At 43.2% G+C, this 124,000-nt stretch overlaps 1 protein-coding gene across 3 annotated transcripts; it reads right to left on the reverse strand.

The window, feature by feature from the left end:
* Positions 1-51,853: 51,853 nt before the first annotated feature.
* On the reverse strand, positions 51,854-107,634 carry LOC311137669 (protein BANP-like). Of its 3 annotated transcripts, none has more exons than XM_084172196.1 (13): positions 107,550-107,634; positions 96,063-96,141; positions 90,721-90,809; positions 89,380-89,579; positions 88,872-88,973; positions 88,444-88,616; positions 86,303-86,542; positions 83,859-84,020; positions 82,283-82,413; positions 78,731-78,802; positions 77,619-77,663; positions 58,497-58,640; positions 51,854-52,959 (listed from the first exon to the last, which is right to left on the reverse strand). In XM_084172196.1, the coding sequence occupies exons 2-13, from the start codon at positions 96,133-96,135 to the stop codon at positions 52,843-52,845; spliced, it is 1,548 nt and encodes a 515-aa protein (XP_084028322.1). In that variant the 5' UTR covers positions 96,136-96,141; positions 107,550-107,634; the 3' UTR covers positions 51,854-52,842. The 3 variants fall into 3 exon arrangements, with proteins under 3 accessions (XP_084028322.1, XP_084028321.1, XP_084028323.1); XM_084172195.1 differs by having other exon boundaries at positions 82,283-82,452; XM_084172197.1 differs by lacking the exon at positions 88,872-88,973 and having other exon boundaries at positions 107,550-107,592.
* Positions 107,635-124,000: the final 16,366 nt, after the last annotated feature.

Raw genomic sequence — 124,000 nt, forward strand, 5'->3', positions numbered from 1 at the left:
AGCTGGACTGGACATCGTAGGAGCGGATTGCTTAGGCTCCGGTGTGGAGCAGCTGACCGGTACCTGACCAGGCACCGATGACCCAGGCACGGGTTGTGCCGGACTGACGACGCGCACCCCTGGCTTGGTGCGTGGAGCAGGAACGTGCCGGACCGGGCTGACGATGCGCACCCCTGGCTTGGTGTGTGGAGCAGGAACGGGCCGTACCGGCCTGACGATGCGCACCCCTGGCTTGGTGCGAGGAGCAGGAACGGGCCGGGCCGGGCTGGCGACGCGCACCGTAGGCTTGGTGCGGGGAGCAGGAACAGGCCGGGCCGGGCTGGCGACGCGCACCATTGGCTTGGTGCGAGGGGCAGGAACAGGCCGGGCCGGGCTGGCGACGCGCACCATTAGCTTGGTGCGGGGAGCAGGAACAGGCCGGGCCGGGCTGGCTGGCAACGCGCACCATTGGCTTGGTGCGGGGAGCAGGAACAGGCCGGGCCGGGCTGGCGACGCGCACCATTGGCTTGGTGCGGGGAGCAGGCCGGGCCGGGCTGGCGACACGCACCATTAGCTTGGTGCGGGGAGCAGGAACAGGCCGGGCCGGGCTGGCGACGCGCACCATTGGCTTGGTGCGGGGAGCAGGAACAGGCCGGGCCGGGCTGGCGACGCGCACCATTAGCTTGGTGCGGGGAGCAGGAACAGGCCGGGCCGGGCTGGCAACGCGCACCATTGGCTTGGTGCGGGGAGCAGGAACAGGCCGGGCCGGGCTGGCGACGCGCACCATTAGCTTGGTGCAGGGAGCAGGAACAGGCCGGGCAGGGCTGGCAACGCGCACCATTGGCTTGGTGCGGGGAGCAGGAACAGGCCGGGCCGGGCTGGCGACGCGCACCGTAGGCTTGGTGCGAGGGGCAGGAACGGGCTGGCGACGCGCACCGTAGGCTTGGTGCGAGGGACAGGAACAGGCCGGACCGTACTGGGAACACACACCACTGGCCTTAAACGGGGATCAGGAACGGGCCGGACCGGACTGGCAATACACCTCAGTACCTCTCGCCGTGCCTCTACATCTTCCTTCCCTTTTCTCACCAATGGCTCCCGTAACCCGGTGGCCTTCTCTCCTCGTCCACGAACTCGCCCCTTCTCTGCCTCCAGCAGCCCCGTCGTCCATGCCATGTGCCCCCCCCCTAAAACATTTTTGGGGGTGCCTCTCGCCTGTCCGACCACGGCCCGGTTGGCGCTGCTTCTCCTCTCCTGCCTGGGTCTCCCCCTTCATAGCCCTCCGGCAACGGACGGCCTCCTCCTCCGTAATCTGCCCCCAACCGAGGAGGACATCTACCAATGTTACCTCCTGCGTGTGCTCCTGGACAAGCTGCTTGGTCCTGGTGTGGTGGGATCTTCTGTCACGATCGTCGAAGGAGGAGGACCAAGGCGCAGCGTGATACTTGTACATCTTATTTTATTAAGTGTACACACAATAAATAAAACAACAAACGATACGTGAAGTCCAACGGTACTAACAAACCAAAAGGAACAAGATCCCACACAGAACATATGAAAACAGCCTACCTAAGTATGGCTCCCAATCAGAGACAACGAGCAACAGCTGCCTCTGATTGGGAACCACCCTGCCCAACATAGATCTATACGATCTAGAACAGAAACCAAAACATAGAAAACACAACATAGAAGCTACACAGTGAAAACTAAACATAGAAAATCCACACCCTGGCTCAACATTTCAGAGTCCCCAGAGCCAGGGCGTGACATTCACAAGGTTTTCACACACTGTTGCTGGTATTTTGGCCCATTCCTCCATGCAGATCTCTTCTAGAGCAGTGATGTTTTGGGGCTGTCGCTGGGCAACACAGACTTTCAACTCCCTCCAAAGATTTTCTATGGGGTTGAGATCTGGAGACTGGCTAGGCCACTCCAGGACCTTGAAATGCTTCTTACGAAGCCACTCCTTTGTTGCCCGGGCGGTGTGTTTGGGATCATTGTCATGCTGAAAGACCCAGCCACGTTTCATCTTCAATGCCTTTGCTGATGGAAGGAGGTTTTCACTCAAAATCTCACGATACATGGCCCCATTCATTCTTTCCTTTACACGGATCAGTCGTCCTGGTTCCTTTGCAGAAAAACAGCCCCAAAGCATGATGTTTCCACTCGCATGCTTCACAGTAGGTATGGTGTTCTTTGGATGCAACTCAGCATTCTTTGTCCTCCAAACACGACGAGTTGAGTTTTTACCAAAAAGTTATATTTTGGTTTCATCTGACCATATGACATTCTCCCAATCCTGTTCTGGATCATCCAAATGCACTCTAGCAAACTTCAGACGGGCCTGGACATGTACTGGCTTAAGCAGGGGGACACGTCTGGCACTGCAGGATTTGAGTCCCTGGCGGCGTAGTGTATTACTGATGGTAGGCTTTGTTACTTTGGTTCCAGCTCTCTGCAGGTCATTCACTAGGTCCCCCCGTGTGGTTCTGGGATTTTTGCTCACCGTTCTTGTGATCATTTTGCGTGGAGCCCCAGATCGAGGGACATTATCAGTGGTCTTGTATGTCTTCCATTTCCTAATAATTGCTCCCACAGTTGATTTCTTCAAACCAAGCTGCTTACCTATTGCAGATTCAGTCTTCCCAGCCTGTTGCAGGTCTACAATTTTGTTTCTGGTGTCCTTTGACAGCTCTTTGGTCTTGGCCATAGTGGAGTTTGGAGTGTGACTGTTTGAGGTTGTGGACAGTTGTCTTTTATACTGATAACAAGTTCAAACAGGTGCCATTAATACAGGTAACGAGTGGAGGACAGAGGAGCCTCTTAAAGAAGAAGTTACAGGTCTGTGAGAGCCAGAAATCTTGCTTGTTTGTAGGTGACCAAATACTTATTTTCCACCATAATTTGCAAATAAATTCATTAAAAATCCTACAATGTGATTTTCTGGAATTTTTTTTCTCAATTTGTCTGTCATAGTTGACGTGTACCTATGGTGAAAATTACAGGCCTCTCTCATCTTTTTAAGTGGGAGAACTTGCACAATTGGTGGCTGACTAAATACTTTTTTTCCCCACTGTACATTGAGGGCCAAAATTCATTTTCACACGCTCAAGTCCTAATGCCACTTCTCTCCCTATTCGGCCTGCATTATTAAATTCTCAGGCACACCTTTTACACTCTGGCTCCAGTCTCATAATGATCTCAAACTCTGGATTCTTTGGGATTCACAGTCCTGAAAACATGCACCAAAAGACATGCTCAACTCTTACTAAGTTCTATAAAATGAATCTTTGGGTGCAGTAGCTCTCAATAGGAGTTTTGTCCTAAGGCCTTAACTTTTTGAATAGAAAGCATGACAAATGAATGCCTTGAATCCTTCAAACTTCTGCTTCAATGCCATAATGATCTCAAACTCTGGAGACTGGAGAAATCTCTCAATGGGATTTTGCCCTTAGACTCGTAAGCACCAAGCTCCATTTGTCATCCAAGAGTGGTTGAATAGCCTACTTCTAACGTACGTACAGGTAACTCTTAAAATAAAGGAAACACCAACATAAAGCGTCTTAATAGGGTGTTGGGCCACCACGAACCAGAACAGCTTCAACCTTGCTATAGATTCTACAAGTGTCTGGAACTCTACTGGAGGGATGCGACAGCATTCTTCCACGAGATATTCCATCATTTGGTGTTTTGTTGCTGGTGGTGGAAAACGCTATGTCAGGTGCCACTCCAGAATCTCCCATAACTGTTCAATGGGGTTGAGATCTGGTGACTGAGTCGGCCATGGCATTTGGTTTACATCGTTTTTATGATCAACAAACCATTCAGTGACCACTCGTGCCCTGTGGCATTGTCATCCTATGGGGGCATATACACTGAGTGTACAAAACAAAACATGCTCTTTATTGATTTTACCTGTTAAATCAGTGAGTATGGTTACATGCACACAATAATGTGATTATTATGGATAATCAGATTAATATAATAGTTCGATTAAAACATTTACATGCTTTGCAAGAAGAACAATTTCCCTAATAATCCTGTTTACATTGACACATCTAAAATCCGGCTACCTGATGGCACTCTGATAAATGCAGAAAATGTTATTTTTGGTAAGCATATTTGATTCTGAGTTCGGACATATTAAGATTGTACGTGAAAACTACTTCTAAGATTAATATATTCAGTTGTTCCGAACTCACTTCACGCACACTAAAGAGGGAAGCTCACTCGGCTGGTGCAAGCACATGGGCAGATCAAACACTCCGCTGAAACGCCGATGTCCTAATAATTCAAAAGATTGCTCAGAAAACCAGTTTAATAGGCGTATGCTTACTTCGATTTTGACCTTACGCCGATTAAGATAAGCAGAGTAGGGTGTTTACACGACTATTGCTTAATCTGCCTATTGCCATAATAAGTTTAATATTGAATTATTACTGTGCATGTAAATGTACTCAGTGTAGATGAAGGGGAGGAGACAGGTTAAAGAAGGATTTTTAAGCCTTGAGACAACAAACAATTTCCCTACCTTCTCCCTTTTCCACTTGCCACCTCCATTTTTGTGGTAATTTTGTTTTATTTATTTCACCTTTGTTTAACCAGGTAAGCCAGTTGAGAACAAGTTCTCATTTACAACTGCGACCTGGCCAAGATAAAGCAAAGCAGTGCGATAAAAACAACACAGAGTTACATATGGGGTAAAAGAAAAGAAAGTCAAAAATACCACAGAAAATATATATACAGTGTGTGCAAATGTAGCAAGTTATGGAGGTAATAATTACAATTAGTATTAACACTGGAATGATAGATGTGCAAGAGATGATGTGCAAATAGAGATACTGGGGTGCAAATGAGCAAAACAAATAACAATATGGGGATGAGGTAGTTGAGTGGGCTAATTTCAGAAGGGCTGTGTACAGGTGCAGTGATCGGTAAGGTGCTCTGACAACTGATGCTTAAAGTCAGTGAGGGAGATAAGAGTCTCCAGCTTCAGAGATTTTTGCAGTTCGTTCCAGTCATTAGCAGCAGAGAACTGGAAGGAATGGCGGCCAAAGGAGGTGTTGGCTTTGGGGATGACCAGTGAGATATACCTGCTGGAGCGCATACTACGGGTGGGTGTTGCTATGGTGACCAATGAGCTAAGATAAGGCAGAGATTTGCCTAGCAGTGATTTATAGATGGCCTGGAGCCAGTGGGTTTGGCAACGAATATGTAGTGAGGACCAGCCAACAAGAGCGTACAGGTCACAGTGGTGGGTAGTATATGGGGCTTTGGTGACAAAACGGATGGCACTGTGATAGACTACATCCAATTTGCTGAGTAGAGTGTTGGAGGCTATTTTGTAAATGACATCGCCGAAGTCAAGGATCAGTAGAATAGTCATTTTTACGAGGGCATGTTTGGCAGCATGAGTGAAGGAGGCTTTGTTGTGAAATAGGAAGCCGATTCTAGATTTCACTATGGATTGGAGATGCTTAATGTGAGTCTGGAAGGAGAGTTTACAGTCTAACCAGACACCTAGGTATTTGTAGTTGTCCACATACTCTAGGTCAGACCCGTCGAGAGTAGTGATTCTAGTCGGGTGGGCGGGTGCCAGCAGCGTTCGATTGAAGAGCATGCATTTAGTTTTACTAGCGTTTAAGAGCAGTTGGAGGCCACAGAAGGAGTGTTGTATGGCATTGAAGCTCGTTTGGAGGTTTGTTAACACAGTGTCCAATGAAGGGCCAGATGTATACAAAATGGTGTCGTCTGCGTAGAGGTGGATCTGAGAGTCACCAGCAGCAAGAGCGACATCATTGATATACACGGAGAAAAGAGTCGGCCCAAGAATTGAACCCTGTGGCACCCCCATAGAGACTGCCATAGGTCCAGACAACAGGCCCTCCGATTTGACACATTGAATTCTATCTGAGAAGTAGTTGGTGGACCAGGCGAGGCAGTCATTTGAGAAACCAAGGCTATTTAGTCTGGGCAGGATGGATATAGGTCTGTAACAGTTTGGATCTAGAGTGTCACCCCCTTTGAAGAGGGGGATGACCGCGGCAGCTTTCCAATCTCTGGGGATCTCAGACGTTACGAAAGAGAGGTTGAACAGGCTAGTAATAGGGGTTGCGACAATTTCGGCGGCTATTTTTAGAAAGAAAGGGTCCAGATTGTCTAGCTCAGATGATTTGTAGGGGTCCAGATTCTGCAGCTATTTCAGAACATCAGCTGTCTGAATTTGTGTGAAGGAGAAGCGGGGGGCCATGGGCAAGTTGCAGCGGAGGGTGCAGAGCTGGTGGCCGGGGTAGTTTCAACGGGGTATGGTAGTAGGTGCCAGGCGCACCAGCTGGAGAGTGTCAAGAACTGCAACGCTGCTGGGTTTTTCATGCTCAACAGTTTCCTGTGTGTATCAAGAATGATCCATCACCCAAAGGACATCCAGCCAACTTCACACAATTGTGGGGAGCATTGGAGTCAATACGGGCCAGCATCCCTGTGGAACGCTTTCGACACCTTGTATAGTCCACGCCTCGATGAATTGAGGCTGTTCTGACGGCAAGTCAATGTGTTCCTAATGTTTTGTGCATTCGGAAAGTATTCAGACCCCTGGAAATCATTTTTTTTCACTCATCATTCTACACACAATACCCCATAATGACAAAGCAAAAACAAGTTTTTAGAAATGTTTTCTAATTTATAAAAAAGAAACTGAAATGACATTTACATAACTATTCAGACCCTTTACTCAGTACTTTGTTGAAGCACCTTTGGCAGCGATTACAGCCTCGAGTCTTCTTGGATATGACGCTACAAGCTTGGCACACCTGCATTTGAGGAGTTTCTCCCATTCTTCTCTGTAGATCATCTCAAGCTCTGTCAGGTTGGATGGGGAGCATTGCTGCACAGCTATTTTCAGGTCTCTCCAGAGATGTTCGATCGGGTTCAAGTACGGGCTCTGGATGGGCCACTCAAGGACATTCAGAGACTTCTCCCGAAGTCAATCCTGCGTTGTCTTGGCAGTGTGCTTAGGGTCGTTGTCCTGTTGGAAGGTGAACCTTCGCCTCAGTCTGAGGTCCTGAGCACTTTGGAGCAGGTATTCATCAAGGATCTCTCTGTACTTTGCTCCGTTCATCTTTCCCCTCGATCCTGACTAGTCTCCCAGTCCCTGCCGCTGAAAAACATCCCCACAGCATGATGCTGCCACCACCAAGCTTCAACGTAGGGATGGTGCCAGGTTTCCTCCAGACGTGACGCTTCGCATTCAGGCCAAAGAGTTCCATCTTGGTTTCATCAGACCAGAGAATCTTGTGCCTTTTACTGAGGAGTGGCTTCGTCTGGCCACTCTACCATAAAGGCCTGATTGGTGGCGTGCTGCTGAGATGTTTGTCCTTCTGGAAGTTTCTCCCATCGCCACAAAGGAACTCTGGAGCTCTGTCAGAGTGACCATCGGGTTCTTGGTCACCTCCCTGACCAAGGCCCTTCTCCCCCGATTGCTCAGTTTGGCCGGTCGGCCAGCTCTAGGAAGAGTCTTGGTGGTTCCAAACTTCTTCCATTTAAGAATGATGGAGGCCACTGTGTTCTTGGGGACCTTCAATGCTGCAGAAATGTTTTGGTACCCTTCCCTAGATCTGTGCCTCGACACAATTTTAGTTGTGTTACAGCCTTTCAGAAAGAAAATGCAACATATAAATATGATTAACCATTCATTCAGCAATGAATAATGCAAGTCTTGGCGATATAGGCTCTGCTCCTTCAGGGTAACTCATTGCCCGAGTAAAGTGTCCATATAAAATATAGCCTACGGGTAGTGGATGCTGTAAGCTACACCAATCCCCCTTGCAGGAACACAGAACCCAACAGGTGGAGGCTAACACAGAACCTAACAGGTGGAGGCTGGGGTGGTGGTGGGAACATGTTTTGCAGAGGGGTCAAATACTTATTTCCCTCATTAAAATGCAAATCAATGTATAAAATTTTTGACATGCGTTTTTTTCTGCATTTTTGTTGTTGTTATTCTGTCTCTCACTGTTCAAATAAACCTGCCATTAAAATTATAGACTGATCATGTCTTTGTCAGTGGGCAAACGTACAAAATCAGCAGGGGATCAAATGCTTTTTTCCCCTCACTGTAGCAGATATAGGATATGGTAGAAAGCATATGTGGCCTTTTCTGTAGCCTACAAGCCGGAGATAAAATGTATGATAATGTAATGAGACGGACACTTTTCATGCAAGTTTCTCTAATCAAATAGCCAAACCTAAATGGCACTCAATCAAGTAAAAAATTCACTTTCATGTTAACAAACAACATACCCTAAAAACAGGACAGGTCAAAGTAAAATGGACAATCACAACTGTTGTCCATGAGTTTCACCACATTGTCATGATCAGTGGTTCCAAGTTTGTATCCGTACATTTGAGACAAGCTATCATTGCAAAAAAGAAAATACTTCCTGCTGTATAAACACATTGCAAATAGGCTCACGATAACTCCTGATAAAGTTGGGTAGCTGATATTCAGAGCTTAAATAGCCAAATTGATTAGTAACAGGAATCAGGACTAATATAGCCAATGCAACGGCCTGTTTTACAAACGGTGGGCCTATCACATAGATGGGCACTCATAAAATTATATTTCAGGCAACACTGTAAGCTACACCTCAGTAAGCACGGACCGGCCTTGATTTCCACATCCACTGGTTATTGGTCCGGTCCGGACCAAATCTGAAAAAATCATAGATGTCTATGATTGGTTCAGATTTGGTGTGGTCCAGACTGACCTTGATTTCCACAGACATAGATTTTTGGTCCGGTCCGGACAGAACTTGTGTTTACTAGGACTATTCTAGTTTTGAGGGGGAGGCATTTTTTGGTCTCGCCTAGGGCGACAGAATGGCAAGGACCGGCCCTGATTGCTAGACAGCTGTTTTCAAGTCTTGCAATAGATTTTCAAGCCGATTTAAGTCAAAACTGTAACTAGGCCACTCAGAAATATTCAATGTCGTCTTGGTAAGCAACTCCAGTGTATATTTGGCCTTGTGTTTTAGGTTATTGTCCTGTTGGAAAGAGGACAGAACTAGTTTTTCCTTTAGAATTTTGCCTGTGTATTGCTCTATTCTGTTTCTTTTTATCCTAAAAAACTCACTAGTCCTTGCCGATGACAAGCATATCCAACTTTTGGACACTTCTGCATATGGCGAAGGTGCACATGAACGTGCAAATGGAGGGACTGATTTGGGAATCAGCCTTAGTCTTTTTCCTTTTCCTTGGAACCCCCATGTTGGGCCACAGCTGATCTCTAGAGGAGGCAGTGACACCATATCAGGGTGTTTTCTGGACCTTTCTCGCTCTCTAATTGTGCTAAACCATCAGTGAGCCTGAAGACAACAGGGCATGCACACAACCAGTCATCTCATCTCCATGAGCTAGGCTGAGCTGAGCTAAGGGAAGCAGGCAGGCCTCATCCCTGAAAATTAAACTATTTTTGCTAGGCCTGATTGTTGGAATAGGCTAATTACCAGGGCTTATCAACCTCGTAGGCAGGCTCACATTGCAGCTCCTCTCTTCTCGTTCCTCCCCTCCTCTCTTCTCCTCTCTCGCATCAGAAACTTGGCATGGCCCAGCTGTACGTCACATAATGGCAGGCCCTGATTGGAGAAGACCACGCCTGTGTGTGCCTCAGCCAAGATACTCAAAGGCCCAGATAATCAGAACGGCCGCTCGGCGCTCAGTGTGCTTAGCTTAACGTACCGCTGGTGATTTATTTCATTGTGAGAGATTTAATAAACGTCTGCTTCTCGTTTTGTTCCCCCTCTCCGTCCGCCACATGCTCTGGAGCTCATTAGTGGAGATGAAGAAAACGACAGAACTTACAGAGACTGCGTAGAGATTCAGTCGTTTGGTCGGTGGATGGGATTTTGTGCGTCGGTGCAGCCAGCTCTGCCTTTGTGCTTGAGACACAGCACAGTGTTAAGTCTCTGACTGATTGACTGGGAGTTTATCAAAGGGTTTAGGAGGAGCTTCTAGAGGTTAAGTCGATTTAGCCATCCTACACAGCCAGAGGCACACACCAGCTCTCCACTGAGCCAGGCTGGTCTGAGAATGGGATTCCACATTGCTATTTTTAAGCTGTTTTCTAGTGTATATCCAGGGTGAGAATAAAAGCATTAATAATTTCATTAAAGCGGAGGCCCTGAGTGTCACCTGACAACATTAATGCAACATGTTGATGATGCTGGAACATAAAAACATGTTCCATATGGGTAAATCAATTTTAATTAAATCACTTTTTGACAGCACCCGTTTTGATTCAAACAAAACCTCCCATAAATATTTGCCCATTGTAGAAGTGCTCAGAAAGTGACTTTTTGGACCTGAATGCCAAAACATTCAAGAGATAAAGGTGCTCAAAGTTGGCCTATTTTGCATACCCCACAATACCATGAGACATCCATGTCTTCATCACCGGAAAAGAAAAACGGTTGAGGTTGATATAATTTAAAAGTTGTATAACTTCTTGGAGAAAAAAAATATTAAGGAATTCAGGGACACTCAGGGATTTTTTTCCATATTTGCATATGTTGTAGCTTAGGCCCTATTTGATATCAAATGAGGTTTTTGTGTTGTGCCTAGGATTGCAAAGGGAGGGTATATTACTGGAAACTTTAGAAGAAATATGGAATTTTATCAGATAACATCTAATGGCCTTTTGGGTATTTTAGATAATAACAGGTGTCGGTCATTATCTCTGACCCTCTGTGTGGCCTAATTACATGTAAAATATACCAGAGTGTACAAAATATTAGGAACACCTTAATATTGAGTTGCACCCCTTTTGTTCCACGGGGATGCTGGCCCATGTTGACTCCAGTTGTTCCCACAGTTGTGTCAAGTTGGTTGGATGTTCTTTGGGTGGTGGACCATTCTTGATACACACGGGAAACTGTTGAGCGTGAAAAACCCAGCATTGTTGCAGTTCTTAAAACAAACCGGTGCGCCTGGCACCTACTATCATTCCCCGTTCAAAGGCACTTAAAAATGTTGTCTTGCCCATTAACCCTCTGAATGGCACACATTGTCTCAAGGCTTAAAAATTATTCTTTAACCTGTCTCCTCCCCTTCACCTACACTGATTTGAAGTGGATTTAACAGGTGACATCAATAAGGAATCATAGCTTTCACCTGGATTAATCTATGTCATGGAAAGTGTTCCTAATGTTTTGTACACAGAAAATAGAATGACAAAGCTGTAAAACATTATCCTAAATATAAACCACCAACTTAGTGAATACCATCGGTGTTTAATATGAGGGTTTCAGCATGAAATATCCTTTTTATATATTTTTTACACATTTATTTTTACTATGTTAATATGGCAGTTGTGAAAAAACAGCCATTCGGGATGCACTGTTTCAGTTTCAATGACTTAATATTTTGGGCAAAAACAGACGAATGTAACTAAGGCTGGGAATATCAATACAATCAAACTAGCAAGGGCAACCTTTTCTTCCCATATCGTTTTTTCGGTGGCTACAGCTAGAGATGCAGGTGTCATTTGGTTAGCTAGCAAGAAATGTGAATCACTTTGCTAGCTATGCTGAACTTGAACGACTATCCACAGTTAACACATCTCTTAGTTGTCAATTAATTGTATTTGGCATCGATCAAATGCTTTCCAACTCTATATTGCTAAGGAGATTTTCACAAATGCCTTACTCTTCGTCATTCCCAAACATTCTATGAAGGTATGAAAACATGAAAATGAACATATCTAAGTGCTTGCGTCTCAGAAAATATAAAAAAAGGCATCATATTCTTACTGGGGGTGTAAATGAACAGATTTGACAAAAATAAGATTTCATGTTGCTAATACGCTGTCAGTTCCACTTTAAATTATATCAAACTCAACTGTGTATATTTTCCAGTGATGAAGACATGGACATCTCATAGTATGGTGGTGTATGCAAAATGGGTCAACTTTTAACACTTCTATCTCCTGAATGTTTTGGCTTTCAGGTCCAAAAAGGAACTTTCTGACCACTTCTTCCACGGGCAAACATGTATGTTTGTTTGAATCAAAAAGGGATGCTGTCAAAAAGTGATTGAATTCATATGGATTGATCATGACTGGTAAAAGAAACTTAGGGCTGTCCCATCAACAAAAACACTTAGTCAACCTTGTCTGTTCTTTCGAATAATCGATTGGCCGAAATGTTTTAAACATGTATTTTTCCATATATAGACACACCCTATGTGTTTGAACAAAATCAACGATATGCACTAAGCTTGTCTGATGCTTTAAGCGCACTGTTTGATGAAATAATTAAGACACAAAAATGACTGAAGAGGGAGCCCGACAGCCATTGATTTGGGCCAGGCCAGGCTTGGACTTGCCGCGCTGTGTTATTTTGTTTTTACAGTAAGTGCCTGTGTGACTGGCGCACGTTGCCTCTCTTTCCTCCCTGCTGCAGCGAGCAGGCAGCACAGCAACAGTGTTTATTACGCTGTCCATGGTGCTGAAGCTGCAACATAATTCCAGCCATTTCTAGTTTCTTACTTGTTTCTCTGACTGAAAAATCCTGTTACCGAAATCCCTCATTTGTTTAGGAAATGCATTCCCTATTCCCTCAACCCCTTGCTCTCTTTATGTGGCACATGTATGCATCACATGCACGTGACCAATGGGGCCTGACCTATAGCCTTTCATAATCACATCAATAAATTGGTTATAACAAACTCTTAACACCTTAACCCGTGACAGCAAAATGGATGTAGAGGACGTGAAAAAAGAAACTCGAAACGGGGGAATATTTACTGGTTGCTCAGGAGGGAAAGTGGAAGTCAGATGTGTGGAAGACTGACTTAGTTGTGGAATCTTCTGGAGATCAAGAAAAGGGAGGGTATTGGAGCAAATGTTGCGTGCATTGTATGTGTGCCAAACATTTGCTGTTAGATTACAATATTATTATTTTTTCTGACCGTTTGGAACAGTATAAACAAACCTAAATCAATTATAAGTGTACTAGAGTATCTGTTCTAAATAAAATACAAATTGTAAAGCCTTATAACAGCAAAGACTAAAAACAGTCGCATGGATTTGTGAGTGCAATTACCAACATGTTGCGGTTTATTTATTGTTTAGCAGGGGCGCAACTTTGGTTTTAGAAGTGTGTGGGGGGTATCTAAAGCTAATTTCCTGCATTTCTACACAATCTCTTCTAGCCGTCTCTATTTAGAACAACAAAAAGTAAGCAGAAATGCCCACATTCATCAAGCTAGGTAAGATATCGTTATTAAATATGTTCAAGTGATTGATAAGACTGAACTAGATCAATGATAATTCAATAATCAATATTGTGTTGCACCTTTAACCAATGGCCTAACAAATGAACAACTCTTACAAATAAAGTACAAAGACTTAACTTCTGGATTGTCTTCATTAAGACATCCTCTATACAGTGGGGGAAAAAAGTATTTAGTCAGCCACCTATTGTGCAAGTTCTCCCACTTAAAAATATGTAATTTTCATCATAGGTACACGTCAACAATGACAGACAAATTACTTATTTTCCACCATAATTTGCAAATAAATTCATTAAAAATCCTACAATGAGATTTTCTAGATTTTTTTTTCTCAGTTCGTCTGTCATAGTTGACGTGTACCTATGATGAAAATTACAGGCCTCTCTCATCTTTTTAAGTGGGAGAACTTGCACAATTGGTGGCTGACTAAATACTTTTTTTCCCCACTGTATCAAATTTCAGCCAGCCCGAGCCGCCTGGACGCCCGACCCCCACCAGTCTAGTCAATAACTCAACTCTCTCCCCAACACAACTTCATTCCCATCTTTTTTTTTAATGTCTCAATGAAAGGTTTTGAAAACAAAAGTAACCCACAGAAACAGTACACCCTCCATATAATTCATTTCATAGGCCTAATTCTACTTTAGAGCTCTTTTTACTTGGGTTCAAATTCTTTTCTTTTCTGTATTTATTTATCTGTATATGTTATGTATGTATGTATGTATGTATGTATGTATGTATGTATGTATGTATGTATGTATGTATGTATGTATGTGTGTGTATATATACAGTGTGTATGTATGTATGTACGTACAGTGGCTTGCGAAAGTATTCACCCCCCTTGGCATTTTTCCTATTTTGTTGCCTTACAACCTGGAATTGGGGGGTTTGTATCATTTGATTTACACAACATGCCTACCACTTTGAAGATTGAGAAACAAACAAGAAATAAGACAAAAAAACTGAAAACTTGAGCGTGCATAACTATTCACCCCCCAAAGTCAATACTTTGTAGAGCCACCTTTTTCAGCAATTACAGCTGCAAGTCTCTTGGGGTATGTCTCTATAAGCTTGGCACATCTAGCCACTGGGATTTTTGCCCATTCTTCAATGCAAAACTGCTCCAGCTCCTTCAAGTTGGATGGGTTCCGCTGGTGTACAGCAATCTTTAAGTCATACCACAGATTCTCAATTGGATTGAGGTCTGGGCTTTGACTAGGCCATTCCAAGACATTTAAATGTTTCCCCTTAAACCACTCGAGTGTTGCTTTAGCAGTATGCTTAGGGTCATTGTCCTACTGGAAGGTGAACCGCCGTCCCAGTCTCAAATCTCTGGAAGACTGAAACAGGTTTCCCTCAAGAATTTCCCTGTATTTAGTGCCATCCATCATTCCTTCAATTCTGACCAGTTTCCCAGTCCCTGCCGATGAAAAACATCTCCACAGCATGATGCTGCCACCACCATGCTTCACTGTGGGGATGGTGTTCTCGGGGTGATGAGAGGTGTTGGGTTTGCACCAGACATAGCGTTTTCCTTGATGGCCAAAAAGCTACATTGTAGTCTCATCTGAGCAGAGTACCTTCTTCCATATGTTTGGGGAGTCTCCCACATGTCTTTTTTTCTTTAAGCAATGGCTTTTTTCTGGCCACTCTTCAGTAAAGCCCAGCTCTGTGGAGTGTACGGCTTAAAGTGGTCCTATGGACAGATACTCCAATCTCCGCTGTGGAGCTTTGCAGCTCCTTCAGGGTTATCTTTGGTCTCTATGTTGCCTCTGATTAATGCCCTCCTTGCCTGGTCCATGTGTTTTGGTGGGTGGCCCTCTCTTGGCAGGTTTGTTGTGGTGCCATATTCTTTCAAATTTTTTATAATGGATTTAATGGTTCTCCGTGGGATGTTCAAAGTTTCAGATATTTTTTTTATAACCCACCCCTGATCTGTACTTCTCCACAACTTTGTCCCTGACCTGTTTGGAGAGCTCCTTGGTCTTCATGGTGCCGCTTGCTTCGTGGTGCCCCTTACTTAGTGGCGTTACAGACTCTGGGGCCTTTCAGAACAGGTGTATATATACTGAGATCATGTGACACTTAGATTGCACACAGGTGGACTTTATTTAACTAATTATGTGACTTCTGAAGGTAATTGGATGCACCAGATCTTATTAAGGGGCTTCATAGCAAAGGGGGTGAATACATATGCACGCACCACTTTTCCGTTATTTATTTTTTATACTTTTTTGAAACAAGTAATTTTTTTCATTTCACTTCACCAATTTGGACTATTTGGTGTATGTCCATTACATTAAATCCAAATAAAAATCCATTTAAATTACAGGTTGTAATGCAACAAAATAGGAAAAACTCCAAGGGGGGTGAATACTTTTGCAAGGCACTGAATGTATGCATGTATGATGTATATTATTTTACTGCTCTAGGGATATAATTATTGTTTGGATAACCTTATTTACTATTATGAATTGATTTTTACCTTACATTCTGTCACTCATTATGTGATACGCAATGCAGAGAACAACGGAAGAAAAATTATAATTGAATTACCACAGTGAATTATTGTAATCCCATAAGGGATGGGTTGCCAATTGGCGATTTGACACGAAAATACATTTTCATTCATTCATTCATTGCACATAATATAGCTGGGTCACCCCATCCTGCCCCGAGGAGTCCACGGCCCTGCAGCGCCCCAACCCAAGACACCCCACTAAGCTTTAGGATCTTAGTGAAACATTCATTATTGGTTTCAGGTGTGTTAGGCCCAAGGCCAGAGTGACAACCAACAGTACAGCAGGCCCCCATGGCCAGGACTGAGCAGCCCAGCAGCTAGGGATTGCCTACATAGATATCTCCCCTGACATGGGCATGTTTTCAATACAGACTCCTTTTCTCGTACATTATTCCATATAAGGCATCCAGACCTTATGAAAGTTGCACAGTATACCCTTAATCTTGTAATAAATCTAATCTAGTGATACATAACCTGACATTTCTGCCATCCATTGTGGGAGGATAACCAACCTTCTAATTAATGGCAATGCATTTCTTAGCCGCTATAAATGCTAGGTTGCACAGTTTCTTCTGATAACAGTCTCGAGTGTCAACATTTTCAAGCAAACAAAAACAGAGAGAAGTGAGAATCTGTAGAAATGCTGAGATAAAAGAACATACTCTTTGCAAGAATTTAGCCAGCATTCACAAGACAATAACATATGCAAATATGTCCTCTTTTGTGTTTTACACCTCGAACAGAATAATTACATTTCTGAGTGCATGATATTCAGTTTCACTGGCATTTAGTACATTCTATGGATGGTCTTAAACTGCAGTAATTTATCTCTGAGATTATATGAACATGACTGGGCAGCCTAACATATCTGTATCCATTCATCATCATCAATAGTGTCTCCCAGGTCTTGCTCACATGTTTGTTTTACATGTTTTGTATCATTGGGGAAAGCCTCTATCAACCCTTGATACAGTTTGGAAATCAACTTTAGAGGTTTGTCAGACTGCCTTAAAATAGTTCCAATCTTTGAAGCTTCTTGCTTGTCCAATGTTTGCTGCACAGAGAGAGTAAAGTGTTGTATAAGCAAAAGTTCACCAATGCACCATCACAGACTGGTCTTCCCTGTCTGCCTAACCCTGATGAGACCCCTGATCCTCCTCAGATGAGGCATGCCAAAGAATTACCTTGGTGTACATGTATACATTATATTATCCAAGAATAGAATCAATGGTTCAATCATTTAAATGACCATTAATCCCAGATCCCAGACTGCAGCCTACCCATCCACTCAAGATTGAACTTTGCATCCATTCACTGATTGTTATAATATACTGCAAAATTCACCTGAGCTCCGTAGACTGGTCTTCCCTGGCTGTCTAACAGTGCAGGGACACCTGTCACCATCTGATCCTGCTAAGACATGATAAGCATAGTGTTGTGTACTGACTGTGCACCATGACAGTGAAGCCTGTAGAGCTGTTTATACTGTGTCAGTGTGAAAAGTAGGGAAATAGCTAGGGAAACTGACAGATCAATAATATTACATTGCTATACCAACTAATAAAAGCTTACATTGCACCAAAAAAAACGTCAAAATATCAGTCTTCAATCGTTTGGCCGCTGGTTCATCGTTTGATTCAGGTCTAGTGTGATTGAGGCCTAAAGTTAGTGAGCTCAGTGGTGTAAAGTACTTAAGTAAAAATACATTAAAGTTTTACTTCCATTTTAAGCAGTTTTTGGGGGTATCTGTACTTTACTGTTTATATTTTTGACAACTTTTACTTTACTTCACTACATTCCTAAAGAAAATAATGTACTTTTTACTCCATACATTTTCCCTGACACCCAAAAGTACTCGTTACATTTTGAATGCTTAGCAGGACAGGAAAATGGTCATCCCTGGCTATCCGTAAATAAAATAAAAACAAGAAAATGGTGCTGTCAAGTTTGCTTAACATAAGGAATTTGAAATGATTCATACTTTTACTTTTGATACTTAAGTATATTTAAAACCAAATACTTTTAGACTTTTACTCAAGTAGTATTTTACTGGGTGACTTTCACTTTTATTTGAGTCATTTTCTATTAAGGTATCTTTACCTTCACTCAAGTATGACAATTGGATACTTTTTCCACCACTGAAAGGTAGAAGGTCCAGTACTGTAATATATACAGTGAGTGTACAAAACATTAGGAACACCTGCTCTTTCCATGACAGACAGACCAGGTGAAAGCTATGATCCCATATTGATGTCACTTAAAATCAGTGTAGATGAAGGGGAAAGAGGTTAAAGTAGGATTTTTAAGCCTTGAGACATGGATTGTGTATGTGTGCCATTCATAGGGTGAATGGGCAAGACAAAATATTAAAGTGCCTTTGAACAGGGTATGGTAGTAGGTGTCAGGCGCACCATGTTTGAGTGTGTCAAGTACTGCAACGCTGCTGGGTGTTTCACGCTCACAGTTTCCCGTGTGTATCAAGAATGGTCCACCACCCAAAGGACACCCAGCCAACTTGACACAACTGTGTGAAGCATTGGAGTCAACATGGGCCAGCATATCCTTGTAGAACGCTTGACACCTTGTAGAGTCCATGCCGCGACAAATTGAGGCTGTTCTGAAAATGGTAAAAGAGGGTTCAACTCAATAGTAGGAAGGTGTTCATAATTTTTTGTACACTCTGTGTATATTTCCACACTATGAAGATGGAATAATACTTTGAAATTGTGAAAATTATGATAATGCCCTTTTAGTGTAAGAGCTTTTTGAAAAGACTGCTGGGAATTTCAGCTTATTTTGGGTGGATGGTGTTTTGGCCTGCCTGGGGACATCACCAGGCGGTAAATTAGTTAATAGACCAATAAGAAATAGAGTTCCAAACCTCTCTGCCAATAACAGCACATTTTCATAATATAACCATATACAATTTCAGTAGCAGTGTAATGGATTGTGCCATCCCCACGGCCTCCACAAATGAATTGGTTCACTGAGACAGGCACGAATCTGACAGGTGTCTTGTGCGGCATGATTTAATTTTTTATTAATTTGCGACTGCTCGACTAAAGAAATCTCAGTCGACCAAACTGAATAAATCTACAAATAACGTGTCCCTGTGTAGGCCTCTCCCTCAACGTGATCAAGACAAAGGAGAGGATTGTGGACTACAGGAAAAAAAAGAGGACTGAGCACACCCCCATTCTCATCGACGGGGTTGTAGTGGAACAGGTTGAGAGCTTCAAGTTCCTTGGTGTCCACATCACCAACAAACTATCATGGTCCAAACACACCAAGACAGTCGTGAAGAGGGCACGACAAAGCCTATTCCCCCTCAGGAGACTGAAAAGATTTGGCATGGGTCCTCAGATCCTCAAAAAGTTCTACAGCTGCACCATCGAGAGCATCCTGACTGGTTGCATCACCGCCTGGTATGGCAACTGCTTGGCCTCCAACCGCAAGGCACTACAAAGGGTAGTGCGTACAGCCCAGTACATCACTGGGGCCAAGCTTCCTGCCATCCAGGACCTCTATACCAGGCGGTGTCAGAGGAAGGCCCTAAAAATTGTCAAAGACTCCAGCCACCCTAGTCATATACTTTTCTCTCTGCTACCGCATGGCAAGCGGTACCGGAGCGCCAAGTCTAGGTCCAAACGGGTTCTTAACAACTTCTACCCCCAAGCCATAAGACTCCTGAACAGCTAATCATGGCTACCCGGACTATTTGCATTGCAAAAAAACGGTGATAAAGGTAACGTCCTCAACATAGGAATGACCAATATCAATATTCAGACTATGGTGTCAATGCCTCTTTCAACCTCTTTCTACATCCCTCTAATTACCTTTCTCCTTTCCTCCATCTCTCACTTTGCTCCCTCTCAGCCCTCGCTTTTCTTTCTTCCATCCTTCCCTCTCCTTTCCTCCACCCCTCTTTTCTTACCTCCATCCTTACCTACCTCACACAAACACATATTAGGGAACAGAATACCTGCTAATTAACTCACTCACTCTCGGTCATTCCCCCCGTCTGTCTAGCCAGGGAGATGTATGGAGACTCAATTGTGGGTGACTCTTTTTATCTCCTGTTCCGCCTCAGTGTCAGTCTATCTAGCAGGGCAGAGGCATCATGCAGACTGGCTGGCTGGGGTTAAGTAAGCCGGAAAATGATTTGGCCTGTGAATGTGTGAGTGCTGTAAGGGCGCGACCCTCACGTTTGTCTGGAACACAGTGTGCCTGCCTGCTGACAATCCATGGGAGCTGAGCTGCTCTCACTCAAACCACCCGGCATACCAGAGGGCTATAAGCACAATCATACTTAAGAGTACACACAACACGCACATATTCTCACACAAAGGCTCTTTCTTAGAAAGCACACTAACAAGAACTCACCCCCTCATATACAGTGCATTCGGAAAGTATTCAGACCCAATGACTTTTTCCACATTGTTACGTTACAGCTTTATTATAAAATGTATTAAATAGTTTTTTCCATCTCATCAATCTACACACATAATGACAAAGCAAAAAACTGTTTTTTGGACATTTTTGCAAATGTAAAAAACAGAAATATCACATTTACATAAGTATTCAGACCCTTTACTCAGTACTTTGTTGAAGCACCATTGTCAGCGATTACAGCCTCGAGTATTCTTGGGTATGACGCTACAAGCTTGGCACACCTGTATTTGGAGAGTTTCCCCCATTCTTCTCTGCATATCCTCTCAAACGCCATCAGGTTGATTGGGAGCATCGCTGCACAGCTATTTTCAGGTCTCTCCAAATATGTTAAATCGGTTTCAAGTCCTGACCCTGGCTGGGACACTCAAGGACATTCAGAGACTTGTCCCGAAGCTACTCTTGCGTTGTCTTGGCTGTGTGCTTAGGGTCATTGTCCTGTTGGAAGGTGAACCTTCGCCCCAGCCTGAGGTCCTGAGTGCTCTGGAGCAGGTTTTCATCAAGGATCTCTCTGCACTTTGCTCCGTTCATATTTCTCTCGATCCTGACTAGTCTCCCAGTCCCTGCCGCTGAAAAACATCCCCACAGCATGATGCTGCCACCACCATGCTTCACCGAAGGGATGGTACCAGGTTTCCTCCAGACGTGACGCTTGGCATTCAGGCAAAATAGTTCAATATTGGTTTCATCAGACCAGAGAATCTTATTTCTCATGGTCTGAGAGTCCTTTAAGTGCCTTTTGGCAAACTCCAAGAGGGCTGTCAAATCAAATCAAATCAAATCAAATTTTATTGGTCACATGCGCCGAATACAACAGGTGCAGACATTACAGTGAAATGCTTACTTACAGCCCTTAACCAACAGTGCATTTATTTTAAACAAAAAAGTAAGAATAAAACAACAACAAAAAAGTGTTGAGAAAAAAAGAGCAGAAGTAAAATAAAGTGACAGTAGGGAGGCTATATATACAGTAAAATAAAGTGACAGTAGGGAGGCTATATATACAGGGGGGTACCGTTGCATAGTCAATGTGCGGGGGCACCGGCTAGTTGAGGTAGTTGAGGTAATATGTACATGTGGGTAGAGTTAAAGTGACTATGCATAAATACTTAACAGAGTAGCAGCAGCGTAAAAAGGATGGGGTGGGGGGGCAGTGCAAATAGTCCGGGTAGCCATGATTAGCTGTTCAGGAGTCTTATGGCTTGGGGGTAGAAGCTGTTGAGAAGTCTTTTGGACCTAGACTTGGCACTCCGGTACCGCTTGCCGTGCGGTAGCAGAGAGAACAGTCTATGACTAGGGTGGCTGGAGTCTTTGACAATTTTGAGGGCCTTCCTCTGACACCGCCTGGTATAGAGGTCCTGGATGGCAGGGAGCTTTGCCCCAGTCATGTGCCTTTTACTGAGGAATGGCTTGCGTCTGGCCACTCTACCATAAAGGCCTGATTGGTGGCGTGCTGCAGAGGTGGTTGTCCTTCTGGAAGGTTCTCCCATCTCCACAGAGGAACTCTGGAGCTCTGTCAGAGTGACCATCGGGTTCTTGGTCACCTCCCTGACCAAGGCCCTTCTCCCCCGATTGCTCAGTTTGGCCAGGGCAACCAGCTCTAGGAAGAGTCTTGGTGGTACCAAACTTCTTCCATTTAAGAATGATGGAGGCCACTGTGTTCTTGGGGACCTACAATGCTGCAGAAATGTCTTGGTACCCTTCCCCAGATCTGTGCCTCGACACAATCCTGTCTCGGAGCTCTACAGACAATTCCTTCAACCTCATGGCTTGGTTTTTGCTCTGACATTCACTGTCAACTGTGGGACCTTATATAGACAGATGTGTGCCTTTCCAAATCATGTCCAATCAATTGAATTTACCACAGGTAGACGCCAATCAAGTTGTAGAAAAAATCTCAAGGATGATCAATGGAAACAGAATGAACCTGAGCTCAATTTAGAGTATCATAGCAAAGGCTCTGAATACTTATGTAAATGAGGTATATAAAAAAAAATAATGACCTTTGTTTACAATTACAGAGATCATACTTTTCCTGTAGGTCTTGACCAGGTTTGCACACACTGCAGCAGGGATTTTGGCCCACTCCTCCATACAGACCTTCTCCAGATCCTTCAGGTTTCGGGGCTGTCGCTGGGCAATAAGGACTTTCAGCTCCCTCCAAAGATGTTCTATTGGGTTCAGGTCTGGAGACTGGCTAGGCCACTCCAGGACCTTGAGATGCTTCTTACGGAGCCACTCCTTAGTTGCCCTGGCTGTGTGTTTCGGGTCGTCATGCTGGAAGACCCAGCCACAACCCATCTTCAATGCTCTTACTGAGGGAAGGAGGTTGTTGGCCAAGATCCCGCGATACATGGCCCCATCCATCCTCCCCTCAATACGGTGCAGTCGTCCTGTCCCCTTTGCAGAAAAGCATCCCCAAAGAATGATGTTTCCACCTCCATGCTTCACGGTTGGGATGGTGTTCTTGGGGTTGTACTCATCCTTCTTCTTCCTCCAAACACGGCGAGTGGAGTTTAGACCAAAAAGCTCTATTTTTGTCTCATCAGACCACATGATCTTCTCCCATTCCTCCTCTGGATCATCCAGATGGTCATTGGCAAACTTCAGACGGGCCTGGACATACGCTGGCTTGAGCAGGGGGACCTTGCGTGCGCTGCAGGATTTTAATCCATGACGGCGTAGTGTGTTACTAATGGTTTTCTTTGAGACTGTGGTCCCAGCTCTCTTCAGGTCATTGACCAGGTCCTGCCGTGTAGTTCTGGGCTGATCCCTCACCTTCCTCATGATCATTGATGCCCCACGAGGTGAGATCTTGCATGGAGCCCCAGACCGAGGGTGATTGACCGTCATCTTGAACTTCTTCCATTTTCTAATAATTGCGCCAACAGTTGTTGCCTTCTCACCAAGCTGCTTGCCTATTGTCCTGTAGCCTATCCCAGCCTTGTGCAGGTCTACAATTTTATCCATAATTTCCTTACACAGCTCTCTGGTCTTGGCCATTGTGGAGAGGTTGGAGTCTGTTTGATTGAGTGTGTGGACAGATGTCTTTTATACAGGTAACGAGTTCAAACAGGTGCAGTTAATACAGGTAATGAGTGGAGAACAGGAGGGCTTCTTAAAGAAAAACTAACAGGTCTGTGAGAGCCGGAATTCTTACTGGTTGGTAGGTGATCAAATACGTATGTCATGCAATAAAATGCAAATTAATTACTTAAAAATCATACAATGTGATTTTCTGGATTTTTGTTTTAGATTCCGTCTCTCACAGTTGAAGTGTACCTATGATAAAAATTACAGACCTCTACATGCTTTGTAAGTAGGAAAACCTGCTAAATCGGCAGTGTATCAAATACTTGTTCTCCCCACTGTGTATATATATATATATATATATATATATATATATATATATATATATATATATATATATATATATATATATATATATATACACACACACACAGTGAGGGAAAAAAGTATTTGATCCCCTGCTGATTTTGTACGTTTGCCCACTGACAAAGACATGATCAGTCTATCATTTTAATGGTAGGTTTATTTGAACAGTGAGAGACAGAATCTAAAACAAAAATCCAGAAAATCACCTTGTATGATTTTTAAGTAATTATTTTGCATTTTATTGCATGACATAAGTATTTGAGACAGAATAACAACAACAAAAAATCCAGAAAAACGCATGTCAAAAATGTTAGAAATTGATTTGCATTTTAATGAGGGAAATAAGTATTTGACCCCTCTGCAAAACATGACTTAGTACTTGGTGGCAAAACCCTTGTTGGAAATCACAGAGGTCAGACGTTTCTTGTAGTTGGCCACCAGGTTTGCACACATCTCAGGAGGGATTTTGTCCCACTCCTCTTTGCAGATCTTCTCCAAGTCATTAAGGTTTCGAGGCTGACGTTTGGCAACTCGAACCTTCAGCTCCCTCCACAGATTTTCTATGGGATTAAGGCTTAGCTCTCTCTGTGTGTTCGTGCCGTGGGAGGAGTTTTTTTTTTTTCGTTGGCAGAAAGCATTGGCTAGCTAGTATGCTAACTATTCTAGCTAACTAACTGGCTGAATAACTTGACGACGGACTCGCTCAAGCTGTCGGGACTAATACACTCTATCACTCCCTTTAAGAGTGTGCTCCTAATCTCAGCTCGTTACCTGTATAAAAGACACCTGGGGTTGAGATCTGGAGACTGGCTAGGCCACTCCAGGACCTTGAAATGCTTCTTACGAAGTCACTCCTTCGTTGCCCGGCGGTGTGTTTGGGATCATTGTCATGCTGAAAGACCCAGCCACATTTCATCTTCAATGCTCTTGCTGATGGAAGGAGGTTTTCACTCAGAATCTCACGATACATGGCGCCATTCATTCTTTCCTTTACACGGATCAGTCGTCCTGGTCCCTTTGCAGAAAAACAGCCCCAAAGCATGATGTTTCCACCCCCATGCTTCACAGTAGGTATGGTGTTCTTTGGATGCAACTCAGCATTCTTTGTCCTCCAAACACGACGAGTTGAGTTTTTACCAAAAAGTTATATTTTGGTTTCATCTGACCATATGACATTCTCCCAATCCTGTTCTGGATCATCCAAATGCACTCTAGCAAACTTCAGACGGGCCTGGACATGTACTGACTTAAGCAGGGGGACACGTCTGGCACTGCAGGATTTGAGTCCCTGGCGGCGTAGTGTGTTACTGATGGTAGGCTTTGTTACTTTGGTCCCAGCTCTCTGCAGGTCATTCACTAGGTCCCCCGTGTGGTTCTGGGATTTTTGCTCACCGTTCTTGTGATCATTTTGACCCCACGGGGTGAGATCTTGCGTGGAGCCCCAGATCGAGGGAGATTATCAGTGGTCTTGTATGTCTTCCATTTCCTAATAATTGCTCCCACAGTTGATTTCTTCAAACCAAGCTGCTTACCTATTGCAGATTCAGTCTTCCCAGCCTGGTGCAGGTCTACAATTTTGTTTCTGGTGTCCTTTGACAGCTCTTTGGTCTTGGCCATAGTGGAGTTTGGAGTGTGACTGTTTGAGGTTGTGGACAGGTGTCTTTTATACTGATAACAAGTTCAAACAGGTGCCATTAATACAGGTAACTAGTGGAGGACAGAGGAGCCTCTTAAAGAAGAAGTTACAGGTCTGTGAGAGCCAGAAATCTTGCTTGTTTGTAGGTGACCAAATACTTATTTTCCACCATAATCTGCAAATAAATTCATTACAAATCCTACAATGTGATTTTCTGGAATTTTTTCTCTCTCAATTTGTCTGTCATAGTTGACGTGTACCTATGAAGAAAATTACAGGCCTCTCTCATCTTTTTAAGTGGGAGAACTTGCACAATTGGTGGCTACCTAAATACTTTTTTCCCCCACTGTATACACATACAGACATACATACACACACACACACATTTGCAAACATAAAAAAAAAAAAATGTTTTTCGCTTTGTCATTATGCGGTACTGTGTGTAGATTGAGGGAAAAAATGTATTTAATCCATTTTAGAATAAGGCTTTAACGTAAATAAATGTGGAAAAAGTCAAGGGGTCTGAATACTTTCCGAATGCACTGTACAGACTTGCCAAACCTTTATTCTAAGACTCTCTGTCACTCAGTCGCACACACACACTCACATACAAAATAACTCAAGATAAACTTGATCGCGTACACCGTACAGTATATTTGAATGGTAACCAGATCCAGTGGGATGCAGATGCAGATGCAGCAATCGTCAGAGAGAGAAAGATAGACGGGCCTTCTTTAGCACAGCGAATTATATCCGTTAGCCCCCGTTCCCCTGGGCTGACCTACTGGCACGGACCGGCTGGAAGAAAACACTCCGAACTTTGTTATCAACCACTTCTTGGCTCCCAGCGAGCCCTTGTACTCGTATATGTAACCATAACAAATATATGAGGAGGTAAATCAAAGACAGCCTTTCCCAGGTCAAGAGAGAAGTGATTTTTGGTAACACTTTACTTGACACCCAGCATTATAACACATTATGACATGGTCATAACCTTGTCATATGTCATAACAGCTGACATAACTTGCCATAACCTGTCATAATATGGTCATAACACTGTCATGACACAGATATTTAGACCTGTTGTGACATTTTTGCATTATTTTATGGCTGGTTATGACACCTACATAAGTGACAAAACCCACAAACCCACCACACAAGGCAAAACATTCCATTACACCATAAACATACTGTTGACAAGTAGGCTATGTTATATAACATTTTCTTAAATTGACCATATTAAATTGTAATTGTGCACACATTGATGTCAGACATGCACCTACCCCAATGCTCTGTTTCTGATGACGGGGATGAATGCAGGAGCAGATTTCAGGAGCAGGACAAGACACCCTCTTTTTGAATGATGACTGACATAACAGCCTGGCCTCATAGACTAGAGGTGACAGAGTAAAAGTAAATCCGGGAAACTCAAATTAGTATGATATGTTATGTTTGGTATGGTCACATAAGACAGATGGTTACAAAAGACAAAAACTAAAGTAGAGTGGTTGGTCAGGGTGGATGGGTGGGTGTATAATGCGAAAGTCTAGCAACCCAAAGGTTGAGAGTTCAACTTTTATCTCGGACAACTTTAGCAGTTTTTGCTAATTAGCAACTTTTTTACTACTTACTACTTTTTAGCTACTTTGCAACTACTTAGCATGTTAGCTAACCCTTCCCCTAACCCTTTAACCTAAATCCTAAACTTGACCATAACTCCTAACCCTAAACCCTAGCTAACGTTAGCAACCTAGCTAGAATTCGTAACATATCATACATTTTGGAAATTCATAACATATAGTACAGTGGGGAAAAAAAGTATTTAGTCAGCCACATATTGTGCAAGTTCTCCCACTTAAAAAGATGAGAGGGGCCTGTAATTTTCATCATAGGTACACGTCAACTATGACAGACAAAATGAGAAAAAAAATTCCAGAAAATCACATTGTAGGATTTTTAATGAATTTATTTGCAAATTATGGTGGAAAATAAGTATTTGGTCAATAACAAAAGTTTCTCAATACTTTGTTATATACCCTTTGTTGGCAATGACACAGGTCAAACGTTTTCTGTAAGTCTTCACAAGGTTTTCACACACTGTTGCTGGTATTTTGGCCCATTCCTCCATGCAGATCTCCTCTAGAGCAGTGATGTTTTGGGGCTGTCGCTGGGAAACACAGACTTTCAACTCCCTCCAAAGATTTTCTATGGGGTTGAGATCTGGAGACTGGCTAGGCCACTCCAGGACCTTGAAATGCTTCTTACGAAGCCACTCCTTCATTGCCCGGGCGATGTGTTTGGGATCATTGTCATGCTGAAAGACCCAGCCACGTTTCATCTTCAATGCCCTTGCTGATGGAAGGAGGTTTTCACTCAAAATCTCACGATACATGGCCCCATTAATTCTTTCCTTTACACGGATCAGTCGTCCTGGTCCCTTTGCAGAAAAACAGCCCCAAAGCATGATGTTTCCACCCCCATGCTTCACAGTAGGTATGGTGTTCTTTGGATGCAACTCAGCATTCTTTGTCCTCCAAACACGACAAGTTGAGTTTTTACTAAAAAGTTCTATTTTGGTTTCATCTGACCATATGACATTCTTCCAATCCTCTTCTGGATCATCCAAATGCACTCTAGCAAACTTCAGACGGGCCTGGACATGTACTGGCTTAAGCAGGGGGACACGTCTGGCACTGCATGATTTGAGTCCCTGGCGGCGTAGTGTGTTACTGATGGTAGGCTTTGTTACTTTGGTCCCAGCTCTCTGCAAGTCATTCACTAGGTCCCCCTGTGTGGTTCTGTGATTTTTGCTCACCGTTCTTGTGATCATTTTGACCCCACGGGGTGAGATCTTGCGTGGAGCCCCAGATCGAGGGAGATTATCAGTGGTCTTGTATGTCTTCCATTTCCTAATAATTGCTCCCACAGTTGATTTCTTCAAACTAAGCTGCTTACCTATTGCAGATTCAGTCTTCCCAGCCTGGTGCAGGTCTACAATTTTGTTTCTGGTGTCCTTTGACAGCTCTTTGGTCTTGGCCATAGTGGAGTTTGGAGTGTGACTGTTTGAGGTTGTGGACAGGTGTCTTTTATACTGATAACAAGTTCAAACAGGTGCCATTAATACAGGTAACGAGTGGAGGACAGAGGAGCCTCTTAAAGAAGAAGTTACAGGTCTGTGAGAGCCAGAAATCTTGCTTGTTTGTAGGTGACCAAATACTTATTTTCCACCATAATTTGCAAATAAATTCATAAAAAATCCTACAATGTGATTTTCTGGATTTTTTCTCTCAATTTGTCTGTCATAGTTGACGTGTACCTATGATGAAAATTACAGGCCTCTCTCATCTTTTTAAGTGGGAGAACTTGCAAAATTGGTGGCTGACTAAATACTTTTTTTCCCCACTGTATGTTTTGAAAATGTGTAACATGTTGTACATTTAGCAAATTAGTAACGTGTAATACAAATTGTCATTCGCAACATATCATACAAAATGGGTGATGAACATCCACAAATTCATACATACCATACGAAACCTAACATATCATACTAAATAGAGTGTCTCGGATTTACATACAGAATAATATGAAATGCTCTGAGACCAGGTTGGACATAAAGGCATGTACGTGTATGCTTCTTGACAGTCATAAAGTGTATTTTCTTAGTCCACGTAAAGTGACACAGGATGGTCATAATGCTTTATGACAGTGTCAAAAATGGCATTTTCTACAAGTTATTTAAAATATGATGAAAAAAAATGACTAAAGAAGTCATTACAACAACAGCGAAATTAAGAAACAAACTTTGAAACGAAAGGAAAGTTCTTGGCAGGGAGAAAATACATAAGTGTAAAAACTCACATTTATTAAAATGTAGGTGTCATAACCAACCATATAATAACGCAATATGTCACAACAGGTGTAAAGATATGGGTCATAAGTGTTATGACCATTCTATGACAGGTTATGACGGTTATGACCGTGTAATAACATGTTATGATGCTGGGTATAATGTAAAGTGTTACCTGATTTTTTTGCTCAATGAAAAAGCAAAATGGAGTTTCCTTAGCTTTCATCACGTGAGAGACAGCGAGAGAGTGTTTTGGCGTGAAATAACAAGCACTCATTCGTTTGGTTGTTTTCCCATGGAATCAGACCATGCCCCGCTCCAAACTTAGTGACCTTCCCGAGTTTCCCTATTCTATATTAGGCTTGTTAAAACTGAGTGTGACCAGGTATTTTGTGTAACATAAAAGAGCATGCCTACCAGACCATCTGCAATCCAGTGAGCCACTGGTAAAGCCACAAAAAGGAAATAGCCTATGTGTAAAAAAAAAATAAGATGGCAAATGCAACAGTTAGCTAAGTAGATGATAGCTAGGTTTTGCAGTTCAAACCGAGGATCAACATCTGGACTGTAATAGACTTCCAATAAAACAGTACATTGCTTATTATAGAAATCCCTTCACAGTAATAATATGAAACCACTGGAGTGTACAGATCAAATCCAACAAAAGTGGGTTTAAGGGGTTTATAACTGCGAGAACACTGCTTGTTTACAAGTTGTTGAGCTGAGAGCTGCATTGTGACTCATAAAAAAGCCTGACCTCATTGTCTTCCAAAACATAATTCTTATAAAATATTTATATCACTAAAAGATACACAGAACCAGGCCAAGCATTCCATTATGTTGAGATCTATTCAACTTTGTACACTGGCGACATAACTTTTTTCCTGTTGGGATTGAAACTGGCAAACCTTCAGTTTCTGGCCAGCCTGTTTAACTTTTTGTGACCCACCAATTGAGGTGTCTGGTGAATCGCAACCACTATAAGGGTTGAGCAGTGAAAAAAAACATACTCAGATAAAATAATAAAATACTTAAAAAGCATCTAACTTAAGAAAGATTTGAGTATGAGCTTGAGTACAACCCACAGTATCTAGGCTAAATGCTGTCCCAGCAATGTCAGAAATGGGATTCGAACCCACACCGCCAGGGGAGACTGAGACCTGAACGCAGCGCCTTAGACCGCTCTGTCATCCTTACCTCCAACTTCCTGTCACCCCACTGTAACAGCATCCCAATTCTACCACTAATGCAACAGACTTGGTGGGTAACCCTGTATCTGTCAGTCTAGGACTTAGGCTAAACGGTCCAAGTGTTGTACTACAAATTATACAATGCAATAGGCTAAACCCCAATATGGACTTTACAATAATTGTTTTATCACATTTTCAGGATATTTGCATCACATTTAGCCATCATGGGAATCATCCAAAGAACACTATTGTAGAGTTCCTAGGAAACCACTCATCTTCCTCCCTTCTTTCTTCCCAGTATCTCTCTCCAAACTGTTGTATATTATGGTTGTACCTTTCGTACCTCCTTAATTACCTTACTTGTGTGTGCGGAGCATCATGGGTGTTGAATGTAGATGATCACGTTCTACATAAATGGTTGAACTGAATTCCTGTCACCCGTCTCATCATTATTGAATTGTTATATAGACGTGGTTGTGAAACCCACGAGACATAAAACTTACCTCCCCTGCTGCATCACAAAACCCACTATCAGAGACAGCATAAATTAAATACCTTTCCAAAAGCCTAACCCTGTTGATGTTGCTGAAAATACTGAAAGGACACTTTTCACCAAAACCACTAGTTATTGCTGAAAGGTTTAGGTTCCACAGGAGAAATCTGGAAGAGGGAGAATCAGAGCACTGTGAGTTTAATGATGTTCTAAATGACACCATTAGAGACAGACTAGTATGTGGGCTACGGAGTGAAGCTACACAAAAGTGACTATTGACTGAAAGTAATCTGACCTTGGCAAAGGCCATTGAAGTCAATGTGTCCATGGAACTAGCTGCTAAAGAGGCTCAGCAGATTGGTTCGTCAGGATGAGTGCACAGTTTCAACTGAAAATCAGACAGGGATATCAAGGCACATGCTTCCGCTGTGGCAAAGTGGGACATCAGGTGTAAGGTCATGAATTGTTGAACCTGTGGTAAAAAGTGCCACATCGAATGAGCCTGCAGAACAAAAAGAGCTCAGAGAAAACCTCAAAGACTGAAAACAAGAAAGAGACATTCCAACGAAAAAAAAGAAAAGAGACATGTTCACGCTGTTGAGCAAGAGAACACAGGCTACTGTCTCTCCCTTGCTAGAGGGGCAGCTGTTGTGTATAGAGATTGACACTGTATCTCGTGTCAGAAATAGTCTACAAAAAGACACAAACACCTTCCACTTCAGCCAGCACACATTGTGCTAAAGACTTACACAGGTGAATCTGTCACCGTGAGAGGCATCACTGATGTCACAGTTCAGTTAAATGGACAAACTGAATGCCTCCACTCTGTTGTGAAGAAACATGGAGAAGTCTTTAATGGAGAGCTGGATAGCATGAAATACATTACAGTGAAGCTTAGCATTAAGCCATACAGCAAACTAAAGTTTCTGAATGCACGACCCGCTCTAATCAAGAACAAAGTACTGGTCAGCGTGAGTAAATGGGCTACACCCATCATAGCAGTCCTTAAGAAGAACAGTGCAAGTCTCCACTACCACTTGCACCGTTCTTATGTAGCTCAGCTGGTAGAGCACGGCGCTTGTAACGCCAAGGTAGTGGGTTCGAACCCCGGGACCACCCATACACAAAAAAATGTATGCACGCATGACTGTAAGTCGCTTTGGTTAAAAGCGTCTGCTAAATGGCATATTATATATATACAGTGAGCTCCATAATTCATTGGACAGTGACCATTGTTTTGTTATTTTGGTTCTGTACTCTAGCACTTTGAGTTTGAAAGGATACAATGACAATGAGCGTGAAGTGCAGACTGTCAGCTTTAATTTGAGGGTATTTTCATACATATCGGATGAACCGTTTAGAAATGACAGCACCTTTTGTACATGGTCCCCCCATTTTAAGGTACTACAAGTATTTGTTAAATTGGCTTCACAGATGTGTGTCGTTAGGCAGGTGTATTCATTTGTGTCGTTAGTGAATGCAGGAGAGCTGTTGATGAATAGTAATGATTCTAGACGTTGCTATTGCCTTTGGAGGTTGTTATTGGGGTGTGACAACATGAGGAAGACAGCAGTGTCGATGCAAATGAAGTTGGCCGTCAAAAGGCTCAGAAATGAAAATCAATCATTCAGGAACATTGCAAAAACCCTGGCCATGCCCAAGTCAACAGTTTTGTTCATCATTAACAAGAAAAAAACAACCGGTGAACTCAATTATGTCAAAAGACCCGGTAGACAGAGGAAGACCACTGTAGTGGATGACCGGAGAATACTCTCTATGGTGAAGAAAAAACCCCTGATAACAGCCCAACAGATCAAAAACACTCTCCTGGATGCAGGTGAAGATGTGTCAAAGTCTACCATACGCAGAAGACTACACCAGCAGGACTACAGAGGGTACACTACAAGATGCAAACCACTGATAAGCCTGAAGAACAGAAAGGCAAGATTACAGTTTGCTAAAAAGCACCTAAAAGAACCCCAAGAGTTCTGGAAAAAAATATTGTGGACAGATGAGACAAAGATTAACATGTACCAGAGTGATGGAAAGACAAAAGTGTGGAGAAAAAAAAGAAATGCCCATGATCCAAAGCATACCACCTCATCCATGAAACATGGTGGAGGGGGTGTTATGGCTTGGGCCTGTATGGCTGCCAGTGGAACAGGCTCACTTGTCTTCATCGATGATGTGACTGCAGACAGAAGTAGAACAATGAATTCTGAAGTCTACAGAAATATTTTATCTGCTCAGATAAAACCAAATGCCTCCAAACTCATTGGACGGAACTTAATCACGCAACAAGACAATGACCCTAAACATACTGCTAGAGCAACAAAGGGGTTTTTGATGGCCAAAAAGTGGAAAAACCTTGACTGGCCGAGTCAATCACCAGATCTGAATCCAATTGAACATGCATTTTACATGCTGAAGAGGAGACTTAAGGCAATAAGTCCCCGAAACAAGCAGGAACTGAAGATGGCTGCAGTACAGGCCTGGCAGAGCATCACCAGGGAAGATACCCAGCGTCTGGTGATGGCGATGCATCGCAGACTTCAAGCAGTCATTGCATGCAAAGGATATGCGACCAAATATTAACAATGATTACTTTATTCTACATTATGTTAAACTGTCCAATGATTTTTGATGCCAGAAAATGGGGGGGACCATGTACAAAAGCTTCTATAATTCGTAAACGGTTCATCCGATATGTATGAAAATACCCTCAAATTAAAGCTGACAGTCTGCACTTCACGCTCATTGTCATTGTATCCTTTCAAACTCAAAGTGCTAGAGTACAGAACCAAAATAACAAAACAATGGTCACTGTCCAATGAATTATGGAGCTCACTGTATATATTATACCACACATCACCAACCTTTTAGTGGACTTAGCTGGGGTTCAAAAGCTCAGCAAAATCAACCTTGGCAAAGCCTACTTGCAGATGCACGTGGATGAAATGTAAAATTAGCTGCTGACTGTCCTGACACACAAGGGGCTCTTCAGGTGCTGTCTACTGTTTGGAATCACAAATGCACCAGCGCTGTTCCAGAGGGCAATGGATCAGATCTTCAGTGGATTGCCATGAGTACAATGCTACCTGGATGACATCCTCGTTACTGGAAAAGACGAATACGACCATCTCCAGAACTTGGAAGCAACCTAACAAGGACAACGGACTGCGAGTTCGAAAGGACACGTGCATTCTTTCAACCATCGGTTGAATACCTTAGACACATCGTCGATGCCACGGGCCTTCACAAGGCTCCGTCCAAGGTCAAGGCTATCTTGGATGCCCCAACTCCTCAGAACGTTAGCAAACTACCTTCTTTCCTGGGGTTACTGAAAAACTACGGACGCTTTATCCCAAGCTTAGCAACGAAGCTGAAGCCATTGCATCAGTTGCTTTTTCAGGACAAAACATGGAAATGGACAGAACAATGCGAGGAAGCATCAGTGAAAATCAAGGAAACACTCCTGAAATCTGAGGCATTGACACACTTCGACCCGTCATTGCCCATCCAACTAGCTTGTGATGCTAGTCCATATGGTGTGGGTGCAATCGTTTCCCATATCAGGTGAAGAGAAGCCGATCGCTTTCGAGGACATTGAACAAAGCAGAAAGTAACTATGCACAGATAGAACGCAAAGCCCTAGGCATGGTTTTTGGAGTGCATAAGTTTCACCGATATCTGTACGGAAGGAAGTTCACCCTTCTTACAGATCATCGTCCGCTGATGAGCATCTTTGGACAGCATACTGGGATTCCGTCATTTGCTGCAAACAGAATGCAAAGGTGGGCTTTGTTATCAGCACACACCTACGACATCAATTAGTGCAAGTCTGAACTTAGCAGAGAAACACCAGAATCGACCAGGTGTTATCCGAAGTGATTCACATCATCAAAGGTAAAGCCGCAGGAGGTGCTCCGGAGCTGAAACCTTAACCTTTCGAGGAGAACTGTGCTGTCAGTACATTTTGGTTGTTGTGGGGGAGGAGAGTTGTCATTCTGCCTTCACTGAGGAAACCAGTGTTGCAACAGCTACACTCAGGTCATTGTATGAAGGAAATCGCACAAAGCTACTTCTGGTGGCCTGGATTCGATGGAAGCATTGAGGAGAAAGCGAAAACATGTTCCTCATGCCAGTAGGTTCGCAACGTACCTCAACTTGCACCCCTTCATCCATGCAATTGGCCGGAGGAGGCATGGCAACTAATAAATGTCGACTTTGCAGGTACATTCGAAGACAGAATGTTTCTCGTGGCTGTGGATGCTAATAGCAAGTGGCCAGATGTTGCCATCATGAGGTCTACTACTGCTGAGAAGGCCATTGAGGACCTTGGAGAAGTGTTCAGACGGATCGGATCACTACTCCAACTCATTAGTGACAACGGACCGCAGCTAGTGGCCCAAGAAATGGCATCGTTCCTACAGGTGAATGGCGTACAACACATAAAGTGGTCCTCTGTAGCTCAATTGGTAGAGCATGGCGCTTGTAACACCAGGGTAGTGGGTTCGATCCCCGGGACCACCCATACGTAAAAATGTATGCACACATGACTGTAAGTCGCTTTGGATAAAAGCGTCTGCTAAATGGCATATTATTATTATTATTATTATTATTATTATAAGGTCTACACCGTATCATCCATCTACCAATGGGCTGGTGGAGAAATTGAACATTTAAGAAATGGAACACTAGTCACTTTAATAATGTTTACATAACTTGCACTACTCATCTCATATGTATATACTGTATTCTATAATATTATAGTGCATCTTAGTCCATGCCGCTCTGTCAGTGCTTGTCCATATACAGTTGAAATCGGAAGTTTACATACACCTTAGCCAAATACATTTAAACTCAAGTTTTTCACAATTCCTGACATTTAATCCTAGTAAAAAGTCCCTGTCTTAATCCTAGTAAAAGGTCCCATGTTGCTTCAATATATCCACATAATTTTCCTTCCTCATGGTGCCATCTATTTTGTGAAGTGCACCAGTCCCTCCTGCAGCAAAGCACCTCCAAAGCATGATGCTGCCACCCCCGTGCTTCACGGTTGGGATGGTGTTCTTCGGCTTGCAAGTCCCCCCTTTTTCCTGCAAACATAATGATGGTCATTATGGCCAAACAGTTCTATTTTTGTTACAACAGACCAGAGGACATTTCTCCAAAAAGTACGATCTTTGTCCCCATGTGCAGTTGCAAACCGTAGTCTGGCTTTTTTTTATGGTGGTTTTGGAGCAGTGGCTTCTTCCTTGCTGAGCGGCCTTTCAGGTTATGTCGATATAGGACACGTTTTACTGTGGATATAGATACTTTTGTACATGTTTCCTCTAGCATCTTCACAAGGTCCTTTGCTGTTGTTCTGGGATTGATTTGCACGTTTCGCACACAAAGTGCGTTCATCTTTAGGAGACAGAACGCGTCTCCTTCCTGAGCGGTATGATGGCTGCGTGGTCCCATGGTGTTTATACTTGTGTACTATTGTTTGCACAGATGAACGTGGTACCTTCAGGCGTTTGGAAATTGCTTCCAAGGATGAACCAGACTTGTGGAGGTCTTGGCTGATTTCTTTTGATTTTCCCATGATGTCAAGCAAAGACGCACTGTGTTTGAAGGTAGGCCTTGAAATACATCCACAGGTACACCTCCAGATTATGTCAAAGCTATATCAGAAGCTTCTAAAGCCATGACATAATTTTCTGGAATTTTCCAAGCTGTTTAAAGGCACAGTCAACTTAGTGTATGTAAACTTCTGACCCACTGGAATTGTGATACAGTGAATTATAAGTGACATAATCTGTCTGTAAACAATTGTTGGAAAAATTACTTGTGTCACGCACAAAGTAGATGTCCTGACCGACTTGCCAAAACTATAGTTTGTTAACAAGAAATGTGTGGAGTGGTTGAAAAACGAGTTTTAATGACTCCAACCTAAGTGTATGTAAACTTCCAACTTCAACTGTATGTATATATTCTTAAATTCCATTCCTTACTTAGATTTGTGTGCATTGGGTATATGTTGTGAAATTGTTAGATATTACTTGTTAGATATTACTGCACTGTCGGAGCTAGAAGCACAAGCATTTCGCTACATCTGCTAGACACGTGTTTGTGACAAATACAATTTGATTTGGAGAGGTTCATACAGACGGTGAAACATTCCTTAAAAGAGACTCAGGGTCTAGGGAAACTGCCCCAACTCCTGAACAGCTTCCTGCTATCCTACAGGAACACATCTCACGCAACCACCAAAGCTTTGTCTGCATCGCTACTCATGAAGATAGAGTTACGCACAAGCTTCGACCCTACTCAAATATCTGAAAGCAAAGGAGACATCAACAGGAGAGCCAAGTCAAATGTGAACTGAAAGCAAAGGACAGATCTTTCAATCCTGGAGAAACTGTCTTAGCTAGGAACTACCTCAATGGACCAAAGTGGGTTCCTGCTAGCCATTGCTCAGACTGGTCCAGTGTCCTACACTGTCCAGACTGCATAGGACTGTTGTTCATTATGGGGACAATTCATGTAAGAGGGGAGGAGAGGTTGTATACCTCCATACTAATCTTGGTTGTGTGTGCGGAGTGTCATGGGTGTTGAATGTTGTAGATGATCATGTTCTACAAAAATGGTTGAAATGAATTCCTATCTCCTGTCTCATTATTGTGGAATTGTTATAAAGACATGGTTATGAAACCCACGAGACATAACTTACTTCCCCTGCTGCATCACAAAACCCACTCTATCAGAGACAGTGTAAATAAAATAGCTTTCCAAAAGCCTAACCCTGTTGATGTTGCTGGGGCAACCATAGGTTAATCTACCTCACACCTGAAGTCAGTACTAACCGTGTGCAGGTGCCATCAGAATGCAGTGGTTCGCATGAAAGGATAGGGATACATCATGTGTAGCCTATCACATTTAAAATTCCACTACGACGTTGGATGAATTCACACACAATAATCTAAATACTGTGTAGGCTACTTGTCATTACGCACAGAAACCAATTCAAAAGACATATACTGAACAAAAAAAATTAACGCAATATGCAACAATTTCAAATATTTTACTGAGTTACAGTTCAGTGCATTCGGAAAGTATTCACTTTTTCCACATTTTGTTACTGTACAGCCTTATTCTAAAATGGATAAAAAATTGGCACACCTGTGTTTGGGGAGTTTCTCCCATTCTTCTCTGCAGATCCTCTCAAGCTCTGTCAGGTTGGATGAGGAGCGTTGCTGCACAGCTATTTTCAGGTCTCTCCAGACATGTTTGATCAGGTTCAAGTCCAGGCTCTGGCTGGGCCACTCAAGGACATTCAGAGACTTGTCCCAAAACCACTCATACCTTGTCTTGGTTGTGCTTAGGGTCATTGTCCTATTGGAAGGTGAACCTTCGTCCCAGTCTGAGGTCCTGAGCGCTTTGGATGCGTTTTTCATCAAGGATCTTTCTGTACTTTGCTCTGTTCATCTTTCCCTCGATCATGACTCTTCTCCCAGTCCCTGCCACTGAAAAACATCCTCACACAGCATGATGCTGCCACCACCATGCTTCACCGTAGGGATGGTATTGGCCAGGTGTTGAGCGGTGCCTGGTTTCCTCCAGACGTGATGCTGGGCATTCAGGCCAAAGAGTTCAATCTTGGTTTCATCAGACCAGAGAATGTTGTTTCTCATGGTCTGAGAGTCTTTTAGGTGCCTTTTGGCAAACTCCAAATGGACTGTCATGTGCCTTTTACTGAGGAGTGGCTTCCGTCTGGCCACTCTACCATAAAGGCCTGATTGGTGGAGAGCTGCAGAGATGGTTGTGCTTCTGGAAGGTTCTCCCATCTCCACAGAGGAACTCTGGAGCTCTGTCAGAGTTACCATCGGGTTCTTGGTCACCTCCCTGACCAAGGCCCTTCTCCCCCGATTGCTCAGTTTGGCCGGGCGGCCAGCTCTAGGATGAGTCTTGGTGATTCCGAACTTCTTTCATTTAAGAATGATGGAGGCCACTGTGTTCTTGGGGACATTCAATGCTGCAGAAATGTTTTGGTACCCTTCCCCAGATCTGTGTCTCGACATAGTTTCTCGGAGCTCTATGGACAATTCCTTCGTCCTCATGGCTTGGTTTTTGCTCTGACATGCACTGTCAACTGTGGGACCTTATATAGACAGGTGTGTGCCTTTCCAAATCATGTCCAATCAATTGAATTTACCACAGGTGGACTCCAATCAAGATGTAGAAACATCTCAAGTATGATCAATGGAAACAGGATGCACCTGAGCTCAATTTCGAGTCTCATTGCAAAGGATCTGAATACTTATGCAAATACGTTTTTTTTATTTACTATTTATTTTACATTTGCAAAAATCTCAAAAAAACTGTTTTCGCTTTGTTATTATGGGGTATTGTGTGTAGATTGAAGGAAAAAAATAATTTAATCAATTTTGGAATAAGGCTGTAACGTAACAAAATGTTGAAAAAGTGAAGGGGTCTGAATACACTGTAACGGAATCAGTCAATTGAAATAAATTCATTAGGCGCTAATCTATGGATTTCACATGACTGGGAATACAGATGTGCATCTGCTGGTCACAGATACCTTAAAAAAAAGGTAGGGGCATGGATCAGAAAACTAGTCAGTATCTGGTGACCACCATTTGCCTCATACAGCGCAACACATCTCCTTCGCATAGAGTTTATCAGGCTGGTAATTCTGGTCTGTGGAATGTTGTCCCACTCCTTTTCAATAGCTGTGCGAAGTTGATGGATATTTGCGGCAACTGGAACACGCTGTCAAACATGTCGATCCAGAGCATCCCAAACATGCTCAACGGGTGACATGTCTGGTAAGTATGCAGGACATGGAAGAACTGGGACATTTTCAGCTTCCAGGAATTGTGTACAGATCCTTGCGACATTGGGCCGTGCATTATCATGCCTAAACATGAGGTGATGGCGGCGGATGAATGGCACGACAATGGGCCTCAGGATCTCGTCACAGTATCTCTGTGCATTGAAATGGCCATCAATAAAATGCAATTGTGTTCGTTGTCTGTAGCTTATGCCTGCCTGCCCATACCATAACCCCACCACCACCATAGGGCACTCTGTTCAATGTTGACATCAGCAAACCGCTTGCCCACACGACGCCATACATGTGGGTTTTCGGTTTGTGAGGCCGGTTGGACGTAGTGCCAAATTCTCAAAAGCGACGTTCAAGGCGGCTTATGGTAGAGAAATTAACATTCAATTATCTGGCAACAGCTCTGGTGGACATTCCTACCGTCAGCATGCCAATTGCACGCTCCCTCAAAACTTCAGATATCTGTGGCATTGTGTTGTGTGACAAATTGCACATTTTAGAGTGGCCTTTTATTGTCCCCAGCACAAGGTGCACCTGTGTAATGAGCATGCTGTTTAATCCATTTATGGATATGCCACATCTGTCAGGTGTATGGATTATCTTGGCTAAGGAGAAATGCTCACTAACAGGGATGTAAACAAATTTGTGCATCCGCCTCTGGTGCCAATTGGTGCATGTTCGAAGTTGAGGTACATTGCGAAACTTCTGGCATAAGGAACATAAGCATCCACATCTGGTGCCAATGGTTAAATGTTCAAATACAGTGATAGAAAGTTGTTTTGAGATTTTTGTTTTAAGCCTATCCCAGACCTTAACCATTCAGAGTTAATGCCTAAACTTATCCCTAACTAAACTAAACGTCATCGTAAACTGTGTATTTTATAACCAAATATAGCTGGTTAAGGATTGAACCTGTCAAAAGTTGTTTCATTCTCAAGTCATCACTTCCGGAAGTTCAACGTGAGGACATCACTGTGGTCTGCAAAACAGGCTTCGGGAAGAACAGGACACACACAATGTAGTTTTCAGAGGTTAACTCACCTACGACGTACAAATGTAAGATGTCCAGGCTGCGATATGAGTTGTCATTCTTTCCGTCAGAACTGTAGGCTAGACTTTTCTTGTCGCTGTTAAAACCTGAGCTCGAGCCACAGGGCAACCGTTCCTGCTCCATCTCGAGCGTGGTCCCCCAGCATGCGGGGTTTCAGCATGCTGGGTGACTAGTTTTCCTGATGGACTTCTTCGTCATTTGCAGCATATATTCTTATAGGGCCTTGTCTTTATTTCACGATTTAATTTCTAGAGGCCTCTGTGCCAAATTATGTAGGGTACGTCTAAAATGAAATATGTAGGCGCGCGCTACACCTGTGTCCGCATCTCGACCCATCACTGCATGTTTACTCCGCTCAATCCAGGTGTGAAAATGGGGCATTTTGAACAGATCTTAGCTCAAAAAAACATCCAACAATCTCCTGTTGAAGAGAAGTAAAGCATGTTGCGATTTTGTGTTCAAAAAGTCTCCATAAAAACAAGTGTCACAACAGGCATTTTTCTTCAATATGAAACACTTTCCCCTCTTGGAGTTTGAACGTTGCGTAAACGGTGTGTGTCTAAAGCAGGGGTGTCAAACGTCCGGCCCGCGGGCCGGATCAGGCCCGCAAACGGGTTTAATCCGGCCCGCGAGATGATTTTGTAAAGTATAAAAATGCGCTGCAATTTTTCAATAAAATAAACTGCTGTTCCAATTGCGTCCACTGGATGGCGCAATATCAATTGTGTTAAGCAAGCAAACTGTTTATACCGGGGCAGAGCAAGTAGGTCAAGTCTGTGTTTACTCACAGCCGAGACATCAGTGACGCTGCAGTGAAAGCTAGCTACCTCATTGCTAATGAAATCGCAGTGGCTTCAAAACCATTTAGTGAGGGTGAATTTGTAAAAACATGCATGATGAAGGCAGCGGAGATTGTGTGCCCTGAAAAGCGTCAGGCTTTTGTAAATATCAGCCTGACAAGAAACACAGTTGCAGACAGGATTTCCGATCTTTCAGTGGATTTGGACAGCCAGTTGAAGCAAAAAGTAAAGTCATTTATTGCGTTTTCGGTTGCAATTGATGAAAGCACGGACATTACAGATGTTGCACAACTGGCCATTTTCATCCGCGGAGTTGATGACACATTGACCGTCACCGAGGAGTTCGTGGAGTTGGTGCCGATGACAGATACAACGACAGCAGCTGATATTTTTACCGCACTCGTCGGCGCGCTGGACAGGGTCGGAGTGGACTGGTCCCGCGCTGTCAGCCTGGCTACAGATGGTGCGCCCTCAATGATCGGGAAAAAAGCAGGCGTTGTGACAAAGTTCAGAGAGAAAGTGCAATCTGCAAATGGAGGATGTGATTTTTTGACTTTTCACTGTATTTTGCACCAGGAGGCTTTGTGTTGCAAGTCATTAAAGATGGATAACGTCATGAAGGTGGTCATCCAAACTGTTAATTTCATCCGATCCAGAAGCCTGAATCACCGTCAGTTTGACAGCCTTCTCAGAGAGAAAGACCACATCTATGGCCTGCCATACCACACTGAGGTAAGATGGTTAAGCCGAGGTGCTGAGGCGTTTCTTTGATTTACGAGAAGAAATTGAACAGTTCATGGAAGAAAAGGGCAAACCAGTGTTAGAATTCCATTCCGCAGAATGGATGCAGGACCTTGCATTTATGGTGGATGTTACAGAGCACCTGAATAACTTGAACAAACAGCTGCAAGGGCGCAACAAAGTTGTCACGCAGTATTATGACAGCATACGTTCTTTCAAGTTGAAGCTGTCATTGTGGGAGACGCAACTTGCCGGTGGTGATGCAGCTCACTTCCCCTGTCTGAAAAATGTGTGCGCGACCCAACATGTGGCAGACATGAAGCGGTTCAAAGATAAAATAACGGGATTGTTACGGGAGTTTGAGCAACGGTTTCAGATTTTTGGTGAACTGGAGAAAGACTTCAACGTTTTTTGCTCGCCATTAACCGTGAATCCCTTTGATCTGCCCGTCAGCATCCAACTTGAAATAGACTTGCAGTGTGACTCGGATTTGAAGGGCAAATTTGCCGCAGCTGGCTTGGACACATTTAATCAGAATCTCTTGCCAGGTTACCCCAACTTGACAGCCCTCGCTGCAAAACTGTTGTGCATGTTTGGAACCACATATCTTTGTGAGCAAGTTCTCTCTGTAATGAGCATAAATAAAACAAAGCTGCGCTCAAGGCTCACGCACAAGCACTTGAATCACATCCTGAAGTTGGCTGCCACTCAGGATGTGACGCCTGATATTGATGCGCTGGTGAAAGCTAAAAGATGCCAGGTATCAGGAGTCAAATAAACTATGCAACCCCACTTAAAGTGCTACATGAGACACCCTGATATACTTCTGTGAATCACTGAGGCATTGTGTGTTTGTGTGTTCTTTGTCCTCAGAACTTTCAAATAACTTGAGGTGTTTTATGATTAATAGTGATGTTGTGCTTTTGGACACACTGTCCTCAGGCTCCAGCTTTATGTTTATATGTTTTTATGTTGATGTGCTATTGTTTTTAATTGTTTTTATTTTATTTGTATATTTAACCTATTCTTGACTCTGTGGTTCTTGCACTTGTTTGGGGAACAGGATTTCAGTCTTTTTATCTACATTTCTGCCTGAGAAATGACCCCCTGATATAGTTCTGTGATCTGTGAAACAGTTCTGTTAATCACTGAGGCATTGTGTGTTTTTGAGTTCTTTTTCTTTAGAATTTTCAAATAAACTTGACGTGTTTTATGATTAATAGTGATGTTGTGCTTGTACTATTTTGGACACACTGTCCTCAGGCTCCAGCTTTATGTTGTATGTTGATCGTATTAAAACAAAGAAAACAATCTGAAGTTGTTGTTTTTAAGTTATATATACACCATGATTTTTCCGGTCCGGCCCACTTGGGAATAGATTTTCCTCCATGTGGCCCCTGAGCTAAAATGAGTTTGACACCCCTGGTCTAAAGTAACAAATTAAGCAGACTGTCAGACATATTCAAAATGTTTATCCAATATGGGTTAAAGGGGCAATCTGCAGTTGGTACAACCATTATTTGACCTATAATTTAATATTTGAAGAATATAATTTATAAATGCCTCATGAGCTTAGTTCAACTATCATACCTCATAAGAATCCATAATGTTTGTAAACAAAGCAAATGTAAACAAACACCAGGCCTATATAGCCTCATGATTTAAACTATCATTTTCATATTATGGATGGTCTGTCCTTCCATCCATAGCTCTGTCTATGACTTTGAGAGTGTTTTTTCCAGCCCCATCCCTCAGCTTTTTACTGAAATAGGGGCTGGGAGTTCCCTTTGTTATTGTTTCAACTGCAGATTGCCACTTTAAAGAGAGAGTTCACCCAAATTACATATTGGTTTCCTTACCCTGCCTTGTCTATGGACAAGGTATTACATTTACGTCATTTAGCAGACGCTCTTATCCAGAGCGACTTACAGTTAGTGAGTGCATACATTTTTTTCATACTAGCTGTGACCGCAGTCTATGATATGGTTTAGTTTCCATGGCACTGTTTTATTGCTTTAGCATTTGTGGAAAAAAATCCCATTCAAGTCATAGTACTGATATTAGCATTTTTCACGCCTCATGTTCAAATCATCTATAAGGGACTTTGTGGAGCTTCACAATCAATGTTAGATACTTTCAGATGATTTGGACATGATGCGTGGTCCTCTCAAATATGTTGTTCATTGCTCTCCTCTGTGTCCTTGGCCTGGCTTACTCAAATACTCAAGAAGCATATTTCCTTCACTTCACTGATGCAACACAATTGAATAGGTGTAAGCAAAAGGTTTAACTTTTATCACATAGCTTTCACCCATCATGTCATATTGGCAATTACCTCAAGGGAAAAATAATTAATAAGAAGGAGCATTTAACACGCTTGACTATTCCCATTAGAATGCTTGATAGTTAACCTGCAGCTGGTATGTCTCATGTTGGTGGTCTCCACTCTCCAGCCTGCAGGCAGTTAGATAAATAATGGGAGCTCCTGAGTTCCTCAGACTCTGTGATCCCCAACATATGACATCGCCACGCACTCAATGACCCATTTCTCTAATCAAACCAGTGTAAACACAATGCAAACACTCACACTCACTCATTCCCTAGTCAACATAAAAACTATGGCATATAGCTCTCACCCATAAGCCAGCCATGAATCCCCTGGCACAGGACGACCCACTCTACAGAGATCTATATGTCAGAGCCTGGGAGATGTAAACGGGATGGTGAGGAAATATGCTCCGTAAACAGTGACTCTGCCCTGGTTTTTCAGCTGAGTGTGAGCCAGCATCAGATACATCCTGGCTCTGGGGAGCTTTGCTTTCACAAGACAAGTGATGATTTATTTCCCTGAAAACACTATGATTGGACTCAAATGAAAAGAAAAAAAAGAAGCCAAACTATGTTCTCTGCATTTTACGTATCCCAGGATAACCCTTCAAGCACTACAAAACTTCACTTAGGAGGAGATCGGCAATAAAGCGTTGATATAGTAAACAACAGCCAATCTCCAAGGCATGCATGCGGATGGATCCCTGCTGGCCTGGTCCCAGATCAGAATGTGCTTTAGCCAACTCTCCTGACAGCCGTTGTCATGCTATACATGTCATGCCATACATACAACTCCTTGGACAATCGTTGGATCGTTGATGATAGTCAGAGGAGTTGGCTAAGCACATACCGATCTACAACCAGAGGAGGATGGGAGTCATTCATATCCATCTCTACGAGGGGGCAAAAGGGGGCTTAGCCATATCTCAGACTGGCCAATAAAAATAAAGGATTAAGATGGGCAGTCTGAGATATGGCTTTTTCTTTGCAACTCTGCCTAGAAGGTCAGCATCCCGGAGTCGCCTCTTCACTGTTGATGTTGAGACTGGTGTTTTGCGGGTACTATTTAATGAAGCCGCCAGTTGAGGACCTGTGAGGAGCCTGTTTCTCAAACTAGACACTCTAATGTATTTGTCCTCTTGCTCAGTTGTGCACCGGGGCCTCCCACTCCTCTTTCTATTCTGGTTAGAGACAGTTTGCGCTGTTCTGTGAAGGGAGTAGTACACAGCGTTGTACGAGATCTTCAGTTTCTTGGCAATTTCTCGCATAGAATAGCCTTCATTTCTCAGAACAAGAATAGACTGACGAGTTTCAGAAGAAAGTTATTTGTTTCTGGCCATTTTGAGCCTGTAATCGAACCCATAATCGCTGATGCTCCATATACTCAACTAGTCTCAAGAAGGCCAGTTTTATTGCTTCTTTAAATCAGAACAACAGTTTTCAGCTGTGCTAACATAATTGCAAAAAGGTTTTCTAATGTCAATTAGCCTTTTAAAATGATAAACTTGGATTAGCAAACACAACGTGCCATTGGAACACAGGACTGATGGTTGCTGATAATGGGCCTCTGTACGCCTATGTAGATATTCCATTAAAAATCAGCAGTTTCCAGCTACAATAGCCATTTAACAACATTAACAATGTCTACACTGTATTTCTGATCAATTTGATGTTCTTTTAATGGACCAAAAAATTGCTTTTCTTTCAAAAACAAGGACATTTCTAAGTGACCCCAAACTTTTGAAAAGTAGTGTAGATTGGCACGCATCTGCGTTTGTTTACTGTTAATGTAACTATCCTAAATATAAATTGTGTAATGCCTTTATCGATCTGATATTTTGTTTACAAGGCCTACTACTTGGTACCTCCGTTTTGTTCTGTTTGCAGTCATTCGATCGCATTCACAGTTTTGTCTGTATTCTAAGCCAAACTGCTATTCAGTATTTTTGTTTGCATGCATGTATAACTAGGCTACTACTTTCAGCATTTAGCTAGCATTATTTTGGTAAGACAGCTGTGTGTACGGTTGCATTCAAATAGGCTGTTTGTAATAGGTGAATTGCCCTATCTATCTTGTAGCCTATATTCATTACCAAAACCAGCCTTGCTACTTTAGTGTGTAGGGCGCTGTCCATTGTGCTGATACAGCGCACCGGACTATAGATTCCGCGCCAACCTACACTATATATACAAAAGTATGCGGACACCCCTTCAAATTAGTGGATTCGGCTATTTCAGCCATACCCGTTGCTGACAGGTGTATAAAATCGAGCACACAGCCAAGCAATCTCCATAGACAAACATTGGCAGTAGAATGGCCTTACTGAAGAGCTCAGTGACTTTCAACGTGGCACCATCATAGGATGCCACCTTTCCAACAAGTCAGTTCGTAAAATGTCTTCCCTGCTAGAGCTGCCCCAGTCAACTGTAAGTGCTGTTATTGTGAAGTGGAAATGTCTAGGAGCAACAACGGCTCAGCAGCGAAGTGGTAGGCTACACAAGCTCACAGAACGGGACCGCCGAGTGCTGAAGCGCGTAGTGCGTACAAATCGTCTGTCCTCGGTTGCAACACTCACTACCGAGTTGGTATTGGTATTTTATTAGGATCCCCATCAGCTGTTGCAAAAGCAGCAGCTACTCTTCTTGGGGTCCACACAAAACATGAAATAATACAGAACATTAATAGACAAGAACAGCTCAAGGACAGAACTACATATATCTTTTTTAAAGACACACGTAGCCTACATATCAATACATACACACAAACTATCTAGGTAAAATAGGGGAGAGGTGTTGTGCCGTGAGGTGTTGCTTTATCTGTTGTTTTTTTCAAACAGGTTTGTTGTTTATTTGAGCAATATGAGATGGAACTGAGTTCCATGCAATAATGGCTCAAAATAATACTGTATGCTTTCTTGAATTTGTTCTGGATTTGGGGACTATGAAAAGACCGTTGGTGGCATGTCTGGTGGGGTAAGTGTGTGTGTCAAAGCTGTGTGTATGTTGACTATGCAAACAATTAGGGATTTTCAACACAATATACAAATTATAAAAATAAGAAGTGATGCAGTCAGTCTCTCCTCAACTCTTAGCCAAGAGAGACTGGCACGCATAGTATTTATATCAGCCCTCTGATTACAATGAAGAGCAAGACGTGCTGCTCTGTTTTGGGCCAGCTGCAGCTTAACTAGGTCTTTGCAGCACTCGACCACACAACTGGACAATAATCAAGATAAGACTAAACTAGAGCCTGCAGAATTTGCTTTTTGGAGTGTGGTGTCAAAATAGCAGAGCATCTCTTTATTACGGACAGACCTCTCCCAATCTTTACAACCATTAAATCTATAAGTTTTGACCATGACAGTTTACATTCTAAGGCAACGCCAAGTAATTTAGTCTCCTCAGCTTGTTCAACAGCCACACCATTCATTACCAGATTCAGCTGAGGACTAGAGATATTCAGGACCAGTTTGTTACTGGCCACCCATTCCAAAACAGAATGCAAATCTTTATTAAGGGTTTCAGTGACTTCATTAGCTGTGGTTGCTGATGCGTATATCGTTGAATCATCAGCATACATGGACACACACGCTTTGTTTAATGCCAGTGGCAGGTCATTGGTAAAAATAGAAAAGAGTAGAGGGCCTAGAGAGCTGCCCTGCGGTACACCACACTTTACATGTTTGACATTCCAAACTGCCTCTGGAAGTAATGTCAACACAATAACTGTTAGTCGGGAGCTTCATGTAATGGGTTTCTATGGCCGAGCAGCTGCACACAAGCCTAAGATCACCATGTGCAATGCCAAGCATTTGCTGGAGTGGTGTAAAGCGCGACGCCAGTGGAAACGCGTTCTCTGGAGTGATGAATCACGCTTCACCATCTGTCAGTCCGACGGACTAATCTGTTTTTGGAGAACGCTACCTGCCCCAATGCACAGTGTCAACTAAAGATTGGTGGAGGAGGAATAATGGTCTGGGGCTGTTTTTCATGGTCGGGCCAGGACCCTTAGTTCCAGTGAAGGGAAATCTTAACGCTACAGCATACAATGACATTCTAGACAATTCTGTGCTTCTAACTTTGTGACAACAGTTTGGGGAAGGCCCGCTCATGTCTCAGCATGACAATGCCCCCGTGCACAAAGCGAGGTCCACACAGAAATGGTTTGTAGAGATCAGTGAAGAACTTGACTGGCCTGCACATAGCCCTGACCTCAACCCCATCAAACACATTTGGGATGAATTGGAACGCTGACTGCGAGCCAGGCCTAAACGCCCAACATCAGTGCCCGACCTCACTAATGCTAGTGGCTGAATGGAAGCAAGTCCCCTAAGCAATGTTCCAGCATCTAGTGGAAAGCCTTCCCAGAAGAGTGGAGGTTGTTATAGAAGCAAAGGGGGGACCAACTCCATATTAATGCCCATGAGTTTGGAATGAGATGTTCAACGAACAGGTGTCCACATACTTTTGGTTATGTAGTGTACTTGTCACTTCAAAAGTACTCAAGGATCTCAGTCTCGGCATTTGAACTTTGTTTGTGGTATGGCGTGATAAGCATAATTCAATATAATTCCAATGCAAGAACCCCCCAGAAATCGCAGAATTTAACTGCCCCCTTAGTCATTTTATCCTGGCGCCCGGTCTGGAGTCATTTCATCCTCTCTCTCTCTCTCTCTCTGGTCTCTGTCCATCTCTCCTCACTCTCTCGGCTCCAAACTTAGCCACCCCATCCCTGCATCATTTACCTCTGTTTTTCAGCAGGTTTCCCATGCAGTTGCCGTGGCAACCGCTCCAGTCCCTTGGTCAGGGCCCAGGGTTGTAAAACATGAAGGATCCAGGCCGTTACACCCAGGGCTGTTTCCTCATCTTTAGGAAAGGGGAGAGAGGACGGCCAGGTCCCCCTTGGATTCAGAAGGGGAAGGGAGGGGGGAAGAGCAGGCCAGGGGGAGGCTGGGACTGCCCATGCCAAGACTTACTGCTCTACAGGGTCAAACAGTGTGTGAGAGTCAGAGTTCGACAGAGGAAGAGAGCAAGACGAAAAGAGAAACCGAGTGGGATTGAAACAGAGGAGACAGAGCATAGGCAGACAGAGTCAGAATGAGAGAACATAAAGGGAAACAATGGAGATGTTTTTATCAAGTTCTGCTTTCCTAGTACGACTGGTTCTTGCTGCCGCTCCAAATACTGTACACCATTACATCACACTGTGTCTGGGAAATCTCCCTAAAGAACTAAAGTGCTCCGAAGAGCCCAATTTATCTGGAATAGAGTCGCTCCTCACACACTTGTACACCCCCCCCCCCGATATGTACTTTATGCATGCACAGGTGTGCGTACACACACAGAGAGGATGTGTTTTTTTAAGGGAGGGAGTGAGTGAAAGAATGAGTGATCTGTACCATTAATCCATATGGGTTGGCCAAGTGTGGAAACTTACATCAGATAGCGTAAGCCATCTAGTAATATAACCCCACTGCGTACAGTTGAAGTCGGAAGTTTACATACACCTTAGCCAAATACATTTAAAACTCAGTTTTTCACAATTTCTGACATTTAATCCTAGTAAACATTCCCTGTCTTAGGTCAGTTAGGATCACCACTTTATTTTAAGAATGTGAAATGACTGAATAATAGTAGAGAGAATGATTTATTTAAGCTTTTATTTCTTTCATCACATTCCCAGTGGGTCAGAAGTTACACTCAATTATTATTTGGTAGCATTGCCTTTAAATTGTTTAACTTGGTTCAAACGTTTCGGGTAGCCTTCCACAAGCTTCCCAAAATAAGTTGGGTAAATTTTGGCCCATTCCTCCTGACAGAGCTGGTGTAACTGAGTCAGGTTTGTAGGCCTCCTTGCTCGCACACGCTTTTTCAGTTCTGCCCACAAATGTTCTATAGGATTGAGGTCAGGGCTTTGTGATGGCCACTCCAATTCCTTGACTTTGTTGTCCTTAAGCCATTTTGCCACAACTTTGGAAGTATGCTTGGGGTTATTGTCCATTTGGAAGACCTATTTGCGACCAAGCTTTAACTTCCTGACTGATGTCTTGAGATGTTGCTTCAATATATCCACATAATTTTCCTTCTTCATGATGCCATCTATTTTGTGAAGTGCACCAGTCCCTCCTGCAGCAAAGCACCCCCACAGCATGATGCTGCCACCCCCGTGCTTCACGGTTGGGATGGTGTTCTTCGGGTTGCAAGTACCCCCTTTTTCCTCCAAACATAACGATGGTCATTATGGCCAAACAGTTCTATTTTTGTTCCATCAGACCAGAGGACATTTCTCCAAAAAGTACAATCTTTGTCCCCATGTGCAGTTGCAAACCGTAGTCTGGCTTTTTTATGGCGGTTTTGGAGCAGTGGCTTCTTCCTTGCTGAGCGGCCTTTCAGGTTATGTCGATATAGGACTCGTTTTACTGTGGATATAGATACTTTTGTACCTGTTTCCTCCAGCATCTTCACAAGGTCCTTTGCTGTTGTTCTGGGATTGATTTGCACTTTTCGCACCAAAGTACGTTCATCTCTAAGAGACAGAACGCGTCTCCTTCCTGAGCAGTATGACAGCTGCGTGGTCCCATGGTGTTTATACTTGTACTATTGTTTGTACAGATGAACGTGGTACCTTCAGGCGTTTGGAAATTGCTCCCAAGGATGAACCAGACTTGTGGAGGTCTAGAATTATTTTTATGTGGTCTTTGCTGATTTCTTTTGATTTTCCCATGATGTCGAGCAAAGAGGCACTGAGTTTGAAGGTAGGCCTTGAAATACATCCACAGGTACACCTCCAATTGACTCAAATTATGTCAATTTGCCCATCAGAAGCTTCTAAAGCCATGACATCATTTTCTGGAATTTTTCAAGCTGTTTAAAGGCACAGTCAATGTAATGTATTTAATGTGCAGTAGATCACCTGCTGGGTGTCGACAAACACTGGCGATTCAACATGTAGAATTGTTGGGTAATTAATAGAAAACGTCATCTGATGTTTTGTGGTCAGAGGCGATACCACAGCCATCATTCGTGTTGGTTTTGTTTTTGCCCTTAACACAATTTAAATGGCAAAACACAGACTAGCTCCAAAACAGCACAGCAATAGCATATCGTCACACACCATGGACCCAAACACCAAAGTGTTGAGCACTGAGCGCTCCCTTCCACTCCCTCAACATCTCCACAGAAGCATATTTCTGTACTAGAGAATCTTGAGCTTGTTTTGGAGTTCGTTGACCACTGTCTATAAAGAGAAGATGAACATACCGTTGAATTGCAAGAGCAAAACTTACATTTGTGGCAACCAAAAAATATTTTATTCACATGAATGTGTCCTTCACAGAAATACAGCAGGAAAAACAAAACGTTTTTTTCTTTCTCTTGGTACTCTACATGTAACTCATTGTCAATGTAGTCATTGCGTGCTAGGAATATGGGACCAAATACTAAACATTTGACTACTTTGTTTATAAGAATCTTTAGGGATGTCAATCATTTTGACCCCTACCTTTTTGAGAAAAAAATGTATTACTTCTCTTAGCAATTGTATTAGTATAAAATAATCTAATTTCCAAATTCTTTGAGCATACAATATGTTATACAGTCATTATTGCTCATCTTCACCAAGGGTGTCAATAATTTCAGACCCCACTGTATGTGGGTTAACCAATATGAAAACAAGCTAGGAAAAGATGGCAAAGGAAGGTGGGGTCCAGACCAGAAATGATGTACAAACAGACAAAGCCAAAGAAAACACAACCATGAATTAGTGCTTGTCTTAGGCTTGTACTACTTTCCACAGCAGTCAACATGACACGATTGCAGGATGCTATAGAGGAGAACAGTACAGTATTGGTTGTGTGAAGTATGTGTCCAGGGGGTTAGCCTAGCCTACTGTAACCCCTCAAGAGAGGAAAAATTTAGCCAAGCTGCTTAACTTCTAATAGCTCCATGCTTTTCAAGCGCTGAGGTGTAGCCAGTGATGGTCTGTCTGCCTGAGCAGCATCCTTCATGGGTGGGGTTTAATCCCCTGCACTTTGCCCAGGCCAGGTCCTCTTCTGATGATGACAATCTGAGAGGAATAACTACTTCTTGGTAGGAGCTGTAAAAGTCTCTGGGTGCTCTATGGACATTTCCATCTCTTGATCTGTTCTGTTGACATTTGCTCATTTTCTCTTATTTAATTGATTGTTGATTTAATTGTCTGTATCTATTGAATCCCCACACTCCTCATCCCTTCCACCCACACCTCTGTAGTGGCCATCTCTCTCTCCAGGCCCTCAGGTGCCCACAGAACTGACGATCTGCACCACCTCCCCGTTCTCCCCTACTGGCAGATGGATGGATCCCTCCTTCACCTCCATCTCACCCTGCATGGCTGGGGCCAGCTCTGCCGTCTGGGAAAGGAGAGAATGGGGGAGGGAAAGGAGGGGAGGAAAAGGGGAGTGGGGGTGGGAGGAAGAGATGGGGTAGGAGAAATAGGAGAAGGGAGGGAAGCCAGGGACGAGAGAGTGAGTGGAGGACAGCGGAGGAAGGGGAGAGACAGAGAGCAATGAGAGTGAGAGTGAGTCGGAGGGGAGAGGTGGAGAGATAGGGAAGATGAAAATAGAACAAAAGTAGAGGGAGAGAAAGAGAGACAAGTTATAAATTATAGCTGCAAGCAGACATGGCAGGGTTCAAGCTATGGCCCTATACGGCACCATCAGGACAATTGACACCTCGCCCTAGCATGAGCTTCTTAGTAATCCTTACCACGCTTGCCAAATATCAGAACTCAAAATCGAACAGATCATGCAGTATGCTTTTCATGTAATTTTGAAATAAAAATATGATGTTGACTACTTTAAAATGTATTCTCCAGAACCGCTAAGCACCAACTTTGGTGTATAGCATCTATGGATGATTGGCATCAATTGGCATGTGACTGCAGACAGACAGACACAGACAGACAGGACAGAGAGCGCGAGAGAGAATCGCGTTGAGTCATTCTTTCCTGGCAGAGATGCCCATGTTCTCCCCAACAGCACACCTGCAGGGTTTTCTTCTGCATAGAAAAGTATTGGGCGGGTGGCCTTTCCCCCCCAAAAAAAATATTTGGGAAATTATTTAGCGTGGGAAAACATTGTGTAAACTTAAAATGACTAAAACCAGGAAATTTGCTTTATAAACTGCCATTTTTTTTTCTCAGACACATGGCAAAACCTTCTAGATCTGCAGGAAATTAGCTTTAAAACTTTTTTTTTTTATTGCCTCATGGCAAATGTGTAGAATTACAGGAACTTAGCTTTAAAATAGCAAAAACATTTACCACACCATTGACCACAACCACTGCCACGCCCCCACCCACAACCTATGCCCTTATTTGGACATAGAAAAAAAAACCTGACCTGCATCTTTTAATTATCTTACTCTCACTGTAGTGCAGCTGCACTGGCACAGCAACAGCAGTAAACTCAGCTCAACTCTCTAGGAACAGAGGTAAAACACTAGAGAAGTGCCAACACAACCTGCTCCCCAGCAGTGGCGGTCAATGCCGTTTAAGATGAGGGAGGAAGATTTTTTTTTCATGAGCATGGCCTTATTTCTATTACAGCATATTGGATGACTTTCATTCATATTCCATTGAGGTGACAGTGATACATTCAATACCGCCTTGCACACTCTTGCCTGCATCTAGCTATATAGGGTGTAGTCATTAGTCCAACAGTTGCAAACCAAAGTTTCTATTGGACAAATGCAGGTATATTTATCGCTGTTCTGTTCGCTTCTGTTTAAGAAATGATTTTCAACAAAATCGGCGGAATGAATACACCCCTGATCACTTGTGAACACAGTTCACTTTCATAGCAGCCACGTTGTATTCCTTTTCACACCTATGCGCTCTCCTCCTCTCACCTTGTCCCTTTGCTTGTGGATTTCAATGCACAACACATCAGCTGTATTTGACCAGGCAAAAAAAAGAACTTTCCAAGCCAAGCCATATCATAACCACTACACACAGCCTACGTCGTTGTCACCATATTAGCTAAAGTAACATCATAGTCAACATAGCTAATGGAACTAACTCGTTAGTAAACCCGCTACAATCATGCAGCAACGTTACAGTGTAGTCAGTAAGCAGTTTAGCACTTACACCGGCGGCAATAAATTAGTGAAACCAAAAGCTTACCTTGACTTGGAAAAGTTCCAGTGTTGTGTTGGATAGTCGTAGCCAGCTAGCTAACATAGCATCCCTCTGTTTGAGCAGGGTATTCGAGTAGGCTAAACAAGCTAGCTGCATTTGCTAGCTAAGTAATTGAAACTGAAACTCACTTGCTTCTCCATTTTGGAAGAAATTACATTTGTTCAAAACTGTTCAACTATTGTCTTTCTCTCACTTGAGTCAACTACTCACCACATTTTATACACTGCAGTGCTAGTTAGCTGTAGCTTATGCTTTCAGTACTAGATTCATTCTCTGATCCTTTGATTGGGTGGACAACATGTCAGTTCATGCTGCAAGAGCTCTGATAGGTTGGAGGACACCCTCCGGAAGTTGTCATAATTACTGTGTAAGTCTATGGAAGGGGGTGAGAACCATGAGCCTCCTAGGTTTTGTATTGAACTCAATGTACCCAGAGGAGGATGGAAGCTAGCTGTCATCTGGCTACACCATGGTGCTACCCTACAGCGTGCTGTTGTGGCTACTGTAAACCTTAATTGGAAAATAGTGTGTTTTAATCAATTATTTGGTGACGTGATTATATTTAGCATAGTTTTATCTAAAAATGAAAACTTTTAAAATGTTTTACCATTTTTATTTTTATGAAATTCACTGAGGATGGTCCTCCCCTTCCTCCTCTGAGGAGCCTCCACTGCTCCCCAGGTTACCCAAGCTAGTGCGCACAGAAGAAGTGTCTGGTGCACCAGACTAGCCAACACAAGACTAAGGTGAGTGGATACCAGCTGGTGTCTGATCTGGACAACTGTATTCTATCCACACTGAAAATATTTCACTAGATTAAACCAAACTCTCATTGTAACAGCCATGAAATCAGCCCTGCAACAGAAACCACACAGCTTAAACTGTGCGACCACCTAGCTACAGCATCCAACCAAACACATCTAATACTAAGTTGTACCATCTCACAAGCATATCCCAGGATCGTATCCATTAGAGTACACCATAGGAAACCATGGTAAAAATGTTTTTCAACAGAAAAATAAAACAAGCAGTTGTTATTGAGCATGTCCAGGTAGTCCCTCCCTGTTTCAGTCAGCTTTCTTCCATTTGGTGCCTAATGAATATGACCCAGGTGTCCAACTAAAAAACTCTTCCTATTCATCCCTGCAAGTGTTTTTCATCTGGCATATAAACAGACACCTGTCACCGTATGAGGACCCCGACCAGGACCAGACCCTGTTAGGGTGTAGTAGGGCCAGCCTTAGACCTGACCAGTGTCTGAACCGTCACAATGCTAAATGTAAAAAACACAGAAAAATCTTTCACGAGGCCAAACAGGCCGTCCTGTTCGGAAAGATCTTATTTGAGTCTAGCTTGTGTACTTTATTTGATCTAGCTTGTGTAATGGAAACTATTATATAAAGAGGGAGAAAAAATGTAGAGATAAATAAATAAAAAGCTGAAGTAATTTTTCAAGAGCTTAGTTATAAATGCTACCACATGTTCGGGAAAACAGATGAGCGATTTGCTCGGTTCAACACTTTTCAGGGAGGGAAAAATGTAGTGACCTTTCCCTAACCTTTGAACTGGAAAAGGCGGCAACCCAATGGTCAGTATTGGCCATTAGTGTACATCTCCTCACAAGCCCACTGTGTTTGATTTGCTTAATGTTTAAAGGCTCACTCTGACATTTACAGCTATATGAATTTGAGTGTTAGTCTACATTTCTCAAACCCCAATCCCTCCGCTTTATAGCAAACAAAGTGGAATCTTGGTGGCCACCGTTTTGTTGAATTTCAAAATAAAGCCTTCAAAACTTTGTTAAATGACAATGGAGTTGTCTCACTTTGAGTAGCCTAACAGAACAGAATGTAGTGGCTGTTCAACAGTTGTATTCTCTCCCCTGCCTGGTCCATATGCCCTTAGGTTAATCCAAGAGGCTTAATTTTATCTCTTGGGAGCAGGAAATTGGAGATTGATCAGGGCCCGGTCAACTTTGTTGATTTCTGTCAAGCTGTCTGTGTACAATCAACCATTAGAACAAATAAAGCCCATTCACAAAAAGTGTACACAAACAACGGTCTGATTGCTGAAGAGAGAGGAGAGACTAAACACAATGTATGGGGTGGCAATCATGTATACATCTATAGTGACATCACAAACACCAGCCTGGTGGAAGAGAAATTCATTAATTTAGGATGTCTATGGTTCCAAGAGGGGAATGGGGGACAGGTGGGACAAATTACCCAACCGACAAAGAGAGACACCAGGGATGACAGAGGATGCCATGCCTCATTCAGCTAGTCGTCCAAAAGAGTGATAGGTGGTGGGACAGGATATTCTCTGCGTATGCATAAGTATACAATCACTCCAGTCCAAATTAACAAGGAGACTCAAATTACTCCAACTCCGAGTAGGACTGGCATTTCTACAAACAGCCAAACAACAAATCACTGTTAAAAAGAGCCAAGCTTTTTTCGGGTCCTCTTTTAATGTCACACAGGGACGAATCAGCGATAACCATATAAAACGTGACTTTGGGGGAAGTGAGCAAACCAAGCATTACGGAGGACATGTGGCATTTAACATGGTTTTTGAAAAACAAGAGTAAAAAACTAAGCGAAAGGCTTGTTATTTTGTTGTGTTTCTGGCCGTGCCAAGCTAACCACATAAAAGGAGGGCCTGCTGTGGGTGCCTGTGCACCCTTACTGCTTCCAAAACATGGCTCCCATTCTCTGAACTCAACCATCAAGGGATTCAAAGCTAATCTAGTAATTATTACTTTCCTCTTTCTGACGCTGAATCTGTGCATTTTACATTGTTAAATGACTGTTTACTAAACACCAGCCCTAGGACTGAAAGGATAAGGGCATTAGCTTTAAATGAAAGCATGACAATAAGGAGAATAGCTGAGTGTTGAGTACCTGCAAGCAGTTTAGTGAAATTGCTAGTTATAACACTGGCATTTCGATTTCAACATGTCACTAATTATAAGGAGAAAGAGCAGCGCACCACTGGGATATAGATGTGTGTGCATCATTTAAAGGGGGTGTGAGAGACTGAATGTCTGTGTGAGCTCTTAACCAATCAGGTATATTTAGAACCCAACCCTCTATACTCCCCCCATAACCCATATTTGTCTACCTGCAAATCGTTCCACTCCTATTAAGGTAGGCTATTATGCAAAACATAGCTCAAGAGAAAGTGCAAGTGCCCATTCTCGAGCCAACTCTGGCTCTCTTTCAAACTAAGTCTAGCCTATTGGCTGACATAGCCCAGTAATACTGATAGCCTAATATAAAATGGGTCACATGAGAAACTCAGGTAATTTAACCTATTTCTTGGGTTATTTTTGCACATTTTGATATTGCCTATAGAACGCAAAATAGCTAGCTCCATGGCTGCCAAGTGACCTGCGCCACATACACCTAAAATAACATTTGTGGGACTGCAGTCGGGTTCGGGACCAGTTCTCGCGGGAGTGGGTAGGAATCAGACAAAAAGCCAGAGGGACCGGGCGGGTGCGATATGAAAAGCTGCGGCAGCGGGATGAGGAAATCAGTCCCGCACAGACCTCTAATGTACCTTTGAAGTCTACTCTACTGGATGTGTGTAAATGTAAAAGTAACAGGTATACCTCAGGAGTTTGAGCAACAAGAAGTTGGAACCAATGCTAAGATGCAAAAGAGGTCAGAAATGCTGCTGTCAGGCCCACCGGACTCAATGGCCGGTTCATCCAAGGACGTCTGTCTGTCTTTGCACGTTCCTCACCTGTACAGTAGCGGTGTGCTCGTTGACGGGTGCCAGTTGGACGTACTGCACCTGGATGTCACTGGCCTGTAAGGGGGAGCCCTCCACTGCTGTGGCCCCTCCGTCAGCTGACGCCACCGCTATCAGCTGGGCCCCACGCAGCACCTGACCAGGGGGAGGAGAGAGAGGGAGGGAGAACGTGAGAGAAAGAGGGAGGTGGGATAGAATGGGAGGAAGAGAAAAAGTACAAGAAAAGGAGGGAAGAAGAGGGAAAAGAAAGGGGAGAGATTAATATAAAATGGAATTGAAAATATTTGAGCAAATCTTTCACAATTAGGCATAACTATAATTTGCTTAAATTAGTCACAAAACTATTGTTAATATAATTGCAAGAACAGTTTTGCCTGTGGTGAGCGCTTGTGCAAGGGTCAACCAATGTGTCTGTTTGTGAGTCAAACTTCAACACGCACGACCCCCAGCTTTCCCTCCCATGATATCACGAGAGAGAGAGAGCGAGAGCGAGAGCGAGAGCGAGAGCGAGAGCGAGAGCGAGAGAGGACCACTCAGGTCTCTAAGAGGGCTGCTTAGCATCACCCAAAATGGCACCCTATTCCCAAAGTAGTGCACTATGTAGAGAATAGGATGCCATTTCAGATGCAGCCAGTGTTAGCTGCTTCTGCCCACTAGCTAATGCTCTGAATCAAGAGTTTACTGCCAGGATCTGGGTCTGCTCTGTAACTCTCTCTAACTGGCTGGCTACACTTCCCTGAAGAGAGGCCAATTAAAACAAACAGCAGACAGACATATTTATGCTCAATCTGATGTGTGTTTACACAACTATCAGGGTGTAACAGGCACAGACTAGTGCCGTGCACACACACAGAGAGACGTAGAGACACGGACAACAGTAACTAGAAGAAGAGAGTGCTCCTTCATTAGGGAAAATCTAGCAAAGAAGTCCTGGAGGATGCAGGTGACCAATAGAGAACGCTAAGGCAGAGATCAGCCAATAAGAGCCCTGCCATTTGAAAAAGTTTGTTGTTTCCCCATGCACAGCCACCATGGAGAGAGAGAGCGAGAGAAAAGGAGAAAGAATGGGGGAGATAAAACAGAGAGAAGGGGAGAGAGGGGAAACCCCTAAACCCTGTTGTGTTGAACTCCAGCCAAGCTGTGCCAGAGCTCGTTTTTTAACACACTCATTAATAATAGAGCAGGATGAGGCAGCTGAAACATGGTGTGGGGTATTCCTATAGATTTACATTCTCACACACACACACACACACACACACAGTAGGAACCCAGGACTATAGGTTTAGAGTTATGAAGTCTAGGCCTAATTGGATAACATACAGTAGGCCTACTGTAATAAATTGTTGAATGTGCAAACAGACATGCAAAGCTAACATAAAATCATACTGTCACATCTGACCCAGCAAGAGTAAGGGAAATATTAAGTGAGGTGTGTGTGTGTTGGTTACTATACTTGTGAGGACAATAAATCCTCACAAGAATAGTAAACCAAGGAGAATTCGGACAAGTGAGGACATTTGGCCGGTCCTAAAATGGAAAAGGGCCATTTTAGGCTTAGGGATTTTGAATGGGAATCCACTGGTGGTCCCCAAAAAGTCCTCACAAGTATACTAAGACAGCTGTGTGTGTGTGTGTATGTTTGTGTGTGTGTGTAAATAAAACCATGCCTCTCGCTTGCAATTAATACTCTACACTACAACATGGTCTGTCTCTCTCCATCTCTTGCATGATCTGAAGCTTCTCTGGCATGTGATGCTGTCTCCCGCTCTAACCCAGTCTGACTTACTCCCATGCCAGCAGAGTAGAGCAGAGCAGCTGGGAGCAGGCCTACCAGACATTCCCAATTTGGGGATGAATCAGAATCTGCTAGTCCGGAAAAATAAAAAATAAACCTCAAAAACCCCAATTACAGATGCTGTATGTGCCCCCCTTGCCATACCAAGCCGCCCCCTTCCACCCCCCACCAAACCCTGACCTTCGCTTTGAAGTTGCTGACTCTGTAATGTGTTTCGTGAGTCGTCAGAACAAGCCAGTCCCAGCCAGCCTGATGGGAACTAATAGATGAGGAGGAAGCCTCAATGGCGACGCTAGCCAGATCAGAGCCACAAAACAGACAGACATAGTGAACTAGGGAGCGGCTGATTTGGTGCGACGGTAGCCATGAGAGGTGGGCCAGTAATCAGAGAGCTGCGGGTTCAAATCCCAGGGCTGACAGAGGAATCCTGTAGGAGTGAGCCAGCAGCTGGAGGGTTGCTTGCTTTAATATCCTGTCCTACCTACTACCGTTCTGCCCTTGAGCAAGGCACTTAACCCCCCAAATCTGCTCCAGGGGCACTGCTCTGCGGTATTGTAATGGACTGTTTACACGCACACACTGACATGCTGTGTGTGATTGGACAAGGGGTCCGTACACATATTATATATTATATTATGCCATTTAGCAGACGCTTTTATCCAAAGCGACTTACAGTCATGCGTGCATACATTTTTTTTTTTTGTGTATGGGTGGTCCCGGGGATCGAACCCACTACCTTGGCGTTACAAGCGCCGTGCTCTACCAGCTGAGCTACAGAGGACCACACACTGAGTACACAGCTACAGAGTACACACACTGACCACTTACATATGACAATAGCCTTGGTCTGACAGTGGTCTTGCTGAGTGTCATCCGAGTTAACATACACAAACTGAAGGGCTGTAGGTCGTAGTCTGAGTAACAGTATATACACAAACTGACCACAGCGAAACAGACCTATCTGTGAGACAAACACACTGACCACCGAGACAGGCTGACTAAGGGCCTGTACAGATAGACAAATCGATGGTAAACATTCTGTCATATACATCTGTGGTACATCAAAAGTTCAAGTCAGCTCTGCATAAAAAGACAGATGGCTGTGAAATAAATACGGATAGCCCATCAGTCATATGAACCCTGTAGAAAGACACTAGGCTCAATCTGTTTATTAGGGATACACATGTTCGACCCTAGTCATTTACATACAGGTGGAGCAGGAATGTCATGACAGTACGCTAGGAATATAGTAGGTACTAAATGAAAATGCTTAAGCTGGTATGTGGGGGGGATAGATGAAAAGGAGAAAGCAGACAAATCCGCAAGGTAATGAATTACTGACTGACAGGTAGATGTGGTGGGTAATGACTGAAAATAGTTGAGCTGGTATGTGGGAGTATATAGGTGAAAAGAGGAAATAAATGATAACTTACAAGATGATGAATGAATTCAACAAGGCAGGTTAGTTAGGAACTATAGTAAGTATTGGGTGAAAAGGGTGGAGCTGGTATGCGGTAGGGAGTAATAGTGTAGGTAAACATGGCAGGGCAGGTATGATTTAGACAGCATGTGGTGATGACAGAGACTGTTCAGATCAGATTCAGATTGTTGTTACATTTCCTCTTCCACAGATAGTCAGGTCCTGAGGGTCTGAATAAACCAATGCGTACAAGATAATACTGACACACACACACAAATATTAAATAGTTCAATTTCCATGTGCACACTTGCCCACATGCAAGCCCACGCACGCACACAGACAAAAACACACACACACACACACACACACACACAGCTAGCATACCTGGCATGGAACACTTTTTATGAGGCATTGAGAGAGAACAGAGACAGTCTAGTGCAGAACGGAGGACAGGATTTGGATGTCTATGGAGAGGACACACAATGTTGTGCACACTCCTCTTTCACAATGATGTTTGAGATATAATTATCATTGGCATCCATTCATTGGATGGAAGGTAATACTGCAGTATTATCAGTGTGCAGTATGTTGTCTATGTGGACTAAGACGATTTATGAACGCTGTGCTTAATGATTAGTCGAATAATGATTAAATTATTCTGGCCTTGTCAGGTTAAGCGAAATTCTAAGTGTGTTTGAGTTTGTTAGGTGTAGCGTTTGAGCGTCTACTAGTATATTTACAGTGCATTCGGAAAGTATTCAGACCACTTCCCTTTTCCACATTTTGTTACGTTACAGCCTTATTCTAAAATGTATTACAAATAAAAAACAGAAATACCTTATTTACATAAGTATACAGACCCTTTGCTATGAGACTCAAAATTGAGCTCAGGTGCATCCTGTTTCCATTGATCATCTTTGAGAGGTTTCTACAACTTGATTGGAGTCCACCTGTAGTAAATTCAATTGATTGGACATGATTTGGAAAGGCACACACCTGTCTATATAAAAGGTCCAACAGTTGACAGTGCATGTCAGAGCAAAAACCAAGCCATGAGGTCGGAGGAATTGTCCGTAGAGCTACGAGACAGGATTGTGTTGAGGCACAGATCTGGGGAAGGGTACCTGGCCTTGGTCAGGGAGGTCACCAAGAACCCGATGGTGACTGACATGCTCCAGTTCCTCTGTGGAGATGGGAGAATCTTCCAGAAGGACAACAATCGCTGCAGCACTCCACGAATCAGACCTTTATGGTAGAGTGGCCAGACCGAAGCCATTACTCAGTAAAAGCCACATGACAGCCCGCTTGGAGTTTGCCAAAAGGCACCTAAAGGACTCTCAGACCATGAGAAACGAGATTCTCTGGTCTGATGAAACCAAGATTTAACTATTTTGCCTGAATGCCAAGCGTCACGTGTGGAGAAAACCTGGCACCATCCCTACGGTGAAGCATGGTGGTGGCAGCATCATGCTGTGAGGATGTTTATCAGCGGCAGGGACTGGGAGACTAGTCAGGATCAAGGGAAAGAAGAACAAAGCAAAGTACAGAGAGATCCTTGATGAAAACCTGCTCCAGAGCACTCAGAACCTCAGACTGGGGTGAAAGTTCACCTTTCAACAGGACAACAACCCTAAGCACACAGCCAAGACAACGTAGGAGTGGCTTCGGGAGAAGTCTCTGAATGTCCTTGAGTGGCCCAGCTAGAGCCCGGACTTGAACACGATCGACATCTCTGGAGAGACCTGAAAATAGCTGTACAGTGACACTCCCCATCCAACCTGACAGAGCTTGAGAGGATCTGCAGAGAAGAATGGGAGGAATTCCCCAAATACAGGTGTGCCAAGCTTGTAGCGTCATACCCAAAAAGACTCGAGGCTGTAATCACTGCCAAAAGGTGCTTCAACAAAGTTCTGAGTAAAGGGTCTGAATACTTATGTAAATGTGATATTTCCGTTTTTTTATTTGTAATAAATGTGCAAAAAAATCTAAACCTGTTTTTGCTTTGTCATTATGGGGTATTGTATGTAATCTATTTTAGCACAAGGCTTTAATGTAACAAAGTGGAAAAAGTCAAGCGATCTGAATACTTTCCTAATGCACTGTAAGTGTGCAATCAAGGAGGACAGATGGATTCAAGGGTTGATTAACTCCTGTTCATTTAAAGGTTGGGTCTTCAATCCTTCATGAGAGCATTCTCAGCTGTGAGGATCTGAGCACACAAAGAGCAGAGGGGTTTATAGTTCTGGAGCGTTGTGTGAGATCTCTACAGCGAATACAGGAAGTCTCCCAGGGACCACTTCCTGTCCCACTACTTGGTTTGTAAAGAGAGCTCATCTCTTTCCCAATTTGTCTTTCACTGATTCCTCAAATCCGGTCTCCTCACCTTCTTCTCAGAACGCATTGTAGGAAAAGGTCAGAGCGGAGGGACTGTGTTCTGATCAAAAACACTAACTGTCGTATGAAATTATGGGTCTGACACTCGGGAAACACGTTGACCACATTAACCCAAACACATGATAGAGATCTGTAAGCGATACGGCGTAAACTACACACCATCTCACACTTGGACACAGTCAGACACGTTGGCCCCCCAGTGGGCCAATCCATTCAGTGCCATATTCGGATTTTTACACAGGCACGCAACTCTTGCATTGCTTCCAATAGCCTAATTTGTGCTTTAGACCCAAGTTCGCACACATTACGAAAGTCGAAATCACATCCACTTGCAGTGAGTTGTCAGAAGAAGAAAAAAACAGCCAGTAGAAAGAAAAATCGAACTTGGCGAGAGAGAAACCGTACAATGAGAATAGGACCTGGTAGTTCGGCTGCTCTTAAGTGCATTAGTTAATGTTGTCCTCCGGCTTGCAGGATTGGGGCCCCTAAATAATAAGAAATACTGGCTGTCCACACCGGTAACGTACTAGCAGGGCCCAGTGAGGGGTGTGTGTGTGTGTGTGTAGAAGGGAGGATTAGAAGGCTGCATCAGACGAGCCCACGCCGTCTCCATGCCAAAGAGAGCTGGAGGAGAAAATACAACGAACAATCAAGTCATCTTAAATTCACTTCAGCAGAGTTTGCTAGTTGCTATGACCTTCTGAAAAGAACAAAAAAGTGGATAAATCTATTTTTTTTTGTTATTTATGCCATAATGCTTTCAACAGTAATGGAGACAGGATACTGAAGAAATATAGCTTCGGCCACGAGAAGGCAGAGAACCAAACAACAAATGCGGCTTAATGCAAAAAACAGCCAGAGAGGGCCAGATTGAAACACAATAACCAACTGTGCAAACAAGGTCCTTTTTCTCAGCCCAACCTCTTTTCTGTTGTCGCAATTCAAACTATACTTTTGGTTGCATGTGATTCTGGTTTAGATTGAATAATGAAAAGATACAGGGCAATAAGACAGTTGTTAGAAAACAAAAAGAAAGCATCTTTGTTTTGTTAACTTGTACGCAACCCTTCGGTCTTCAGCGGTTAAAGTTTGACTGTGCAATTGCAGAAGATTCTCTTTCGATCTAAAATAATGAATTATTCTGTAAGCCAGGTCTCTGGCACTGGGCAGCGTGCGTTTATCTAAGTGCATGCATGCGTGTTTTGTCAAAGAGCTCTGTTTCACTGCAGCACACTTGGCTCACCCAAACACACAAAGACCTACAAGCACACACAAACACTTTTACGAGGCATCGCTCAAATAAAACTGAGGCACCACTCCAATCTGTTTTCTATCAGTCCCAGTAGAATCACTCATATCCTCTCAGATCTAACGTGTAAAAAGAAAAGAATAGGAAAAATAAGCGTTTGAGAGTTTGGAACTTCCTCCTTGCTTTACAGCCGTCAACAACATCTGCAGCAGCTCTCCTGAGCCAGTCAGGACAGATGTGTGTGTGTGTGTGTGTGTGTGTGTGTGGGGAGGGGGGGGGGTGCAGGTCGAGCAGGGGCATCAGGACACAGAGGGAGCAGCTGCAGTTGATGCTCTGTATCCCCTTTCCTACTCAATCCTTCCAGAAGTCTGTCAGTCTGCTGTATCCTTATACACCTACACCACTCTATAGAAAATGATGCTCAGGTGTTAACCCAACACTCAGTCACACTGAAGATCCTCTATTAGTTAAGCCTACCTCTGGAGCGTCAGTTGAAAGATACCCTCTCCAAGTCAACTATCACCACTAAATAACTTTCTCAACACAGATCTACAGTTGGATATTAATTTGACCAGTCATCATCACAGGAGTAAAATAATCCTGCAGCAGGAGGATTTGATTATAAATATATATGATAATTCCTAAAGTTAAATACATTTTGATAGGCTAAAGCAGGCTACAGTTTAGGTGTACCCTATGGCTGTATTTCGTATACACTTGTATGTCGTAGTGAAGACCAATATCTATCTTGTGTTATTAAGCTATATAAAATGATGGCTGTTGATGTGTATGGCTGCACTTCAGATACATTTTTGTACATTTGAATGTCGCAGTAGTAGAGTAGGACCTACAGTAGTAGGACCTTTATTCTGTTTGGTGCTTTAGCATTTGAGCGAGCGAGAGAGAAAGAAATAGAACTGCGGGTTTTCAGTGAATTCACGTAAATCACAAGGCTCATTGGAATTTCCTGCGTCGCAGGAAAATCTCAGCGACAGAGTGATCAAAATAAGGGAGCACATCTTTACTGTCTCCACAGCTGGAAAGAGAGCGCCCTGAAATCCACCTGTCATCATCTCCACAACTTTCATATTTCGCTTCTGAGTGGAATGCCTACCAGAGTGAATCAGTTCAAGTCATAGAACTAAGGCCAGGAGGTTTTCCTAACCACATGACCTGACCAGCAAAAACCTGTAGCTACAGTGAGGGAAAAAAGTATTTGATCCCTTGCTGATTTTGTACGTTTGCCCACTCACAAAGAAATGATCAGTCTATAATTTTAATGGTAGGTTTATTTGAACAGTGAGAGACAGAATAACAACAAAATAATCCAGAAAAACGCATGTCAAAAATGTTATAAATTGATTTGCATTTTAATGAGGGAAATAAGTATTTGACCCCCTCTCAATCAGAAAGATTTCTGGCTCCCAGGTGTCTTTTATACAGGTAACGAGCTGAGATTAGGAGCACACTCTTAAAGGGAGTGCTCCTAATCTCAGCTTGTTACCTGTATAAAAGACACCTGTCCACAGAAGCAATCAATCAGATTCCAAACTCTCCACCAAGGCCAAGTCCAAAGAGCTCTCCAAGGATGTCAGGGACAAGATTGTAGACCTACACGAGGCTGGAATGGGCTACAAGACCATCGCCAAGCAGCTTGGTGAGAAGGTGACAACAGTTGGTGCGATTATTCGCAAATGGAAGAAACACAAAATAACTGTCAATCTCCCTCGGCCTGGGGCTTCATGCAAGATCTCACTTCGTGGAGTTGCAATGGTCATGAGAACAGTGAGGAATCAGCCCAGAACTACACGGGAGGATCTTGTCAATGATCTCAAGGCAGCTGGAACCATAGTCACCAAGAAAACAATTGGTAACACACTACGCCGTGAAGGACTGAAATCCTGCAGCGCCCGCAAGTTCCCCCTGCTCAAGAAAGCACGTATACAGGCCCGTCTGAAATTTGCCAATGAACATCTGAATGATTCAGAGGAGAACTGGGTGAAAGTGTTGTGGTCAGATGAGACCAAAATCGAGCTCTTTGGCATCAACTCAACTCGCCGTGTTTGGAGGAGGAGGTATGCTGCCTATGACCCCAAGAACACCATCCCCACCGTCAAACATGGAGGTGGAAACATTATGCTTTGGGGGTGTTTTTCTGCTAAGGGGACAGGACAACTTCACCGCATCAAAGGGACGATGGACGGGGCCATGTACCGTCAAATCTTGGGTGAGAACCTCCTTCCCTCAGCCAGGGCATTGGAAATGGGTCGTGGATGGGTATTCCAGCATGACAATGACCCAAAACACACGGCCAAGGCAACAAAGGAGTGGCTCAAGAAGCACATGAAGGTCCTGGAGTGGCCTAGCCAGTCTCCAGACCTTAATCCCATAGAGAATCTGTGGAGGGAGCTTAAGGTTCGAGTTGCCAAACGTCAGCCTCGAAACCTTAATGACTTGGAGAAGATCTGCAAAGAGGAGTGGGACAAAATCCCTCCTGAGATGTGTGCAAACCTGGTGGCCAACTACAAGAAACGTCTGACTTCTGTGATTGCCAACAAGGGTTTTGCCACCAAGTACTAAGTCATGTTTTGCAGAGGGTTCAAATACTTATTTCCCTCATTAAAATGCAAATCAATATAACATTTTTGACATGCGTTTATCTGGATTTTGTTGTTGTTATTCTGTCTCTCACTGTTCAAATGAACCTACCATTAAAATGATAGACTGATCATGTCTTTGTCAGTGGGCAAACGTACAAAACCAGCAGGGGATCAAATACTTTTTTACCTCACTGTAACTAGGTAGGCTCAAGTGTTTTTTTTTTTTATCGTCAGGTGGTAAGGAAGAACTCCTGGCACTGTCATGTAACCACCATCTTAATAGTCGAGAGAGGAGGCAGCAAGGAGTTAGGAGTTGCAGAAATACAAATTAAAATAAAGCCCTAACCTTTGTAAATCTGCATCCGTCCTAAAAGGCACTTACTCTCACACTCCGCTGCAGTGTTTCTCATCCACCCACTTGATGACACCATTCCTAAACACAGGCTTGACACCTCATTAAATTTAACCCTGCTTTATATGTTTTCTCTCCTCCTACTCCCACACCTTTCAGTAGAATGCAGAGTCAGTTTCAGTCGAGGCTAGTGTGATTTTGACTCAACCAGATCGGTTTGAATTGTGATCCAGGACCAGTATTATCAAAGGCCTTCGGTCGGCCTCTGCGATGACTGAAATAACATCTGTAATTCAGCAGGGCCTTTTTCTTTTAAGGAGGCAGGCCCCCAGTGTACTATATACACTCGTGTCTGTTCTCGGGCTCAAAAATCTAGCTTGGCCTAGCTGATTGACAGATGCATTTTTACGAGGGCCTTTAAAATCATTCTATTTACAATGATGACTTTATCATGATTCTAATTAGCTTGTTTGTTTAGATGGCCTCCCGGCAACCTCCTGCAACCCCGCTCTGAGGGAGCCTGGCAGGGAGGGGCCGCACCCTCGCCGCCGTGCTTTTCACACAACGCCCACATGGCCCACGATACAACTGTCTTACATGAAAGAACATCTCTGGCTTATTTACAGACATAAATAAAAGCCTCTTTATCCTGATAAGAGGCATCATTCAGTGTTTTTACTGCCGTTTATACGAGCAGTCTTCATCAGAAAAAGAAAACAAAAGATGGACCCTTTTAAAGGGATCCTCTTCATCATCTTTGCTTGCGTCATCAAAGCGGGATGGGATGGAACGTGTGTTTATTGGCTGTGTATTCTTAAAGGGATAGTTCATCCCCCAGAATTTATTGGGGTCAAATTCCTCTTTGGCCTACAGATACAAACTTGAGTTGTGTCTGTAGGCCAGTAGTGACAGTATTCACAATAAACTGTTGTTAACTTTTGTCACAGCCAGGGGTTAGCATGATTAGCATCATCCCAAAAAATGCATGTAATTCATGGTAACGATGTTAGCAAAGCTGCATTGCAAGCCGAAACGTCCTCAAAAAAAACTTTAAACTAAGTTTGGTAGTTCGTTTTAATTTTTTTATTTGCATGCATACCTCTGAAATAGTCACAGGAATTTTGTTACGCAAAACTGGAGCTATTTCCTTATGTATTCTCACAGCCACATCGGTCTGTTTGCTGTAACATGGACAATAAAGTTGTATTGTATGCTTCCTTTTCTGTTGGGCACTCCGACGCAGATTGATTACCAGCTGCGAAACTCACCGGTGGCTTGATGGAACTATCAGAGCATTGGAATATTCAGATATTACTGCAACAAATAACATTCCTGCAGGAAAGAAAACATGGACAGGTTCTTCTCAAGTATCGACACGTAGTATTAAGTGTTTTTGAGGAAGTTACAGCTTGCAATGCAGCTTTGCTAACATGGATTACATAATTTTGGGGGGAAGATGCTAATGATGCTACCCCCTGGCTGTGGCAAAAGTAAACAACAGATTATTGTGGATGCCATCACTACTCGCCTACAGACAACTTCAAGGAAGAGGAATTTTACCAAAATGTGTCACATTTTCACTTCGTGTCTCATTGACATCAATGCATGACTAAGGAAAGATGTGACTAAGGGGGCTTTCACACCTACTTTTTCAGAACTTTGGTGCGTTTACCCCCTTAGTTCGGTTCGTTTGGACTGGTGTAAACACTATCCCAACTCGGGAGCACACTAAACAACGCACCGTGGTTTACTCAAAAAGGGTGATCTTGGTCCGATTCAATTCGCACCATGGTGTGGTTCGAGCCAGGTGAGAATGCAGTCCAGACCAAACACAGGAAAAGAACCAGTCGCGCCAGTCATAAATGCATGCAGCATCATAACTCGATATTTCAAACATTCTGTGAGTAGCAGTGCATTTATGAGTGCATCTGATGCAGATTAGGGGAGACGGGGGCTATAGCGGGTATATAGGCTACTGAATATAACCTATTCAAGTCGCAGTTAGAGCGGCTATTGCGCCGTTTCCTCCCACATGTTGTTGGAAGACAAAAGCGAAAGTAGATTTGGATACAAGTGATGCTTCATGATAATCATAGATGGATTTAAGGTGAGCATTTGGGTCCAATTAACAAATTACTTACATGGATAAGTGGTTTTGTTTAGGAATTGAAGTGGTTTGACATTTGACAATGTAAAACCAAAAATGGGCCAAATGAAAAAAATACAATGTAACAAATAAACTGATTCGAACTATAGCTCAAAACTATGTGTTAAAACGCACTAGGTAGTAGTTACGATTAACCCCTAAATGGGGAATAACGTGTCATTTGAGACACTCTAAGCCCTGCTGTGGTGCATCTTCGTGGGGTGGCTGTGGGCTAGAACCCAGCAGGAGTCTAGAGATCGGGTGTGGTGGTGGTGCTCCAGGCACAGTAAAGTTTCTACCAGAGACATCTGGTTCTTGTTAACACACTACCAGGGACATTGAGTACCTCTCAGCTATGCCCAGTACAAAAACACACACACACGGATGACTCACCCCACAGACTCGCACTGAAAAACAGATACATAAACGTCACACAATGATATAGGCACTAACACTTACACAGCAAAGCAAACACCAACTAGACACACATTTTGGCATGCGATCTGTGATCTCCATCTGTGATCTTGGAGATCAAGAGAATGATCTGTGCCCCTTATCTTCCTCCCATAATGCCATAGGTCAATATGAGATAGTGCAGGCTCCCTAAAAACACAGCTCCTTTGAAATGGGATCCTCTGTAATAGCACCAGCTTTAAATCCTACACTGCTAACATGCATGTTCTATGTCCCATGTTTAATGTATTTCTGTATGTATATCACTGTTTCCAATTATCCAACTCCCTCTTCCCCCTCCCCTCCATGGACGCTGGCTCCCTCCTCCATTTACTCTATCTCCAACTGTCTCGCCCCCCTCTCTGTCTCCCCCTCTCTTTCCCTCCTGCATTGTGGATCCCAAAATGCTCAACAAGCTCTCCCATGATATTATCAACAACATTCTTGGACAGGGAGAAATAGGATGATTAAATATCAATATGGGCTGTGGTCTAGCGGTTCGATCCGGAGTGTCTTATGTTCTAAGTCTGTGTGCTTAACCCTGTGGACCTCCTCAGCATCTGCTCTGTGTCAAACATTAGTAACAGTAGAGAGATGGTGACTGAAGGTCCACACCTAGGCCTAATCTGTAGCAAACTCACTTCAGCCATCTGTGAGAGGAACTGATGTCAACCTGCTATTAAAAACACACACACACACACACACACACACACACACACACACGCACACACCAACAAGCAAGCACAAACTCATACACATGTGCTTGTGAACTCTAAAAGCGCACACGCACACACAAACTGCCAAATGGCATTTACTAGTTTGAGTGCAGCCATCTCCTGGTGCTTTTCTTGTGTTCTCTGGGCCATGAGCTAAGTGCAGTCCAGCCAGAGTCCAGCCCAGAGCCCCAGAGGGAAGCAACAGATTAGAAGCAGAGGGAGCTGAGCTCCAAACAGCCATGCTACGATATGTTGCTGCTTCCCCCTAATCTCATCTCCCTCTACCTGTTCCATCCTCCCCCTCTTAATCTGTACCTCCATTTCTCCCTCTCTCCCCTGCCAGCTTCCCCTCCCTCCCTCCCTCCAATCCACTTATCCCTCCCATTTCCCCCCTCCCTACCTCTCTCTCCTTCTGGTGTATACAGGCCCTGACAGACAGATGGGCCTGGGGAAGTGAGAGGGAACTGGGGTTCTGGACAGACTCCAGGACACACTAAGCCGTCTGGCCAGGACCACTGATCCCTGACCCGGTTCCCACTGCTGATCCACAACAGCAGAACCTCAGGATGTTCCAGGTGTTACGCAACATCTGCCTGAGAGGAGGAGGCCTGGTCCGAGGCGCTACTGGAGGTTGCATGGGGGGAGCGAGAGAGAGAAAGACAGGGAGGGAGACCTCACTGACCCCCGTGGATTCGGAATGTTCTGGTACAGCCTCAGTGAATGACACAGACTTGGAAGAACGAGCCAGTAAATTTAGAGGGTGAGGTCTATGGTGTTCTCCAGGAGTGAGATGTGGTTCAGCTCCCGGTGGTGTGGGGTAAGGGTGTCTAGTGTGTGTGACAGAGCCCTCTCACTCTCACATTCAGTGTCCATCAGGGTATGGTTAGAGCAGAGCGGACAGCAGATAAGAGGTTCCAGGAGGGCTGAGGGGGGAGTGCTGTAAAAGTGTATTTCTTTATGGTTTCACAGGCCAGCCTGCTCTTCCAGCATCATGAATGAGTTTTTAAATCGTACCTGCTTGGATCCACCATCCAGCCCTGCCCAGACCTCAACAGCCATCGACTGGCGGTAAGCTGGCTATGAGGAATGGAAACACACACACACACACACACACGAGTGCACAGACCTACAGGCATGCACACACACACACACGATAAGTGATATACTGTGCTGCTGTCTCTTAGCAGGCAGTAAATGTCCAGAAACTATGACAGTCACAGAAGGGTGGAGAGGGCAAGATTGGGGCAGTCTGCACCAGTCATAACTTTAACTGTCTCCGTCTGTCTCGGTTTGGCCAAAACCCTCTCTTAGTCTTCCCCGCTCTCTCTTCCCCTCTAACTCCAGAGCAGACTGTCAACCCTCACCCATTCACTAGCCTCCAGACCTGTGATAGGGAATCACAATCCCCAGTATGTTACACACCACTGCAATGACACAGGCCTATACTTCAACTGTTGTGTCTGGACCATGAATACACGCCCCTTACACAAGCCACAATCCCCCAAACGACCACTGTGGATCCCACCGCCACAGAAACATCTGTCACCACATGAAACATAGCATCCCCACTGCACCTCAGAGGGCAGCAGTCAGCAGCTGTGAGGAGAGGAAGTGAGAGGTGCAGAGGGAAGCGCCCAGCTTCTGCCTGACAGGGTCAGTCTATCTATAGCAGAAGGAGATGAAAAGAACAAGGGACGGAGAAAGGGAGGGAGTAGAGGCCCAGATAAGAGAGCAGAGGAGGGAGGGTGGAGATGTGGAAGTCTTCTAGCAGTGTGCTATAAGTTACACTAGCATAGTCTCTGTGTGATGTCATTGTTCCTCCAGTGCAGTGGGATACTGCTCACTCAGGCTAAGTGTAGCTGTAGCCTGCCTACTCAGAAACAGGCCTTGTAGATTGTAGCAGATTCATTCACAGGCCCAAATGGATATGCTGCAAATGGACAATCACATTTCTCTATGGTCTTTTGACAATGTGTGCTGTGCTCTCACCATGTTCGAGCATTACCAACACCCAATGAACAGAACACAATCCGAAATGCAATCAAGTAGAGTTATTTGGATAAATCTGACTTCACTTATAAAAGTGTCTTCACTTAAACTGTCCATACACACCATTCACATATATGTGTGTATCAGTGACGGTCAGTGCCGTTTAAGATTAGGGAGGACAATTTTTTATTTATATACATGGCCTTATTTCTATTACAGCATATTCGATGACTGTCTTTCATATTCCATTTACCCAGCTCAATGTAACGTCTATAGGTTTAGGCTGCTAGATGACACTAAAATTGTCCCTATACCCACCTAGCCTATGAATGAAAGTTTACAATGTAGGTGCACAGGTCAAGAGAAATTTGAGTAATCAAAGTGACAGACCGTGACATTCAATACCGCCTTGCACACTCTTGCCTGCATCTAGCTGATCTAGGGTGTAATCATCAGTCCAACAGTTGCAAACAAGAGTTTCTATTAGAGAAATTCAGGTATATTTATCCCCATTTCCTTCTGTCTGCTTCCGTTTAAGAAATGTTTGTCAACAGAATCGGCAGAAGGAAAACACCCCTGTTCACATGCAAACACACTTCACTTTCATAGAAGCCACATACAAACAGCATGATCTGCTCGTTGTATAATTCCTTCTCGCATCTGCCCGCTCTCTTCCTCTCACCTTTTCCCCTCCAACTGTGGACATCAGTGCACAACACGTCAGCAGTCTGTGACCAGGTCGAAAAATACTTTCCAAGCTAAACCTTCATATCATAACCTCGACACACAGCCTACATCATTGTCACCATATCAACTAACGTCATAGCTAGTCAACATAGATACTAAAACTAATGTGTTAGTAAACCTGCTACAATAATGCAGTACAGTGTACAGTCAGTAAGCAGTTCAGCAGTTACACCGGCAGGCCCTGGTTGCAATACATTTATAAAACCAAAAGCTTACCTTGACTTGGAAGAGCTCCAGTGTTGGCTAGCCATAGCCAGCTAGCTAACATAGCATCCCTCTCTGTTTGAGACTGATGTTTGAGTAGGCTAAACTAGCTAGCTGCATTCGCTAGCTAAGTAAGTGAAAGTGAAAAAAATACAAAATAAAGTTAGCTCTCGCTCTCTTCTCCTTCATTTTTGAAGAAATTAATTTGTTCAAAAATGTTCAACTATTGTCTTTCTCTCTCGGAGTCAACTACTCACTACATTTTATGCACTGCAGTGCTAGCTCCCTGTAGCTTATGCTTTCAGTACTAGATTCATTCTCTGATCCTTTGATTGGATGGACATGCCAGTTCATGCTGCATGAGCTCTGATAGGTTGGTGGACGTCCTCCGGAAGTTGTTATAATTATTGTGTAAGTCTATAGAAAGGGGTGAGAACCATGAGCCTCCTAGGTTTTGTATTGAAGTCAATGTATCCAGAGGACAGAAACTAGCTGTCCTCTGGCTACACCATGGTGCTACCCCAAAAAGTGCTGTTGAGGCTACTGTAGACCTTCATTATAAAACAGTGTGTTTTTATCAATTATTTGGTGACATTAATATATTTAGTATAGTTTTATCTAAAAAGGGTAACTAATGTTTCACTATAAAAAAACAAAAATCTCAGAAATTCACTGAGGATGGTCCTCCCCTTCCTCCTCTGAGGAGCCTCCACTGGTGTGTATTGTTATTGGTAGATATTGCTGCACTGTTGGAGCTAGAAACATAAGATTTCGCTGCACCTGCGATAACGCCTGCAAAACTGTGACCAATAAACTTTGATTTGAAGTTACTCATGAGTCAGAAGTGACTCAAATGAAACAACTTCACGCGCCGTTCTTATGTGCCTTTTCCGTGTGTGTGTGTGTGTGTGTGTGTGAGAGAGAGAGAATGTCTGTGTCCTTCCTTTCATTTGATCTGGGTTGCATCAACGTTCAGAGCAATTGCACAAACACAAAAACACCACGCTCTCATTTGAACAAAACTGACAGAGTCAGCTAGTGCTATTCTTGTCTCACTCCCTGGGAAAACACACTAGCAAGGAGGGAAGATGCCATTGAGTCACTGTTTGTGCATGTGCATGTGTGCCATGTCTCTGTGTGTGTGGGTGTGTGAAAAGCCAGACCCAGAACACAAGGTTAGAAGAATAATTCACTGTGTGTTTGTTTTGGCGCTGGCCTCATATAATTTTACAGACACAATAAAAATAAGAGCTATTCATGGTCTGCATGTTTCGTCACAATATCGTTTTGAATGTTCGTTTTGGACTGATGCCCGACTGACCATTCTACTCAATGCTTCGTCAATGGGCGCTGATGAAGATTCCATCAAAAGTGCATTACAGTGGCTTGCAAATACAATGACATTCAAAATGAGGCAAATAATTAGTAGGAAAACCTTTTGACGTCACCAGATTGGCTTTAGATGCAGTATAACATTAGCTAGCTAGCTAAGATTGGGGGGAGGCCACCGGATTTTAGCTAGCTAACGTTAGCATTGCTAGCGATTTTTGACAAACGTTGCTAGTTAATGGCAATATTGCCATCTGTGAAAAATAAATCTGACAACGCTGGCAAAGTTGTTTCCTACTAAATATTTGACTACTTTAGCAATGTCATCGTATTTCCAGGCACTATAGTTTAATTTAGACTAAACAGTAGTTAGCATCCGTCCAGAATGACTGGGCTTAAGGCACCACTTTAAGGCACCACTATAGCGCCGCCAATAGAGTTCAGCTTGAGAAGGTTCATAACAATGGCGTGACAGAGGTGCAATCTATTAATAACATTAAGAGGAAAAGAAAAGAGAGGGTCTTTATTGGACAAGGCTTCCATGCTCTGCCAGGGGGATAGGGCCCTGCCTTGTTAAGTCCCTATACACAGCTAGGGTGCGTCCCAAATGGCACCCTATTCCCTATGTAGTCAAAAGTAGTGCACTATATTATAGGGGATAGGGTGCCATTTGAGACGCAGCCCTAGTCAAGCTACACTCTGGCACTGTGAGGGACACAGATCTAAGACACACTCTGCTCTTCAGTGCACTACATAGTTTGTTTACACAGTGTGGCAGGATCTAGTGTTAATGACAGAAGTTGGTGTTTGGAGTTACCAGGACTGTTGGAGTTCCTTACCTAACTTTAGCTGCTCTCCAAATAATGACAGCACCTTGGAATAAGGGATGAGCTAATTGGCTGAACAATTGCTTGGGTTTAGTAAGAGCAGATCTCATAAGCTGAGAAAGAGTTAACGTCACAAAGACGGTGCTGTGCACACACGCACCTGTCCTCAGAAAGAAAAACGCTCTAGGGAGCGTGAGAAAGATAGCGAGCCACTTCCTCTACGGCCAGGCTTCTAGACGATCGAGATCATGAATATGAAATAATGCCCTGGTCTGCACAGCGCCCATCTGTGATGTATGATCTGCGATCGTCACACAGCCCTGGTGCTTTGATCAGGAGGTTCCCTTTGATCCCAGAGGAAAGAACAGAGAAACAGGAAGAACAGAGCCTTCTGTACTAAACACACCATCATCTCCTCTACCCACAAAGAGAGGAGAGAAGGGAAGGTTGGATAGATGGAGGTGGGGGGAAAGACTGACAGGAAGTTGAGAAAGCATGCGAGACACAGACAGTGAGAAAGGCACATAAGACAGAGAAAGAGCAATGGAACGAAAGATTAGAAGCCAGAGAGGAAGAGCCAGAGAGAGAGAGAGCCAGAGTGAGAGGCAGACCAGACAGGGATGGAGAGCTAGCTCCTCTCGGTGTGTGTTTGTGGGGTCTGCAGGAAAGAGGGGGTACAGCACACTGAGGTAACCCAGAATTAATGAAGAATCTGTGGGAACTTTAAACCTTAAACCTCCATGGGTCGTGTTCATTAGGCACCAAATTGAAGAAAACGGCCTAAAACGGAGGAGGTACCTGGACTTCACGTGTTCTGTTGCAAAAACATTTTAAAGTGTTTTCCGTGATGAAACTTAAGGATAAAGTTACTGCAGGGGGTGAAGGGACTTACCTGTCCATCCTGCCCAACATGCACCTGGTGGATCTGAAGGTTCCCCTGAAAGAGAGAAGAGAGGGATCATTCAGACAGCCTGAGTGCATCAGTCTCACACACATTTTGTAAACACACACTAATCATGCTGTATAATAAGCATACCGATCACAGCATCATTCACTCACACAGCATAAACAAATCACACAGAGACCATGACATTAACAAGACCACATGAAAAACAAGCCCAATTTAGCTATATTCCCTCTGTGCTGTTTTCACTCCTAATTGTATTTCATATTTAACGCTGTCGGAGCTGCCATATGGACAGGCAGCATGGTAATCCCTCCCAAATAGCTTTATTTCCTTTTCCAACATGCTGAAACCAATGGCTTTGATGAGGAGGGCCCTGTTCCTAATGAAAACACACTGAGTGACAGTTGGGAGAAGTGGGATTTTGTTGCTATGCTTTGAACTCCCAAAACAAACAAAATCATTGAGTGAAAAAAATAAAATTCTGGCGTCCGATCACAAAGAGCAGGAAAGGCTTTTAGAGCTTTTCTTCCTCAGTCTCTCTCAAACTTTCTTTCTCCCTGTGTCTTGGTTGTATATGTTAGGAACCTCCGTAGAATACCTGGTCGGTGTGTCAGCCATATTTGCATGAGTGCAGGTGTTTGTTTGTGTACACACGATGGTTGCAAGTATGTGTGCATGTGTATATTTTCAAGTATGTGTATGTATACATCTACTCAAGTGTGTGTGTGTGCGCGTAGAATGTCGCCTCAAAATAAATATCTACCCCACATATTATTACAAATGTTTAACTATAATGCTGATGCAGATAACTATTTCTCAGACACTGTGGTTTTGGGTCAGATTCTCAAAGAGCCAAGCCATTGTGTGCATGTGAGGCTGTCTGGTGAGAGACATGGGCAATCTGGGTATTATTTGGAAACAAATAGTATAATAACCCATGCATAGGCAGGCGGTAGATTTAAACAAGCACTGTTAACATTTAACATCTGTTGACGGTGAACTCTGCCTAATGACTTTAATACTGGCTATTAAAGTGCCCTCAGTCACTCACTGGGATACCCGGATAGACAGACAGGCTGACAGAAATAAACACTTACCTCACTGTCCTGTGTGATCTGCACCTCTTCCCCCTGTGGCACCTGGGCAATATGGAGATGTCCCTGAGGGATCTGATAATGGAGAGAGCGAAGAGAGAAAGTGAGAGAGAACAAGAACTCACAATGTGTGTGTGGCACCGTTAACACATACGGGTTTCAGGAATACTACATTGGTCCATTAAGCCAGGCAAGCTCAATCAATTATTTCAAATAGTTTAACCCAGGTCTACTCACTAATACCTTTTCCTTCTCATCCCTCCTTCTCCACCCAGTTCCTTCCTTCTCCCTCCCACTCTCTTTCCGGGATAATGTCAGACTTTAATAACCCTGCACTATCGATAACAGATTATTCTTTTTTTAAATAGGAGTTAACCAGGAAGATCACTTGAAAATGTCATTTTTCTACATGATAATATTGCATTTTCATTGGATATTAACCCAAAACAAATCTCTCATGGACAGACTAGCATCTGACCAAATTACGCAAGATTTTAGTTCTGGGTCAACAGAGATGAACACAAAACTAAACATTTCAATTTTATCACAAATAATGATTGTTTACTTTTTAATAGTCCGCAAGGGTGGAATTCTGGCCTTAGCCTGCGCTTAGCCTGTCGTTGTATGCACAACTATACTTCTCCCAAATAAATAGTAACCTTTTTTGAAACCGGTTCCGGACTTTTGAGAAAGCGTTTTAGTCTGCGTGGGGCACGGCCAGCATCAGCACACTCTGACCTAACATAGATTATAATATTAGCAGCATTTCCCATAACGCTCTCTGCCTCTTCACCACGTCTAAACATTTACAACAGAGTCAAGCTGCTAGCCTGATCCCAGATTGGTTTGTGCTCTTGCCAATTCTTTTGCTGTCATTGTCAAGCCAAAACAGTCTTACTGGCGTCACAGCAATCTTCAAATAATGTTTATAAACATTATTTTCCCCCTCAATTTGGCATGGCAATAACTGACACAGAGTTGCCATGAAAGCACAGACAGACTGGCACTCAGGCTATCAAGCTAATTTCTACCACCATGTTAAATGTGCAACCAGAGGAAAAAAAACTCTAGAACACCTTTACTCCACACACAGAGACGCATACAAAGCTCTCCCTCGCCCTCCATTTGGCAAATCTGACCATAATTCTACCCTCCTGATTCCTGCTTACAAGCAAAAACTAAAGCAGGAAGCACCAGTGACTCGGTCAATAAAGAAGTGGTCAGATGACGCAGATGCTAAGTTACAGGACTGTTTTGCTAGCACAGACTGGAATATGTTCCGGGATTCTTCCGATGGCATTGAGGAGTACACCACATCAATCACTGGCTTCATCAATAAGTGCATCGATGACGTTGTCCCCAGAGTGACCGTATATACATACCCCAACCAGAAGCCATGGATTACAGGCAACATCCGCCCTGAGCTAAAGGGTACAGCTGCCGCTTTCAAGGAGCAGGACTCCAACCCGGACACTTATATGAAATCCCACTATGCCCTCCGACGAACCATCAAACAGGCAAAGCGTCAATACAGGACTAAGATTGAATCGTACTACATCGGCTCCGACGCTCGTCGGATGTGGCAAACTATTAAAGACTACAAAGGGAAGCACAGCTGCGAGTTGCCCAGTGACACAAGCCTACCAGATGAGTTAAATTACTTCTATGCTCGCTTCGAGGCAAGCAACACTGAAGCATGCATGAGAGCGTCAGCTGTTCCGGACAACTGTGTGATCACGCTGTCTGTAGCCGATGTGAGTAAGACCTTTAAACAGGTCAACATTCACAAGGCCGCAGGTCCAGACGGATTACCATGACGTGTACTCCGAGCATGCGCTGACCAACTGGCAAGTGTCTTCACTGACATTTTCAACCTGTCCCTGACTGAGTCTGTAATACCAACATGTTTCAAGCAGACCACCATAGTCCCTGTGCCCAAGAACACCAAGGTAACCTGCCTAAATGACTACAGACCCGTAGCACTCACGTCTGTAGCCATGAAGTGCTTTGAAAGGCTGGTCATGGCTCACAACACCATTATCCCAAAAACCCTAGACCCACTACAATTTGCATACCGCCCCAAAAGATCCACAGATGATGCACTCTCTATTGCACTCCACACTGCCCTTTCCCACCTGGACAAAAGGAACACCTACGTGAGAATGCTATTCATTTACTACAGCTCAGCATTCAACACCATAGTGCCAGGATAACAACCTCTCCATCAACATGATCAAGACAAAGGAGATGATTGTGGACTACAGGAAAAGGAGGACCGAGCACACCCCCATTCTCATCGACGGGGCTGTAGCGGAGCAGGTTGAGAGCTTCAAGTTCCTTGGTGTCCACATCACCAACAAACTATCATGGTCCAAACACACCAAGACAGTCGTGAAGAGGGCACGACAAAGTCTATTCCCACTCAAGAGACTGAAAAGATTTGGTATGGATCCTCAAAAAGTTCTACAGCTGCACCATCGAGAGCATCCTGACTGGTTGCATCACCACCTGGAATGGCAACTGCTCCGCCTCCGACCGCAAGGCACTACAGAGGGTAGTGCAAACGGCCCAGTACATCACTGGGGCCAAGCTTCCTGCCATACAGGACCTCTATACCAGGCGGTGTCAGAAGAAGGCCCTAAAAATGGTCAAAGACTCCAGCCACCCTAGTCATAGACTGTTCTCTCCGCATGGCAAGCGGTACCGGAGCGCCAAGTCTTGGTCTAAAAGGCTTCTTCACAGCTTCTACCCCCAAACCATATGACTCCTGAACAGCTAATCAAATGGCTACCCGGACTATTTGCATTGTCGTCGTCACCCCCATCCACCCCCTCTTTTATGGTGCAGTACTCTCTGTTTATTATCTATGCATAGTAACTTTAACTGTACCTACATGTACATATTACCTCGACTAACCTGTACCGGCACCCCCTGTGTATAGCCTCGCTACTGTTATTTTACTGCTGCTCTTTAAAAATATATATTATATTTTTTACTTCCTGTTGGCCCACACACCCATAGTGATGCAGTGGACCTGAGTGTGACCTCTGTATAAGGTCATCCAATCTCTATGCATGATGGAACTCTGCTATACTGACACACCGTCTTCCTGTGGAGCATTGTACACAGTCTTGGTGTAGAAGGGTGAGATGATCTAACCCCCATACAACATAGATAAGAGACTCAATCTGGGACCTTTGGATGACTAAGGAACTGGAGGAAAGGTGTGTGTTTGTGTGTGTGTGTGCGCGCGCACAGGGGTTTGTGGAGAGAAGAACCGAGACCGAAGGCAGAGAGATGGGGAGTGCAAAAGAAAAGAGGGGAAAAAGAGAAGAGAAAAGAGCGACAGAGAGAAATAGAAGAGAGATCACAAGAGGAGAAACAAAAATGATAGAAGGGGGGGGGGGAGTAAGCCAGAGAGAGAAACAGGGCAGGTAAGAGAATGAGAGGGAAGCAAAAGAGGATGAGATAGAGAGATGAACAGAGAGAAATCAGGGCAGTGGGGCAGGAAGGAGAGAGGAGACGCAGACAGTGGGGGGAGACGGTGACATTCACCACTTGGACCTGTCCGTCCTCTCCTATGCGGTGGATCTGGACCTGTTGGACAGCCTGGTTGGCCAGGGTGTAGTGTAGAGTCTGCTGGGCCACTCCCTCCATGTGAGCCGCCTCCGCCACAGCGCCACCCTCTGGGGAGGAGGGGCATGAGCACAGGGCAGGATGAGGCACTAGTGTAACGCAATAGAGTTAACAGTAGGATGCAGTAAGATGTGGTAGAAAATATACTCTGGATAGAAGTTACCCAGCTTAGACACAGATCTAATAATAATAATAATAATAAGCCATTTAGCAGACGCTTTTATCCAAAGCGACTTACAGTCGTGCGTGCATACATTTTTATGTATGGGTGGTCCCGGGGATCGAACCCACTACCTTGGCGTTACAAGCGCCGTGCTCTACCAGCTGAGCTACAGATCTAGGAACAGATTATTGACCGACTCCCCCAGATCCATTAGGTGGAAGGGGGGAGGCTGAAATAAAAGCCCATTCACCTCTAGAGGAATACTTGGCAACAGCTCAGGCCATCTGCTGGATGATGGTGTGTGTTTATACTGTATCAATCATGTCTAAATACACAACAAGGACTCTCAAGCTAGCAGTCCAAACACACTCATGACCCAGCAGCCAAACACCCACCACTAGCACATCCACAGCCCACGTCCCCCATCAGCCCACCATAGCTCCATCTACTATCTCATTGGGGGTGTGTGTGATTATTTTACACTGGTGTGTGCGTGCTCACTATGAGAATATGGGTTTTTGTTGCTAGATTGATGTAGGCCTACATTGAGGAATTCCCACCACACGGATGTGACAAAGCAGGCCTAAAGGACTCGTACTCAAAATAATAATATCATGGTATAAAAAACACGGGGCACAGATATCTGATTGGTACAGCTCATATCATAGCTATGTTTTGTATATACTGCCAGTAAGAGGTCCATCTTCCAACCTTCAGCATGACCACGGGTGTCTTCCAAATGGCACCCTTAACCCTATATAGTGCACTACATTTGACCAGAGACTTGTGGGCCTTGGTCAAAAGTTGTGCACTATATAGGGAATAGGGTGCCATCTGGGACACAACCCATGTACTGTAGTGTGTAAATAATCCCCAGCACAGCCATTGGCAGTGAGGCGAGAGCCAGGTGGCTCGAGGAGACTGTACTTTTGGTGTTAGCTCACTCTCCACATTCATTAACAAATAACTGTTTAAAGTTAGTTTAATGTTGAAGCAGTTTTATTAAGCGGAGTGTAAGAGAACTTGCTCTGTGTGCGTGTGTGGCCTGGGAGGAGCGGGCTGTGACTGTACAGCGTACACCCCTGGTGTGGGCTCACAGGATATTTGGGTTTCCCCTGCTGTCCCACTCTCGCTGTTCAGGGGTGAGAGGTGATGGATCATAGGGAGGGGAGGACAGGAGGCGTTGTTGTGTTGTGAAGATTAGAACCATCTGCTACACTCTGCATCTGCACTACTCACTGGGTTCCTTATATACACTTACATAAGTGAGAGGAAATACTATTTTTACTATAAAGTGTGTGTGCGTGCGATGACCCCAAGTATCCTGCCTACCTGAGCTGCCCGGTGTGTTGGTGCTACGTCTGGAGAAGCTCTTGACCGCCAGACTCTGGCCGCGCTGCTTGCGTCTCCATGCCGTGCGACACTTGGAGTCGATGCTCTGCTTGATCCGGTACCAGTCTGACTCAGTGATGCCAAACTTATAAAACAAGTGACCTGAGGGGAACAATGACCGAGGGCACAGGAGTTCAGGGTCATTTCATTTAACCATGTTAGGATGACTTCAGTTTAAGATGGTTAACTCACCATGACAAGGTAGAAATAGTCATATGAATTGCTTAATATGGACAGCAGTTCATGCCAAGTCTCTGTGTGTAGTTTGTACAGTGCAACCTTGTCCCACTATCAATGCAACTCTGCCTGAGCTGTCAAAATGTCAGAAGCACTGAAAACTCTAGCTAGATTCTAAATCTGGTGGTCAAGGTACAGGTGGTCAGGTACACTGATAGCACCTCATATCATCCCAATCTCCGACACTGGGGACTATACCATGTAGGTGGATATATAACATGTGAGAGGGTGCGGTTATGTTAGCAGCTGGTTTGAGGGTGAGACGGAGGAGTTGACAGCTTCTTTCGAACCCGATTAATGAGGCTGCTGTCGCCCGAGGGGAGGAGTTGAGACACGGGGAGGGGGAAGGGGGACGTAGAGGGAGTTGGCCTCTAGCACACACACCAACACCTGACGGTCGTGTACAGGCAGGCAAGGCAGGTGCTCTCTCACCAGTCCCAGTTGGACAGGCAGGCAGAGTCAGTAGCTATGTTCCCATTAACTTGTCCAGTGATTTTTGGTCGACATTTAGAAAGTTTGCATAGAAAATAGATGTGACAATTGCCTGCTAGAGTGCGTTTCCATTTAACTATCGTGCGATAAAAATAGCTGAACGTAATGACAAATAAAAAATATCGTAAAAACCTAGTGTCTAATAAAAATGTAGTGGTTGAAGTGTTACCCATTTAGGCAAATTGCGCATTAATAAATTGGCGACAGCCTGTATGCCCTCCCACCTATCTGTTTCATGTCTCAGGTAGCCGGCGAAAGCCAGCATGGATAGAATGCAATAATTAAAATTTGCCATATTCTAACAATTCTCATGTGCCAAAGTATCATCACGGTCTGTGCCATAGTGAAACTTGCACTCCTGTAGATCTGAAATAATTGGATGGTTAAACTTGCCAGCCAACCAGAAAAGCAAGGTGAAGCAATTCAGGCATTCTTGAAAGTCAGGACAATCTTCGTCCTGCAAAGAAACATTTTTATAGTAAAAAAAAAATTGATTTTGCATGTAGTAGGCATTTAGAATTAAATGTTGAGTGGAGCTTTATAGTTACGCGGTGACATCACGTGCCCTGCGTACCTTCAAAATGATTTGGCAATCATTTAAATCGAAAAACACAGTTTCCATCATAATTTATCGCAATAGAGAAAGTTTGTCGACAGAAATATCCACTCCTGTCGAACGGATACAAAATGTTGTCGATTTTCAGAACATTTCTCCTTTATATGCCGTTTCCATTACACATGCAAAGATTTTGTCGAATAAACCTGGGTCAATGGAAACCTGCCTACTGTGAGCAAGTCACCTGGTCCTGCTCCAGCCCCCACATACCTGTATCAGCCCAAATCTGTCTCCACACACACACCATACCTGAATTGCATAAACACACACACCTGAATTACACAAAGACACACAAAACACCTGCATCACACAAGCCAAGTGCACACACACTCTGCCACTCCTGCACGGCACCTGCGATCAACAGAGAGTAATAGATGTGGGGTGACAGAGCCCACTCCCTGTGCAACTCCCTCACCACACAACACACGAGACTACTCCCAATAAATACTCCTCTACCACAGCCACCCTCCCCTGGCTCCCCTCCTCTCCCCTGGCTCCCCTCCTCTCCCCTGGCTCCCCTCCTCTCCCCTGGCTCCCCTCCTCTCCCCTGGCTCCCCTCCTCTCCCCTGGCTCCCCTCACCAGACATTTAAGCTTAATTAGGAATCAAAGGGGTCAGCGCATTAGCTACGGCCCCATCATGAACACTCAGACTTACATGTGCTTGTCATTTGGAGTTTGGTATGTTGTAAAATGTGTTACGCATGAATGCATGTGTTCCATGATGAATGTGTGTTGTTCTAACCTGCCTGGGGAATGCAGAGAGATTCAGGTCTGTGCTCACTGGATGGAACTGGAGCTACACTACAACGGGAGCATTTGGAGTTGAGGGTGTGGCCGTTGTGACAGGGTCAAAGGGTAACCTAAGTGCTAAAGGGTGAAGTGATTGAACCCTGCCTATGATACATCTATGGGGAAAGATTGGTCAGTTGGTCAATGGCAGGGGATGAGATGGTCAGTTTGTCAATGGCAGTTGGTCAAATAGTCAATGGCATGTCAAGTGTGTGTGAGTGAGTGAGTGAGTTGGTGTGCGTGACTCACAGCGTATGCCGTAGATCATGAGTGGGTCCAGCTGCTTCTTGCCGTGCTTGCCCTGGCCTGACAGGTTGGACATGGCCTGCACCTCGCGGTGGAAAAGGTAGTCCAGCAGCGTCAGCGCCATCTTCTCCGCCGTGCGGCAGTTGGTGCTAATGTGGAGCATGTCGCCCGGCAACACAGGGCAGCGCACACGCATCTCTGCATTATTCTCGTCACCAAGCCACGTACCTGCTGGGTAGTCGTCTATAAAGAGCGGTGAAAGGGGGTGTTAAGTGGGTGGGTGAGTGAGTACAGTGGTAAAGGTATAACCCCCAAAACTGCTCTGCAGGTGACCCTGTGCTGCTTCCAGTCTGTCATACACTATATATACACAAAAGTATGTGGACACCCATTCAAATTAGTGGATTTTTTGTGGCAGCCTACAGATACATGAGGTATAAAGTGTGTAAATTGACAATAATGTACCTGTAACCCCGCTAACAAAAATATGACAGAGCACGGCGCTTGTAACGCCAAGGTAGTGGGTTCGATCCCCGGGACCACCCATACACAAAAATTTATGCACGCATGACTGTAAGTCGCTTTGGATAAAAGCGTCTGCTAAATGGCATATTATTAAAAAGATAGGCTTACACCTTCCCAATCTCTGCTAGTGCTGATACCACAGCACAGCCTTGTGGCGACCATCAGGAGTACACCAACACAGTCCTAGAGGTTATTATGAGTGTTGTGACATTCTCTAACAATAGGATGACATCTCCCTGGGGCATTACAGAGTTCAACAAGGAACAACACACTTCGTATAGGATAGCTATATCTATCTACACAGAGAGTAAAAAACATTATGCTCTATCCATGACAGACTGACCAGGTGAAAGCTATGATCCCTTATTGATGTCACTTGTTAAATCCACTTCAAAATCAGTGTAGATGAAGGGGAGGAGACAGGTTAAAGAAGGATTTTGCGACAATTGAGACATGGATTGTGTAGATGTGCCATTCAGAGGGTGAATGGGCAAGACAAGATTTAAGTGCCTTTGAACGAGGTATGGTAGTAGGTGCCAGGCGCACGGGTTTGTGTCAAGAACTGCAACGCTGCTGGGTTTTTTACGCTCAATAGTTTCCCGTGTGTTTCAAGAATGGTCCACCACCCAAAGGACATCCAGCCAACTTGACACAACTGTGGAATGCTTTCAACACCTTGTAGAGTCCATGCCCCAACGAATTGAGGCTGTTCTGAGGGCAAAGGGGGGGTGCAATATTAGGAAGGTGTTCTTAATGTTTTGTACACTCACTGTATATCTATCTATCAAGAGTAGTAACCAGAGACCTCTCTATGAAGAGGTGTGGAGAGACAGACAGCTGACAGTGAAATTGATAAAGAGAGTAAGATGCAGGGAAGTGGAAGGATATCGCACGCACACACCCAGGCAGGCACACACGATTCCTTTTTGAAAACCACATGGTGCCCTCCGGCTAACACTGACAAAGACACGTCGCCATGGAAACTTGCAGCTGCAAATAAATGAATATGTGTCCGTGGAACGTCTTTGAAGCTAACCAAGGAACTCCAGAAACCACGAAAAACTGCACAAACAAAAACAACAGCATGAGCTGCAGAGTGAGACTTTGCTCAATCAGAAAAACATGTCCTCTCCTCAGGCTTGTAAGTGACCACTGGGAAAGCCGTTGAGTCTCGACAGAGTGAGACCATCCTAGAAGACTTCAAAACAGTCCGAGTGAGACACTAGCTACCACAGATGTCTAAGCTGGTAATGATACAGACTGAAACTTCAACACAGCACCATTATACACCAACACAGGTGGTAGTATTTGGGCGTTAAGGAAGAAGTGCCAGGCAACATACGTCACATCCACAAATCAAATTCCAGCTGCATTTGAATTCAAATCTGTTGATGCATCTGTCTCACTGAGAAGACTCCAGCCCAATTCCCAAAATGGTGACAGGGCTAAATAGTTCAAGTTGCTTTTTCTTTACAATTCACACTTCAAACCATGTTTGGGACACGTTTGTGTTTCTGGGTTTCTCTGTGTGTGTGTATTTATGGGTTTCTGTGTAGGTGTGTTCGTGAGTGTGTGTGTGTCTGTGCATGAGTGTGTTGTGTGTTCCGACAGGGCCGTACCCTCGGAGTTGAGGGTGATGAGGGTGACGTTCTGGGTGCTCTGGGCGTTGTTGGCCTGGCCACTGTTGGACACCGAGTCGCTAGCCTCCGAGCCGCTCTCCTGTTCCTCCTGGCTGTCCTCCGGCGCCGGCACCTTCACCAGGAACGTGTTCTGCCTCCGCCCACCCACCGTGCTGATGGAACACACACAGAGGCTTAGTTAGAGCGAGGTATCAACACAGGGACCCATGGGCCGAGCCAAACTGTGTTCCATTGTGTTCTGTTTGAGCCACTAAACTCTGCAGGGTTCTGAGTACCATTGTGTTATGACGGTTCTGTGTAGATCAAACTTTAGTGGGGATCACAGTTTCATGCACAACATTGTTTGTTCTTTATGCGATTCTACATTCTGCATGATGGCAGAAAAAAAACAGGTGTCAGTCACTCACTTGCTAAGGAGGTTCTCCAGTGAATCTGCCCCTCGAGTTACTGACTCCTCCTGACCCTTCAGTCGGTCTTGGCTCACTATCACATTGGTCTGTGGAACAACACTGCAGGGGCAGACGGGGAATTCTTCTGTGTCAAATACCTCAACAGGCTCCAGTGTCAAATTGTGTTCATGGGAATAGGCGCATTCTACTTGAGCACTCACTTGTAAGAGAATGAGTACTCCCTCATAAAGTACAAGTCAACCAGTGTCAATGTCCCCCAGTGTACCACCCTTTGTCTCCAAGTCCTCATCTCACCCTGACCAGTCCCAGTCCAAGCATTTTATCCCACCATGATCCCCAGTCCTAACCAGGTTGTATTCATTAGGCACCGGACAAAAACAGACTGAGACAGGAAAGAAAATCTGAACATGTCCAATAAGAAACTCTCGTTTTTGTTTGCCGTTGCAAAATGGCCTGCTACGATATACCCTAATGAATATGGACCCAGGTCCACACTTTAACTCACCAGCGCACTTTGTTCCAGGTCTGGGTGGCCCCCAGAGGGGAGCCGGCCACCATAGGGACCTGGATGGGTGCCTGGTTCTTGTTGACCACGGCGTCCAGCTTCTTCTCCAGGGCCCGGCACGTCACCTCCACCACCTGCAACTTGGCCTCCATGTTGTCCAAACGCTGGCAGATCGTCTGGCTGATGGAGTACAACAAGGTCTGGAGAGAGGAAGAGGGAACGAGGCAGAGAAAGTGAATTGTGTGTGTATAAATGCATGTTACACATTGGTGGTTGATGAAGTAAATGCCCCTCTTTACAATGAGCTTAGAGACTAAGCACTAAAGTAGACCTATTCTTACAGGCTTTGGTTTCCGTTCTTCTATAGTATTATGGCGGTCCGCAAACAAACGTTAGAGGTGCATGCTGCCACCTACTGTACAATCCATTATACTTGGTGATATAAAATAAAAAAAATACCCTACCAAATATTAACCCATTTAAAAGACACCACTCCATTGCACTACATTAACACTGTCTAATCCTACCCCAGGCCGACATCCTGGGAGGACAGAACAATACCATTCAACACCCCCTATATGTAACGCTTCTGCAGTAAAATCTCCTAATCCAAGTACTTCTCTGTAGCTGGCATCACAACATCTATTTTCTGTGACTTACCTTCCATTTCTGCGGTACATTTGATAACTTGTTTTTTGTTTTTGAGGTTGGTTCTATTTAGGTGGGGACGCGCACTGATTGAATCATCCTCATTGGTCAGGATATATTGCACCTGTCGCCTCGTTAGTTTCACCTGTGCTGGCACAGGTTATATTTAAGAGCGGCTGGCCCAGTGTTCCAGTCGGCATGAGAGAGGTTGGAAGAGCTAGACCGCTGTTTAGCGCTCCCTTTAAGCTTGTGAATACAAAGCCTTATATTTTGTGTCTCCCTGTTTGGTTGGCTTCATGTTTATTTTCACTTCCTAACCTAAGTTGGTATGGGTTCTTTTCTTTACCTTCTCTGTTATCAGGCAAATCTCATGGGCGTCCATGTTGGGTGTTAAGACCCTACCTGAGCTTGCTTGGCCAGCACCCAGTCAGTAGGCACCCCAATGGATGCCTTTCAGAACCCATTTTAAAATCCCACCTGTTTCGTACTGGTTGTCAGTGGCTCATTTTTTTGTTCCCTATTTCTGTTGAGCTATGTTTTTTTGAGTTCTTGTTGGGGAACGTAACAATATATAAATGCAATTTATGATATATTTTCATATGAAAAACAAACTGACATGCTCACATGACTGACTCAGCTTAGAAGTTCATATCGTATCCAATATACCCCCGACGTAGTGCACGAGTAACCTACCTTTAGAGATGCATCCTGGGCGCTGTGGTCCACCCTTGGCCTTTTCCTATCAGGCTTGTCATCACAATCTTCATGATTGTCCAACACATCTAACACAAATCACACATGCAGTCACACACATGATCATTAAAAAAACTGCAATGTTTCTGCTGGTATGTAGCTCTTTCAAAGTGATTTATCCAAATGTACCCTAGCAGCGAGCATGCCCCGCCCATCTGAGGATGTATTTTTCAACCATATACAGTTGAAGTCGGAAGTTTACATACACCTTAGCCAAATACATTTAAACTCAGTTTTTCACAATTCCTGACATTTATTCCTAGTAAAAATTCCCTGTTTTAGGTCAGTTAGGATCACCACTTTATTTTAAGAATGTGAAAATGTCAGAATAATAGTAGAGAGAATTATTTATTTCAGCTTTTATTTCTTTCATCACATTCCCAGTGGGTCAGAAGTTTACATACACTCAATTAGTATTTGGTAGCATTGCCCATTCCTCCTGACAGAGCTGGTGTAACTGAGTCTGGTTTGTAGGCCTCCTTGCTCGCACACGCTTTTTCAGTTCTGCCCACAAATGTTCTATAGGATTGAGGTCAGGGCTTTGTGATGGCCACTCCAATACCTTGACTTTGTTGTCCTTAAGCCATTTTGCCACAACTTTGGAAGTATGCTTGGGGTCATTGTCCATTTGGAAGACCCATTTGCGACCAAGCTTTAACTTCCTGACTGATGTCTTGAGATGTTGCTTCAAATAGCCACATAATTTTCCTTCCTCATGATGCCATCTATTTTGTGAAGTGCACCAGTCCCTCCTGCAGCAAAGGACCCCCACAGCATGATGCTGCCACCTCCGTGCTTCACGGTTGGGATGGTATTCATCGGCTTGCAAGCAGCCCCCTTTTTCCTCCAAACATAACGATGGTCATTATGGCCAAACAGTTCTATTTTTGTTTCATCAGACCAGAGGACATTTCTCCAAAAAGTACGATCTTTGTCCCCATGTGCAGTTGTAAACCGTAGTCTGGCTTTTTTATGGCGGTTTTGGAGCAGTGGCTTCTTCTTGCTGAGCAGCCTTTCAGGTTATGTCGATATAGGACTTGTTTTACTGTGGATATAGATACTTTTGTACCTGTTTCCTCCAGAATCTGCACAAGGTCCTTTGCTGTTGTTCTGGGATTGATTTGCACTTTTCGCACCAAAGTACGTTAATCTCTAGGAGACAGAACGCGTCTCCTTCCTGAGCGGTATGACGGCTGCTTGGTCCCACTGTGTTTATACTTGCGTACTATTGTTTGTACAGATGAACGTGGTACCTTCAGGCATTTGGAAATTGCTTCCAAGGATGAACCAGACTTGTGGAGGTCTACCATTTTTAGCTGATTTATTTTGATTTTCCCATGATGTCAAGCAAAGAGGCACTGAGTTTTAGGCACAGTCAATTTAGTGTATGTAAACTTCTGACGCACTGGAATTGTGATACAGTGAATTATAAGTGAAATAATCTGTCTGTAAACCAGTTTTAATGACTCCAACCTAAGTGTATGTAAACTTCCGACTTCAACTGTATTTCCTGTGTTTGAGGGGTGCAAAATCCACTTGTCACTTAAATCTCACTGGATTGATTGCTTTAATTTTGAAAGCAACTTCTGAAAATAAACATGGATTATTGTGATATTATGTTTGATCTCGCAAACAATGTTAAGTCTGCTTAGATAGATATAATCTAGAGCCTGTTGATTTTTAATCCGAGGGTATCCTGCGATTGACACACTTGTTGAATTATGCAAGAGAACGTGACAACAGTAATTAATGAGCCAGTCTAGACAGCGCAGGTAAGGTAGATGGAGCAAGTGTTGTGGTTGCAGCCCTGTTCCACCCTTTTATGTTAATTAATATATGCAAAAAGGGGGCCTTGTTTATAAACACTGCGCAAACACAAAATATGCTTCAAAACATGTGTGCGCCAGTTCACGCATTAGTTATCTATATAAAAACTGAACTTGACATGAGAATGTGCTTATCCTCCCACCACCTATAGACCATGCGTACGGATAGTTTCTAATCGTTGAAGTATTGCATTGTAAGAAGGCAAAAGTAGCCTTGTGCAAATAACAGGTAGCTAAATATAATAAGATGCAATCATTTGCTGTTAGTGAGAAGATTTATTTTATCTTTGCATTCTAAAATAATTAGAAATCTATTTCCAATTATTTATTTCATTTCCATGATCATTGCAGAATAAATTCCTCACATTTTCTGACTGTGATGGTCTCACAAAATAGCTTATAGGCCTACAACAAGTTAGGATAGGCTACTTTTCTATGCGATCCGATGTACAGATAAACGGTTGAACAGACTGTTCACCTTTTCTATTGACGTTTGTAGGCTACGTCTGAAAACTGTACTGTCAAATTTCTCAAGTAGCCTAGACACTATTTCATTTATAAACATAATACATATATCATACCCATTCCACCATTTTTAGCCATGATGAGTTCATATTCCCAAATTAGCCATCCAACAAATTACTATGCACATCTCTCATTTAATTGGGCCTATTAGATTATTATAATTTCAAGTTTTTGCTCTATGCGTCACAAAGGGAGCGCGGTTTATAACATACAGTAGAATTTAACAGGTGAACAGACAGTTGATCTTTTGCACTGAAGTGTGTAGGCTACCACTGTAAGTAGGCCTACTGCCGTTTTCATTTTTTTCAGAGTAGACAATGTTTCAGAATTCACGGGCAATGCAGGAAATTTAGGTTTGTGAGAAAGTAAATACAAAACATTATTGAATTCAAACGATCTGTTTAGAGGTCCACAACAATTTGAAACTGTCAGATACAGCAAATGTCACTTCAAAAAGAAAAAATCTGCCAACACCGCCAAAGACATTTGATCAAGTTCACCATTGATAATTCCTTTAGATATACTGTCTTGGCCTAATTCCAATACTTCCAAAGTATACAGCAAATAACAGCATTATTGTCACCATAAAAGGTGAATGATGGGCGTTATTCAGGAAGAGTTACAGTGCATTCAGAAAGTATTCAGACCCTTTCCTTTTTCCACATTTTATTACGTTACAGCCTTATTCTAAAATGGATTAAATCAATTATTTTCCTCATCAATCTACACACAATACCCAAAAATGACAATGCGAAAACAGGCTTTTTGTAATTTATGCACATTTATTAGAAATAAAAAAACTGAAATACCTTATTTACATAAGTATTCAGACACTTTGTTATGAGACTCAAAATTGAGCTCAGGTGCATCCTGTTTCCATTGATCATCCTTGAGATGTTTCTACAACTTAATTGGAGTCCACCTGTGGTAAATCCAATTGATTGGACATGATTTGGAAAGGCACACACCTGTCTATATAAGCTCCCACTGTTGACAGTGCATGTCAGAGCAAAAACCAAGCCATGAGGTCGAAGGAATTGTCCGTAGAGCTCCGAGACAGGATTGTGTCAGGGCACAGCTCTGGGGAAGGATACCAAAACATATCTGCAGCATTGAAGGTCCCCAAGAACACAGTGGCCTCCATCATTCTTAAATGGAAGAAGTTTGGAACTACCAAGACTCTTCCTAGAGCTGGCCGCCTGGCCAAACTGAGCAATCAGGGGAGAAGGGTCTTGGTCAGGGAGGTGACCAAGGACCTGATGGTCACTCTGACAGAGATCCAGAGTTCCTCTGTGGAGATGGGCAATTAGGCCTTTATGGTAGAGTGGCCAGACAGAAGCCACTACTCAGTAAAAGGCACATCACAGCCCATTTGGAGTTTGCCAAAAGGCACCTAAAGGACTCTCAGACCATGAGAAACAACATTCTCTGGTCTCATGAAACCAAGATCAAACTCTTTGGCCTGAATGCCAAGCGTCACGTCTGGAGGAAACCTGGCACTATCCATACGGTGAAGCATGATGGTGGCAGCATCATGCTGTGGGGATGTTTTTCAGCGGCAGGGACTGGGAGACTAGTAAGGATCGAGGGAAAGATAAATGGAGCAAAGTACAGAGAAAACATTGATGAAAACCTGCTCCAGAGCACTCAGGACCTTAGACTGGGGCTAAGGTTCACCTTCCAACAGGACAATGACCCTAAGCACACAGCCAAGACAACGCAGGAGTGGCTTCGGGACAAGTCTCTGAATGTCCTTGAGTGGCCCAGCCAGAGCCCGGACTTGAACCCGATCAAACATCTCTAGAGACCTGAAAATAGCTGTGCAGTGACCTGACAGAGCTTGAGAGGATCTGCAGAGAAGAATGGGAGAAACTCCCCAAATATTGTGCCAACGCTTGTAGCGTTATACCCAAGAAGACGCAACGCTGTAATCGCTGCCAAATGTGCTTCAACAATGTACTGAGTAAAGGGTCTGAATACTTATGTAAATGTGATGTTTCCGGTTATTTTTTTTCAATAGATTTGCAAACATTTCTAAAAACCTGTTTTGATTTGTCATTATGGGGTATTGGGTGTAGATTGATGAGGTAAAAAAACAATTGAATCAATTTTAGAATAAGGCTGTAACGTAACAAAATGTCTAAAAAGTCAAGCGGTCTGAATACTTACCGAATGCACTGTATAATGCTTGTTTACGCGTGCACAGTTTTTCATTCAGGTGTTTTATAACGGGAAACATGAGTATGTATGGCATGTGCCAAGTTTATAAATCTCAATATTTGTGTGTGTGCACAGTCTTTTCAGAAATAGCGCACGCAGATATTTAGTGTAAAATGTATGCAACGGTTATAAATGAGGCCCCTGGTGTATTTATGCAAATGAGGCACATATATTTTTACATTATTTTAACAAATAATACAAATAATGATACAATAACAAAATGTATATATGAGCGCATTCTACAAAAGTTAATTTAACAAATGTAACACCCAAATTCCCACCAAAATCCCTAAACTCCATTATTTGTCCATGCCAGTCAAAAAATGTATATGCTATAATTCAGTCGATATCTGATAGATTGTAAAAAGTTTGGAGTATCTTCATCCATTGTGCATTTATTTGAACTATTTTTAAAACCTTTTAACAATTTCGATGACTGTTGCTAATCTACCCACATGGGTAGTAGCTAACCATCAAGATAAAACATCTAAAGCCAGAAGTAAAGCTTCACCATTAGCCAATGGATAGTCAGTCAGTGGTGACCTTTCCTTTACAATACAGGCAAATGGATGTATAGAGACATTTTTGGAAGTATTAGCCTGACATTTATATAGAGCCAGCAATTTCCCCCTCGTGGTTTTCCTTGTCAGGTCACATGGCCCTAGTTATGGTGATTGAACAGAGCTTTGTGGTCTGTAATATAGATCTTACCAGTCTGGTCGCCCTGGCCCAAGTCCTCCACTGCTATCTGCACTATCTCTGCCAAATCTTGTTCCGACATCATTCAGACCTGTATAACCAGAGAGGGCCACAAAACAACAACATTATTACAAATAAAAAGAGCCTTCACATTCTCTGGCTCTTCAATCCCAATGTCAGTGAATGTATGACTGTGTCAGCAATAAGCTAACAAAACATATAGACAAAGGAGGTTGTTATAAAAAGAAAACCTGATATGTCTGTGCTACATTTTTCAAGCAGACCACCATAGTCCTTGTGCCCAAGAACGCCATGGTAACCTTTCTAAATGAATACCGCCCCGTAGCACTCACATCTGTAGCCATGAAATGCTTTGAAAGGCTGGTTATGGGAACACCTACATGAGAATGCTGTTCATAGACTACAGCTCAGCGTTCAACACCATAAAGCCCTCCAAGCTCATCACCAAGCTAAGGTCCCTGGGACTGAACACCTCCCTATGCAACTGGATCCTGGACTTCCTGACTGGTCACCCCCAGGTGGTGAGGGTAGGCAACAACACATCCGTCATGCTGACCCTCAACACCGGGGCCCCTAAGGGGTGCTTGCTTAGTCCCTTCCTGTACTCCCTGTTAACCCATGACTGTGTGGCCGCACACGACTCCAACACCATCATCAAGTTTGCCGATGACAGGAAGGTGGTGGACCTCATCACTAACGATGATGAGACAGCCTTCAGGGAGGAGGTCACTGCCAGGACAACAACCTCTCCATCAACGTGGGTGAGACAAAGGAGCTTATCGTGTACTACAGAAAATGGAGGGCCGAACACGCCCCCATTCACATCGACAGGGCTGTAATGGAGCGGGTCGAGAGCTTCAAGTTCCTAAGAGTCCACATCGCTAAGGATCTATCATGGTCCAAACACACCAACACAGTCATGAAGAGGGCACGACAACGCCTCATCCCCCTCAGGAGGCTGAAAGGATTTGGCATGTGCCCTCAGATCCTCAAAAACGTATACAGCTGCACCATTGAGAGCATCTTGACTGGCTGCATCACTGCTTGGTATGACAACTGCTTGGCATCCGAACGCAAGGCTCTACAGTGGGTAGTGCGTACAGCCCAGTACATCACTGGGGTCAAACTCCCTGCCATCCAGGACCTCTATACCAGGCGGTGTCAGATGAAAGCCCTAAAAATGGTCAAAGACTCCAGCCACCCATGTCATACACTGTTCTCTCTGCTACCGCACGACTAACGGTACCGGAACGCTAAGTCTGGGACCAAAAGGCTCCTGAACAACTTCTACCCCCAAGCCAAAGATTGCTAAATCGTTAACCAAATAGCTACCCGGACTATCTGCATTGACCCTTTTTGCACAAACTCTTTTTGACTATGCACACACACTATGCATAAACACTGGACCCACACTCACACAGAACGTACACAGGCACATATTCACCACACACACGCTTACACACTCACCACATACACTGCTGCTACTGTCTTATCTATCCTGTTGCCTAGTCACTTTATCCCTTACAGTGCAGACCCCTTGACTTTTTGCACATTTTGTTACGTTACAGCCTTATTCTAAAATGGATTAAATTGGGGGGTTTCCTCTTCAATCTACACACAATACCGAATAATGACAAAGCAAAAACCTTTTTTTTTTTATGTTTGCAAATGTATTAGAAATACAAAACTGAAATAAGTCAAGGGGTCTGAATACTTTCCAAAGGCACTGTACATATCTACCCCAATACCCCAATTCCTTGTACCCCTGCACATCAAATCAGTATTGGTACTCTATGTATCATTGCTCATTGTGTATTTATTCCTTGTGTTACTATCTTTTTATATTATTATTATTATTTATTGTATTCTGCATTGTTGGGAAGGGCCCATAAGTAAGCATTTCACTGTTAGTCTACACCTGTTGTATACGAAGCATGTGACAAATGTGATTTGTTCTGTGCCTTTTGTTTAACTGGACCTCATCATTCAAGAATGAGTCACTTAACTAGTTTGGCACATATCACCACTCACTGATTGGGGACTGGGATACATTTGTTTCAAGATTGGTTGAGTCATGTGAATTTACTAGGCTTGATTAGACGGCCACATATCCTGACTTGGCATAGAATATGCGTAACTCATCATTTCAATATTAAAACCTGCAATTAACAGGTAAATTACCTCAAGGTCAATATAAGATGACTGAAGAACTGACTACTTGAGCTATTCCCTGCAACTGAGAAATGAATGTGCTCAGAGCCTTGTAGCTAGTAAAAGTATTCATTTTATTGTCAATATTATTAAATATCTATCAACTCAGTCAATCAAATGTAGTTAATAGCAATAACTGATTACTGTCGGGTTCCATTTGTCAAAACACCAGACTTCCACCAGAGGGCACTCAACCCTAACCCTGTTTGAAATTCAGGTTGAACATCAAGTCTTTTCTTGATTGTCCTTCATTTTTTGCCTCTTGGGTTGTGGACAGAGCCCCAGATTCAAGGAGAAAACAACTGAGAAAGAGCCTGATTTTTTTCCTGCTCTATTCCCTGTGTGCTGGGCGAAGTTTTACCTCAGTGGGTCTGGGTCATAGAACTAATAATAACAGGTAGCGTGTTGGCTTCTTGTTGAGCAAGCTTCCTAATGTGGGTGTCTTAAGTGGCATCCTCTCGTCTCCTCATCTAGAAAGACGAGGAAGCTACTTTATACTGAGATGTAGAGTGCCTTCAGAAAGTATTCATATCCCTTAACGTATTCCACATTTGGTTGTGTTACAGTCTGAATTCAAAATTGATCATGACAAAGTGAACATGTGTTTTTAGAAATGTTAGCAAATTTTTCATAAATGAAACACAGAAATATCTGATTTACATAAGCATTCACAACTCTGAGTCAACATGTTAGAATCAACATAGTCAGCGATTACAGCTGTGAGTCTTTCTGGGTAACATGCTGACCACACAGGCAGCGCTGCGTGCGCAAGTGTTGCAAAAATAAATGTACACATACATGTTATTCAATCATTTCAGCCAAACAGCTTGCACGCGTCTGCGTAGCCAGGCGCTAAAATAGAACGGTTCTATTTTAGACGCTTGACACGCTGCAAGTCCAGTCTCTCTCATCTCCTCAATGATTTTTAGGAGCATATACAAATGTGGGCGATTGAAAGATTAATTAGGTCCACACTCCAGTCCAGTTGGTTGCTGTAATGCACCTTAAAGTTGGTTGCCAACCACCATATAAAATCCACAGAAGAAGAACTAGGAGAGATTACTAGAAACAAACTAGGTTTCCACTTTTATCTGTGGATTAACTGTCAGAGTAGAGAACGCACAATTTTGTGTTACTTAAAATTGGTCAATATTCTACAAAGATCCAGCAAAAAAAAAAGGACATTGTACATTTCAGGTAAAATAACAACCCAGTGTTTATATCCAAGGACAAATTTGCTAGCAACAACAAGCTAGCTAGCTAAATGTCCATGAATGTTTCATGTGTTTCGACCTGTCCCCAAATTAATATAGTTGGTTCAGAGTTCGTTTTGACATTTCAACCTGCGTGTCCTGATCATGTCTGGTGGGGATAGACAAAATCAACATGCGCACGATGGCGCACACACGCGCTGCGCCGGTTTGGTCAAGATGTTAGTCTCTAAGAGCTTTGCACACCTGGATTGTACAATATCTGCACATTATTAATTTTACAATTCTTCAAGCTCTTGTCAAGTTGGTTGTTGATCATTGCTAGACAGCCATTTTCAAGAAAGCAGAATTAACCAGTTTTTCCTCTAGAATTTTGCCCGTGCTTAGCTCCATTCCATTTATTTGTATAAAAATAAACTCCCTAGTCCTTGCCGATGACAAGCATACCCATAATATGATGCAGCCACCACCTTGCATGGAAATATGAAGAGTGGTACTCAGTGAGTTGGAATTGCCCCAAACATAACGCTTTGTATTCAGGACATAAAGTTAATTTCTTTGCCACATTTTCTGCAGTTTTACTTTAGTGCCTTATTGCAAACAGGATGCATTTTTTGGAATATTCTTATTCTGTACAGCAAATTTTCCCCAACTGGCAGGCCGCGTGCCGAATTTGGCCCGCATTTGATTTTATTTGTCCCCCCAAGTTTTCTGAACAAAAAAAATACATTTAAACTCAGTAAAAAAAGAAACGTCCCTTTTTCATGACCCTGTCTTTCAAAGATAATTAGTAAAAATCCAAATAACTTCACATATCTTCATTGTAAAGGGTTTAAACACTGTTTCACATGCTTGTTCAATGAACCATAAACAATTAGGGTAAACGTCCCTATTAAGCCCACATACCATATAAACCCACTTGCAACTTCTGAGTCAAAAAGAAAAACTACATCATTTTTTGCTGTGTGATGTTTCTTCCAATGAAGCTGCTTGTTAAATAAATGACACTTATTATTGTAAGCCAATCAGATTTGTCAATATTGATTTATCAAAGCATGTGTGACATGTGCCTGCTGATCCCAGAAGAAGTTGCAAAAAAACGTAGGTTATTTTGGTACCCTCAAAAGATAACATTTTTTGCATATTTCTACTTGGTAAGTACTCATTTGTTATCAAAATGTAAGTGATTAGTGTTTTCAATAAGACATATGTTAGAATATTACTTGAAAAATAAATATTGTTTATTTTGAAATCAAAATATGAGTTTTAGCATGCTAGCAAACAGACCACATGCTGCATCAGTACAGTAGCTGCATAGTATGGTTCATTGCAATGACATAAAGCATGATAAGCAGGTATAGTTTACATTTTTGTATGCAGTTTATATTATTATACTGTTAAATAGACAATAAATGTGTATGTTTATATTTATTACTTTTTTAATTAACATTTTTACCTGGTGGGCTTAAACGCTAGCAAAGATATCACACTGTCTGGGGTGGATGTAAATGAGTATAGCTAATTACTTCTCTGCATGATACATTTATACTTTTCATGTTATGTTAGTGCACCATATATAGATTTATTTCATATACTGTAGTTGTTTTCTTATTGTCATGTGTGTATAATAAAATATTCTGTCTTTTAACCATAACTTCACTGATGTTCCCTTTAAGCCAACCTGCTTCCATTAAGCCCACGTGACTGTGTTTCAATGGGGATTTTCTTCCTTTTGACCTTTGAACCATTTTCCTCCGTAATTTTGACCTCACCTGATAAATCAGCTCATAATTCAGATAATTAATACCCATAAGACAAGATCCGAAAATAGGATTTCCCATCCAAACTGAAGGCGGTGTTGGAGATAGGTCTAAAGGATGAGAATCTGAAGAGTGGGTTTAAAAGCACTGGCATTTATCCTTACTGTCCAGACAGAATGATAACAGAAGACTACACACCGTTCACCATGGAAGATGGCCAATCACAACCACAGCCTCTGGCAGAAGCTATGACAAGCAACGATACTCCTCTGGGACCCCATGTAATCGCTCTGTCTCCACCTGCACAACCTCGCCCAGCCAGGAAAACAGCACTAAACTTTCCAGTGGGACCCCGTGCCATCTCTATATCTCTAACTGCACAACCACGCCCATGCTCAACATCTGTGGGCGAATAATCCATGTCCCAGATTATCCTCAGTGAAGAAACTCTTGCTGGGTCCAACATTCTCAACATCACCAATATTGAGGTTGCAATGCCTGCAAATGATGAAATGTCACAACCCCAGCCATCAACGTCTGCATACTCTGCAACTTCAAGCCCTTCACCCTCATCAGACATTGGCATCAAATATTTCTTCAGGCCAACCAAGAAGAGCAGTCCTGCCAAAAGACAGAGAATCAACACTCTAAAATATGGAGAGTCTCTAACATCTGAACACGCCTTGTTGCGGCTAGGGGAAAGTGGAAAAAAGGCAGCAGCAAAAAAGAAACAACCAAAGGATGGCAAGACCAAGAGCAAGGCTCCTCTGGAGAAGGCAAATGCATTGGAGGCAGTGGGCAATGAGGCAGTGAGCAAAGAGGCAATTGAGAATACAGAAACCTGTACCACAACCTTCACAGTGGTGAGAGACGTGTACTATGCTGTCATGTTCACGAAACCAGCGGCATATTACATCGCACGATCACTTAACGAGTCAGCACCACCAGAGGGTGAACGGTATGTGATGAAGGTCCTAGACAGAGGGCCAAACAACACATTCTTCCTCCCATCCAGGGACAAGATTGAGGATGTAGAGCTCAAGTTCATCCTCTGCAAAGCAGTGCTGGAGGGACCTGTACCATTCTAATTGCGCAATCATGAGGTCATTGAAAATCTGTACAAAAACAAGATGAAAACCCTCAAAACTTGTTAGCGTAAGACTGGCAAGCAAAGACAACCACACCGTAGGCAAAAGATTGAAACAAACAAACAAAATAACGCTTAGACCACCCTATAACCTGTTATGTTACACTACTAAGATAACTAAAACGATAAAATCACATAGGCCTGCGTTTAGCCTAGGAGAAAGTAGAAATTGCAGAAATGTTTCTTGTTTATTTTGCTTTCGTTATAGGCTAATTATACATGATCTTCAAGATGTTATGACTGATGTCTCCTCACAATGAACTGTATGTTTTAATGTTACTCCAAAATGAACTGAGTGGTTTTAAAATGTGTTTTCACATTGTTTTCAAACTACTAGCCTAAATGTGATTAACATTTGAAAATCAATTAAAGTTATTTTTAAATGTAAATCCTGAAATTGACTCATTTACTATCCTTAGAACATTAGTATTGAACCTGCAAACTGTTTTTCTTTGGCCAATTTCAAATGCCAAAAGCACACCATAGGATAGAGAGAGACAAAATGACAACACATATTGAAAGATTAAGTATTAAAGAGTAATTTCCACTATAATTTTGATTTTGTTCTAAATAGTTTTTTGGCTACAATCCAAAGAAGACATGTTGTAAGTTTAGCTTTTTCTGCGTTTCTGCGTGGAGACAAAATGAACTATTGAGAGCTAAGAGATTACAGATTTGAATAGAACAAGTTTGTTTAAATATATATATTTATTTATTTATCAACAAATCTGTAGTGGGCTTATTTGGAACACCCATTGGCTTAAAGGGTACATTAGGTACCCATTAAGCCCATGCCAGACTTTCAACATATTTTGACAAATTAAACAATAAAAACATTAGAAATTGGTATAAATGAATTATTGACACTTCAAATGAGATATTAGACTTTCATTTTAACTAAAATATTCTCACTTAAATTGGGGCAGTATATATAAAAAAATGTCTGAAAAGCGGATTTGGTGGGATTAATAGGGACATTTACCCTAATGAACATGCACCTGTCGACAGTCCTTAAGACACTAACAGCTTACAGACGGTGGGCAATTAAGGTCACAGTTATGAAAACTTAGGACATTAAAGAGGCCTTTCTACTGACTTTGAAAAACACCAAAAGAAAGATTCCCGGGGTCCCTGCTTATCTGCGTGAACATGCCTTAGGCATGCTGCAAGGAGGCATGAGGACTGCAGATGTGGCCAGGGAAATAAATTGCAATGTCCGTACTGTGAGACGCCTAAGACAGCGCTACAGGGAGATAGGACGGACAGCTGATCGTCCTCGCAGTGGCAGACCACGTGTAACAACACCTGCACAGGATCGGTACATCCGAACATCACACCTGCGGGACAGGTACAGGATGGCAACAACTGCCCGAGTTACACCAGGAACACACATACATTTAACATTTTAGATTTTAGTCATTTAGCAGACGCTCTTATCCAGAGCGACTTACAGGAGCAATTAGGGTTAAGGGCCTTGCTCAAGGGCACATCGACAGATTTTTCACCTAGTCGGCTCGGGGATTAGAACCAGCGACCTTTCGGTTACTGGCACTACGCTCTTAACCACTAAGCTACCTGCCGCCAGACTGTCCGCAATAGGCTGAGAGAGGCTGGACTGAGGGCTTGTAGGCCTGTTGTAAGGCAGGTCCTCACCAGACATCACCGGCAACAACGTCGCCTATGGGCACAAACCCACCGTCGCTGGACCAGACAGGACTGGCAAAAAGTGCTCTTCACTGGTTTTGTCTCACCAGGGGTGATGGTCGGATTCACGTTTATCGTTGAAGGAATTAGCGTTACACCGAGGCCTGTACTCTGGAGCGAGATCGATTTGGAGGTGGAGGGTCCGTCATGGTCTGGGGCGGTGTTTCACAGCATCATCGGACTGAGCTTGTTGTCATTGCAGGCAATTTCAACGCTGTGCGTTACAGGGAAGACATCCTCCTCCCTCATGTGGTACCCTTCCTGCAGGCTCATCCTGACATGACCCTCCAGCATGACAATGCCACCAGCCATACTGCTCGTTCTGTGCGTGATTTCCTGCAAGACAGGAATGTCAGTGTTTTGCCATTGCCAGCGAAGAGCCCGGATCTCAATCCCATTGAGCACGTCTGGGACCTGTTGGATCGGAGGGTGAGGGCTAGAACCATTCCCTCCAGAAATGTCCGGGAACTTGCAGGTGCCTTGGTGGAAGAGTGGGGTAACATCTCACAGCAAGAACTGGCAAATCTGCTGCAGTCCATGAGGAGGAGATGCACTGCAGTACTTAATGCAGCTGGTCGCCACACCAGATACTGACTGTTACTTTAGATTTTGACCCCCCTTTTGTTCAGGGACACATTATTCAATTTCTGTAGTCACATGTCTGTGGAACTTGTTCAGTTTATGTCTCAGTTGTTGAATCTTGTTATGTTCATACAAATATTTACACGTTAAATAAACGCAGTTGACAGTGAGAGGACATATATTTTTTTGCTGAGTTTTTAACCTTTATTTTATTTTATTGTTGGACTTAAAAGACTGTAAAAACAACTGAAAATCAGCTCCAAGTTATATATATATTTTTAATCTGTTCCAAAGTACTCCCACACATAATAGAGAGACATTTACATTTTACATTTACATTTTAGTCATTTAGCTGACGCTCTTATCCAGAGCGACTTACAGTTAGTGAATACATTATTTATTTTTTTATACTGGCCCCCCGTGGGAATCGAACCCACAACCCTGGCGTTGCAAACACCATGCTCTATCAACTGAGCTACATCCCTGCCGGCCATTCCCTCCCCTACCCTGGACGACACTGGGCCAATTGTGCGCCGCCCATGAGTCTCCCGGTCGCGGCCGGCTGCGACAGAGCCTGGATTCGAACCAGGATCTCTAGTGACACAGTTAGCACTGCGATGCAGTGCCTTAGACCACTGCGCCACTCAGGAGACATACACTATATATACAAAAGTATGTGGACACCCCTTCAAATTAGTGGATTAGTCTATTTCAGCCACACCCGTTGCTGACAGGTGTATAAAATCGAGCAGACAGCCATGCAATCTCCATAGACAAACACTGGCAGTAGATTGGCCTTACTGAGGAGCTCAGTGACTTTCAACGTGGAACTGTTACAGGATGCCACCATTCCAACAAGTCAGTTCATCACATTTCTGTCCTGCTAGAGCTGCCCCGGTCAACTGAAGTGCTGTTATTATGAAGTGGAAACGTCTAGGAGCAACAACGGCTCAGCTGCAAAGTGGTAGGCCACACAAGCTCACAGAACGGGACCGCCGAGTGCTGAAGTGCGTAAAAATAATCTGTCCTCGGTTGCAACACTCACTACGGAGTTCCAAACTGCCTCTGGAAGCAACGTCAGCACAATAACTGTTTGTTGGGAGCTTCATGAAATGGTTTTCCATGGCCAAGCAGCCACACACAAGCCTAAGATCACTGTGCGCAATGCCAAGCGTCGGCTGGACTGGTGTAATACTCGCTGCTATTGGACTCTGAAGAAGTGGAAACACGTTCTCTGGACTAATGAATCACGCTTCACCATCTGGCAGTTCGACAGATGAATCTGGTTTTGGCGGATGCCAGGAGAATGCTACCTGCCCCAATGCATAGTGCCAACTGAACATTTTGGTGGAGGAGGAATAATGGTTCGGGCTAGGCCCCTTAGTTCCAGTGAAGGGAAATCAACGCTACAGCATACAATGACATTCTAGACGATTCTGTGCTTCCAACTTTGTTTCAACAGTTTGGGGAAGGCCCTTTCCTGTTTCAGCATGACAATGCCCCCATGCACAAAGCGAGGTCCATACAGAATTGGTTTGTCGAGATCAGTGTGGAAGAACTTGACTGGCCTGCACAGAGCCCTGACCTCAACCCCATCGAACACCTTTGGGATGAATTAGAGCGCCGACTGCAAGCCGGCCTAATCGCCCAACCTCACTAATGCTATTGTGGCTAAATGGAAGCAAGTCCCCACAGCAATGTTCCAACATCTATTGGAAAGCCTTCCCAGAGGAGGCTGTGGTGATCTTAGGATTGATTGCGGCTGAACTTGATCGAACAGGCAATAAACCAGAGGCTCCATGCGACTCTGTGCAAAAGCGATACAGCATTTATATAATCATTCGCTGACAATATGTTTACAAGCTAACTTGAAGTTGCAGATATTCTAGGTCTTCTTGATATTGACTCTGAACTAGCTCAAACCTAGGGTGTAATCACTAGTCCAAACTGTTCAGTTTAGCAACGAATTCGAGTTTCTATTGGACAAATGTAGGTAGGTCCCTCCCCGTTTGCTTCCGTTTAAGAAAGGTTTTGCCACAGTATCGGGGTAATGAATAAGCCCCTGAACCTAAATCATGACTGTCCACCATTGCATGTAGCTATCTAGGCCTGCGTTTCACAAACTCGGTCCTTGGGACCCCACACAGCTGATTAAAATGATCAAGCTTTGAATGTTTGAATCAGCCGTGTACTGCTAGGGCAAAAAACTAAAACGTACATCCCTTGGGGTCCCCCAGCACAAAGTTTGGTCTAGGCTAATTCAAGTGAGTTGTAAAGTAGCTTGCTAGTTAGCCCGTCTTATTTACATTCTAGATAAGAATATACATATACATGGATAAATCCTGGCTTAACAGCTGAAATTGTGAATGAGAAACTATTGCATGACAAACCATGATTACAGAGTAGTTAACTAGTTAACGCATGTCTGACAGTCATTACCAGTGAAGTGCGCTACTTAGCTAGCTGAGCTAATATGCATGGTAAATAGGGAAGAACATTGCTGACATATCTTACACAACGTCAACAAAAAGGAGGCTACAAATTGAGTCACAGCGGTGTATTTAGATGTGATATCTGGGCAAAAACATTGCCATTCCAGCAGGTACACTAAACTAGCTAACTAACGTTAACCATTTAGAATTCGCGTTGCGGTAGCTAGCCACAAGTACAACAAGCACGCAATACAAAACAATGGTACACTAGGCCTCGAAGCCCATATCCGTTGCCGCGGAGAAGATTTATGTTGTGCTTTGTTTCATATTAATAGTCCTCTAAAATGACATTTTGAATGTAGGTTCAAAGCATTCAGTATCTCCACTTCTGGCTCACGAGGAATGTACGGTGTTAGATTGGGTTATATTACCGTGTGAAAGATGAATTCTCGTGTTGTTTGTAGGGATTCCGATAACGGCGTCCTTCCTCGCGAGAGGAAAAAGCCTAAACTACGCCTCAGTTTCTTCACTGACCACCAGCTGCGATGGCAGGGTTGTCAGGGCAAGCCAAAATGTATAGCGAATGATCTATGAAAAACTGACAACAAGGTCTTCAAACTAGCCGACCTTCTTTTCTTTTGTTTTTTGCGGCCAGAGATGGAGTTGCCACATTTATCCATCAATCCCTTTTTTCATTACGTTATCGAGCGAATCAAGAAGGAATATCGACGTCATTTTTAACGACATAGGCTATGAAGCAAAATTTGGTTTAACATCAAAATAATAATTATTGAGAGTTTAAGAATGCCGCAAGAGAAAATATAAGATAAATCACCCTTATTAAACTCTCCAGATCATTTTCCATCAATGGATGTCGATTTAACTTGTTTTGACTGCTATTATTACGCAATAAGGCCCGAGGAGGTGTGGTATGTCTCTTCTTATGACATAGCCCTTAGCCATGGTATATTGGCCATATACCACAAACCCCTTAGGTGCCTTATTGCTATTATAAACTGGTTACCAACGTAATTAGAATATTTAAAAAACGTTTTTCTCTCCTTCCTGTGGTACACAGTCTGATATACCATGGCTTTCAACCAATCAGCATTTAGGGCTCAAACCACCCAGTTTATAATTAAGCAATAAGGCACAAGGGGGTGTGGTATATGGCAAATATACCACAGCTAAGGGCTGTTCTTATGCACAACCCAACGCGGAGTGCCTGGATACAGCCCTTAGCCGTGGTATTTTGGCCATATACCACAAACCCCTGAGGTGCCTTATTGTTATTATAAACTGGTTGGCAAGGTAATTAGAGCATTAAAAATAAATGTTTTGTCATACCCATGGTATTACATTTTACACTTTAGTCATTTAGCAGACGCTCTTATCCAGAGCGACTTACAGTTAGTGAGTGCATACATTTTCATACTGGTATACGGTCTGATATACCACGGCTGTCAGCCAATCAGCATTCAGGGCTCGAACCACCCATTTTATAATTGTAAATCAATCCTGTTTCCGCATGTGCATAAGTATAGATAAATCCGACAGGTGAGTTTGAGTGATGAAAGTTGGACAGAGAATCTCGAAATCTATGTGCAAGAAACACTTGGGTGAACTTCAAAAAACAAATGTTAGGCTATTCTCTGGCAATTGTGCCATTATTATGTGCCAGATGTTAAGACTACAAACCGTTATAAATGGCCTATTTGCGAGATTGCCTTGTTATTTCAATAGGCACAAGCTACTGACTAAAATCGGGGTTTATGTTTGCAATTCAACTTTGCCATGGTTTAGTGAGCTATACTGAACAAAAATATAAACGCAACATGTAAAGTGTTGGTCCCATGTTTCATGAGCTGAAATACAAAATCCCAGACATTTCCCATATGCACAAAAAGCTTATTTCTCTCAAATGTTGTGCATACATTTCTTTACATCCCTGTTAGTGAGCATTTCTCCTTTGCCAATATAATCCATTCACTTGACAGTTGTGGCATATCAAGAAGCTGATTAAACAGCATGATCATTACACAGGTGCACCTTGTGCTGGGGACAATAAAAGGCCACTTTAAAATGTGCAGTTTTGTCACACAACACAATGCCACATATGTCTCAAGTTTTGAGGGAGCGTGCAATTGGCATGCTAACTGCAGGAATGTCCACCAGAGCTGTTGCCAGATAATTGAATGTTAATTTCTCTACAATAAGCTGTCTCCAATGTTGTTTTAGAGAATTTGGCAGTGCGTCCAACTGGCCTCACAACCGCAGACCACGTGTAACCACGCCAGCCCAAGACCTCCACATCCCGCTTCTTCACCCTTGCCCAGTCATGTGAAATTAATAGATTAGGGCCTAATGAATTTATTTCAATTCACTGATTTCCTTATATGAACTGTAACTCAGTAAAATCTTTGAAATTGTTGCATGTTGCGTTAATATTTTTGTTCAAGGCCTACCTTCAAACTCAGTGCCTCTTTGCTTGACATCATGGGAAAATCAAAAGAAATCAGCAACAACCTCAGAAAAAAATCTGTAGACCTCCACAAGTCTGGTTCATCCTTGGGAGCAATTTCCAAACGCCTGAAGGTACCACGTTCATCTGTACAAACAACAGTACGCAAGTATAAACAACATTGGACCACGCAGCCATCATACTGCTCAGGAAGGAGACGCGTTCTGTCTCCTAGAGATGAACGTACTTTGGTGCGAAAAGTGCAAATCAATCCCAGAACAACAGCAAAGGACCTTGTGAAGATGGTGGAGGAAACAGGTACAAAAGTATCTATATCCACAGTACAACGAGTCCTATATCGACATAACCTGAAAGGCCGCTCAGCAAGGAAGAAGCCACTGCTCCAAAACTACCATAAAAAAGCCAGACTACGGTTTGCAACTGCACATGGGGACAAAGATCGTACTTTTTGGAGAAATGTTCTCTGGTCTGATTAAACAAAAATAAAACTGTTTGGCCATAATGACCATTGTTACGTTTGGAAGAAAAAGGGGATTGCAAGCCGAAGAACACCATCCCAACCGTGAAGCACGGGGGTGGCAGCATCATGCTGTGGGGGTGCTTTGCTACAGGAGGGACTGGTGCACTTCACAAAATAGATGGCATCATGAGGAAGGAAAATTATGTGGATATATTGAAGCAACATCTCAAGACATCAGTCAGGAAGTTAAAGCTTGTTCGCAAATGGGTCTTCCAAATGGACAATGACCCCAAGCATACTTCCAAAGTTGTGGCAAAATGGCTTAAGGACAACAAAGTCAAGGTATTGGAGTGGCCATCACAAAGCCCTGACCTTAATCCTATAGAACATTTGTGGGCAGAACTGAAAAAGCGAGCAAGGAGGCCTAAAAACCTGACTCAGTTACACCAGCTCTGTCAGGAGGAATGGGCCAAAATTCACCCAACTTATTGTGGGAAGCTTGTGGAAGGCTACCCAAAACGTTTGACCCAAGCTTACATTGTTTAAGGCAATGCTACCAGATAAGAATTGAGTGTATGTAAACTTCTGACCCACTGGGAATGTGATGAAAGAAATAAAAGCTGAAAGAAATCATTCTCTCTACTATTATTCTGACATTTCACATTCTAAAAAATAAAGTGGCGATCCAAACTGACCTAAGACAGGGAATTTTTACTAGGATTAAATGTCAGGAATGGTGAAAAACGGAGTTTAAATATATTTGGCTAAGGTGTATGTAAACTTCAGACTTCAACTGTAACTGGAGATAATTTGGGGATGCTCTCATGTCACCCCGCTCCTTCGCACACTCCACTCGCTTCCAGTTGAGGCTCGCATCTACTACAAGACCATGGTGCTTGCCTACGGAGCTGTGAGGGGAACGGCACCTCCTTACCTTCAGGCTCTGATCAGACCCTACACCCAAACGAGGGCACTACGTTCATCCACCTCTGGCCTGCTAGCCCCCCTACCTCTACGGAAGCACAGTTCCCGCTCAGCCCAGTCAAAGCTATTCGCTGCTCTGGCACCCCAATGGTGGAACAAGCTCCCCCACGACGCCAGGACAGCGGAGTCACTGACCACCTTCCGGAGACACTTGAAACCCTACCTCTTTAAAGAATACCTGGAATAGTATAAAAGTAATCCTTCTACTTTTGTTATTTCGAAACATACGCTTCTCTCTAGAATCTACTCGTTTGACTATGGGTACTTGGAGCGCAAAAACCATCCAACCTAGAGAACAGTGGAAATAGCATAGCACTTAATTATATTCAAACGATGTGTCTTTTGAGAAACGTTCCCTTGATTTTGGGTGATGTTGTTCCACCAGGAAATGAGAACTGGAATTTGATGCTCATCTTACCGCAAATAATCAAAATTGTTTTTTCCCCTTTTCTTAGCCAGGACATGACTGTGTATCTGAAGCATTTGATAACTGAACATCACACACTTTTCAAACAGTTGTACCCACATAAAAATGTAATACCCAAACATCACTTTATGATACATTACCCAGCATGCATAAGACAAATCGGTCCTTTATTACATATGTGGAGCATGAGGTTTGAGGCAAAGCACACTCTTTAAGAATACCCTCAAACTTCAAGAACATTACTGTCCCTTGCCAAAAAACAGAAATGTGCTGTAGGCCATCACTGGGAGACATCACCATTTTGACATACTGAGTATGGACTGATGAAAGCATTTTCCCTGAGTGATTTTACTGGTGGTGAGGAGTTGGCAGCGTCACTTCAGGTCACTATGTAGAAAGCCATTTACTCTACCAGCTGGGTTAAGATGGATGGCACAGAGTACAGAGGGACTGTTAGTTTGCAGTAAGATGGAGCATGAAATGCCAGTCTTTTGTAAAATAACTAAGATCATTTTGGTTGACAATATTGTACGCCTATTGCTGGACAAGTTGCATCCTGATAACTTCAGTGAACATTACCATGCATTCACTGTGTTTGATGGTGTTGATGACAAAGTTGTCAAAGTTGATCTGAAATGTTATAAGCCTTTTGTCCTTCAGTGCTTATGGTGCTGATGAGAGCCTTCATGTTGTTCCTTTGTTTGACATGATTGAGTAATAGTCAGATTATTGGCAACTTTGTCAAGAAAATTGCATACCTAGTCTTACGAGGACTTCCACTTGTGTTAAATAGCAACTCTGCAAATACTCTTGCTCTCATATAGTACATGTACTGAGGTGCCTGTGATGCACTGTTTTCATTCTGATGCACCTGTGATGCACTGATTTCATTCTGATGCACCTGTGATGCACTGATTTCATTCTGATGCACCTGTGATGCACTGATTTCATTCTGATGCACCTGTGATGCACTGTTTTCATTCTGATGCACCTGTGATGCACTGATTTCATTTTCATGTGCCTGTGATGCACCTTTTTCATTTTAATGTGCCTTTGATGCACTGTTTTCACTGATGCACCCTCTCTTTGTGGCCTAAATAAATGAAACAAAGCAGAGTCACTACTCTTGTAACGAATCCTTTATTGCTCCTGTTTAACTCACCTACGACTTGCAGGCTTGATTTATGAGTGGGAGAGGACCAGACAAAAAATTGTTAATTCCTAGTGTGAAAATGTACCACTTCCTGGTGTCAATTCAGCTACAGGATGCATTCTCTAGAGTTGATCCTCACAACTGAAAGGTGTTGCTGCTTAATACTGAGGGTGTTGAAAAAACACTCCCATTGGTCATTTGAAAAACATCTGAAGTGTTATATTTTAACACTCAAGAGTGTTTTTGTCTCTCCAATGTTAACACTACAAAAAGTGTTAAATTAACACTGAAGAGAGTGATAAAATAACATCAAATTGATCCGAAATACAGTGTAGACATTGTAATGTGGTAAATGGCTATTGTAGCTGGAAACTGCTTATTTTTAATGGAATATCTACATAAGCGTACAGAGGCCCATTATCAGCAACCATCAGTCCTGTGTTCCAATGGCACGTTGTGTTTGCTAATCCAAGTTTATCATTTTAAAAGGCTAATTGATCATTAGAAAACCCTTTTGCAATTATGTTAGCACAGCTGAAAACTGGTGTGCTGATTAAAGAAGCAATAAAACTGGCCTTCTTGAGACTAGTTGATTATCTGGAGCATCAGGGATTGTGGGTTCGATTATAGGCTCAAAATGGCCAGAAACAAATAACTTTCTTCTGAAACTCGTCAGCCTATTCTTCTTCTGAGAAATGAAGGCTATTCCATGCGAGAAATTGCCAACAAACTGAAGATCTCGTACAACGCTGTGTACTACTCCCTCCACAGAACAGCGCAAACTGTCTCTAACCAGAATAGAAAGAGGAGTGGGAGGCCCCGGTGCACAACTGAGCAAGAGGACAAATACATTAGAGTGTCTAGTTTGAGAAACAGGCGCCTCACAGGTCCTCAACTGGCAGCTTCATTAAATAGTACCCGTAAAACACCAGTCTCAACGTCAACAGTGAAGAGGCGACTCCGGGATGCTGACCTAGGCAGAGTTGCAAAGAAAAAGCCATATCTCAGACTGGCCAATAAAAAGAAAAGATTAAGATGGGCAAAAGAACACAGACACTGGACTTTTTCTTTCAAATAAAAAGTCCAGTGTCTGTGTTATTTTGCCCACACAGGACTGATGGTTGCTGATAATGGGCCTCTGTACGCCTATGTAGTTATTCCATAAAAAAATCAGCAGTTTCCAGCTAAAATAGCCATTTACAACATTAACAATGTCTACACTGTATTTCTGATCAATTTGATGTCTTTTTAATGGACAAAAAAAATGTGTTTCTTTCGAAAACAAGGAAATTTCTAAGTGACCCCAAACTTTTGAACGGTAGTGTACAATTGAGATGAGTAATGCAAGATATGTAAACATTATTCAAGTGACTAGTGTTCCATTTCTTAAAGTGGCCAGTGATTTCTATAGGCAGCAGCAGCCTCTAATGTGCTAGTGATGGCTATTTAACAGTCTGATGGGCTTGAGATAGGAGCTGTTTTTCAGTCTCTCGGTCCCAGATTTGATGCACCTGTACTGACCTTGCCTTATGGATGATAGCGGGGTGAACAGGCAGTGGCTCGGGTGGTTGATGTCCTTGATGATCTTTTTGGCCTTCCTGTGACATCGGGTGCTGTAGGTGTCCTGGAGGGCGGGTAGTTTGCCACCGGTAGTGCGTTGGGCAGACTGCACCACCCTCTGGAGAGCCCTGCGGTTGCAGACGGTGCAGTTGCCATACCAGGTGATGATACAGCCCGACAGGATGCTCTCAATTGTGTATCTGTAAAAGTTTGAGGGTTTTAGGTGCCAAGCCAAATGTCTTCAGCCTCCTGAGGTTGAAGAGGCTCTGTTGCGCCTTCTTCACCACACTGTCTGTGTGGGTGGACCACTTCAGTTTGTCAGTGATGTGTACGCCAAGGAACTTGAAGCTTTCCACCTTCTCCACTGCGGTCCCGTCGATGTCGATAGGGGGGGTGAGACTGGAATGACTACTGAACCACATACAATTGAAACCAAGTAACTTACTGTCCACCATTTCAGCAGCTGTCAGTGACGTGCATTTGGCACACCACCTTTAATTCTTAATGACCAATGGGTTTTGTTAGATTAATTTGGATTTTAAGAATAATGACTAAAGGATTTCACCCCAAATACAGTATAAATGTTATAATTATCATGTAGTGTCAACCCACTAACAGAGGGGGTACTAAACATTCAAGGGTAAAGGAGAAGGCGGGAACTGTTAAAAAAGCCACCTAAAGGTGGGAGGAGCATAGTGCCTTTGTTTGTCAAGGGGTATAAAAACAGTATGTTTGTGTTTTTGGCGGCAGAGCTCTCCATGAATAAATATACAGATAATTACTTGTGGATTGTGGACCTTGAATCATTGATGATTAAAACCAGAGCTTTACAACCTCTGGTAATGATTCAAGCTTAGGTTGAATTAGAAATTCACATGACAGATTGGTCCTTCTGAGCGGAGCTTAAATACATCTTTATCGTTCTGAAGACACCGAAACCCGTGCACGGGCGGGTGATAGCATCCGTGAATGAGTCCTGGCCTTCGACGTTAAGGTTATAAACAGGCCGGTGATTACTCTTTATGAACGATAAAGACGTTAACGAGTTTGAAAAATTATTTGAATCCAAACTACAAGGAAAAGGTCAGTAATTTTTATTCATGGATTTTGGTGAAATGATTTGAACTTGTATAAGAATAGTGATTCTTGTAGAAGGGCAGAGAATAGTTACCAAAGTCAAAGGAAGTAATAATTATTACGAAACAGGGAGGGTCCGCAATTGATCCTAGGTAAATAGCTATTACAAAAATAAACTAGTCCGAAATGACATGGAGTGAATTGCAATCACAAATGTAAACTAGTCCGAAATGACATGGAGTGAATTGCAATCACAAATGTAAACTAGTCCGAAATGACATGGAGTGAATTGCAATCACAAATGTAAACTAGTTAATATTGTCATTGTACGAATTGCAACGTTCAGTATAAACAGGGAAATAATTATCATCGTGTGAGAGGGATGTGTCGGGAGTAGCGTATGCGACTGGGCATTTGCTAGAACTTTGCAAACAAGTTTGGCAGATGATAAGGTCGTATATGTGTGAGACTTAATCCATCGGGAGACGTGATCATTATTTCAAGGAAGGAGCAAAAAATAGGTCGCGTGAGAAAAAATGGTTATCGACCCCTTTCATGAAACCGGAGTTTTAAATAAAAGCTCTGGGTTAGGGGTTAAATAATTTTAAATGGTTAATTACAAAAGCAAATCATACGTTGGCTCAAAAGACGCACTAAAATAATAGCTCCTAGAACAATAATTCTGGGAATTATTACTAAAGGGGGGATTTTAATTTTTCCGCAAGGGGAAATAAAACTTCTAAAGAGATCGAAGAAATATGGTTTATGGATCCATTTGTGAGAAGAGGTATGAATTTATTGGGCATCTCGAAGAAAAAAAAGTTAGTAGGCAGATGCATATAAAATGAATTTGGAAAAACAGCGAAAGGAGGGGCTAGAGACAGCGAGTGTTTTTTTAAGCGCGAAAGTGCTTCAACGGTAACAAAAGAAAATATTCGGAAAAATTATTTGTGTCAATTAAGAATTGGCTAAAAACACCACAAAGCGATTATTTGAGAGGTACCTATAAAGGTCCAACGATGTGGTTATTCTGAACTTTCGCACTCAAACGTAGACGTACGTAATGGGTGGGAAGGTAGAGAATAATTACATTTGCATTTTTGGTCAGTTGGCAGACGCTCTGGTCCGGAGCGACTTGAAAAACCAATAGAGAGTTGCATTGAACTATTCTGTCGTGTTGGGCATTTGAATGGCATAAGGTGAAATATGTGGGTATGAGGGAATTCAACGGCGGGTATGAAGGATAACCGGATACTACTTAGTATTTGGTTGGTTAAATGCTGAATAAAAGATTTGAGGCGTGGTTATGGGGTAACTAGGAAGACGCACTTATTCAATAGAGAATGGGTGGAGAGAGATAGTTTTTACGTGTATTAAAAGTTGCATAAGATAACTTTAGTAGTATTCTAAATAATCTATGAAAATATGTTACAAGTACAAATGACATTATTTCCTAAGAAGGTAGATTGTAGGGAAGTTTCCCGCGCCTCCCCCATAATGTAGGAAGGAGCAGGAGAGGGGGAGGAGGTGAGACAGGACATAGTTCAAATGGTAGGAATGTCATTAAGTGTATGCTGATGAACAATATCAAGCATTTGTTTTATTGATTGGGGCCGAATCAGAGAGAACTGTTAAAGATATTGAATAGCGAACTGAAATGGGTTAGCGGGAAAATACAAAATAGTTGGAACATTTTAAAACGATAATTTATTTTCGTTACAGGGAAGCAAGTGGCATTGGCTGTTGTGCTGGGGGAATAGCGCCAGCCTGTGGTGGGTTCTGGATTTGTTATAAATAACTTTATATTTTAAACTAAAGTGATGGAATAGACTACAATTATAACATCAGAAAAAGGACAATATAATTCGTAATAGTTATTATAATTATTATTGATGGGTATTGCAGTTATTATTGTCCTGAGTGGCGCAGTGGTCTAAGGCACTGCATCGCAGGGCTAACTGTGTCACTAGAGATCCTGGTTCGGATCCAGGCTCTGTCGCAGCCGGCAGCGACCGGGAGACATGGGCGGCGCACAATTGGCCCAGCGTCGTCCAGGGTAGGGGGGAAAATGGCCGGCAGGGATGGAGCTCAGTTGATAGAGCATGGTGTTTGCAACGCCAGGGTTATGGGTTCGATTCCCACGGGGGGAGGCCAGTAAAAAAAATATAAATAAAAAAAATAAAAATGTATTCACTAGGTCGCTCTGGATAGGAGCGTCTGCTGGGTGACTTGAATGTAAATGTATTATCATTGATTCAGTAATGATAGGAGGGAAGTAGCGATAGAGCTGTGAGGGTTGAGTTGAGGACAAGGAGAATGATTTGTGGCTCTGGTTGGCGGGAAAAAGGAGAGGCAGAGACAGACTTAGAGAGACAGAGGAAGTTAGAGAGGGGGAGAATAAAAGAAAAAGAGAGAAGGAAACTGTTTAGGTTTGAAAAACAAGCAGGCTGAGAGACAGAGACAACAGTTTCTGGAGCTTGAAAAGCAGAGACTAACAGAGTAAGAAAAGGAACAGACGAGAGCAGAGTATTTAATGGCCACTAGGGGAAATAGCTGGGAGAGGTAGAACTCCAGAATAGAAGGGGAGAGAGATTTTACTAGGGGGTGGATCAAATAATTGATAATGGATCATTTGAAATGAGATCACATGTAGCAGATTTAGAGTAATCAATTAAATAATCATTGTATACTCGAGGAATTTTGAGGGATTTTATGAAGTTAGGCAGTATTTAGGTCATAAGAGGGAGCTACCAAATTAAGTTGAGCCTAACTATCTTTGATTGTTATTTTTAAATTGGGTTTTTCAAATAAAATAAAAAACACACCCAGCATGATGTTTATAAAGGGTTGTTATGTTGAATTTAGGGGATTTTCAACAGTTCATAGGTGGTGTTTACTATGCTGTTGGATGGAACAGTTTATTGGGTGATATTTGAAACTAAATTAATGGAATAAGCTGCAGTAATCAGAGGAATGTACAATCTAAGGCGAGACAACTATTGCCTAGATCATTGATTTAGCAATAGGATCAGGTAGATAAGGACTAGAAAAAAGAAAAAAAATTAGATGAAGAATGATGAGCTTTTTGGTAAGGATAGTCTGCTGTAAAGCTTGGGTACTCCATTATGTACTGCATACGGGTAAATTAAGTGATCTTATCTAATGGGAAGGCAATGGCAGCCCATGGTAAAATCATTTGGAACTCTGAGGAGGAAGAACAGTTTATGTTGTTGCTCTCTTCCCAAACAGTCTTAGCTTTTCATACATATATCAGGGATGTTACCCAAATGGTAGAGAGTAAAGAGGGATATGACATTGGTCTTGATTTAAAGATGATGGTTTTTTTTTGGTGGGCTATTAGAGATAACTGGGTTAATCACGAACATAGAGGTTTTTATTCTTTGTTGCTAGGCAGAACACTAAGGTGACCTAAATATGGACTTGTCATGTCCAACAATCAGTCTTCAGGTCAAGCCCGGGAGAGCCGGGGTAGAACAGAGGTTGAACTAAACATAAGTGTTTTTACAAGATAAGAGATTGTTTGATTGGATTACTAATTGATTCTGAACTGAATGAAAGTCGAATTTAGCCGCCATAAAGACAAAGGAAGTGGGAGGAGCAATAAAGAAGCAAAAGACAATCTCAAAAATGAAAGGCATGGCAATTGGTTGATAAATTACCTAAGGGAATGTTTAGGAAGGTGGTAAAAAATTGACACATAAGCAGAATTATGTGTCAAGAGGGGGGAAGAGGCTAATTGTAGGATTAAATAATATACGAAGGAGAGGACAAAATACTTAAAAAAATAAAATATTTTTTTTTAGATAGTCTAAAAAGAGAATACAGTCAGAAATTGTTACATTAATCTGAACATGTGTGAAGATAGTTTATTAACCACACCCGTATGTCAGAGGTTTTGTGCCCCACAGGTGAACTAAAGGAGAAGGTGACCCACTATCTAACCAGGTGACTGGTGAGCATCCAGTCACTAGAAGGAAAACTGGAAGCAGGCCTGTTGGGAAGGGCCCTATCAGGTTATGTTGGTAACCACCTTGGCCATTAGAATAGCAGAGAGAGGAACCTGGGTCCATGTTACCCACTGCAAGAAGGTAAGACCACATACAAGCACCACTTAGCACACGCAGAGTTGACAAGCGGAACTGAGCCACAGGGTCCGAGGGTCACCTCTGTCAACGAAGATCTCCTACCCAGACCTATCATCACTGTAGTGTGTTCCTAGGGTGTGAGTATGGGGTGGTACCGAGCAGAAGGACTCAAGACAGGAGAGGGTTGGCGGTTTTTGGGAATATGGGTGACCCTGAGCTGCATCATAGTCTCGGCAATAGTCGTGGTAGGTCAAGATCCACCACCACCTCGCACCAATTACGCTATGGCCTTACCATTATTAAGAAATAAAAGGGAAGCGACCCGACATACTGACCGTCAAGGGCGAGTGATCTACAAAATAGGAGTCAGAGAAGGGTGGGGAGTAAGATTCAAAATTAGGATTAGGGATCTTATCAGAGCGGATAAGCAAGCAACATGGGATTATAAGATCCCGTTGTATTTATGTTCAGCTCCCTCGGCAGATTGTTCCTGGGCTCAGGTATTTAGATATACTGGGGGACGGAGATATGAGACGGGGGGGGGGGGGGGGGGGGGGGCTGGACGTCCAGATGGAGGATAAGAAGGTATAACGACATCCCCACGGAAATGGTAGTAACAATAGTAAAAGTCACTAAAGAGGACATGAAAAGAACTTACTGGGCTTGCGCGGACGTATACGGACGGGATACTTGTCTAAGATTACATTTGATGGAGTCAAAAGATATAGAGGGAGCAGGTACTGTCATTAATCCATTAATGGCAATAGACCGAGTAAATCAGTCAAGGGATGACGGAGTCAATTCGACTAACCCGTCCACTATGAAAGATTTTCTCCTCCAAGAATGGAACAATGGGGAAGTGGAGGGGGTCCCTGATGAGAATCTCTGGTTAAAGTGGATGAAATACACCGCTAGGGCCTTGGGGGAGACCAATTGTTATGCATGCTCCATTGGGCGACCGACAATGTTGACCGCCCCAATGCCAAAGGCAATGTTTCCCTGTGTATTAGACCTGGGGTCCAATCAAAAAGAGCCAAATTGCACAGGGATTGGGCTGGCAAAATTGACATACTCGGCCAGCCCACCTAGATTCACTTTAACTCCTGGCGAATACCAGTGTTACAGACATAGAAATGGCAATTATATCTATTACAACCAACAACGATTTATTGACCAGACTAGAGATGCAGTAAAGGGGATCTCTGAGCGATTATCCGCCATCCCGCTCATAACTTAGTAGAGGTTGGTTCTAGATCAGGCAGAAAGGGCCGGTGTCTATAGAAAGATAAGCCATTGTTGCATATTTATCCCTAACAACACCACACTGGATGGGACAGTCACCAGAGCTTACAGAATTAACTGCACTAAGTGAAGGATGAACTGAACTCAGAAGTTAGTACATTGTGGATAGGGTGGTTTGATGAAATATTTGGTAAATGGAAAACCCTAGCAGCCACCATCTTAGGAGCAATCAGTGTTTGTATGGGTATTCTTGTATTATGTGGTTGTTGTCTTGTTCCCTGTGTCCGAGGATTGGTGAGTCAGGCGTTGGTGAAATGCAGTATCTAAACAATGATGAGAGATGGACTGACTCCGGACTCTGACCAGGGGAATGTGAAAAACGATCCTCCAGGCTTGGTGGATGACGAGGATTTGGACCCTGGAAGACCGCAATTGGATGAAATGTTTATTAGTTCTGATGTGATCTCTGAGATTAATCATGCTTGTAAAATAAATGTATCCTGAATGTGGGAATATTTAGTCAAAGGGGTGGATTGTTAGATTAATTTGGATTTTAAGAATAATGACTAAAGGATTTCACCCCAAATACAGTATAAATGTTAGAATTATCATGTAGTGTCAACCCACTAACAGAGGGGGTACTAAACATTCAAGGGTAAAGGAGAAGGCGGGAACTGTTAAAAAAGCCACCTAAAGGTGGGAGGAGCATAGTGCCTTTGTTTGTCAAGGGGTATAAAAACAGTATGTTTGTGTTTTTGGCGGCAGAGCTCTCCATGAATAAATATACAGATAATTACTTGTGGATTGTGGACCTTGAATCATTGATGATTAAAACCAGAGCTTTACAACCTCTGGTAATGATTCAAGCTTAGGTTGAATTAGAAATAGAAATTCACATGACAGTTTTCAGTATCAACGCTGTTAGGTTAATTTTGGTGGTGCAGTCCATGAGTGTATTCATTGTCTACTGTATTTCACCTGTTTTGGGTCTATGTTGAAGACATTATTTGATTTACGTTTTTCATCCCTTCCATACAGCACAGGAGACAAGTATGCCCCAGGGAACATCGGACTACTTTACCAGGTGGAAGCCTTGCGGTGGGTCCAGGAGCACATTCACAACTTTGGGGGCAACTCCAAGTCGGTCACCATATTTGTAGAGTCTGCTGGTGGAGTGAGCGCATCAGTACTGGTGAAGATCCACACACACACACACACACACACACACACACACACACACACACACACACTCTGTTTGTGCTTTTGAACAGGCTCTTAATATTGTTGGTAATCGCCAGCTTCATTCACCGTTGTCTGCTGATCTGTTCTATTGTGCAATAGCTGAAAGTGGTTCTGCAGCTATGGATGTTACCACCTGTCTGTGGCCCAGGTATTTTCAAAAACTCTGTCTCCACCAAAAAAACTCTACACAGTCAAAGGTCTATATCACACCATCAATATCCTATTTTCATCACAACCATGTCAAGTGATTATTTTGTTTGTCTCATAGATGGTGGCAAACACATTGGGCTGTATCTGCACAAACACAGAGCAGATTGCAGACTGTGTGGAGAAGTTGACTGCTGATCACAAACAGGTGAGATGTCCTGGACCCAAATGATTTGAGCCTAAAAAAAACTTCAAGTGTGACTTTCCTTTTTTTACTTGAAAAATCACGTTCTCAACTTCTGTCTTTTTAAGGAACCAACTGTTGTATTGTGGTGTGACTGTTACCGGGCATTTCCTGCCCAAGTTGATTTAGTTTCCAAAACCATGAAATGCACAAGGTACCGTTCATGACTGGAGGGCTCTGGGGGGCTCTGAGGTACCGGAACACATTGAGAGGAAAAAAGTGAGAGTAAACGGCCAAGTAGCTTACTGGTAATGAAATGGACAGCACTCTCCAAGGTCCTGATTAATTCAAAGCATTTTAGACATCACTGCAGAACACCCACCATAAGCATAGCCTATAGTATGCCCACATACTCGAGTATAGCTGTGGGGCTTACACAAGTCTGAATTTCTTATAGCCTAATTTAAGACATCAATGTACAGAAACATTTTTAGATGTCACTGCAGAACACCCACCATATGCATACATACAGTACGTAGCTGTGGGGCTTACAAGACCCGAATGTAATATATTTAAAGACCTCAATGTAGCAGTAGAACAAATCACAATATCAGAATTTAACTTCAAATCAAATAAATCAAATGTAGGCTGCAGCAGAACACACAAGAATATATAGGCCTCCTGCCTATGTGATAATATGAGGTGCATATTCAGATTAACTTTATAGTACAGAACAAGTTTTTAAAGGAAAAAGATGTTCCTACCTTAGTTTTCAAAACATCCGACAATGACTTTCCCCTCGTCAAGTCCATTTAACTTCTGACTAGGGCTGTTGCAGTGACCATATTACAGCCACTCCGGCAGTCATGACCGTTGAGTCACTGTAATCTCCTTTTATGCACTCTGGACATGCTTTGGTAGTACCCAACTTGCTAACGACGGTCCTAATGGCCTGGTACTCAAGGCTCTATTGTCCCTCTAACCACTCTGACATCAATGCAAATGCAATTGAAAATCACATCAAACACTTAATAATTATAATAATAATATGCCATTTAGCAGACGCTTTTATCCAAAGCGACTTACAGTCATGTGTGCATACATTTTTGTGTATGGGTGGTCCCGGGGATCGAACCCACTACCCTGGCGTTACAAGCGCCGTGCTCTACCAGCTGAGCTACAGAGGACCATCAAAACAGTCTTGTGCTTTTAAAACTTGCCTCACTGTGATCGATCAGTTTGAAGAAAGAAGTTCAATAGTGTCACGCCCTGACCTTAGAGATCACATGTATTCTCTGTTTGGTTAGGTCAGGGTGTGATTTGGATAGAATCTAGTTTATTATATTTCTATGTTGGCCGGGTGTGGTTCCCAATCAGAGGCAGCTGTCGATCGTTGTCTCTGATTGGGGATCATACTTAGGCAGCCATTTTGCCTACCTTCAGTTGTGGGATCTTGTTTCTGTTTCGGCTTGTTGCTGTTAGCCTTTAGAACGTCACGTTCAGTTGCTTTTGTTATTTTGTCAAGTGTTTATTTAATAAATTAAACATGTACGCATACCACGCTGCACCTTGGTCTGACCATTTACACAACAAACGTGACAAATAGGTTGAAACAGTGGAAAACATGGTCGTTGTGGATGTTGTTTCAAAGCCTAACAACGAAATGGACAGCGCTTTCAAAAGGTAATTATACATTCTAAACACCCCATACGCATATTATTTTTTATTTTTAATTTTTTGTCATTTAGCAGACGCTCTTATCCAGAGCGACTTACAGTTAGTGAGTGCATACATTTATTTGTATTTTTTATTATTATT

The sequence above is a fragment of the Coregonus lavaretus genome (genome assembly GCF_964263955.1).
Source record: "Coregonus lavaretus genome assembly, chromosome: 11".
NCBI classification, from domain to species: Eukaryota; Metazoa; Chordata; class Actinopteri; order Salmoniformes; family Salmonidae; genus Coregonus; species Coregonus lavaretus.

What these genes read in the sequence shown, in the direction of transcription:
- LOC311137669 (XM_084172195.1), bottom strand. Translation starts at nt 96,135, where the DNA reads ATGATGTCGGAACAAGATTTGGCAGAGATAGTGCAGATAGCAGTGGAG. An exon ending in CCCAGGATGCATCTCTAAAG is followed by an intron (nt 89,580 to 90,720) that starts GTAGGTTACTCG and finishes TCCTCTCTCCAG; the next exon opens with ACCTTGTTGTACTCCATCAG. An exon ending in AGGACGGACAGGTCCAAGTG is followed by an intron (nt 78,803 to 82,282) that starts GTGAATGTCACC and finishes CTCCATTATCAG; the next exon opens with ATCCCTCAGGGACATCTCCA.